We start from the raw sequence: 109,008 nt of genomic DNA, 5'->3' as shown, positions 1-109,008 counted from the left end.
GCACCCCAGCAGTCTGTACCCACCCTGTGCCCCAGCTCGCTGGCAGGGCAGAGGTGCCGCCTGGGATTCCCCGGGTGGGCAGAGTCACTTGTTTACTCCCTGTCACTCAAGCAGCGAGATAATGTCGGTGTTATCTATGCCCCAGGCATCCTGTTTGGCAAACCCTTATCTGTGCCGTGCACATGTGGCTGGTGCCAGGTGCCAGGGAGCATGGGCAGGGGAACCCGTGTGACAGTGATGCCCAGTGAAAAGGGTCTCCAGCACCAGCTTCAAAGTGAAAGGCAGGAGGCAGAGAACTGTCCTACAGCTGAGGTCAAACAAACATCTCTGAGAGGGTCTGGATAGGGTGGGCAGGAGCGATTTGCCCAAAACTACCCCTACATTCCACAGCCAGGGCTGTCCCAGCGCCTCAAGGTCCCTGTGGGTGCGGGCTACGTGGTACCTGCCCCTGGACTTCTGGTCCTGGCTAATCCTTGCAATCATCTCAGTCCCTCCAAGCCAGGGTAGCACCCTTAATGCGTCTCCCGGTGTCCAAACGCTTTCAAATTGTGAGAAAGATTTTATCAGGTGCTGCTTGAGGCGGGGCAGCAACTGATAAAAGGGTGGAGGAGGAGGTCCGGCTGCCGGAGCTGTGCGCTGGCAGACTTGCCCAAAGGCACTCTGCAGCTCAGGGACACCCTTTGGGTCAAACTCTTCCTGGGGACCTGTGGTGGAAGTGATGTCCTGCCCGCGATCAGGAGATGCCTCTAAAGTCTCAGGGAGAGCCGCCCGTGTCCCCCGGGAAGAACGGAGGGATGGCAGCAGCGGGGCTGCACCCAGGCGTGTGTGTCCTCGCCGGTAGCACCCCACAGCCCTGACGGGCGGGATCGGGTACCTCCAGTGGGCTGTTAAGCCCTCCCCGGGGCGAGCGGGGCTCCCAGGAAGGTGCCCGCTGTATCGCGGGCAGCAGCCGAGCCGGCCGGGCAGTGTCGGGTGACTCGGTTCCTCTGCGGTTTGCGGACACATTGCACAAGGCGGGGAACAGGCTGTGCCAGCCTGGGGCGGGAGCCTCTGCTGTAAACAACGCGCGGCCGTGCCCCTTCCCCAGGAGCAGAGCCTGCGGCACGGCTCTAGGGCACTGAGAGCATCGCCCCGAGGGCTGCTCAGCTCTGGGGCACAGCAAAGGAGGCGCTTCTCCATTCCAGTGCCTGGGTCTAGAGGGACAGGGCAGAGGTGACAGAGGAAAGGGTCTTTGTACCTGCTCCCTTGAGCCCATGCTGAGCAAAGCCCTAGCTGGCAGCTTGCTCGTGTCCTCAGAGGGATGGCTGGGGGGACAGGATGCACCATCCTGACACCTGGGAAATCCCCATACTGCTCAGCCCCTTCCTTGGTGAGCAGAGCAGCAGGAATCCAGCAGGAGCATGGATCTGGAGCATCCTGAATCCCTTCCAGGGAAGCCAAACTTGGAAATAACCTGAGATGTGAAAGGGCTCCTGGTGATTAACCAGCTCCCAGCAGAGCTGATTCGGGTCTTCTCTCCCCTCTACCATGTGTACTTTTTTCCACTACCTGCAAAGCAAGCCCCCATCCTGCCAAGTATCCATTCTGCCTTGTAGGACCACCTCTCTGAACCCAGGCATGGGGCACCTGCCTCCACACAGAGCTCGAACTTGGTCATTTTCTGTCTTCGCAGCAGCAACAGCCTCTGCATCTCAGACACCTTGATTCCATTTTTAAAGCAATACCAACAACTATTTGTAGTTACAAAAATAAGGGTGGGAGTATTTTTTCTACTGCTCTGCCCTACCATGTTGGGTTCCAGCAGAAGTGAAACTGGCAGGGGCACAGCCTGCTCTGCCCTGGGGCTGTGTACCCATGAGCACCCCTCTGAGTCCCAGCAGTCTCTCACCAGTAGGAGAGGCAGCTCCCACCCTGCCCAGGTGACCCTCAGCACTTGGTGCTGGTCTCCTCCCCAGCAGCTGCCCCTCAGCCTCTCTGTCTGCCTGGCTGCTCCTTCCCTTCCCATAACTGACCACTCTTGGCAGAGGAGCTGCTAGAAATCAAGTGTTCCTGAATTACTGGGTATACAGACTCAGCAATTCCATAGAAAGAAACAACTGCATTAAAACATTTTTCAAGGAAGATATCCAGAGACAGGAAACAAGGTTCATTTATATTGGCCAACAGTAAAGTAATTGTAGTGGGTTATGGCTCTTGTGGAATGGGTTCCTCCTTTTGTCTAGAATGTCCTGGTGGAGCAGCATCAATTTCTTTGGAACTGGAAAATACATGTGACCTGCATGGCTCTTGTTTGGCTTTAGCTGGAAGTGAGCAGAGTAATTTCTGCAGAAAACCTGGCCAAGGCAATTCTACTTACAAACAGGACAGGGTAAGAAACTATTTATAATTATTATAATGATCCAAGGGGCGGTGGACACAATTAGACATGTTCCTGAAACACTGGTGGAAGTTCCTAAAGGATGTTAATAAATCAGGAGGAAGTTCCTCTGCCATATTCCTGGACCTTTCTCATAAAGACTTAAAGGCAAAGACAGAAAAATGCGTTGTGTAAGTAAGTGTTTATAAATGGTATGTGAAGATTCACAGCCAGAGCAAAACACCTGCATGCACGGAGAGTGTCTGGCATGGAGCTGGGAGGTGGTGAACCACTGTCCTACTCAGCCCACAAGGGACCTCATCACACCTCAGCCTCCTCTCTCCTCCACCAGTGTAGGTGCTGCCACGTGGACACGGTAGGTCAGAGAGGTCTCGGTGCTCTGGGCATCATGGACTGGGGCTGAACACTTTTCAGGGGGCCCTTCTCCTCCTTCTGGGGTGCTTGGGCAATCCTGGCTTGTTGTGGGTCATTCCTGTGGCTGTCATGTCCCCATGGCAGCGGGGATGCAGCCAGCTCCCATGCCATGGGGCTGCTGCCAAGCTAGGTCCATGAGGACTGTGGCCAGTGCTGACCCCACTGTTTGTCTCCAGCCCCGGGCTCAGAGAAGGGTTTCTTGGGGCTAGAGAGGGAAGGGGAGGGCAGGGGTGTGGGGCAGGATGTGGGCTGGCAGCGGGGCTGGGATGGGAGGGGAAGAGGCTAGGGGCAGGGAGTTGCAGGCTCGGAGGAAGCGTGAGCAGCACTGCCCACCGAGGGACAGCTGCTGCGGGCTGGGCACGGTGCAGCTGCGGCACCAACATGGTAAGAACTGCTCCTTTCCTTGGGCATGACTGAGGGTCTGCCTACACAAGGGGATTAGCGGAGGGCAGGGCTGTGGGCAGGCACTGACAGGAACCACAGCTGGGGGCTGCGGGACACACGCAGGCTGCCCTGGGGACACCCTGCCTGAGCGACCCCAGGCTCACGGGACACTGCCAGGCACACAGGGCACAGTGACTGCAGAGGTAGATGCCAGCCCTGGCTGGGCAGGAAGGGGCTCCAGGGCACAGGACACCGTGTGTGCCTGCGTGCCAGTGCCACGAGTGACTGCCCTTGTGTGAGCCAGGACTGCCTGGCAGTGGTGTGGGTGCACGTGTGAACCCCTTGGGATGTGCATGCTCATGTCTCCCTCTCTGTCAGGGCACTGCTGTGGGACTGCGATCTGCCAGGAGGACACGGACTCTGGGCTCTCCTGGCACCTCCCTGGGCATCGCTGCCATCACATGGGGTAAGCCACCCACCACCCACTCAGTAAGTCCAAGTGTGACCCTGCTGCCAAGGAGTCTGCAGGTCTGAGAAACTGGAGAAATGTAGCATTGCTATTTTGGGGGCTCATCAGCCCATCCCCAGGGCTGGATCCCTCTGGGCTGGGAGGGGGCTTGCCCTGCCTGTGCCAGCCTCCAGGCAGACTGTGCTCCCCCAGGAAGGGCCAGGCCATGGCTGAGGTCCCCGCAGGATGTTTGGTTCCCCAAATGCAGCATGGCAGCTGGTACTGTGAACTGTACTGTGAACTGGGGAAAGGCAGGGCAGCTCTACCCACCGCCTACACCCATGCTCATGCTGGGGAGTTGGGCATGGATGGAGTCACAGGACCCATGGGTGTAAGGGTTCATAGCACAGCTGGGGCAGCACCACACAGAATTAGAGCTGCTAATTGACATCAGGTGTACAGAAACTAACTTGGTTTTGCTGCCTGTAGGGTATTTCCTTCACATGCTGGCATTGCACAGAGCAAAACCTACTGGTGCCTGCTCTGTCCCTGGAAATCCTCTGTGAGCTGAATTATTTTCCTAAGAACCTTAGTGACTGAGCTAAGGAACAGAAATGAGGCAAGTGCAGTGTCAGGAGGAGGCTGAGATTTGGCTCTGAGAGAAAACAAAAAGGCAAAGGCACCTCAACTGCGGAGGGTGCTGAGCACCACCCTAGGAAGAGGTATCAGGGCTGCCACGGGAGCAAGAGGTCAAACCACAGGAAAACAGCACTCATTTGGGTACCAGATGGGGCAGGGAGAAGTAGCATAACACCGGAGAGATAAGCTGTGCCATAGAGAGGGTGTAACTGGTGGAGCTGGAGGAAAGAGGTAGGAGAGCATGTGGAGGACAGACCTGGAGCAGATGTCAAACTTTGGTCCTTCTCAGTTTGGGGATGGGCTGTGTGAGGGTAGCAGGCAGCTGCCTTGAGCCATGCTGGGGAGTAGCAGGGGCCAGGAGGAGGTTGGTGGGAGCTGAGGATGGGGCAGGCTTCCAGAAGTTGCCTTGAGTTCCTGTCCTGCAGGCCCAAATTCCCAAAAGGTAAAGAGGGAACCACATTTTCCCCAGCTTCAGTTCTGTTGAACAAAGAGGATAGTTTGCTCTTTCACAAGAAAAACCAGACAAATTATGGGAAATTACCTACAAAAATGTATAACAATGGACCAAAGTACAGCCCTAATTAGACTTTAGAAGATGTGTATTTGCATCTCATCTGCAATGCCTGGATCTTTGCACAACTGCAGCGTGATAAAATGCTTTCCTGAGATACAGCATAAGCTAGGCTGGTTGTTTGGAGCAAACTTTGATCCTCATCTCCCTTTCTGCACATATGGAGATATGATATCCCCATATCACTTTCTGCAGTTGTGGAGATAGCTGCTCCTGGGGAGAATGGAGGAAGCTTCTTTCTGTGGCTAAAACCCTTTGATTGCATAAAGTTGCGGTGTGAAATGCTGTAAATAAGAGCAGGGTTTCAGCAAAGTGCCCTTCATTTCTGGGTGTGGGTTCCAGTTACTTTCTGGCTTTGCCCTGCCTGCTGGGTATGACCATAATATGAGCTTGTTTTTGAAAGATCTTGTTTTGCAACACTGAGTTTTACAAGACTCTAGACCATCTCTGTCTCAGATGAGCAGGTTGGGGTCCAAATGCTTTTGAGGGTGAGGGCATATTTGCTCCTCTGCCTTGCTCCAATCTGGGTCTCATGTAGCAGGGTAAAGCAAGAAAACTGAAGTATACACATCTGCACTCAAGGAAGGAACTGTCTTTATGGAACCATCTTGAAGTGGGACTTTCCTCTTTGGGAAGCTTTTGTGGGCAGGGGAACAGGGCCATGGGGCTGAGCTTTCAATCCTTATGTTGGAGGAGGGCTGGCATCACTGCTTGGGGCTCCTCTGCCTCCTGTGCTCTGCCTGCCTCATCCCGTGCTGCCCCATTTCAGCCTTCACCCTGTCACCTCCAATTTCCTCATCCCTGTGCCATCCCCCTCTGTCCTCATCTCCTTCTGCCACGTCTTTATGTACCCATGGAGTCCCATTCTCATCCACAGTCACCCCTTCATCCAATCCTTTCACCCAGCCTGTCCCTGGCATCTCTTGGCCATGATGTCAGGCTTAGCCCACCCTCATGTCCCAAGGGATCCCACCCCTGACCCAGCTCCCATCCTTTCTGCACCAATCCCAGACCTCATCCTCTTTCCCAGGCATGGTGCTGTGGATGGAGGTGGGTGCCTGGACCTACCACTACAGTGACCAAGGGGACTACACGTGGGAGCAGGCCAGGAATTTCTGCCAGACCTTCTTTACCGACCTGGTGGCAATCCAGAACCAGCAGGAGATCGAGTACCTCAACAAGAGCCTGCCCTTCCACGGGCGCTACTACTGGATTGGCTTACGCAAGCTGGGTGGCATCTGGACCTGGGTGGGCACCGGGAAGGCGCTGTCCAAGGAGGCAGAGAACTGGGCACTAGGGGAGCCCAACAACCGCCGCTCCAACCAGGACTGCGTGGAGATCTACATCCAGCGGCCACAGCAGGCCGGCAAGTGGAATGACGAGCCCTGCAACCGGAAGAAGAAGGCGCTGTGCTACCAGGGTGAGCAGGGGGACTGCGGACTGGAGCTGGATTGGGTGGGCTGGGAACCTTGGCAGGGTGGTCAGCAGCTCGTGATGACCATCCCCTGTGTGTGCAGCCTCCTGCCAGCCCTTCCTGTGCAGCCAGCGTGGCGAGTGCGTGGAGACCATTGGGAGCTATCGCTGCGAGTGCTACCCCGGCTTCCACGGCCCTGAGTGCACGGATGGTGAGACATCCATCCCCACCCCTCCTTCCCTGCTGGAGAGTCCAAACCCTGGTGACAAAGCAGGGTTCTGGTGCTCCTGATGGGCTGTGGCACCGTGTCTCTCCCAGTTGTGCAGTGTGCCAAGCTGGAGCCCAAGGGAGTGCCCATGAACTGCAGCCATCCCTACGGAGACTTCAGCTACAACTCCACCTGTGAGTTTGGGTGCCACGAGGGATTTGAGCGGCGAGGGGTGGGCATGCTGCGGTGCCTGCCTTCCCAGGAGTGGTCAGCAAACATCCCCACCTGCACAGGTAGGGCCTGGCAGGGGTTGGGGGTCTCAGGGATGCAGCATTGATGCTTTGGGGGAGCCAGCCCCATGTGCCCAATGCTCTTCAGACAACTGTTGCTGCGCCCTTACCGATTGTGGAAGCATCTCCTGGTGCTGCATCATGGGGTGGGATTCCCTGAGGAGGCTGCAATGGGCAGAGCAGCTGTGAGCTGAGGCCCTGTTCTGCCTGGCTGTCCCAGTGCCCATGTTTGCTGCCCTGAATCCCACTCAGATATCAGCACCCTGTGTGCACCAAATGTGGGGTCAGGATGGTGTCCTGGCTCCTCTGTCAACTCTGTGGCAGTGTCCCTCTCCCCTGATCTGCCTTGGGAAGGCATTTGGCATCTTGGGAAAGAGAAAAGAAGGGCTGCTGTCCCACAGCCAGGGGAAGGGTATATCCTGGCAGGGGTAGGCCACCTTGAACAGGGATAAGGACTCATGAAATGAGGTTAGATTTAAGCTGGGTGGGACAGAGTGTGGCAGGAAACCACAAAGGAGAGAAAGCTGTGATATGTTATTCTGCAGGGGCAGAGAAAGTCTTCCTGTCAGTGGCTTGAGGGTTTGCAGCCAGGCACCAGGCATCCCAGAGAACTGCCAGGCTTTTTTGGGGGTGCAAGAGTCTTGCTCCACCTTTCTTGTGCTGCTGTGTGGTACACCTACAGCCTTGCACAAGGATGGGGTGAGTCAAGCAGACGTGGGACACAACTGGGACTGGGAAGGAATGGGACTGGGAAACATCTTTGTATATATATTCTTTTTAAAAGAAACCTGCCTTGAAGTTAGTTCTGCTGCTGCTGTCTGTGCTGGTTGGGCCTGTGGTCCAACCCAGGACCTTAGGTAGCTGAGAAAAAGCAAAACTGTCCGCAGCTAAGGGGAACAGACATGGAGATGTGATGTGACTGTTCTGTAACCAGTATCCCCAGCAGGGTCAAGGGCAGGAGATGGCTCCCAATTTTGCAAAAATCCCCACCAACAAGCTGGGCTGAGCCTGTGTGCTCCAGGCCTTTTAGGCTCCTACGGGCTTGCTTTCCCAGCTTGTTTTTTTCCTGCTGGCTGTAATATGATTGATTTTTTGTTTTATTGCAAACAATCAGATGAGTCAGTTGGTTGCCTGTGCTGGTAACAAAATGATGTTAGCAAGCATTGCCAGCTGGGCTTACTCCAGAAACGAGCAGAGCAAGGCTGGTGGTGCAGCAAGGACTGTCTGTCCTGCCTCAAACTCTGCCCCATGCTCGCCAGCAGCCATTGTGTGCCCATTGCTGGCTGGCCCCCAAAGGGGCTGGGTCAGCTGCTCCCACCTGCACAGCATGTTCACCAACAGGCACCTCTGGGGACTGGGAAACCAGAATTGCCTGTAAAATAGCTACAAAAGGAAAAGTCTCCCCAGGAAAGTGCTTGGTGTCAGTTTGAAAGCAGAAGATGCAGTGAACGCAGTCTGTCTCAGCTGGGCTGGGTGGTGGTATATGCCCTGCTGGCACCGACCTTTGGGGCTCCCACAGGCAGCAGAGCCACTCACCCCAGAAAACTTTGGGTATCACCCTGGCATGCAGCAAAACACACCCTGGGAACAGGCAGGGGAGGCTGGTATACAACCTCTTTAGCCATGGCAGTGCTTTACAGTCCCAAAGCCATCCTCCTGTCACTGTGAGAAGGACAGAGGCTGGTCTCTGCTCCAGTAAAGGGAGGGAGATGAATGGGACTGCAGAAGCTGTGGTCCTTCCTCCCAGAGGCTTTGGCCCAGGGTAGTGAAAGGGATAAACAGGGCTCTGGCAGAGCAGCAACTGTGTCCCCCTGAGGAAATCACTTGTAGGGCAGAAAAATCATTGCACCAACTACAGTTTCAAAGAGGTGAGTGTGGGTAAGATTTGATTTGGATTCAGCCTGAATTATTAGATTTAACCTCATCTATCCCATCTCTGAGCTCTGCTCTCCATTGCAGCCATCACCTGCCCGGTGCTCAGAGCTCCAGAAAATGGAGAGCTGAACTGCTCCCACCTCCATGGGAACTTCACCTTTGGCTCCTCATGTGCCTTCTCCTGCCAGAAGGGGTTTGTGCTGAAGGGGCCGGAGAGCCGTGAGTGCACAGCCATGGGGATCTGGACAGGGGATGCAACAAGATGTGAAGGTAGAGCTGCGGCTGGAGTGCCAGCTGTCACTAGCCTTGGGGTGACACTGTGGTGTTCCCCAGCCCCTTGGTCCCAGAATTTTAGTCTCCCAGTTCCCAAGCTGCTGCTTGATGTGTACCTCTTCACTCTGCAGCCTTTGCCTGCCCAGTGCTCAGTGCTCCAGACCAGGGAGAGATGCACTGCTCCCACCTCCATGGCAACTTCTCCTATGGATCCATGTGTGCCTTCTCCTGCCAGACAGGATTTGCCTTGGTGGGGGTGCAGAGCCGAGAGTGCACAGCCTTGGGGACCTGGACTGGGAACACACCACACTGTGAAGGTATTGCTGCTGCTCAAGGTGTCACAGGCCTTGTGTTGAGCAAGGGATCTAGAGGACCCTCTTGGTCCTGTTCTTTCAACAGTCTAGCCTTGTAGTACCCACATTTCAGCTTGAAAATGTTTCTCTGTCCTTGCAGCTGTCACCTGCCCGGTGCTCAGAGCTCCAGAAAAGGGAGAGTTGAACTGCTCCCACCTCCATGGGGACTTCACCTTTGGCTCCACGTGTGCCTTCTCCTGCCAGACAGGGTTTGTGCTGATGGGGTCAGACAGTCGCAAGTGCACAGCCACGGGGACCTGGACAGGAGATGCCCCACTCTGTGAAGGTAGAGCTGCTGCCACAGCTCAGGGTGTCACTGGCCGTGGGGTGACACTATGATGTGTCCCCAGCCCCTTGGTCCCAGCAGTGTAGTCTCCCAGGCTCCTTTCTGAGCTGTGCCTCTTTACCCTTGCAGCCATCAAATGCTCAGCACTGACCACCCCCAAGATGGGCCAGGCTGCCTGCTTCCATATCCATGGGGACTTCACCTTTGGCTCCACGTGTACCTTCTCCTGCCAGAAGGGGTTTGTGCTGAAGGGGCCGGAGAGCCGTGAGTGCACAGCCCTGGGGACCTGGACTGGGGACCCCACACATTGCAAAGGTAAATCCTGTGATCTCACATATATCTGTTGTAGCAGAGTACTCTCCCCAGCACCCTGGCCTATGTCAGTTTATCCCCTGGCTTGCCAGTCCACATAACCCCATCTCATTGCCATCAGTCCTGTCCTCCTGATGCTCCTGCTATGCTTTATCTGCAGCCATCAGCTGCCCAGTGCTGTCCCCCCCCAGCAGAGGCCAGCTGACCTGCTCTCATGTGCATGGGAACTTCACCTACAACTCCACGTGCATCTTTTCCTGTGAGGAGGGGTTTGTTCGGATGGGAGCAGAGATGCTCCACTGTGAGGCCACGGGGAACTGGACCAGGGATCCCCCTGTCTGTGCAGGTACCCCAGCTCCTCTAGCATGTGGAGGTTCCAGCTTTCCTCCAAGGACATCTTGATTGTGGTGGAGAGAGACTCCCCAGGGGCTGCGAAGTGCCGACAACTTTCTAACACGTGGCTCTGTGGCTTTGTTTCAGAGGATGGTGCCTTCCTAAAGCAAGTCCTGGCTTACAGCAGTGGCTCAGCCCTGGCAGTAGCTGGTCTTGTGCTCTCTGGGGGACTCATTGCCCTCCTTGCCAAGAGGCTCAGTGACAGAGGTACAGAAACGCTTCCTGCAGCCCACCCTAGCTTTGGCCAGGGGCTCTCAGGCAAGGTGGTGACAGTCCCAGGGGAGGCTGGGGTGATCAGAAGTGTTTAACAGTGTGACTGCCTCCATTCACGTGTTTTATTTGCTGAGTTGCTTGGGTCCTTGGCAGTTGGTCCAGCTAAAAATGTCAGCAGCCAGGTTTGGAGGGCAGAGCCAGATAAACATCATCAGTCTGAAGAAGGCAGCAAATGCTTGTTAAGGCAGCCCCACCTCATGCCTGTTCAACTCTGCTCAATTTCAGATGCTGCTGCTGCAGCTTCTTGTGACCTTCACTAAACAGATCTGGTTATTTCTTTTCTATGTGCTTTATGCCCATGGACATTTCAACACTGTTATCAGAGGAGAAGAGGAAGCTCCTGAAACCCACCAGGTGAGAGCTATGCTCTGCAGGAGGGTGGCTCTGCCCTGTGACTGTCACAGCCCTATGTTCACCCTCCTGACAACCAGATCTGCCTGTGTGAGGCTGTTTTTTTACGGGAGCATCTCTGGGACTGACAGGGCTGTGCTAACTCCTGGCCTTCACACACTCCTGCATTCCCCAAGGTGACATCCTTGTGTTTGCCTTCCAGTGACCTGGGAGCGCCGGGCACCTTCACCAACTCAGCGTATGATGCCAATCTGTGAGGTGGGGCCAGGCAAGACCCTTTTAGCACCCTGTTCAAAACTCACCTGGGTGGCCATCTTCCTGGCTGGGGTGCTATTGGGTGGGGACACCCCTTGGGACTGGAGTGGGTAACACCAGCTTCATGTCTCCTGTGCTTCCAGCCCGCCTGAGACTGAAACCTACTGTGTCCCCCAGGGCTGCAGGACCAGCAGGAGCTGCTGTGGGAGCACAGAGGGACTCCATGCCTGTGGTTGTATGTGGTTGTAGCCTGGACCAGAGCTGCCCCTGGACGCTGCCACCATGCTGTGTGTGCCGCATTTTCCTGAGAAGGGGAGCTGCCTCCAGTGCAGGCAGCTGGAGACCCACCAGGGGCCAAGAGCCATGTGCTGAGGGCAGCCTGCCACCCAGACCTTGGACATTCTCTCACCAGGAATTTGGACATTCCCCAATAACTGCTCCACTCACGCTTCTACCAATGAGCTTGTGTCAGTGGGGTCTGAATAAATACCTTTGTCTAACTAATGCCTCCTGTGTGCCTGGCATGGGGAGAAGTTGTCATTAAATAATGTGGCCAACACAGCTAGGGAAGTGATTCTTCCCCTGGACTTGGCACTGGTGAGGCCACTTCTGGGGTGCTGTGCCTGGTTCAGGGCCCCTCAGTTTAGGAAGGATGTTGAAGTGCTGGAGCATGTCCAGAGAAGGTTATGAGGCTGATGAAGGGTTTGGAGCACAAGTCTGATGAGGAGTGGCTGAAGGAGCTGGGGTTGTTTGGCCTGGAGAAAAGGAGGCTCAGGGGTAAGCTTATCACTGCCTGAAAGGAGATTGTAACCAGGTGGGGTTTGGCCTCTTCTCCCACGTTATTTTTGAGAGGACAAGAAGACACAGCCTTAAGCTGCGCCAGGGGAGGTTCAGGTTGGACATTCATAGGAATTTCTACACAGAAAGGGTGGCTGGACGCTGGAATGGGCTGCCCTGGGAGGTGGTGGAGTCACCGCCCCCGGAAGTGTTTAAGGACTGGACGGGGCCCCCAGTGCCATGGTCTGGGTGACAAGGGGGTGTCGGGTCATGGACTGGTTTCGCTGATCTCAGAGGTCTTTCCCAACCGAGCTGAGGCTGTGATTCTCTGCGGAGCTCGGAGCACGCAGAGCGGCCCCGTGCGACCCCGTGCTGCCTCCGCCAGCCCGCCGAGTGTCCGCCGGCGGCCGCCGTGGCGGGCGGGCCCGGCCCGGCCCTGCCGGAAGCAGACGTGTGTTTCGGGAGGAACGGGAAGCGATGGCGGCGGCCGAGGCCGAGTGGGAGCCGGCGGGGCTGCTGCCCGCCCCGGGGGGCGGCCTGGATTGGGGTGAGCGTGGCTTCGCGGGGCCGGCGCCGGGCCGGGCCGGCGCGGAGCTCCCCGGCGGGGCCGGGCCGGCGCTGAGCCCTTTTCTCTCCGCAGAGGCTGTGCTGGGCGAGGAGCTGAGCGAGCTGCTGGGCGCCGCGGCCCCGAAGGACGAGCCCGACGTGAGTACCGGGGATGGCGGGGGCCGAGTCCGCGCTCTGCCGGCGGTGAGAGCCCCGGTACCCGGCTCGGAGGGCCTCGGAGCAGCCTGGCAGGGGAGCGTGGCCGCCCGGCCTGCGCCCCGCGTCAGCGCTGGAGATAGCGATGGCTGAAGCGCTGCGGGCACGGCTGCGGAGCGGAGCGGAGGGTGCCAGGCAGGGGGTTAGGGTAAGGGTGCGAGGTGCCGGCGAGGAGGAGTGGCGGTGTCACTGCCCCGGTGAAGGTGAACCCTGCCGGGCAGTGCTGGGGGGGGGGGGGGGCGCTGGCTCGGGGCTACCTGGGAGAACGGTGGGTATGTTACACCTACACCCACCCGGGTTATTCTTTATCCCTTTGCCTATTAGACTACTTCTTGTTTTTATCTTAAATATAGGATTTTCTCAAAAAAACCCCTTTGCTTGCAACCTTCTGCATTAATCCCTGTCGTTTTCACTGCCCACTTGTCCATACTGCTTTTTCTCTCCCGGGGCATTCACCTGCTGGATTCTCCTCTCCGTGTTCTTCCCCTGCCATGTCTCCATGTCTCTGCTCACTGTGTCCCAGTCCACCTCCAGCACAAGCCTGGGTTATCATCTCGTGTAAACCCCAGATTCTAAGAGCATTCCTACACGTGTAGAACCAGTCACTGGAGAAAATGTGGGAACAGACTGATTGCACAGGGAAAGGTATTCCCCATCAGCAGGTCAGCATTACTTGCCTGGGTGAGGGCTCTTAATGCCCAGCTCACATTGCGGTTTTTTGGGCATTCTTCCTTTTAATGTGCTCTGATGAGCTTTCTTTTCATTCTAACTTGCAAATACCATTATCTATGCAGTTTGCAGGCTTTTTGAGCCTCCCTTCACAGAGCAAGTTGAGAGTACAAGGGAAGGTATAATTGCAGCATGGTTTTCAGGAAAATCTTTGTTGTATATTTGTATAAGCTGGGTAGGTCATGTCTGTATTTTTCATGCAAGTGCTTATAAAGGGCCACATTTGCATAGGAAACTGAGACTTACAAATGTACAAGCATAATAAATGGAGAAAAATTCCAATTGTTGTTTTAAAGGGCATATGATAAATAATATGTATGGAGTGATTTTAGCCTGTTTGTTCTGATTTTTGTTGGAAAAGGAAACTGGTGTCCTTGTCTTTAGATGTTGACATTGGTGTATTCAATTATAGGGAGACCTAACACATACCATTAATCAGGTCTTGGGCAGATCAGTCTTGTGTGTGTTTTCCTGCTGGTAAACTGCCTCTGGTGCTGCTTTGGTTTGTAAAGTGCTTTGAGATGTAATGATGGAAAAGCATTATGAAATAAATTTTTCAAGACAGATGAAGGAGAGGATGGCACCAGGTTCCTAAGACTTGTGTTGTTTGTGAGATGGTTCAATGAACTTAGAACTTTTGCTATACAAATTACAAAGAAGAGTACGATAATTAGTGATTAATTAGTGATCTTAAACTGACCTGCCCCTTCCTACTGGTGTAAGTTTAAAAGAAGCCTTGTTTTGTGTGTTTCAGTTGAGAATTTCTCCTTTAAGGACTTTATTCTCTGCATACCTTAAGGCACCTGAAGTGATTGATAGTTATGCTGTTTGTTTTGTTTTCTGGAGCTGTAGGAATGTGAACATAATGGCTGATGGTGTCAATGCATCTTTCTTTTTGTCTTGTCTCTTTTTCTGAACTGTCATTTCAGGAAAATGATCTTTATAACTTTCATTTTGATTTGGATTTGATGTCTTGGGACTCGGACCTTTGGAATATTACAGGCCATGCTTATGCAGGTAATTAACCTCCTATATTTTGCAGATGTTGCTCTTCCCCTCCTGCCCCACAAGGGTGAGCTCTTAAAACTCATGTGGAACTGTTTGATGCCCTGCAGCCTTTGCTCTGTGATGGGAGATAGGCTGTGTTTCTGTAGGAGGTGGGTACAGCTGGCAAGGGCTGTCCTACGAGCCAAGTTGTTTAATACCTTTAATCTCCTTACATTTTCTGCTGTGCCTTGCTTTGGGAATTAAATATCTGGTGTAGAACAGTGTGTTCTTTACTTTTCCCATTGCTACAGACTTGTGCAGTGAAATGCCTTTACCTGCCTCTTGCAGATGCAAACGTGAAGACAGAACCTTTATCACCAGCCACTTCCAGCTGTTCGGTCCCTTCACCACCAGCTGTGGACTCTCCAGTGCAGAATGTGCCTGTATGCAAAACCCCCCATGTAACACAGACAGCAACAGCTCTGACAAACCAAAAGCCCTGGGATTAACTCCTCTGACCAAATTCATGGCATAAGAGGAAACAGCTTATTTTCCCAACCCTTGCAAAAACCTGTCAGTGGTGTTTTCTTATCTCTTGTCTGTGACCCATTCAAATAATAACATGTTCGGCTCTCTTTCCTCATCTATGTTCAGTAGCCTTGTTGCCAAACAAAATGCCTTCTAAAGGCTTCTGGGTCTAGCAGGGTTGGCCTCTGCCTCCCATTACTCTGCTGATGGGGAGAAGTACTTGTTGGTTTTTTTTTAGTGGTACTTGGCATTAGCCAGAATCAAATTGCAGAGTCAAACTTTTGTCCTGTTGGCTGCAGCAGCAACACAGATATGATGAGAAGCAGATATACTCTGAAGTGCTGGTAGATACTGCTCTGAGTTTCTGAAGTGTTAACCTCCCATGCTTTCTGTCTGCAGGATGATGTGGACTTCAGCTGTAGCTCCCAGATGTCTCCCATCTCTCTCTACAGCAAGAGCTGCGGAAGCCCTGCATCCCCTGAAGGAGATGGAGGGAAGAAGCCTGCTGTGAGCATCTCTTCTCGATCTGGTATGAGAGAAAGAGTTACTTTCATGCTATTGATAATATGTGTGTTGTCTTGCATGCAAATTAATACAATTAACTAACAGACACTAGAGTCCTATCATTTATGACTTAGGTATTTGATCAGGTGTGTTTATTTTCAACAAATATTATAGATGGATAAAAAACCCCACATTAAAAGCTACTTCATTATAGCTTGAAATATGTATTTTATGCCTCTTGGTCCAGTTCTGACTCTTTTTCCTTTTCTAGCAAATAATTCTGCAAGGAGCCTGAAGAAGTGTGGTCAGACAGTGTCCAGGCCTTTGATACAACCCAAACCCCTTTTGCCTGCTGTGCCTGAAGCTCAGGCTAACATTGGCATCCCAGCTAAAACCATCATTATTCAGACTCTTCCCACGCTTGTGCCACTGCCAAAGAATCAGCCTGTTGTTAACATCCAGTCAGCACCTCCTAAAGGTAGGTGAATTGTCTTGACTGAGCCAGGTCTTGGTGGTAGCATTGTCTGTTTGTGTTGGCTGATAGAATGAAGTTAGGTTTGGTGTATGAAAGAGGAGGAATAGGAGAAAAAAGGGTCCTACGTGCATTGCTGGAAATGCTTTAGGCTGAGAAGATGGCCTCACTCCTCTCATCCTGTCTTGTGAGAAACAGCACTGTGTAAAATGGAAGACTGGATTATATAATTCCATTATTTGGATTGGAAGACAGAGGCTGTGCTGAACACTGGCAGCTGAGGAGATAAAACTGCTGATTTGGAAGGATCTGTAGGGATGCTTTGCTCTGCTCTGCTTGCAATGTCAGGTGGTGCATAAGGTGATTACAGTGCTGTTCTTGTCATAACTGAAGGAAGATCCAGTAGAATCAGTTAGGATGACTTGAAGGAAGCTGGAAAGCTTGGGGGAAGTGATATAAGTATTTTTTACCCACATGAAACTCTTCCACAGGATGGAGGGAGCATGGGTTTATGGCTTTTTAGCTCACTAAAACAACATTAAATAGAATGTTGTGAAATCTGCTAAAAATTGAGAGCTGTGTCAGAGGTTAGAAAAGTTGATGATGTTAACAAGAGGAAAGTGACTTCCTGCCCCGTGATAATTCTTCTTTGCTTCAGTTACCCTGATATTGGTTTTTGAAGTAGCTCGAGCTTTCATTTCTGGATCCATGGCTTTCATTTCTGGATCTGCCTCTCCAGGCAGGGCAGGAGGGACCCTGCTTGCCTTGCAGCACTTGCCGGCTGCAGTTGCTCGTTTCACCAGCTGATGGCCACAGTCTCTTGCAGTTGATTGCACGGGTGCTGAGGCACGGAAGGAGGAAAAGGAGACAAATTCTTATGGGCATGTATCTAGAAATTATTGCAATTGGGAAAAATTTGTCTCCATTACTGATTTCTCTTCCGTCAGGGGTTCAGCCAAATCTGGAGATGCTGGCATTTGTTGTAACATGCCTAAGATTGCTAGACTGCTTAAAACACAGGTCAGCATTGTCAACGTGACCTAATTCTTATTCCTTCTGATGTTCCAACTGATAAAATACCATCTGGAATAAGGAATGCTGGGGGATATGGATTTCTTTGGATGTAAGTCTAATACTCTGAAGATCAGCTTCTCCTTTTCCCTGAAAAAAAGTCAGGACAGTAGTTTCTGTGAGACAGTATAGAGGAAATACTTTTGACAAAGTATGTCCATGCTTTCCTTTAACTGATGGCATGTTTAAAATTTCTCTTGTGGAGCTTCCATAATAAAAACCATAAGGATCTTTTTTCATCTGTCTAAATCCCCTGCATATGACAAGTTGGAAATGCCAGTTTGAAATATGCCATTATCTTAAAAGAAGCATGAGAAATTTTATTTTCACAGCCCCTTTTATAAACGCTTAAAGGAGAAAGCATGGTCTTAGAGAATCATCTCTTTTATACATAAAAAAAAAAAATTGAAATCATCTCAAATTCAATCATTTAAGATTCTTAAACAGGGTTGTACTAAGTTAGGATGTCTTTGAGATTGTGCCTGCAAAAAAAAAAAAGGTCTAGTTTAACCCCATACATAAGATCTTGGCACTAGGTAAATTACTTCACTTTTCACTTTCCAGAAGGCTGGGTAAGTGCTGTAATCCATTGTCGAGCATTTTGGTTGGAATGCTCAGCTGGAATGTGCTCTTTCCGAAAGCTGGCGAGGTCATCCTGTTACAAAGGATTAGAGAGACATTAACGTGTTTTCAGACAGCAAAATATTACTCAAGCACCTGCTTGAGTTAAATGTAGTTGTTGGACTGAAATTTCTTGGAAGTGACTGTTTTTAATTCCATTTCAAACTGTCAAAATTACCTCATTTTTTCTGCCGGCTTTTCTTTAAGCTCAATTCAGCTTGTGTATAAACTTTCTTGCATAAGACATTTTTCTAAAAAAATGGTCTTAGTGTGAATTGAAGCTTCAGCATAAGTTTTGAAAGCGTAACTTTCATTGCTCTTTTTTGTTCATCTTCATCTCTCTGCTAGTTTGAATTGATCTATGTGGCTTGAGTCACTTCTGTGTTGTAAGTTTTCCATTGAATGCAGCAATAAAGTACTTATGGACAAAAGGGAGAAGAAGGATTGAGGAAAGTTGGCTAAATTCTGTGAAAAGGTTGTTCAGAGTGCTTCAAGTATTAGCAATACTGAGTAATATATATAACAAGTGTTGAATTTTATTAACTTTGAAGAGCTTTTGAGACAGAGCTTGGTTTATTGGATTTCTTTAATGTCTGTAGTTTTGGTTTGCAAGATGGATTAAGAGTCTTGTAAACTTTGGAACAACTTCCTTCCATTCCTGTTCTGTGCAATATACTAATGGATTTGAGATCATCTGTGCAGGGCAGGAGAGGATAGCAGTATGCCCCTGCAAACTGGTGATGTATAAATCCATTTCATCCATGCTGAGCGCTGCTGTTCTTGTGTTCCAGGTCCATCTGTGGTGCTACCCCAGCCTGCTGTGGTACAGCTCCAGGCTTCTGGGGTGCTTCCTGCCTCCCAGCCAGTCATTGCAGTCACTGGAGGGGCCCCAGCACTTCAGAACCACACAGTGAAGGCTCTATCTCCAGCTGCTGGGAACGGCTCCAGCAGCGGCAAAATCCCGGTGACAAAGCCCTTGCTCCCAAGCAGCTCCCTGGCCATGGGGCTGGATGTAAGTTCTGACTCTGATAGCTGCTAACCAAGGCTTGTACACCTCTTGTAGTTAGCTGCATGTGGGACCTAATGGTTCCTTCAGTCTCAGGAAAACTCTCAGTAGGATTTCCAACTGTAAGCACGGAATTCAGCAGCTTGGCACAGAACAGGGAGGAGCAGCTAAATATCTGCTGACCTGCCTGGAGCTGCAGACCAAGTGTGCAAGTGTAGTGGCAGAAGACAGTGCTGATTGATATTTTCTGTAACTTGTCTTCTCAAGTGCAAGTTCTCAGTGGCTGGACCTCTCTTACATACAGGAAAATTTGATAGATCTGATTTTTGGTTAGTGCTAAATCACTTTTCTAATCCATATAGCAAAAACGTTTCTTTGGAAGCAGGTGAATTGGAAATTTCAATGCCTCATTCTCTTTCCATACCCATTTATCTCTCCAGATTTTACTAATAACTTTTAAAAACTTCAGTTACTGAGTTCCATATGATCCTAATCTCTTCAGGCTCCCTTTTGATCATCTATTGAATGAGTAGAAGAGGGTTAAATTCTCAACAATTGCAGTGTGAATAAGTAAGTTTTTCCGTAGTAGCTCACAGTAAGCAGTAGGTGTAAACTGTAGTTTTTGAGATGTGTGTGGGCTTTTTGTCCCTTTCAGCTCTGACATCTTAACCAGCTAGCAACCTGGGTGTTAACTTGATTTAGCTCCTAGTAACTTGGAACTGCTTTGATTGCATTTTGTTGTTCAAAAAAGACATGCTTGTGGAACGGACCAAAGCTTCTTGTTGGTGACTTCAAAACTCTATCATTCCCCAGTGGGGTATTCCAAGAACAGTTGTGAGCTGAGGGTCCTATCACATCTCAGTGTAAGGCAGAAAACACTGGTGAAAACACGTGGAATTTGATGTGTAGGCACTTGCTTCTTAGCAGTGCAGATCACTGTTTCCCAAAAGCAGTGGGAAGCCTGTTCCTTCAGCTTCTTTGGAGGGATGTTGCTGTATTTCCTGGTGTCTGGGATTGCCACTCAGGCCTGATGGTAACTTTTCCTCACTAATCATTTTTGTGTGTGGGCTGCATTTTGTAATGAAAATATTGTGCTACCAATAGTTTAGCAGCCAGAGTACAGTGGAAACTTGATATTCAAAGTGCAAGAAACAAAGGTCTGTAGTAGGCAGAGCAGTTAAGTGTGCTGCATTTTTTAATGATAATTGCCCATCATGCAAAGTTAAGTCAAGAGACCACAAATCAATGACCTGCAGTCACTAGATTTGTGACTCCCTGTAAGCAGGGCTAGCATGGCACCTTGCCATTGTCTGAATGTAAGGTTTAATTGACAAAACCCCCTTATTGTTATCATATTCCATATACATATCCATATCCACGACATCAGGAGTCAAATGTGTAGCTGGGGTACCAAACAGGTGTTGGTTTCCAAGGGTGGTTGTGTTGGTATTTCCACCCAAAGCCATTTTAGGGAAATAGTTTTAAGACTTGTAAAATGCTGCGCATCTTACCTGTGTTTGTTACAACATGAAAAAACAGTTGCAGATGTTCTTTGGCACATACTGTGAAAAAGAGCTTTGAGGAGAAACAAATGTTTTGGGATTCAGCTTGGGCCAGCAGGGTTAAAATATCTCCCGATTGCCTTGGACACCATATGTGGCGCTCAGGGCTGCACAGAGGGAACTGTCATTTGAGCTCTGCAACACGTGTTATTGTTTCCTAATCTAAGCAAATGTTGCAAGATAAAAAGAAACACTGCAGGACTTTCTTTTGGGTTTAGGAGGGATAAACTGTTAGCTTAACATTCAGACGGCCAGTGGATTACACTGGGATGAGCTGATGGCTAGCTGTAGGTGTTAGGCCCCGTGTGTCCTGGTGGCACACGTGCAGCCCACCAGCCATGAAGGAAGTGCCAGAATACAGAAAATCTAGAAAAGATTAATTATGCAAAATTTCTTCAACATAAGTGTGGATTTCTGTTTGAAGAATCCTCATTTCTGTGCTGTACATTGTGTAATATTTGTGTGACATAAACTCATTAAGCAAGTTGTGTTCTGTTGAGTTAGAGACAAAACCCAGAACTTCCATTAGAACAAAAAAACCTTGCATATGTCTTGTATTCCTGCAATCAAAGATGCATCTTCAAACATAGTAACTTTCATAAGCTGAGGTAAGAAGCCAGCTAATGCTACATTGAATGGTTTGTACTTTCAGCTCTTTGTTAACTTTCCCAGTACATGTACAAAAACTCTCGGGAGTATGAGAGACATTCTTGCTTCTAAAAGTACAGCTTGTGTTGGAAGGGAGGTTAAATTTTGCTCATAACTGAGTTTTCTTTGGAAGTAAATTGAGGTAGCGGTGTTTATTTGTAAAGTGCGTGACTCTGTAAAACCTCTGAAGATAGAGGACAGTCTGAATCTGGTTAGTGCTCTTTGAAGGAAGGGTTTGCACTGAACCTGCCAGTTCTCCATATTTACAGCGTTCTTGTGTGTGTCTCTGCTAGTGGTGGTGTGGTTTTCAAAGCTAGAAAACAGAAGTTGCATCGCTAATTACTGATTGTTTTTAAGGCCAAGTTCTCCCTCTATGGTCTGTGTTTCCTTAGAACCCAGAGTTGCTATCTTGAGTGGAACATAATACGATACAGTTTTAAAAGTTGGAGGCTGTAAAAGAAGTTAGCAGAGCTGTTTGCTACCTTTAATCTTGCAAATGTGCAAAGCAATGTCGCTGAAGCCGACTGACATTATAAATTAGTTCCTTTCCCTCCTGAGTGTCAAAATGCTCGGGCAGGGGGCATATTTACCTTGGTGCTAGGCCAGCTGTGTGATGCTGATTGCCATACTGCTTCCAGGTTCAGCATTCCTGTAGCACTTCACTCACACAGCTCTTTCCATTTCCTGCATTACATTTAGTTGGGATTGGGTGTGCAGTTGTGGCATATTCCCTGAGAAAAGCCAGGCAAGACCTGGAGGGCTGACCAAGAAAGACCTTAAGCTGTTTAAGGATTGTATATTAAAACAAAATAACTTAGGGACACAAATACTGGATTTCATTTAAGCAGGGGTTAAAAATTAGTCAAAATGTAGTTGGTGAGGCATATACTGAAATGTAGCTACTGCACAGAGTACCTGGAATCAGGCTGGGGAGAGTTGCTGTTCCTCACAGCATTTGGACAACTCAAAGTAGAGCAATCTGGATAAGTGACACATAAAATGTAGATGGCAGTGTCTGAAACAGTGACAGATGTATGTTAGGATGTACTTTTAGTATAGAGCCACTGCACCGGTGCTCTAACACCTTATTTTCTTCAGGGAAGCATGTAGATTTGCCAAAGGTTCCAGACATGTAATTAAAAGCTGTCCAGTAATGAATAATCCTGAGCAGGTCTGCAAACAAGAATGGATGTAAACAATTTGGTCTTTTCTGAGTTCATAATGCAGAACGTCTTTTTTGAAAGGAGAATGTAACTCCTTGTTTGGGATAGCACACAACTTGAGCCAAAGCTGCTGCATGAACTCATGCCTTGTTTTTTTATCTCTGAACAGTTTAAGTGATCCTGGCCCCTGACTGGTGTGTTCTGTACACTGCAGTTCTTGGCTAGCCTGAATCTTTTATTTTGGTCCAGTTTTTATATGTCTGTAGAAGCTTTTTTATGTTAAATGTTGTACTTAAAAAATTCAAGACAAAGCTTAGTGTTAATGAAAATATGTTAAAATCTTTTCCTTCTCCACTCCCTGCTAAAGAGAGAAACTGGAGTAAGTACAAACAGCTTCACTTTCACAGACTTTGATTGGTGAAAGCAGGCTAGATATATGATAAATGATCTTTATAAAAAGCAATTAGACCAACATGGAGGCAACCCAGAACATTAATGCACTGTAACACATTTTCTTCATCTTTGTCACCAAACTGCAGCATCAAGAAGAATGGTTCTTCAAACAGCTTGTGGCTGCTTTTTGTTGAAGATGCCAGTGCCCTAGAACAGCATATTGTCTGTGTGCAGGTAGATACAAGGAGAGAATTGAAAAGCTGTGGTTAAGGTTTTTTTACATAGCCGGACTCAAAATCTGAGTTAGTTAATGTTACTGTTCTGTGACAGATTATACTATTTCCCTAGAATAATACTTCTGGAATAGTTCTCATCTTTTTTCTTTAATGTTCCTGCTCTGGGAGATACAGATTACACCAGAGCCTTTGCTGGTAGATATTGAAGGATATTCAGGTCTATGTAAGATGGATCATTCAGTTTTCTGTCAGTGTAATCGTCATGGAGGCACATCCCGTTGCAGCTTAAAAATATGATGGAAGTCTTCTCTTCTTAATGAAAACACTGTTGCTAATCTGTGAGGGAAAGGAAATCAAACAATCTAGTGTTTAAACTTAGGATTTTAAGTAGTTTTGTATAGTTCTGCAGTATTCATCATTGTTATCCTTGTCGGCAGCAAGATGGTTTTGGTCTGGGTCGTCCCACTCAGTGCAAACCACAAAATGACTAAGTGGTCAAAGATGATGGAGTGTTCCTGCTTGGGAAAAAAATCAGTCATCAGGATTGTTGGAGGATGGGGAGGGGTTGCTTTGAGCTGTCCCAGTCTGGTCTTGCAGACTGAATGCCTGCTAGTGGTTAGAATGAATTATGTGCTCTCCTGGAGCATGTTTGCTGGTTGAGCTTCATCCCAAAGGAATCCAGTTCGTGTGCTCTCAGAGACTGTTCTGTGATGTAAAGCGAAGCACTTTTAGTGAGACAGTCAGGAAATGTGAACCCAAGCCATCTGAATTCAGATGTTAGTGTAGATGCACCCAGAGAATGCATTTAAACTTGATACACACGGAATATGCAATCTGAGATCAGCAACACTATTCAAAATCCCAAAAACTGTGTAGCATAGGTGGAAAAGGTACAGAAGCAGGTGTAATCAGTATGGAAATGACTTCCATACAGAACAGACTGAAAAACCCTAGAAATTTTCTGTTAGGAAAGCAGATGACTGTAGCCTGATGTAGCAGATGATTGTAGCCTGTAAAATGGTGCAGGGAGAAGTCAAGGTAAAAGACTTGCAAATTCTTGCTGCCTTGCAGACCTGAAGATAAGTTCTTTTCTGTCTTGTGATGTGATTGATCAAATCAAACTTGAGTATATGTTTGACGACCCCTGCATATAGAATGTTGAGAATACAGAAGAAAACAGAGACAGTTCAGGATCTGTTTTTTTCCTTAGGTATACCATGATCCTGAGGTGCCTCTCTGCTGACCATTCCAGCTCATTTGAAGCAGAGTATGGGAAGCTATTTGTGCAGACCTCTGACAAAGCAGAGAAGCAGAAATTCTGTGTGGAATGGAGACAGTTTTAACTTGTGGATTGTTAACAGCCTGTGTATTGTGTGTTCAGGTCAATGTCTTGAGGCGGCAGCAGCGCATGATTAAAAACCGTGAGTCAGCCTTTCAGTCACGCAAGAAAAAGAAGGAATACATGTTGGGACTGGAGGCCAGGCTGGAGGCAGCCCTGCTGGAGAATGAGAAACTCAAGAAAGAAAACAGCACACTGAAGAGGCAGCTGGATGAAGTGGTACTAGAGGTAGGAGATTGTGATGAAAGTCTGATTTCATATGACAACAGTTGTTCAGGTGGAAGGCACTACAACAGAGTTGGGGAAATACTGACTATAAGACCTTTGAGGGTTTCTAGCCCATGATTTTCACCAACTCTAGGTCAGGATAACTGACACATTATCTGGTAGACTTTTCATTCTTTACTTCATGATGCTTCTGAATATTTCACTGGATAGAAGCTGATCATAATGTTCAAACCAAAGTTTTGTTTTTAAGTAGTTCAGGAATGTATTCACACATAATTAGGCAAGAATAAATCTAAAAATCAAGTATAATTTGGTGTATGTACTTGGCTTCTGACATACCCCTGCATATGTGCACCTCTCTTCTACTCAGTGTCTTCCGTTTTCTCTGTCTAGAACCAGAAGCTCAAAGTGTCATCTCCGAAGAGAAGAACACTCTGTGTGATGGTGATACTGGCCTTTATAATGTTGAATTATGGTCCATTGAGGTAAGCTGCTTAGAAATTCCTCTTTGCCTGGCAAGTTTACTGTCCTGAGATTTTTGTTTGAATCATTAATAATATCCAGTGTTGTATTTTAAAGCCTTGAGCTTGAAATCTGAAATCTGTCGTTTCTTCTCCTCCTGCTTAGGGGAAGATGCATCTGTATAATGGTTCCTCTTTTGGAATCCTTCTGGCAATAAGGGCTGGATCTTTTACATCTCATTTCTCTTGGTTTGGCATTTTTTTATTCAGTGCCAGCATTCAGCAGTTTGTCTGCTCCATTTATGCCTGCAGAGATTAAGAACTGTGTTTAGAATCCTTTTAGGAAAAAAAGTCAGACATGGAGAGCTTATCTCTTGCTCATACCTGTGCTAATTTCAGTAGCTATGACTTGAAGCTGCTTTAGTACTCAAAATACTCAGGAAACCCTGCTGTATATTCCATGCCTTGCAGTCCTGACTCTTAAGATGTGTCTAGCTCCCTCATTACAGAGTAAGCCCTTGTCTCCCAGGTCTGGTGAAGAAGTTGTTCCCTCTCCTTAATTAGTTGAAGTGGTAATCAGAAACTTCTCTTGTTTGAACTGTTATCAGTAGAGTGTAGAAGCCAGAGAACAGCAGGGAAAAGCTACATCACTTGCCAGACACTTTATAAAGAAATCTGTGGAAGAAAGAATAAAAAGAAATACTTCTTGCACATACCTGTCTATTTAACTTGCTTTGGAACATAAAGACCTTTTAGATTGAGCTGTTTACTTTTTCAAAAAGGCATAATATTTCAGTAGGATCCCAGTCAGCAGTGTCTGCATTTGTCCTCAAAATCCCAGTCAAACTAAAGGAATGGGATAAATACAGAGGAAGATTTTGTTTCTGACTGTGATAAATTTTCAGAAAGTGATGTTTGTATTTGTAGTATTAGAAAAATTGGTAAAGCTGAAATTACTTCTGAAGTATTTGCACTTACTGCAAATATTGTTTATTATCAGGAAGTGAAATACAGCTGATAATTTTGCTTTGATATGGATGCTGTTAAGGGAGACCATTTCTTAGTGTATTTAGGTTTGTATTGTGATTTTTGACTATCAGGCAGAAAAGTCATCTTCCAGATACTAAGGGATTGATTTGTACATCCCATCTACATTTGAAGCATTACTACTCACTTGAGATAGACACTGGTTGAGAATTACTAGAACCAGTCATCTTTCTGAAGCTGGGGGAAATGTACTTGTGTCTGCATTGCAGTGAGATGATGGAATGCATGAAATTCTTGTTTGTGATGAAAGGCTTGGGAACAGAGAGGTGGGTGGGGAGTCTTTTACCACAGTGCTCTGAAGTTTTGTGGTGTCTTCCCTACCCCCAAAAATAAGCAAGGTGTTGAGCTCAATGGCAAGGCACTGCTGTCAGAATGGTCTGGAAGGTCATGTTGTGTTCATGTCTTTGCAGCACTCAGTAACTATAGGAATGTGACAGGGTTAACTTCCTGACAGGTTTAATGTTTAATAAAGTAGATAAAGCAAGAAGAAAATCCTTGGCTGTCTGACTGTTCCTGGCCTGTAGAGTAGCTGAGCATACCAGTGTAACTGCTGTGCCTGAACCAGGTGGTTTGCATCAACACTGGATTTAGGCAATGAAGAGAAATGTAATTGCAAATTTGCAAGGAATTACTCCTCCTGGTTTTTTGGTTTTTTTTTCCTCCCTAGCAGAAGAAATGCTCACACTGCAATTAAAATCCTAGGCTGTATCAAGGTGGTGTGAATGTTTGATTGTGCAATACTCTTTAGAAGACCCGGAATATGAGCTATACAGACAATTTCTTTAGATTTCACTCCTCCCATACACATTTTCTTCCTTTTATAAAGGTGTCACTGAATGGCAGCTCCTTGAACATGACAGGATTGCTGTTCTGCTTAGTCCTTAACAACTGAAGCTTCCAATATATGTCCTTTTTTTCAGTCCCTGCAATTTCTTACAGAAACAAGTAACTTTTTTTGTGATAATATCCATGCTAGCTTATAGTTCAGCAAAAACACTATTCCCCCCCACTTAGCTAACTGTGGAATCCCTAATTTCCATGCAGTGGTTAGCTGGAGGTAAATATGTTCTGAAACCTCATGTTGCCAATTTTTCTATGTAAGAAATCATTTCACTTGCACAACTGAATGGAGGTGTGCCAGCATTTAGGCTCAGGATGTTTTGATCCAAACACACTAGCAGTGAATATTTTGTTACTTAAAACCAATGAACCATTGCAAAGAGAGTGTGACATCCAAAAAAGCAGAATCATGGGAAATTCACCCCCTAAAATCTGTAGCAGACTTTTAAATTCCCTTAGCTGGCTTTATTGTAAGATGCTTCTCAAGTTCTTGTGGAAAGCGGTAGGATTTTTTGAAGACTAGGGGTAAAACAAAAGGGCAGATGTATAGGTTACCTCTTTCTGTCAAATCAGAGAAAGAAGAGAAACAGTTGGATTGTTTAGGGTGGGGATGTGAGGCTGAAGAACAGGCAGTCCTGCAAAGCCTCCATGGCCTGCAGTGGATCAGTGAAGGTGCAGTGTTTGGGCGCTCAGCATCCCACAGAGCAGTCCCATCTGGATGGGTGGCTGATCTCAGATTGCACATTCTGTGTGTATCTGTGTTTTCTCTGCATTAGTGGATGTGTGTTGCACTAATAACGACTAATACATAATTTTTTTAATCAGTCTTAAGTCTTGTTGCCTGTGTGTGTGGTGAAATGTTTGTAATGTTTCATGGAGGACTCTGAGACTGCAGTTCTGCTGTTTTAAGATTATGGAAAGCAGTCCAGGATGTGGCAGCACTTGGCAAGCGAGTTTAGCAGATAAAATTATTCTGCTGACACAGGTTTTCATGCTGACAGATAGCGTGGGGATAATCTGTAATGCTGAACTTGTGAATTTGGGGGTGGGGGTGAAAGTCTGGTAGGGAAGTTGGCCTGTTGACACAAGAAATCTGTTTGAAAATACTGGAGGGAGAGTGCTGCCCAATCTGCTTAATTACTGACAAGCCTTTCAGAACATCCTTCAGTCTTTGACACAGCACCATGGTATCTCTAAGAAAAGAATGCAAGTCTAATTATATAGAAATTGAATGCCAGTGCAATTTGAAGACGTGAAAGGGGCTTGTGGGGAGCTAGCGGTCACTCTGCATTAGGTAGCTCTGTGTTACTAAACTCTTGGGTTTGTTGCTGCTTTATATTGAAAACTGAAGCTTTCAGTTATTAAAAGCAGAACTAATTTAGCAGAAATTCTGTTAGTGTTTCTCTTTTATCTGTGTGTTTTATACTAGAAGAGAGGCGCCCAGGAATTTCCCGTCTGTGTGTCAGTGAACTATTCTGTAATCTTAGGGAGTTATTTGGATTCAACACATATAAAGACCTCCTTCTATTATTATATAAGAGTGATTGGTGAGGTGTGTGGAGGGAAAAGGGTACATTTTGGTTCAGTTCATTACTGAGATCACCCCCTTGCCCCAGCCTTGCATTCTGTGAGGTGCAAGGTAGGAGCTGGCAACCAGCAGCATTGGCCTAAAGGCAGTGAGCACACAGGCTTTGGCACACAGCAGGGCTGGGAGCTGGAACCAGGGCATCTGGAGCTGGGTGTCCCTGCAAGCCAGGCTCTCCTGCCTCCATATGTGCTTTCTGTGGAGCTGGTGTTGGTCCCACTCCCAGCTGGCATGGCATCCCTGAGACATGGCTGGCTGCTGCCATTGACAAACATCTAATTAGCTGTGCTGGTTTTTTAGCACTTACAACATCAAATCTGGTCATTTTCAAATTATTTCAGTTCCTATATGCCTTTTTCTCCTCCTTTGATTTCCACGTTTGTGTTGGACTATGCCTTAGAGTAAACAGATCTGCAAATGTGTTAAACAAGCACAAACAAGGCTGAAACAAATGGCAACCAAGCACATGTTCTAGTCTAAACAATCCATATATTTATTTTGGGAATATTTTTATTTTGATTGTCTTCCCTGTTCTCATTTCAATATAAATTGTCTTGTATGTTTGTTTTGGTTTTTTTAATGCAAGTCCTACATGTGATAGTAAAATATTTGCAGGAAAATAACCCAAGTCACATGTAAAAAGCAGGGAAAGAAGAGCAATCACAGAAAATGCAAAAGATAAATTTTCTGCATCTCTTCTTGGGACCATAGCACCAAAGCATGTAAGCTGGTGGCTGTAGCATTATCTTTTTGGCTATAAAAAGTGTTAAGCTAGTTATTTCTTTCCCCATAATCAGTCTGCATAAGCTTACTTGGTGGTTGTCACCTAGCAGCAATCTTAGAGCATTTATTAAGATGTCAGCCAGCCAGAATGTGTCCTAACTACCACTTTAGCTGTGTAGTGGACAGAAAACAAAAATATGAAGTTGGAGGGAGGAAAGGCAGATTTGCAAAGAGATGGGAACAGGAGGTTTGAGAGGGTGGTGTGATACTGGTTTTTTTAGTATTATTATAAATTTTGTGTTTTCTTACAAGTTGGCCACCTCTGTATGGCTGGAATCCCTTTCAAACTGGAAAACAGACTTGAAGATATGCAGAAAGCAGTATTTGTGGTGGAGGATGACTGAGGTGGTGATTGATGTAGCTCAGTACAGCTGCTGCTGCTGCTTCAAAACCTCTTGTGTCTCACTGACCTCAAGCAGCTGCGGTAGAATGGCTGGCCTTTAGCAGAGATTTCATTGCAGCTCCTCTCCAGGGTGTCCTCATGGATTTTCCTCTACTTTCCAGGACTGTCCTGGAAACTGAATAATCTATTAAAAATTTAGATCCACTGAGCAGTTGCAAATAAAGACACCGGCCTGGCTGGCTGAGAAGTGATTTGTCATTTGAAATGAAGAAGCAGTGACTTTTGATTCCTGGAGGACTTAGGGGTGTGTCTAATTTCTTAAATTGGTAGCACAAACAGGAAAAAAAATGCAGAAGTGCTAAGAATAAGCATCTTTTACTAAAAATGAGGAAATTGCCCAAGGATTGTTCAGTTTGCAAGCTACCATGACCTTCTGTTTGTGAGCATAAAGTAATGAAAATACAAGTCTTTGATAGCAGTACCCAGATTAGCATCCCACCCAGTGTGCAGCATGCTAGTCAGCACTACTGGGATCTGCTAAGCTTTTGGAGCATGAAGGATTTGGGCTGCTGACAGCACCATCCATTGGGCACACCTGTATTGGTGTCACTGTGGTCTAGTGCCCTTACCTGGGCAATCTTGAGCTGGCATGTGCGAGACCAGGATTATTCTGAGGTGCATTCAGCAGTGGTGTTATGCAAGTTTGCTGTTGTTTGAGACTTTATGCTGGACTCTTTGATTAAAGAAGGAGACCTGTTTTATGGTCAGCAGGAGCGTAGGGATACCTCAGTGATGGGATATTGGAAAGTTAGAGGAATAATGCCAGCAGGGAGCATTTTCTGTGTGGGCAAAGGAGCTGATCTTGTTCCCACACCATCACATGCAGCAAGTGTTGTTTTGCTGCAGAGGTGTGGGAGCTGTGTGTTTGTGCTGGGGTCTGTCAGTGCAGATCCCACCCACAGCTGCCAGCCCAAGGTCCTGGCGTGGTCTGAAGTATCCTCTGTGCTGCCCTGGCAGGTGACCTCAGGCAGTGACATGGTATGTTCAAAAACATCCCAAATGTCCCCCTGAGTAGCATGTGCTGAGTAGGCTGAAGTCTGGCACCTGCCCAGCATGAAGGGCAGTGACCAGCAGCTCAAACAGCATTCTTTTGGCCTTACATTAGTTTGTTTCCTTAACATTTCTTCTGGACTCTGTGTGTGCTCCTTCCTGCCTCCATTCCAGAGCAAAGTGGGGCAGGTTGCTTGGAACCACGGATGGCTTGCAGGTAGAATGGAACTTCCAAACTCATGGTGACTGCTCAAAGCCTCTCTAAGAGGTGTTCTGAGAGCAGAAAGCTGCAGATCATGGGCTGTACTTCAGGGTCAGTTTCTTTTCCTCAGTTCATCCACTCCTGGGCTTTTTTTGCACTTGATGAAAGATAGAAAAGGATTGGTTTTCTGCTTTTTACAAGCCTCAGTAGCCTCTCATATGTCTTCAGGAGGCTGATAGGTTTAAATGTGATGTATGGTAAACCCACATACAAATGATGACAGTCAAATGCCTATTAATTTCTTACTCACTAGTAGAGAGGAACTGGTGAAATGTGAAGAAAAAACTGTGAGTTGAGTGCATGAGGCATAAAACAGTGCTATGTGAGGCAGGCCCTTAGCTTCTGGATGTCAAGGAGAGATGAAGCCCTCTGCGTGTTTTAGCAGAAACAGCAGAAGCATCAGAAGACATTTGAGGCTCTTAACGCTTGTAGTACAGGAAACTTTATATGATGTTTGTGACATTGAAAGAAAATGTTTCAGTGCTGAGCTGAGTGTACATTTGTGTTGGAGATGGCCCAAAGATATAAAACTGCTTCTGCAGCACACCTTTGGTCTTGTGTTGTAGTTTCTCCTTGAAGAGGGAGAAATCAAGAGAAAAAGGACAGGCTGAGTGAATTGGACATGGGTCTAGGTTCCAGACCTTTCAATACCTCTCTTGATAGGTTGATGCTGGAACAAAATTGCATATCTTTGGTTTTCTTACAAACTACAAGTCTGGGAGCAGGAAGGGATTCCTTCCTCTGTCCTCTGCTGATCACAGCCACAAGCTTTGGCAATAAAGGCCAGATAATGGTAGGGAGTTTTCTAAGCAAAAAAAAAGTGCTCTGAGTGTCAGTATCTGTTTTCTTCCTTTCCTTTCCAGAGGCTTTATTAAAATTTTGCTATTTAAATTAATTGCTATTTAAAGCATGCAAAACACAGCAAAAATATACAAAAACTCCTTTTTGGGTTGCTTTCCTCCTTTTCCACTGCAGAGGAAGAAGGCTGGGCTGCTGTGACAGTGTTCACAGGGGTTTTCAGGTGAGGGAAGAGACGAGAATGTTGACTCTATGTTCAGAAGGCTTGATTTATGATTTTATGATATATATATTGCATTATAACTATACTAAAAAGAATAGAAGGAAAAGTTTCATCTCAGAAGGCTAGCTAAGCTAAGAATAGAAAGGAATGAATAATAAAGGTTTGTGTCTCAGACAGAGTTCAAGTTAACTGGGCTGTGATTGGCCATTAATTGTAAACATCCAAGATGGGCCAATCCCAGATGCACCTGTTGCATTCCACAGCAGCACATAACCATTGTTTATATTTTGTTCCTGAAGCCTCTCAGCTTCTCAGGAAGAAAAATCCTAAGAAAGGATTTTTAATGAAAAGATGTCTGCGACAGGCTGCTCTCTCCAGCCCAGCACTCAGAGGAGGGCAGCTGTGGAGCAGCCCTCAGGAGAAGGCAGAGCCTTGCTGTCAGCAGATGGTGCACTCATCGGGAGTAGAAACGAGAAATACTTTCCAGAGAGTGTCTGGCACTATGGCAGCATTGTTTGGAATCAGTTAGGAAGAGGACAAGGTCTTTGGTTGGTGTCTCCTTGCAATGTCAACTTTAGCTTGTTGGAAACTTCCCAGCTCATACTCAGAGTTCTGTCCCCAGAAAACTCTTTGTTATGATACCACTATTGGCTTTCGTCTACAAATTACTGTACAACTTAAATGTCAGTATTCAAAACTTGAAATGCACAGGATTTGTTCAGCCAGAAGCACAAATGAAATTTAGTTTGGGCTCCTGGCAAGACTTGCTTTCACATTTATCAAACTGACATTCAAACCAAAGTAGTAAAAATACAGCTAAAATATCAGGTGCCGTTGAATGCCTGGAGAAACCGTGGCAGGAGTGCTGCTTTTCTTTCCCTCTTATAATCAAATTTATCTACACATCGGAACAAACATCTGCATGAAGTATTTAGTGGTTCTTTCTTTTTTCCCTTGGATCTGGTTTTGCATCTGAACAAGCCAAGAGCTCAGCCAGCTTGGACAGGGTGTTTGTGGCCTGTGAAAACCCTTTCATGCTCACAGTATCTGGGGTGTCCAAATGCAGGCTCTAAAGCCTTGCTAGGCACCCCAGGTGTGTGAGTGAGCTAAACAAGAAAGATTCCAAGGAAAGATTCCAACTTCTAAAAGACTGTCTTGCCCAGTAAAGCCAATTCTCGGCTTCAGTCTTTTTTGACTTGTAATGTGGGGCAGTAACTCTGTTCCTGCAATTAGCAGGACTTGCACAGGGCAGGTATGCCAAAGTGCTCTTCCTTTTCCAACTTCTCATTTTGTAGCTCAACAGGATGAAAAAGCTGACAAGGCTTTTGCCATCTGTCATATCAAACCAGTTCTTAAACTAACTGTTGGTATCTTAGTTGAAAATACTGTTTTTCTGAAGCTTTCTTCCCTCTGAATAGGATCTTCTACCTTTCTTTTTCACATTTTCTGGCCTCTTCTGCCTGATGCTTTTAAATGCCCAATATTTACTTCCTCTTCAGTGTCATGGTGCTGGGATCTGTTCTGTAGACCCTTCCTGTTGCTGCTTGTATTGTTGCTGTTCTGCTTGGCACTTGTGAAGCTCAGCATGCCTGAGGTCAGCAGATGTTTCCAGATGCAGCTCTGCAAGACAGGTCCATCATCATCCCAGCTGCTTGAAGGGATTCCTTGCTCCTAAGTCATGTTTTTCCCCCATATTAATTTGAGATGAAGAAGGAGGAATATTTCTGGTACCCTGTCTCAGGCCCTCAGGTAGCCACATGGCAAGGAAAGGACTTGGAGAAACTGGAGGACATGGACCATTACCTACACGTCCTCTCCTATTTGTTTCCTGAAGATGGAGCCCTATTTATAGACAAACTTCACTAGTGTTCCCTCTGGGGAGAAGGGAAGAGGAAGAAATGATACGACGGAACAACATCATCTGTTCAGATGGGGAAAAAACTAAGAAAACTAGCAAAACTCCCCAAGTAATTAGAAGGTGAAAGTGGGGCAGAATTTCAATTTGTGGGGCTTTTCCTTATCCAGAACTAAAGTTATTTTGGTTTCAGGTCATTGCCACAAACAAGAGGAGCAACAAAGAGGATTTTTACATTTATTTTTTTTTCAGACATATCTGAGACATTGAGAAGGAACAGTCATTTGCAATGTCCTAGAAAAGAATGGGAAAGAGGGAGTGCAAAAGTGGCCTATATAGCAGAAATTGCTGCTAGCTCTGCTTCAAAAGAAAAATAAACGATCCTGATAAAGGAAAGGGCATTGGAAAAAATACCCTGATATCATATCTTGTTCTCAAGTTTGTGTTCACATTGTGAGAAGTGGGCACCATGGTTTATACGTATAAGGATGGCAAAGCATACTCTGTTCACCTCCTTCTTTGCCTTTTGCTTTTGAAGGTATCTTCTTTCAGGTTGAAACATCCCATGCTCAGTTGATGAAAAGATACAGATGTTTTATGCTTGAGAAGAGGGAAAATAAACATTTCCTGTCTTCTAGAGCTGATGTAATAAATGTGGTCTGTGTGGTTTAGAATGGGTGTGTAGCTAAAACAACTAAATCACAGAAAGGAAGATTAGCTGTGCTTGTGGTGCAGTGTGTGTCTTTATCCTTGGTTTGGATTTGTCTCTGTTCAGAGTTCAGGGTGAACTGCAGTAGGAATGAATTGTATGTGACACTTCACCTCACCAAGCTGGAACCTGAAATAACAAGAATTGCTTTTGCAGAATGAGACAAATAGGAAGGAAGAGCATCATGGATAAAAGGCAGTTTGTTGCAGTTCTTCTGCTTAGATTTTTTTTCTCAGCTTTAACTAATTAATTACATGGACAGTTTCTCTGGTTCTGTGTGTCATTTTGAATAGGAAACAAGAGAATTAGGATAGGCTAAAACACCAGATCCAGGAGGTCCAGCAGCACACTGGATGGCTGATACATCTCAGGCTGTGGAGAAGGGATTTGCAGGAGAGTTAACAACTTTCAGATCTTCTGAGGGATATTCTTGGTCTAATGAATAAAGTACCATGTACTTTTAGCTGTCATGACTCCAGATTAAGTACAGTAAGGACATTTCACAGGTGAGTAGCTTCCAGCAGGAATGTGATGCATTTGTTTAAACATCAGCCTTAGTTTTGATCTCTGGTTCTTGGGCTTGATATGCTGCCAGTTGTGCTGATGCTTTCGTTGGCAAAGAAGAGATGTGATCTCATAAAACCTAGTAGGTAGTGGGGATTGATTCTGTAAAATTGGATAGGCCTGGTGTTGCCCGATAGGATGTAATGAATAAACCATCCAGCTTTCTGTGCAGTAGAAGCAATGAGACATTTGGATACCACTGTACACAGGCAGTAAGGAAACTGTAAGTACTTTTCTGCCCATTGGCACAAGTGAAAGCAGAGCCTGTAGCATTTCTGCTGCCCTCATTCCATGCTGCTGCCTAGAAACCTGGAGGAGAGGAGGCAATCAAAGCAACATCAGCCTGAGTCTAGGATTGTCCTGACTCCTCTGTTTCAGAACATGACACAGTTGCTCACAGGGTCACTGCTAATAGGAGTGCAAAAGTGTTGGCAAAAGAGAAGGAATTTCTCGGCAATTTTGTCTGCCTTCTGCTTAATTGTGGAGTATTTAATCTGCCCTCCTTGCTACGTTTTGTCTGTCTCTATTTGTATTTGTTGCCTGTTGCAAAGTGATGCCATGTAAAACCAGGAAATACTCGTCTGCTGGACAGGAGGGGTGGGGCATGAGTTAAAATACACTCTGTGAACTGCTATCAGCATGAATGGCAGAGATCTCGTCAGTGTGCTGCATTGCATTTTGTTTTCACTCTGTTGCTGCTGGTGATCCTCTGCTGTTGGCAGCCAAGAAGGTTAGGATTTGGGTTTGTAAACATGCATATTTCAGGAAGCAACTGTGTTATGAAAGAGGAAAGCCAGCCGCTGGAGAGGAGAAATTGAAGTATTGCTTCTGTGCTTTTGAGAGTTCTCAATTGTAGCTCACCCTTCTGAAGATGCAGGTCTGGTGCAGCAGTGGTGGGGTTGCCTGTTCACATATGCAGTGCTGCTCCCTCTCTGCATGGAGGACAGCACAGACACTCCTGGCTGGCTGAGCAGCCTCCAGGCCAGGATCCTTCAGTCCATGCCAGCACACACCAGATCAGGGTGTGTGGCACCATGGCCTATTGCCCATGGGGCTGTTGGCCCTGCCAGTTGTTCTAAATCCAAGTAGAATTGAACATATTTAAGTTTGTGTACAGTCCTGGTAGATGTCTGGCATAACATTCCAGGCTTGCAGCTGCACGGAATTTGATAGCTAAGTTTTCCTTACATGTTGTATTCATATAAACTATGTGTATTGTACTTTGAGGCTGATGAAAGTTGAAGTTTTGGCGTGCTTTGACTTGACTGGAGATAATTTTCTTATCCCTGTAGACCTGGGTTACAAGAAGAGTGTTCTTAGTTTCAGCAGGTGAAGTTTGTGTGAGGGAATGTGAAAACTAGAGCATCTGAATCCTTCAATCAATTAAAACTGAAAAAGAGAACAGAAATGCTTTTCTGACTACTACTGCTTTGAACAATGATATAATAATGACACCTCAGGTTTTTACAGTAGATACAACATGAACCTTATCCATGTCATGTAACAGCAGCCAGAAACTTCTCCACCTGAGTGTTTAATGCCTTACAGAAAAGTGCCTTGCAGACCTCTTACGTGTGTGATACATTTTGCTATGTTTATTATGTTTTCCAGTGTATTTGAAAAGGATCCCAATGGAGTGGATTCTACTGTGAGTTCTAACCACCGGACCAGAAATCTTCTGGAGTTCTCAGCTCACCAGGAGTCCAGCACAGCTCAGAAGATACCTGAGGGCATCGTTTCTGAGAAGAGTAACAGGTGAGATCAAAACCTTTTACATATTTTGGGTGGCAGAGGGCACTGGTGCTTTTAGCCCTCACTGCCTTGCTCACCTTTTTGGCCGGTGCTCTTGCTGCTTTTACAGGGTACCTGAGTTCTAAGCACAGTGTTTTGAAAGCTTCTCAGTTTGCTTTTCAAATGAATATGATGTTTTATCTCCCAGAGTACCCAATGTGTAGAGCTTCAAAAGTGTACACGTGGCTGTGCTGCACAGTGTTAGGGAAGAGAGCTTATCCACACGTGCTTGTCACCAAGACTTTCAGGACCTTCTTCAATTCAGCTGTTTGCTTTTTTCCTCTGATCTATAGTTCAGGTTGCATAGTTGTGATAGCTGTCATGTTATCTATCTCTTCTTACTTTTCATGCTGGAGTACTTGTTTTCTTAGTTGTTCCAGAGAAGAGTGGGGAAGTTTACGAGTAAGAACACACTATGCACTTAGCAGTCTCTTTTTCATTTTAAAAAGTCCATCTGAGTCCATCCCTGTGCTTATCCATTATTTAATTCAATACTGCCTTTCAGGCTTCCTAGATCTCCAGCATGCAGTGTGTGAGTGAACATATAATTGCCTCCAGATTGAAGTCTGGCTAATACAGCTCATGTTTTCCCGTTACAAGATCTATCCTATTAGACTGTCCCTTTCCAGCAGAGTGTTTTGGCTGGTTGAACAAAGCCAGGCACAGATGTGCAGAAAGCCCTAATGTATTTTGCCATGCAAGAAGAAAGCAATAAATCAGGAGCATTTTAAGGCTGTAGCCATGGTGAGGGCTTTGTATCCTACGTGCTCCGTTTCAGACCATGACCTGTGGGACAGAAGAGTGGAGTGGTTCTCTTAGGAGGATGTGCTTGTGCCTGTACCTCCTTTTCTTTCTCTGCTTCACCCTGGGTTTGGCAAGCTGTGAGCTCTTTGCTGCATATTCTTTATCAGTCCTAGATGCAGTAGAGAGAAGCTGACATGAAGTTGGAGAGAAAGCTGGGAAAGGGAGGGGATTATGAATAAGGCTTTCATAAGCTCTTATACCTGAATTTTCAGAAAGAAGTTGAGGTTCAGGAGCTACAAGTCTGTCAAAATCAAGAGGACTAAAGCTGTTACATTGATACCCAGTCAAGAGAGAAAATTACATTAGATATTTGGTGATAAATAGTTAACCCCTCAGCAATTGCTGAGAGTGTTATGGATTTTTGTACTGAGAAATACATGCTCCTTTTCAGTTCTTATCAAAACTAAGCTAGTTTCTGGAGACAGAGATGTAAATCTTCTCCATTCAGTTATAATATAGTTTGTGGCTGCTCAGTTGTTACATAGGTTATGGTCTTTCTATCTGCATGGTTCTAGTGGATAATAAATTTAGTATTTCTGTAGCAAGTCTTGCAGAGCGCTGGAATGAAAAAGTAAGTTGTGTCTGCAGACATCACATAGTTTGCATACTATGAGGAATATTTTACAGACTACATATTCTATCAATATCTGGCCTTCTTGGGAAGAGATCCAACATCTGCTAACGCTCATCTGTCTGCCCTGCACTGAGAGCTGTCAGCCTCCTTTGAGGGATTGACTAAGAACATTGGATGTTTGATAGGAATTGTTACTCACCTGTTTCAGAGGTCTCACAGGAGCAGCTGTAACGTTCATGGATCTGCTGGTGATAGTGCTCATTCTCTGGTCAAAGAGTCATGAAAAAGTTTTTTAAGGGATTTCTTGCTGTGCTTTTGTTGATTTTTCCCAGGTATGACCGTTCTGTATCTGATAACAAAGCACTAATGATAGTCTCAGAAGAACCACTGTTATATATTTCACCACCACCACCCCCCTGCCGGCCTCTGATCAACAGGACAGAGTCGCTGAGGTGAGAAAACAACCTGTTGAGAGCATTTACAGTTTATTAGGGGTTGATACATCAACTCTGTGTTGGCCAAGTGCTGCTGGACAGCTGTGGATGATACTGTTGTCCATTCATGGTGTTTATCCAGTACGTGACCAGTGTCTCCTAAGTGTCTGCACTGTCCAATGCCTGTCACAGACACATTTTATGAAAAATCCTTTCCTTAGGATTTTTTCTCCTGAGAAGCTGAGAGGCCTCAGGAAAAAAATGTAAACAATGATTATCTGCTACTGTGGAATGCAACAGATGGATCTGTGATTGGTCTCATGTGGTTGTTTCTAATTAATGGCCAATCACAGCCCAGCTGGCTCGGACTCTGTCCTAGCCACAAGCCTTTGTTATCATTCTTTCTTTTTCTATTCTTAGCCAGCCTTCTGATGAAATCCTATCTTCTATTCTTTTAGTATAGTTTTAATATAATATATATAATAAAGTCATAAATTAAGCCTTTTAAAACATAGAGTCAGATCCTTGTCTCTTCCCTCATCCTAAGACCCCTGTGAACACTGTCACACAATGCCTGCTGTCATAAGGACAGATCTACTTGGATCTTTGTAATCTTTCCATGATTTTTAGTAATGATTTTCACCACTCTATTTTCACACTGGTCATTTGCAATAACCAAATAACAATTTTCTGATTGTCTGGGGGGTTTTCATGACTTAAAGAGATCACTTCATATGTAGAAGTGTTAATGATGTAGAAATCAAGTCCAGCTAAAAGCCTTTCCCAGCTGAGTTATATAAAAGATGGTCTTCTATTCTTCAGCTTCTGATAGAAGCAGTCTGAACCTGACATTGCAGATGTTCTTTTTTCACTGTTCGAAAACACTTAGCTCCACTTTTTCTGTAGATATGAGTCACTAACCTTATATCCATTCTCTTTGTCCATTCTTTCTCTCAGATTTATTTGCCAAAATTTTTCCTTAATCAATAATTTGTCTTGAATTAATCAACTTTTGATTTTAAATTTAAGTGGTCCTTCCAGTAATTTCAAAATTACTGTTTGTTGGGCAAAAGGAAGTATAAAAGAATGGGTGTTCCCACATCTATTTTATGTGGGAACACCCGTGAATCTAATATTTATAGATAAATCTTAAAATTGTATTTTCTTCCTGTGGTATTAAAAATAAGTTATTATAAGGTGAAATAATAGTAATCTTCAGTGTCTATGATGCCTTGTAGTGGCTACCTAGAACAGAGGCTGGACAAGACTAACAGAGTAAAAGCAGGGTATTTATTAAAGGCCTTCAATAGGTACACCTTGGGCAGTCGAAGCCCACCCAGAGCCTACACCCAAAAATGGATGACAGGTCATGGGTTTTCATACTTTTGTATGTTTGGTCCATTTGCATATTGGTGGTTAATCTTCCAATTACAGGTTCAGGTAATGAAGTAATTTAACCCAAGTTTGCACCCCCCCCCCAACTCACTTTTGTTTATGTTTCTCAGGGCCTAAGGCAGGGAGGTGTCTTTGATTCCCAGGCCTAGAGAGGAATTGTTGTGTCTGACCAAAATGTAAAGACAGTAGCTAACACTGTATATGGAGTTTAGAGCCATACGCTAAAGAACTGCAGGATTACAAATATATGAAAAATATACAAGCTAAAATCCTAAGGCATCATCTATATGGCAGCTAAACTGTTGTATAACACTAAACCATTGTGCTAGTGTTGTTTGCAGTCTGTGCTGATGCTGTGCTTTCCTAGGCTGACCCATGAGCTGCGAGGATGGGTTCACAGGCACGAGGTGGAGCGCACGCGGTCCCGGCGGCTGAGCAACAGCCAGCAGCAGCGAGCACGAGTCCCACAGGTATGTGAACAAAAAATCATTCCATGGAACGCTCTCCCTCACTTGCTTGCACTTGGCATCATAGACAAAAGTGGCCATCGTGCCTGTAATTAGGGCAGCCAACACATCCCATTTTAAATTGCTGTGTTTGGTTGATTATTACATTGTCAGATTTGTTCTTCCATACCTGCTCTTGGATTCAGGGTTTTGAATTGGTTTTTGCAGCCATCAAAATATGTTCAGCATTTTCTAAAATTAAATAAATTGTTATCCTTTTTATGGCTTCTCTGTAAGGATAAGCAATTGCTTAGTGGAGAGAAATACAACCTCTACAGCACATTCATCTGACTCACTGTTAAGGGTGACAGCTGATTCATTTTGTTGAAATATTTCTATTGTTTAAATTATTGCTAGAGGGATTATTTTTTTTGTACGACTACAGAATTATGAGACATGTGCTCATATTTCTCATTTTTTAAAATCTCTTTTATCTAGATGGCATACTTATATCAAGGCTGAAATTAAGACAATGAATTTTCAAAATATTTAAATTGATTAGATGTAGCAATGTTGCGGCGGGCGGTTGTCCAGAGTGCCGTGACCTTCCCAAAGAAGCGTCTTGAAAAAGACACCTCGGGAGCACAGCGTGTCTGTGCTCACACCGGCTGATTTCAGCTCTGTCGGGACCCGGGCGACGCAGAAGGAGAGACGGGGTCTTTGTGTGTGCTTCCAGGGAGAGCCTTTATTGAGCTTCTTCCTCAAAGGAGCCCAGAGACAAAGAGCCACTTAGGCCAGGAAAGCAGGAGTTTACCTAGGGATCTCGAGGGGTAGGACACAACACCAGGACCAGTGGGATGAGGGCACAGGGGTGGAGCAAGGGGGAAGGGCCAATGGGGTAGAAGAAATCAACCTGCAGTCGCAAAGGTCTCTGGGGTTAATTTTCTTGCTCTCCATTACCAAAAGGGTTGTAGCTCGGGTTGGCCCTCCAGGGGGGTGTGGTGGGCTTTCCCTTTGCTTATTCTCTGGCCCCCACACAGTAATAGCTTTAAAAGAATTGAGCATTACAATGTGGGAAAGACTGCAGTATTCTAGAGAAGAAGTGTTGTGTATTAAACTTGAGATCCTTCTCACCTGTGTCCAGAGCAGAATGGATGAATGTTTAGAAATGTTGTCTATGGTGCCAAGCTACCTTTCTTGTCTCTGAATGTTGGCTTCAAATTTGGCTGTATTAAAATCTTGCTGGTTTTGTTGTTCCAACTTGATTGATGACCATTTCAGTTTCTCATGTTTCAGTGGAAAAATGCACGTTTCTGTTGCAGGGTACTGATTAACCTCTGCCCCCCATTCTGTGTGTTGTATTTAATGTAGTGGCAAACCACAGAATTGCTTATTGGTTTCACTTTGTGTCATCTTTTCTTTTTTCCCCTTTTTCAGAGCTCCCTCAGTGACAAAGCAGATTCCCAGCTAATGACCATGCCTTACACAGACACCCGTCTCAGGTAAGGCAGAACAGCTTCTTTGTTACTGCTTTCTACTTAGTAACCTAGCTTTTCACCAACAGTTGATAAAGAATGACCATTTTCATCTTCTCGGTGTTCTTAAGCCAAATACATCTACTTTTCTTGGTCTAGTTCTGTCCCTTAGCAAATAACAGCTTCTAATTATTTATATTACAGTTGAAGGGACCCCTGTATCACAGCTGTACTCTTCCAGGGCTTTTCTAGCTATGAATTCTAAGAAAATCTTTGCTTTGCTCTCCAGAATCCCTTTCTAAACAGATTTGAATATTTAGGGAAAAACAGGGGGAACTGACTTTGGACTCTGAGAACATCGTTAGTTTATAAGAAGTTTTCAAAGAGCCATGAGTCTGATAAGGGAAAGATTTCTCTCATTATCTTCAAGGGTAGAGCTAGCACCAAATTATTATGATGAACTTAAAGTACCATTGTATCTCATTTGCATTCTTTGTCTCCATCTGCTGACTTTTCTCTAGTGATTATTGGAGCATGTTAATGGATAGTTTCCTGATGTCCCCTGCGCACCCCTCCTCATAACTATCCTGTCCCTCTTCCCTGGGAAGTACTGGACAGAAAAGATTTAGGAAACAAAATTTCTCTCTCCTGATCTCTGTGTGAAACTGTTTAGAAGACTGTCTGCTTTGAAGTGCCAAAGAGGAGTGTAAGAGCAGAATGGAGTATGGAGGGGACTTTTTGGTGAGAACACCACCTGAAATGGTGCTGTGGGAAGTAAGACACTGTGGCCTTCCTGTTTGCACTGCTGCTTTGAAATCAGCATCAGCCTGGGGGAAAAGAGCAAGCTGCAGGCAAATGTTACGGAAAACAGGCTGTCAAATTTTGATACATCTTGACTTACAAGAAAAAAAAAAAAGCTTTTTGAGTTCTACAGGCAGATGAAGGATAGCTGCTTCAACTGAGCACTGATGAACAAGCCTCAAGCCATAAGGCAGTTTAATATACATGCTTGCATTACTCTTGAAAAAGAATTATCTGGATTATTGGAAACAGCGTGAAACATCATGCATCTGTTGTACTCCAAAGGAAGTGAGATTTTTTGGGGTTTTTTCAGATTAAGGATGTTTATGTGAACAGGACTGGTGAGTCATGGCAGCTGCATGCTGAGACTGTCCTGGAACTGCCAAGAACATATAACAGATTTCCAGTTCCTCTTGGAGCCACCAGCTATTAGGTGCTCCATGAAATCATAGAATCAAGGGAAGTTTAGGTTATAAAGGACCTCTGGAGATCTCTAGTCCAATGTCCTACTCAAAGGCTTAACTTCAGGTTTACTGAATGCCTCTGTTAGAAGAGTCTCCTTCTCCATTGTAATCTCTATCAGGAAGCTGAGGGTTGAAAAGAATTTCAGCGAAGTCAAAGCAGTGGAGGAGATAAATTTAAGATGATTTAAAAGAAAATCATCAACACCCCTCATCTCTTTATAGTCCATGTAGCTTTTTTCAGAGGTGATTTTGTTGAGGGCTTATGTAAGAGTGCTTCTTAAGGCTTCAGGTATCAAAATGAGACTCTCCAGTTATTTTCCTAAGTTTTGCACTGTTAGGATTGTGGTTCTTGATGCATAAAGCACTGTGTCCTGCTTCATTTCTTCCCAAAACAAGCCTGTGTGCAACATCCCAATGCTCTGTGATGCATAACAAGCAGTGTCCTTCAGAGTTTTAAAACAAAAGTTCTCTTTATCTCCCAGTAAATGGCCAGGTTCAGCATCATTGTTTGGGATACGCAATTTAAGATGGTGCTTTCTTGTAATATGCCAAAGTGTTACTTAAAAAACGATAGTTTTGCACCTGGTTTTGGTTCTGGAGTTACTCCCTCCCTTTGGTGGAGCAGTCCATCGCAGTTATTGGCAGATGTGATGTCCTGCCTTGCAATATGTCACAGCATACACATATGTTGCAGTTGAGATGGCCATGATACACAGAGTATCATCATACAATTTCAGAAAGCTTCAGCCCTTACAGAGTAACACCATACCACATCAGAAGGCTTCAGGTGTCTGCCCGTACAGAATGACATCATATCCCTTCAGAAGGCTGCAAACATCTGCCCCTCTTGTTCTTTAGCCCAACCTTTGATACCTCTAATTGTTCATGCATTGTACCTGTGTCCCCTCTGTTCCCTTCTGTGATTGGTCAGTACAGCTGGGCACTCCATGTCTCATTGCTTTCAATACTGTTCACTTGCTTTTCACAGTTGTAGCCCATTAGGGATGAGGCTTGGCCACAGCCGCATTCCCAATTACCACAAACTGTGTACCTACAATAAGCCCCGGTATCACTCATATTCGATGTTTTACACAACCAGGAGAGCTTTGGAAAGACCCTGTGGTTTCTAAGTGCTTTGGGGCAGTTTTTTCCTGTGGCTGGTTTTCAGGTCTTGTTGTGTCACATGGAATGTGGGCAAGCACACAACTCTGTGTACCCTGTGTCAATTCTCAGGATGTGTTGTATGTGCAGTGCTGTGCCTTCCATCACAGCCCAGCTCCAGTGCTGGTGCCTTTCATCACAGCCCAGCTCCATGCTCCATCTCAGATGTGATGTCTTTCATCACAGCCCAGCTCTATGCTCCATCTCAGGAGGGACTTGCTGTGCCTGCGTATTTTTGTGAATGAGTAATCAAGCTCAAATTATCTCCAGTCTTTGTTTCCTGTGTGTGAAGGACAGGGGTTGTTTCCTCTCATGCATAGTTCTGCAGAAAAGGATGTGTAGAGTAGAGCTGCCTGCTCCTGATCCCCCAGGACTTACACCCCCAGTCCTATGAAAGGGCAACTGTCCTGTCAGCTGCAGTCTTCTGCTTGTAACAGGACTCGGTTAGCAGTGGAAGAGAAGATGGTGACAGCCTGTTATTACCGCTGCTTGAGAAAATCTCTTGGTGATAGATTTGCGCCTTGTTATATTTTATAAACGTACTAAAATAATCTAAATTAGCCCTCCCAGTTGAAAACCTGGGTCAGCAGAAGACAACTTGGTACGGGAGGGATGCCCAGTCAGTGTCCTTGCTGCAAACACACAGTGTGCTATTAAAGTGGAGGAAATTAAAATGACAGGTTGAAGGCCCAGCTAATGGTTTCCCTGAGTACAGCTTTCCAGTGTGATTAAATAAGTTCTTTTGGAATGGGATTGGGGAAGTATTAATGATAGCAGTATATGCTAGGAATTTCTCACCTTTCCAAGATAAACAGTGGATAAGTACCATGACTGTAGGAATTGCCAGTGTTTTGGCTTAGAATGGTTTGGAGCATCTTTTCCTCATGTCTCATGTGTAAGATGAGAACCGTGGAAAAGATAAGCTAGAATTATGTGAATATCTTATTTTTGTTCCTCTGTCTAAATTGAAATCAAGAACAAACCTTGGAGTAGACCAGGGGAAAAATCTTTGAGTTGACAAGAGGACACAGCAGAAAAAAAGAAAAGAAATGTGGGTGAGAAAGAAGGTGAATTTGTCATTTGACAGTAAATTAAAAGCTTTGTTTATGCTTAACTTTGTACTTCTTTCAATTTCAGTGGTTTGATTCTTAGCAGTAAAAGAAAATTATTTCATTACTAAATAGTTTGGTACTTTGTTTCAGAATGACATTTTATCCTTAAATTTATTTTCAGAAGTCATCACAATTTTTCAGACACTTTAGGTTGAAACCTTTTTTTCCTGTTGAGCTAGCAAACAGGTTTTTGCTGGCCTCAGAAGCATGAACAAAAACAAATCTGGAAACTTTGCCACAGTAAGACCTTTGAAACACCTTGAACTTTCAAAAAGTACTGAGTAGTTTCATTGTCTTCACCTGTGTTCTGTGTTCCTCAAGCTTCTCTCAGTGGAGGAAGAGCTGGAGTTCCTTTAAAAAGTAGGTCTCCAAAGTCTCACTGAAATTGACTGTCTTGTCTAAAATAATTACCTTTGCCCTTCTTTATTTCAGCAGGAACTCAGGGAATGAGCTGCAAGTGTATTATGCCTCTCCACAGAGCTATCAAGACTTCTTTGAAGCAATTCACCGAAGGGAAGATACCTTCTATGTGGTGTCATTCCGCAGAGTAAGTGTAGCAGGGGCTGGTACTGGCCTTTTACTCAGGTCCCTAAGATTGCTTCTAGCAGAGATACCAAAGATGACTTAGTCAAGATTGAAGGTAAATTTGTTTCTTCTGAAATTATGCTTCTCTGTGTCCTTTACAAGTAACATGGCCAGATCATGGTCTTTGTAAAACATGCTCATCATATTGGGAATGGAAAGAGTTTTGCAGGAAACATTATAGTGCCAGGGCAAGACAGCCCAAAATTGCATGAACTTTGTGGTTCAACACAAATTAGAGCTACTTAATAGGGGTACAAACCTTCTCTGCTTCTGAGTATAGGAACAAATATTCCCTCTGCATAAATTATTACTGTTAGCACAATACAGTTTTTGTCTTCCCCCAAAACTCTTGCATTTGCAGTTTTATGTATCACATATTGCAGCTGTACAGACTGCATGTGCAGGGCCACAATTTTTCTGCTGTTTTGTGACTTGTAAGTTGGCACAGATGAGCGGGCCTGCTGTCTGTGCTGAGATACAGCAGAGGCTTGTGCTGCAGCTTTGTCAGGCACAGCCTCACATCTGCAGCACAGTTACTGATGGTAAAAGCTGTTATAAAATGGAATTTCAGGTGTCTGATGGCACTTTCTGCACTGCAAGCCTGACTAGTGTCAAAGCCAGGACAGCTGCAGCAGTGAGAAGCTGGTTGGGATCTGGTGATGGAAATGATCAAGGCAGACAGTGGTTGAAACACCAACCTGGAGTTGGAGGAACTTCTTTCCTCCCTTTTGCAGAGATCTCGAGGAGTCATTAGATATGTCTGTTATGCACGTTTGGCTGACCCTGGGCCTTGCTGAGCCTCCTGCCCTGCCATTTTGCAGTTGGGGTGTTAGATGAAAATGTGCATGTTCTGTGCATGTTCACACCCAGCTGTGATCCTCCCAGGACCCTGCAAAGCTCCATTTGTTTCCTCTTCATAGGAGTGACCCGAGAGGGGCCCTGAAGTAGTGGGCACCAGTAGTGGCCATGACAACAGCTCACCCAGCTAAAACCAGTTCTGTGTAAGAACACACAGATCAGCACAGCTAGTTTGAGCAGCTCCTGTGTTGTCATAACTACCAATCTATAGATGCCATAGGTACATAGGTAATACAGCCCTGTTCCACCCGGTACATAGCAAGTTTCTTGATTTGTGAGATGCACGTCTGTAGAAAAGGTTCAGGCAAAATAAAAATAGCGGTGCTCTTCTTAGCATTAAGGTTTTATGCTGAGTAGAAATATGAGGTTAGCTTCCAGTCTTGGGATTACTTGGTTGTGTCACAAGGCTGGAATTTTGTTATTAAATGCTTGGCATGTTCTGCTGTTCTTTCAGCTAGCAACACAAATATAGCCAGCACCAGGCTCCACATATCCTGAGGATGAGGAGAAGGGAGCAGAGAATAAAAGTTTTCCTGGAAACTCTGAACAAAAATCAGAGCAGTGTTTGTAGAGTTCTGCACTTGGGGCCATTGCTTCAGCCCACCTGAATGCATGTACATGTCCATAGGTCCTGTTTACACTGTTGGGTTAATGACCTGGAAGTTGTCAGCTCTCATTTCAAGTTGCAGAGCTGTCCTTGGAAACAGTGTGTCTTGTGCTGCAGAATCCCTACAGCTTGCTCTGCTCTCTTGCTGGGAGGGGTGCAGGGGCCTTTTAAAACCATCTATGAAGTTTATTTGGTTGCAAAGCTTTTGGTATTTCTGTTTTATGAATGAAGTGTCCTCAAATAGAAGGCAGTTTCATGCATTACCTCATTTATTGTTTAAACAGGGCAAACCTGATCTAGCAGCAAGCTCTGCCCTGAGGCACTTTTCAATGATTTGCTTAGATTCTTTTGTGAGTGCAGAAGAAAGGACTCCTGCACAGCCAGAGGGGTGCCATCAGCAGGGCCCCAGCCTGGGAAGGTGCCCTTTCACCTCCTCCTGGGGATTGCTGACTTCATTTTCTCTGGACCGCAGCTCCCTTTTCCCTACTGATTAGGAGCTGTGAGAGGACTGATTCCCCCCACAGTGCTATCCCGAAGTTCACTTGTGTTGCTTGTGCTTGTCCAAGTGAGGAGCCAAGGCCTGGAGATGAAATGTTTTGTTCTCCTCTCTCGCTGTTTGCCATGCAGACACTCCCACATACTTAATAAGCTGTTACAGCCCTGTAACATAAAAAACAGAACAAGAATGCTGTAGTTAAAAGTTGCAGGGAGTGGGTGGTTCTGGTTGTAGTGCTCCAAGTGGAAGGTGGACTGTGGTTGTCAGGAGTTCCTTTCCACTTGATGTCCCTGGATCCTCTTTCCCCATTTCCTGCTCTGCAGCCTCACAAACCCCAGCATTTCTCCTGGATGCCTGCGATAAAATGGAACCTTTTTTGTGTGTTCTCACTTGCACTGCAGAAGCCATGCCCTGAGTTCCTTGGATTTTCTAGAAAATGGGATTTGCTAGGGCTACCCCTGCCTCTTACATGGTAGGACTCAGCCAAGACGTCTGGAAATGCAGGACTGGGAAGCAAAGCTGTTGCACACTGCATGTTCTTCTGGTGATGCTTGCTACCTGTAAGACTGAGATTCCCATGATCTCATCAATTTTATTTTCTCTCCTTTGTCTTGGAAGGCTTGCAGGTCCGCATATTTACAGTTAAAGTTTACGTGGGTTTTTTTTTTCCTTTTTAAGGAGGAGAGAGGAAAATAAAGTAGCATTTGGATCAGCTGAGTCCATAGAAGAAGCAGGGCTTTTGCTCTGGGTCTAAAGAAATGAATTTGTTGCTATTATCAGGGGAATCTGTAATGTCATTTTAAACAAGAGTCTGCTGCTCTGCCAACCCCCTTGATTTCTGCTCTGTAATGTCTGTGATACAAGTCTGCATGATGTGTCCTAAAAGCCCAGTGGAGTGTGGGTACAAAAGCCCAGCTGGTGGATCTGAGGTGCTTTGTCAGCAGGGAAGAGACACCTGGCTCCTCTGTGTGAGCCTGGTGTCACACAACTCTCTGTCAGAGCTCTCATCTGGTTTGCCACAGAGTATTCAGGCCTTGCAATTGTTTCTAGAATTACCTGAATAGCTAGCTTAATGTGAAAAGTAATTAACTAAATCATTGGAGAAATCAAATCCCATCCAATTTACTTTGGTCTCTAAATGCTGCTTCAGATCATTCCACCCTTGTGTGGTTAGGATCAGAGTCCCCAAAACTTGGAGTGATTAAACAACTTGGGAGTAGATTTCTCCATCCTGGAAGGTTCACTCAGTGATGACATCTCTGCAGGCTTATTTGAGGACGGTGACATTTTTTAGGGTAAGAATGTAATTACTGTTCTTAAGGGAAACAAAGTTTAGAGTTTAATTCGCTTGGGAAGTTCAGAGGACTTCTGGCATTTCCTCTCACTACTTCTCTATTTCAAAGCAGAAATGTCTTCTAATATCAAAGTTTGCCACTTGCATTTATTCCAGTGCATATAGAGTATCTTACAATAGAATGTAGTAAAAAGTAGATATTAAATGGTTTCTGTTTCTTAGAGAAAGAGTGATGCTGGCCCTATGGGAATCAATGGCAAAGCCTTTACCAGCTTCTGTAAAACCAGGAATTGGCTTTATAAATTTCTGCTTCAGTGCCATAAACCATAGAGCTTCAGGGAAACCTCTTATTATGAAAGTAAATTTCTGGTCCTATAAGCCAACATCTGCAGTAAGCATTTAACAGCTTTTTGAGTTCTGCAAACAAGTTTTTGCTGAAATTATTAAGCCAAATTTCAATCAGAACGTTTGTTCTTTCTTTATTTGCTAGGAATAAAAATGTCTAAGTTGAAATGTGCTTCTGTTGGTAATAAGCCAGTCCTGTGCTAATTGTATTTGAGATGATATAATTGTATTTGGGATGATCTGTTACTTTCAGGAAGCAAAAGATGATAAAGGCTGGCTTTGACATGCTTGTGCAGCAGCAGTTTGCTGTGCTGCACACACTGCTGGCAACAATAATTTGAATGAGGCAGGTTCCAATTCACTGCACTCCTGATGCCATCAACATCCGGCAGGGAAAACTGCTTTAGAAGAAGTTGGCTTCAGATGATGTTTCACAGCCAGAAATTCAGTCCTAACATATATTTTCCTCCTACTTTGTTGCACTTGACAATGGGTGGTTTTTACTGAACATAGTGTTTTCTGCTGTTGACTTTTTTGTGGATTTCTGCAGACTGGGATGTGTAATTTGGTGCTTCATTCAGATGAATTGATTAGACCCACATAGTCCTGCTGCCCTATCTATCTAGAGATAGAGCAGCTATTCTGTTTGAGTCCTGTGGATTTGCAACTGCGGTCTGTTAATATGCAGATTTTTGAAAGATTTTACAAACTGTCCTTTTTCCTGTGGAGCCTGACCTTAGTAGCTGTTCAGAGGAAAAAGGTTACTTTATCCCAGGATTGTAGGATTTTTAGATCTTGTCTTATATTTTATAAATATGCTGAGAATAATATGTGGTAAAAGAACTGAGGTTTAGGGCATAGTATCCATGATAAAATGGTCTGTCCTTTTCAAAGCAGAGCTCACCCTTTAGCCTGTCTTCTCTGTGAGGCCGATTCATGCCTCTCTGGGAGAATTTAGAAGCAAACAGAATGTGTGATTGTGCTTCAGCATGCCCTGAAGCTCAGTGAGTCAGCCTCTGTCAAACTACAGCTGTATTTGATTTTCAGATTTGAAAATCCGTTATGAAAACCTCCTGTTTCCATCTAAGTGTCGATAGTGAAAATTAAGTCTGGCCTGTTGTATTCTTTGTTACAAATTCCATCTTTTCTGGCCAGACTTTGGATTCTTTCTGTGTCAGGGAATTTTCTCCTTCCAAATCCCCAGTGTCCAATGAAGCTTGCCTCATTGTTTTTGTTTCTGCTGTTTCTTGAACTGTCTTCCTTTCCATATGGAATATTTCAGGTTGGTGGGGAGGAGGTAGAGGTGACTTTCAAAGGGATGGAGAGGTGATGGGGAGAAGGTTTCTCTGTGCTTTTTCTGTTACTCAGCTGGGGAAGATGTTGCTTTTGGTAGCATCTTAGAGCTTAGTCTAAAAACCTCCAGAGAGAAATCTAATAATCTAAAATGAAGTCTGATTTTTTTTGTTGGTCTATAGAACACAAATGGCCTCACCTCTGTCCTGGGATTCTCAAAATACTTGTGTATGCAAGTTAGGTAAAAGGACACTCAAAAGAAGTTAATTTAGGTTTGCAGCTAAAGGCCAGCAGTTTTTTAAAAGGTGTTTCTGTCAACACCTTCTCCTATTTTCCAAAAAACCTGACTCATCAAATGTCATCATTTGTCACTGAGGACATCCTTTGGGGGACAAAGCAGCAAAGAGATGTGTGTGTACTGTGGAGAACAAGCAGCCTGAGAGGAGGGGGAAGAGGAGGAGCAGGCAGTGAGACATCCCAGATGTGTGGGGGTGGAAGCCAGAGAAGAGCAGCCACGAGTGGCAGCTGCAGTGCAGCATCTCCTGCAGCCTCCTGGCTCAACCAGGTGCAAACAGGAGAGACCAGAACAGCATTGCAGAATGGTGTTTCTGAGAAGGGAAGTGATGCCTGTCCCAGCAAGCGGGGTTTTGTTTCCTTTGTTCTGTTCTTAGCTCCTGCTTGGGGAGCTGCTCCTACTTGGGAATCTATCCCAAGGCATTTTGGAAGCAAAGTCTTAGTCACTCTGATTTTTATCTCCTTGGGTCCCTTTGAACCCCACTGTCCTCCAAATAAAGTCAAGAATTGATGCAGTCTTGAGGACAGATGTATAAGCAGAGGCAGGAAAGTCAACTTCAATATGTCTGGCATGAAGCAAAACTCCTGTTGGATTTGGTGTGTATAGTCTTGATTCGTTTGTCTTCTCTATGGTTGCTGGAATTTCATGAATCATATTAATGCCATCACTGAATTTCTTTACACATCCCAAAACTAACTAATACTTTGTTATTTTTAAACTAGTATTTGGAAGGACAACATACAATGCAGATAATTATAGTGGAAATAAAACATGCTGCAAGAAATGTCTCCAGAACCCAAAGTGGTTGCAGGGAGACGTGACCAGTAATAGCATACACATATTTAAAATGTGCTGCATGCTTGAGAGACAAAGAGCTGTGGGCAAGAAGGAAAGGAAGATTGTTGGGTTTGGAAAACCTCTGTAAAAGTCCCACTGCTTATGAAATTGGTGTGGCCATAGGATAGAGAAGTATAATTGGGAAGCATGGGAGGAAGATGTGATTATATAGTGGGAATTGTCTCAGTAAAGGAATGACAGCAGTATCTCACTTAATGAGAGTACAGAACAGCACTAATAAGAGTACAGAACAGACAATTGCCACCCACAAAGTGAGCAGGAGCACAAGTTTATCCACAGATAATTAATTTGTGCTCAATCAGAGCAGGTGGTGAAAATATGGAGCTCTGAAACAGTTCCCTTCCTTCAGGAAATAACCCAAGTTCAATAATGCATTAATAATACTTTACTTATGCCACATAATAGTACATCTTTCTTTTGTGATAGCATGATGTTCATTGAAGAAAATTTTACTCAGATTGTTCTGAACAGTTCCCGGAAGGGAATGGTGGGCTCTTGCTTATGATCTGTAGCAGTACCTAATTGTGGGATCGATGCTGACTGAGCCCTAACTGTACAGAGACATAAATGATACCTTCATCTCTGGAACTTCAGTAGCCAGTAAGACACTGACTTGAATCTGATAAGAATGAACTGCTTGAAAAAATGACCTTCATGATACTTTTTTTGCCTTGAATGACAGTACATGCAGAGAGCACTTGAAAGTACCCCTGCTTGCCTTCTTACTTGAACTTGGCACTTCCACAGCTTCGGACTAGTGATAATTTTCTGTTCATTTTCTGGTTTTATATCTGACACTCTAGGGTCTGTATAAAAGTAGGGCACGCATAATAGAGATGGGTTTGGTTTCATTAGTGTCCTACCTTTTAGTGAATATTAATCATTACAGTATTACATTTGAAAGCATTATTTAAAATCTTAGGCACACATTTAGAGTTAATTCTGGTCAGATGAAGTTATTTGCTTCCAGTTAGAATTAATCCCTTTGCCAGATTTTTAGCTGGACAGCACACAAAGCTTATTTTATGAAGTAAGAGCCCAGGTGCTGTTATGAGTGTGCACAGATTATCATCACCTCCCACTGGACCGAATAGAACTCTACTAGCTTCCAGGTTTTATTTTTAAATAGCTGACACTCCTAGGACAAGAAGTGTGATAGAATTCACTCTACATTCTTATCTTTAAACTGACTTTGAAATTGCTTGAAAGTGGAACATAAAACTTGTTTTCAGCTTCTGGGTCTCCTAGTTGTTTGTGGTCTATCTACTGGAATGGTGATGGGTGTGAGAAGAGATCGTTTTGCCTCATGCCTGGCACGGCTTTGCTCTTCACCCTGCAGTTGGATGAACTCCAATTTTGCCAGCACATTTAATAGAGACTGTCAAGCTTTGAGTTAGTGATTAGGAATTCAGAATGCCATGGGCTAAGCTAAGAGATCCTTCACACTGGAAACCACTGTTCAGGAAATCCTCTTTGTGTTTTGATTGCAAACGTTAAAATGTGCCTGTGAATAATTCTGGCACTTGAAAGTGTTTTTCATGGAGAGAAGGCAAAGCTGTGCAGGGGTGCATGTGCACAGCTCGAGCAGTGTGTTGCAGCATGAGGATGCTGTGGAGGAGTGGCCTGCCTGCTAAATGCCATGGGCCACTGCCCTTGGAGCTGCTTGGCAAAGGGCCACCAAGTATTGCACAAGTGGTTGTTATCGTTCCTTGGTTTCGTGACTATCCAAAACAAGGTTGGAAGTGTCAGCTGTCTCAAAGAGGGTGGGAAGGTGCACAGGCCTTCCTCTCAGGATCTGAGTCCTGCCAGACTCCTGTGTGTTAAACAGTGCTCTCCTCTGAGACTCTAGAAGTGCACATTTCCAAGCTGTTCCTCAGCTTGGAGATTCTTAGGTTGAGTCACTTGTTAGCATCTGGGAAGCCCTTGTTTAATCTCCTTTCTAGGAAATCAGCATGGAGCTCTTCTCCTCTCTAAGAACAGTCCTGAGCATTCAGATCTGCAGTTTTTCATCAGGAACTCAGTAGGCAATCAGTGGGCAGGTGACTCCTGGAAAAGGCAGCTGAAAGAAAACCAATCTGCTGTCTTAGGTGATCTGGGACCACCATCTCCAGAAGGGCATCTCCTTAACATCAAGGAAATAACACTCTGGATTTCTCTTTCCTTTTGCTGGTCCATATGTTTGGCATTTGCTAACCAGCTGTAAGCCTTAACTCTCCAGCAGGCAGCAGAGGTGCTGCATAGAATCCAGGCATGAAGTTTCCCTTCCTTCTTCCTTTTTCCCACTCAATTTCCAAAGTGCCAACATAGGGAAACATGTACGAAAATGAAGGTAGACATCAACATGCTATCATTTGGAGAAAAGCAACAGATGCAGCCATTTGCTTGGTGTAAAATTTTTCACAAAATCAGGTAATTGCAGCTCTAGGAGAATGAAAGAAAGTGTAAAGAACTACATTTCCACAACTAGAAGGAAACTTTAGTTTAAGGCCACGCCAATGCTGAAAAAAGGATGTGAAGCCAGCTGGGTAAATGGCAATGTTGTGACAGGGTATTTCCATTTCAGGGTAGGGTTGGTTGGTGTTGGCTTGTTATGGCAGTCCAGGAGGAGGATATTGCCCACAGCATGGCACTTGTCAAAGGGACGTAAGAAATGCATGTAAAAAGCATGTCTGTCCCTTAATCTCATTGTCATGTACACATGTGCCTGTAAAGAGTGCAGGATAGGCCAGAGAGAAGAACCTGACCTCCTATAAGTTCTCAAATAATGATCATTTAATTCCATACAGCACTCCATCCCTCCTTTGCTCTCCTGGCAGTTCTAACCAGCACTGTCCAGCAGAGTAGAACCTCTTCACATGAATCAAGATTGATACCCTTATGACTTATTCTCTCCAAATCTTGATGGTTGACTTGAGAATTTACCTGTTTGTTTATAAAAGTCACTTCCAGCACCTTAATTCTCCTAGGAAACAGGCATCTTAGAACAAGACTAGTGTGCACTGAAAGACAAAAACCAGAACCCTGTACCTCAGCTGTGGCACCTTCTGTCCAGTTCTGTTACAAATCACCTCTAGCTGCTTGCAGTGCTTTTTCTGATTGAAAATGCCCTGACAAAGCCTTGGTGCAGCTGCCTGGACATGTAGGAAGTTATAGTGTTGAATCTGGCCCATCAGAGGATGTGTTACTGTGCTCCTGGTCTGGGTTTCCCTCCCAGTAATGGCATGTGCAGTTGTTACAGGGCTGTGTATGCTCTAGGTGTGCTTACAAACAGATCTGTGTGGGATCAGAGGGACAGAGGGGAATGATCTGCAGCCTGGGGACTGCCTGGAATTCACACTGCTTTGTGTGGGTCAGGCACAGCTCTGCAGAGCCACGAGAGGTTCAGAGGGCAGGAGGGAATGGAAGTGAAATGGAGAACATCCAGCAGGAGGAAGTAGCCTCAGGCTCTTGCTCTGCTGTAGACCTGCACATTAAGAGCATGATAAGGTATTTTTGTTGATGAGTTTAGTTAATGAAGAGAGCAGTGACTACACATATTAAATGGGTTAATGGCAAGCTGAGTTCCCCTCCAGCTAAAAGAGAATATTTGGATTGGTGCCTTCAGGGTGCTCAGTACCTCTGATAATTTGCAGAAGTCATTATGAGTCCAAGATGTTCAGTTGTTTTGTGTCGAATTAAAACCAGTACAGTAATAAGAAAAGAGGGTAGGGTTCATATGGAAGCATAATTTAGGTGATTTTAAAAGTGCCTATGCAATTGATGCTATCAATATAGTGAAATCAATTATTTTGCCATAATATTTGTACCCTCGGTGCCTAAGAGGACACTGATATATACTCATCTAAAACCTTTCAGGCATCATTCCTCACATCTTTGTTCTGTGATTAGAATTCTGGTAGAGGTTTCTTTGACTTCTGAAAGTCCCCTGTATTTTGAAATAAAAAAGCTGAAAACTCCAGTGGCTTGGTGAAATGTTGTGAATGGAGCACTTCATTTTTAAAACCCACATTTATGAAAACAGAGTTTCTGTGGTTCTCTGATATGGTTGCATCACACTTTGCAGGATGTTTGTAGAAAATGTGGAAATTAACTCAAGACTTCTTCTTCCACTAGCAAAATGTACCTAATTAGAACTATTGAAGGCAAAAGCCTCTACTGTAGTTCTAGATGCTGCTAGCACATGTTAAGTGAGAGGTGGACTGATAAAGGCTTAAGTTGGCTTAATTTGCAGCGTTCCTCTCATACTTATGTTTTTCTTTTTTAATTTCTTTGCATCTGGCTTTCTTAAAAAATGTCACAGATTGCTGTTGCTACTTTATGGACTACCAGGCACCACAAATTCTCAAGCACCACTCAAGGCTCCTTTTCTGCTAAATGGAGGCAGAAATGCTCTTCTCAATTTTCCCCACCTATCCCAAACACTTACCATTGCATGGACTGGATTTCTTTCCAGAGGTGCCTTTCCTTCTGTAAGTTTTAAAAGGAGCCCAGATAACTCTGTGAGAGAGCTAAACCTGGAAAAAATTAATCTCACCCTGAGTGGGGAGATGAAAGGCTTTTATTTGCTCAAGCTCTTATGTTCTAAATGTGGTGGAGAGCAAGTAGTGATAGAAGAGAAGTAAAGGAAGAGAGACAGGCCCAGCCTGAAAGCAATAGCCTGATGTCTTCTGAGTGGCATGCAAGCAAGCATCCCCACATTTTTATCCTCCCAAAGCTGACCTTTCCCTGTCTTTTATCTAATCTGGTGCCTGTGATCTTGCTAATTCAACTGCTGTGGCAGACAGGCAGTTACTCAGATGGTGTCAGGAGATGGACAAGGAGTGTGGTGCTCATGCACCAGTTCACACCTCTTTTTATCCATTCTCAGGCTTCAGAGCAGGATCCAAGCAAACTATTGTCACACAAGAAAGCTTTTTTGTGGAAACTGCTGTTTTCTACCAGCTGTACAATGGACAAGTGCAGGTGGCTTGTGTGATGGCTTGAACAGCACTGTAGTACTCTCACACTGTTCAAAACGGGATGATTGATTTTCTTCCCTAGCTACACGAGCAGATCCCAGGACTTTCTAAGGGTACAGACCAGTGAATCATTCACATGGTTTATCAGCACCAGAAAGGAGGGTTCCTGTTGTCCATGACAGTTCCTTGGCTGTGAGTACTCAGGTCTCTCTTTGGGCCATTTTATTTTATTATCTTGGTGGGAAAACAGCCTGAGGACCTGAGAGCACTTTCAGGAGAATCTGACCATTGCCAGAGGCTGGCAGGGAAGGAGAAGGGACCCTCCTGTTTTAGGTGGTCATGGGGATCAGATTGCTTAGGCTATGCCCAGCCATTCTGAAGGGCATTTCAGGTAGCTCCAGGGTGATTAATGAAGAATCCTCAATGTCAGGCATCCTTTTTGCTTCCAAGTAAGAGTTAGTCCTGTACCTTATATATGCTTTTAAGACCATTTTCCATCATATTGTTTTCTTGTTTTGGTTTGAGGGGTTCTTTTTAGGGGAAAATGCTGATTTTTTTATAGTACTGTTTCACTTATTAAATGATCTCTGTTTCTAAAAACTGATTTATGCGTTCCTCAGCAAGACTAGAAATTCAAACAGAGCAGATGTTTGGCAAAAAATCTGGACTCAGAACTGAGATTTAGAAGTGAAACCTAGAAGTGAAACTTAGCTACAAATGTGAAAAGAAGGAAGCTCATTGGGCTGGGCTAAATACAAACCAATAGGCAAAAAAAAAAATAAAGGGAGCTTCATCTTCATACTCTCTTAACTGAGATTATTACTAACAGAGGCAATAACTTCTTTAACATTATTATATTGAATATCTCTTTAATTAGAAGAAGCTATTAATAGTTGATGAATCCTTAGCCATACAGATGGCCTGGGATCTGCAGAATGAGAAACATCTTTCCAACAAGCAGCTGTAATGTAATACACATTGCACAGCTTAAAATGCTGCCATCGAATTTGGATTCAGCCCACTGCATCCTGATATTCAAACCATGTTGTCTGTGCACCAGCATTTTGAGGGAAACAGAAGGCAGTTTGGCTTTGGAGCCCCAGCCATGGCCTGAGTGTGCCAGACCACTGTGCAACCATGGCAGCCCAGGAACTCTGCCTGTCCCTGCTGCCAGGATGTGCAGAGACCCAGCTTTGAGATCAAGTCATTGCAGAGCTCTGAGTAAAGCTGGGGGGTTCAGGCAAAAATGCAACTTACTGGTGACTGAGAAGAGTGTTTATTTCTGTGTTTTCTCCATGTGTTTCTTTCCTTATGTCCTGTGTTGCTCTGTTCTTGGGGGCTTGGCAGTGGCATTTGCATTGGGGGTGATTATATTTATTAAAAGGTATTCTTTTATTCAGCTTTGGCATGATTTGCAAGGAAGGAGAAACTGCTTTCAGCAGTGAAATCAGAGGACCCAGTTCTTCAGGTTCCATAGAAAGGTGCTTTCAAAGCTGCTTTACCCAGCAGGTACTGGCAATGCAAATGAGATCTGTATTTTTAAACGAGGTCAAAGGCAGTTTAGTAAAAGTACTGCCTCTGTTTATAAAACAGCTTTCTGCCTGTGACCATCAGCATGGTGACCTAAAACATAATTTCTTGCTACTGCTTGGGAGGTGATTACCTCCATCTCATTGGAGTTAACTTCATAGAGGTTTAGAGAGAGATTCAGGTACCCTGAGCATATGAGGCTAAAGGATGGGGGGAGGAGGAGATCCCCAGAAACTTAGCTCACAGTCAGTTGCTTTTTCCAAGAATTTGAGGGACAGCAAACACTTCTAACCCAGACTTTCCAGTCCTCTGATGTATTTCTGTGTAATTGATGCAACTTCCACAATTAGGAAAGATTTGTTGCTAATTTCCTGTACATCTGCTGTGCTCTCAGAAGCAGCATCTCTCTGGCTGCAAATGTGAATCAAGCTGCCACTGTCTGCTCTTGGGCAGTAACATGGGTTAACCCCATCCAGTAAATAAGAACCATGCAGCCACTTGTTCATGCCCTGTCTCCCCACCAGTGGGGAGGAGAATTAGAGAAAAAAAATGTACACCTTGTAAAATAAAAACAGTTTAATAATTAAAATAAAATAATTATTATTATAAAAGTGGTAACAACTATAATGGAAAGGAGAGAGAGGAGAGAAGCAAATGATGCACAGTATAGTTGCTCACCACCTGCTGACTGATGCCCAGCCAGTCCCAAGAAGCAATCCTGGCCAGTTCTCCCCAGTTTGTGTACTGCACACAACATTGTGTGGTGTGGAATGTGCCTTTGTCCAGTTTGGGTCAGCTGTCGAGGCTCCCAGCAGTGCACCTGCTCACTGGCAGAGCATGCCAGAGCCAGAAGTCCTTGATTTGGGGTAAACTCTCAACAACAGCCAAAAAATTGGTGTGTTATCAACATGAATTCAAAACAGCCACTGTGCCAGCTGCTAAGAAGAAAAATAAGTCTCTCCTAGTTGAAACCAGGACAGGCACTCAAGGGCAAGCGGCAGCAAGCTGGGGCTGTCCCAGCAGGGAGAGGAGAGAGGAGCACCCTGAGTTTGGCTCCCTGTGGGTTTGATCTGAGTTTAATTTAGACTTAATTTATTCTCTCTTGGCATTAGCCTTGCTTTCAATTTGTTTGTTTACCCCTCCCAGTGAATATATTTCCAGCAAGTTGACAACAATCACAGATCAGTGGATGGATCAGGAAAGGGAGAAAGTCACAATGACTGTGAGATGTAAGCTGCAGTCATCATTTTGTTCCCTCAAACCAGATCCGAATCCAGTACCTGATATCCTGACTGCAAAGGAAATGTATGTTCTCTCTGAAGACAGTAAAACATATTTTAAGGTAAATCCCAGGTGTTCGACTCAAGAATGCATCTGTGTGTGCTCAGATTTTGGGCTAATGAACAGTTGGGTCCTGTTGTGCCAAATGTGTCTATTGTGCACACTTTTTAGAATAATTAACAGCTTCTGTAAAATGAAGTTTTGCAGTCTAGTAGTATTTTTACTTGAAGCTTTAAATGTATATTCACCTGTACACCAGTAATATATATAACATTTTTCTTTGCATGGGAACATGCTTGGATCTACTTAATAAAAGTTGCCCTTCAGATTGAATCCTGCATCTTGTGTCCAAATTCTGACTGTCTCAGCTTCCTTAGCTGAGCTGTCTGAGATGCCCAGTCTGCTGCATTGACAACTGCAAGTGCTCTACTTCTTGGCTTGCAGCTGTCTTGCATAGTGTGGAGCTTGAATGGGAGGTTTAAATTCTTTCTGGTGCTGCAGAAGGCAAGAAGACAGTAATTTCAGATTAGGGCTGGCTCTTGTGCCATATGTGTTGTAGGACTGAACACACTGTGATCAAATTAATTGCCTTGATTTAAAAAAAAAATGAAGTCTTGACTCTACTTAGCAGTTGTTTCTGATTAGGATTTTAAAGTTCTTTTGAATTCCCAGCTGCCTGCATGTGTGGGCATTTTTGCACTTTAGGAAAGCATCCTTTCTCCTGCCTTGAAATGAAATTGTTCTGCCAGAAGAGCATTCAGTCACAGGCTGTGTGACCTTTCCTGAGCTTGTGTAGCTATTCCTGAATGTTTCTCGTGTGTCTTTAACCCTGATTGCTGTCTTTGATAGCTTTATAACCCTGATTGCTATCAACATCTTTCTCACATAGTCTTTTCATGAGAGGTCAGCAAGTCAGGGAAAAGGCAAGGTAGAAGTATGTTCTTGACAGACTTGAAAATTTGAGCCCAGGTCCTTATGGATGCTGGAAATGCTGCTTAGAGGAGCACTCCGGTCCAGGCTCCTGTGTGGAAGAAGGCTGTTGCTGACAGTGAGTAGGCTGTGGCATTGTCAAGTGGGCTCTGAAGAGCTCTCAGGATGATCTCATCACAAAGTGAGATCAAAGTGTTCTAGTACTTCACTGTCCTTTGAAGTCAGCTGGAAGAGAAAGCAGAGGACAGCTGTATTAGCAAATGGATTTGGAACTGCAGTGTTACGTTGAGCCAGCATTTGGAGAAAGCCTGGCATCAATTTCTCTTTAGCCATGCAGCTTCTGTTTCATGGGAATGGGATCTGAGGAGATCCCACTCCCCTCTAAAGAGTGTACCCATGGAACTGCACTGGTTTTGTGCACTGGCTACCTCTGTGCTTGGGTGGCTGGGCTGCAAAAGGCAGAATAGCAGAAAAGCCGTGTTTGCTGATAGGAGCATTCTCCTCTATGGTTGGGGTTGTGTGTGCTTTTTGGGGCAGTCTCCAGCAGAGCAGCAATTCTGGGAATCCAGGATTTGTCTTCTGTAGAAGACCTGAGGTCATGCTGACAAGTATAGAAACTTTCAGTTAGTGTTTTGTGAGAGAAGCAGAGAATCTGGACTATATCCTTTTTGGTTTTACTGGACTGGATTCACATGCCCTATCTAAATTACACGTTTTTGCAATTACAGATTGCAGTTGCAAAACTAACAGCCTGCAGATGCTATGCAAAAGCAGAGCTCTGCTGCAGTGAATTATAGAAGGAGGAGTATTTCTTTTTATGGATAATAGTAATAAAACAATTAATTCCTTTTGGGTCTTACAAGTTTGTAAAATCTGCAAAGACAGTTGAGAGACACAGCTGGGATTTACAGATGAACTGCATTTCTGTGCTTCTGTAGCCTCTGGGAAGGACAGAAAATGGCAGAGAAACATAATTTTCAGATAATTAGAAGCAAACATTTGTAATTTTATGATGCTGGTTAGATTGAGAGAGCCTTTAGAAGAAAACCTGATCCTTATCAAACATAATGGAGAAACTTTCCCACCAGTACAAGCTGGGATTCTTTTTCCTTCTCTGAGACACAGAAGTCATACCTTTTCCACTTTGTTTTGAAATGCAGATAATTTCCACAAATAACACACCCAGAAATTACCAAAGCATTTTCAAGAATACTTTAGAACCTTCCTGTACAATTTTAACCAAAACTGTTCACTTAGACATAGAATTCTGTCCCTCACATCCTCTTACTTTGCATTTAGGATTTTTTTTTTTTAATCTGCTGCCAAACCAAAATTACATCACAGCAAATGCATGCATTGTTCTTTACTTTTGGCCCTGCAGAGCAGTTCTGCAGGCAAGTTTAATTGGCAGGATTTCTGTCCAGTCTCTGTCCTGTGCCCTCCGTGGTAACACGGCCTTTTTCCTTCCTATTCAAATCAAAAAGGACAAAACTACAAGGAAAAACACATTTAACAGAGAAATAAAGTCCAAATGGGGTTCCTTCACCTCATTCTCCCTTGCAATTGGACTGATACTTGTGTGCTCCATTCAAGCTTCTGCAAACTATGGTTTCCTGGGGCATTCCCTATTCACAGGGCAAGGATGATGGTATGTTGTGCTTCTTTTTTTGGATGTCTTGCAAGTCAAAATTGATACTGAAATAGCTTAGATAGAAATGAGGCAGGTTCATCTCGGGTAATTCTAGAATGAGGGATTTGCAGAGGAACAGAAGCTTGAGAGAGCTGGTAATTTTGCTGCTCTGGTGTCACTTTAACAGGGTGAAGATAGGTGTTTCAGTAGGACAGGTTGATGAGCTTGTCTTTGGAAGCATGCTCATGTTCTGCTTCCTGGAGGAGGGAGACATGGTGCCTTCCCAGAGGCCCACAGGGTAGAGTCTATAGATACCCGATTACCAGCACATTTCAGTGTTATCTTAAGACATAATTCCTCCTCTTTGGCCTTGTATGTTGAACAAAGGGATTATAAACCATGAAAATAGAAAAACTGAACAGTATGTCAGTATTTTTCACCTCTATACACCTGCTTTACAGCTGCCTTTTGTGCACCTTCACAGTGCTTTGCATGTTTGTGAACCCAGCAGGTCTCTGTTATCCTTAGTAGTCTCCATAACCTTTCAGGTTCTTAATCCAGGAGAGATCCTTTGCTACTGGTTCTCCTTTACACAGAGAAAACTCTCCAAAGCTGAGCCCTGCTTGTGGACAAGCAGCAGTGCTGCCTTTGGATGGAGGGGGAAACTCCTCTGAAGGAAGCTGTGACAGGGTGAATTTTCCATTCCTCTGAGGTCTCTGGGATTTTCACAAGGCCCTCTGACTCACAGTGAGGTGCTTTCCAGGTAGCTTGCTTTTGGAGTCCAGCCCATATCACATCTGGCAGTAGCACAATTTACAATAAAAGGCACTAAAGACTTCTGCATTAAAAGGTCTCTCATGTGGGAGCTAAACTGGATAGCAACTCCTTCTTCTGCCAGGACAGTGACTACAAGTTGTTCCAAAGTGCAGTTAGGTTTTATTTATGAAAATTTGTCTGGGAATGGCAGAAAGGTGTAATCTTACACTAGAGGACATTTTATTGACTGTGGGATTGAGCTATTTCTGGTAAAACACTTAAATTAAAAATCATATCTCATCACTTCATTCCATCACTGTGTGCAAAGAATAGGCTGTAAAAACCACCTGTGCACAGAAATACAGGGATTGAAATGGCACTGGGGTGAAAAGGAACAATTCTGGCAAAAATGAAAGCAGAAAAACAATCTCTATTCCCACTACTTTTTGGAGCTTTCTTGTTCTGGGACAATCTTCTCCCCATCCATTAAAACCTAGAAAAGTAGTTAGATGCTATGATTAGGGGTTGAATTCTCAATTACAAACTCTCTTCTTTAAATGTGCTGCAAACTCAAACTGTGTTAATGTGTGCTGGCTAACATCAAGGTTAACATAGGTAGAACTGGTACAACTTCAAATTAAATTAAATGGCATTGTTAAACTCAAAGTGGTAAAGCTGCTCTCAGGATGTACTGCCAAGAGTTGCTGCAGAGAGGCTGATACCTTGTGAAATTTTATTGTGGGGTTTCTGTGGGTTCCTTGCAGTCATTATCCCATTTTTCACCTGCTTCCATACTCTTCATGTCATGGATTCCCTGTAAGGATCCATGATGAGGTAAGTAAATCTCCTTGGATTTCTAAGAAAAAAAACTCAGAAACCAACCAAACAAAAAAACTCAACAGATCAACTTTAAAAACAAGCCAGCTTTACTAAATTATGGTATGGTATGAGCTAGAGTGGTGGCTATGAGTCACAGTTTGTGCAGAGGTTTTAATTGGTTTCCTCTCTTTTTTTTTTTTTTTTCTTTTCTATTCTCAAAAACATCCCTATGCTTTTCAGATATAAGGGTCAGAAATGTTTCCTTAGGCACTTTCCCCTCTGCATTTCTGCCCAGTTTAACATCCACTGACGGTGAAGACAGTGTTTCAGGAACTTCTGGCATATTCAGATGGACCAGTGCTGCATCCAGCATGGTGTAACCTCAGGGCACTGGATGGTTGCCATCTCCCAAATGAATCAATAATGAAAATATACAGCCATTTCCTCTACAAGTTTCTAAACTTTCATACATGTCCTTTTTGAAATGCATGAGGAAACCAGAAATGCCAAGGCCTGACTCCCATTTACATCCTGCTCTGTGCTTTGCACTGTTGGGAGCTGCTGGGGTAGATGAGGATGAGCCTCTTGGCTCTGAGTGCACATTGGTGAGTTCTCTTCCCTGGGGAAGCCTCCTTCCATGTTTGGAGAGCTGCTGACATCCAGCCCTGCATTTCTGAGAATGGAGTTCTCAGGTACCATTTCTTGGCCAGGAATTGTGTGCCAAAGGCTGGGATGCTGCTCAGGGCCAGGTCATTGGCCTGTGTAGGAGAACAGGACAGACACATCACATCTCTGGTAACAGCAAAAAGCTGGAAAAAATGATCCTGAAATTTTAAAGAAGTGTCAAATCTGTAGTTTGTGGGAAAAAAAGCTGGCTCAGGGGCTCTGCCAACCCAGGGGTTTAAGAAGTCCAGCTCCTTGGAGTGTTGGTACTATGAATCAGTCTCTGAAGTGGCATGCAGTATTGGGCCTGAGAGAGCATATTTTTGTTGCACATTCTTTGTACTGTCAAAAGCATACCTGTAAAGAGGGTCCAGTGTCATGTCAGACTCATAATCTCTGAGATGTTCAGAAAAAATAGGGTCAAAAGACAGTGCATGGATTTGATGCACAATTTTGGTATGATCAGAAAAGCACTTGTTTTCTGTCACTCACTAGGTGTGGTCAGATAGTGAACAGATATGGTTTTAAGCTGTCAGGAGGTGTTGAAAACTGCCAAAAGTTGTGCCATTAAAGAAAAACAGCCCCTCCATGGGATGTGGAGAGCTCCTCTGATGCCTTGTGAAGGCTGAGCCGGAACAGAGGCTGGACAGAGTTAAACAATAAAGCAGGGATTTATTAAAGGCCTCAATGGATCCACCTTGGGCAGCACAAGAGCCCAGCCAGGGCTGCACCCAAGATGAACCAAAATGGTCACAAAATGCACAAACAGTCATGGGGTCTCTCACTTTGATCAGTTCTGCTCCATTTGCATCTTGCAGTTCATTGTCCAGTTCCAGCTTTACGGTTAGCAGTCCCCTCCTTCTTGTTTTTCTCTCTTCATTCTATGTTGTTTGTGCTCTTGGGCCTGAGATTTGGGTGGTTCTCCTTGGTCCCAAGCTAGGGAAGGAATTGTTTTGTCTAGCTACTCTGTGAAGAGAGGAAGCTCAGAACTACACACTAAAGCAGCACAGAATATGAAAAATATAAAAGCTAAAACCTGAGGCATCAGCTCAGCCTGGGTCGGCAGCAGCTGTAATGTGGTCCTGGAATCACAGCAGGAAGATTCAAGCTGGAAGAGGTTGAGGCACACAATTCCCTGGGAGATTTCTTAGTCATAAATGGAGATGAAAAATGTCCAGCTCCAGTGTTTGTTCGCTGTAAGAAGCCTTGGGAAGCTGCTGGACAGAGTGACAGAGTGCCCTTTGGCAGGCCTGGCTCCTCTTGCCCCCTCTACTCTGTCAACTGCCTTTGTTGCAACATTCTAGCACAGAGCAGGTCTCCAAGGCCATGGTAAATCAAGGCAAATTACCAGAATAGCACATTAAAGTTTTCCTTTGGTATTTTAATCCAGTCTCCTCTGAGCTTTTATTGCTGTAAAGCAACAAATGTCACTTTGTTTTTGCAAAAGGTTTGTCAGAGATGAAGCTCTTAATGAAGAGCAGGGCTCACTGGGACATCTTGACAAAGTCTTTGTGGGAAGTGGGGCGGAGGCTGCGTCCTGGAGCCTTGGCTCCCATATGGATCACATCTGTACTTTGCAGGGTACATGGTCCACAAGCCCCCCAGAGGGGCCCGAGCCTCGGCAGCAGCATGACCAGCAGTGTTCACACAGGCAGATGTGCTAAATGTGCTCTAACAAAGCACATCTCAATCAAGAGTCCTTAATTAAGACCTCAGAAAAGCCTTTTGAAAAATACTTATCCATACCTAAGCACAACCACTAAGAAGGTAAGAAAAATCTAGGGGAATTGATTTGACAGAGAGAAACCCCTGGGACAGGAGGAAGGACAGCTCATGCTGAGAGTGCAGCGCCTTGTGGGGCTGGAAGTCCTCTCCTTTGTGTCCTGTGTCACGTGAGCTTCCCTGAAATGGCTGCCCCACTTCTCCAAACAGTCCCTGGAATATTTTCCTCTGTCGTGGGCATACTGCAAGGGTTAATTCCTGTGTGTTTCTGTCTCACAATGAAGCAGGAATGGAGGAGGTGCAGGACTGCTCCCTGGGAGGTGCTGTGGCTGATGGGATATGCATTGCAAAAGCCAAAACAAGCACTATTGCCAGTTCTGTTAATTTAAAAGCCAAGAGTCCGGATTAGAGGTGATGGTAGTTTAAGAAACAAAATTAAATCAAAAAAACCCATGCCTAGCATTTTTTTCCTCTGTTTAATGAATCTTCATGGTATGCAGTGATGATGGTTTGTTTACATCCTTAAAACTATGAGAGTTAAAACCAATTTTTTAACAAAAAAAGAAAATGAAACCTAAAACGTCTCCATATTTTCATGCATCTAGGTAGGAGCAACTTTGGGTACCAAACCACATATCACGGACTGAGGCTGAAGCTGCAGGAGCAGCAGTATTTTTGGAATGTTCTAGCACAGTGGGACAGGATTTCCATTGCCATTTGGCTGTAGGGTTAGAGGTACATGAAGCTCAAAAGCTTTATCCCTGCTGGAGCCCTGATAACACTGATCTGATACACAAGAAACCTCAGAATCCTTATTGCAGTCCCATGTGTTGTTGAGACTTAACTGAATTAAGGTAATGTGTTCGTGGCTGGATTTTTAGTATCTGTATCTGTATCTATCTGTCCATCTGTATCACAGAACTGCAGAGATGATCAAAAGAAAAATGAGAATGCTGAAGCAAGGATCTCATTTGAAATATTCTTTCCAGGCTGATATTTTTCCAGTCATTCTGCCAGCAGTCTCAGGTCTGCTTAGTCTGTTTAAACTGTCGTCTAAGTGCAGCTCCTGCTCCAAGCCAAAGCCGTCTGTTGTTGGGTAATAGTTCTGATTTATTCTGCCTCTGGTTGACACTCATGCTCCTGAGCCAGATGCTGACTTGCAAATTTTGCTTTTATTAATTTTCAGTTTTATACCATGTGTTAACATCACAAACAATATTTTAATTTAGGTTTGTTTTGGGGGTTTTTTGTCTACTGTTTAATATTAGGGATGAGTGTGACAGCCCCTTCTGGGATGCAATTCAGCATCCTTCAGAATGGCACATGATATTTTAGAAATGCATTCAAACAGTGCTTCTAAATGTCTGATATCTTCCAAATCACTAATCTGTACACTCATTTCTGTGGCATAGAATTAATTTTGTTTTGCTTTCAAATAAAAGGTTTGGACTGCTTGAAGACTTCTGGGCTTTAGAATGCTGTGGGTGGCTAACTAAGGTCAGAATATTTGATATTCTACAGCATACCCTTTGACTTCAGTGAAGAATGAGGGTAGTTAGGTAACTTGCAAGTTTGCACTGGTGCAAAATGCCTATGAAAGATAAAGATGATTTGAGAGATGGATACATTTCACCAATTCCAGATTTATAAAATGTCTCTTTGTAGATGGGCAGCTTCCAGACAATGGGTGCATCTTGCACATTAGCTCCTGTTGGCAGTCTGGGTTTAGAGCTTTTTGTTTGTCTGTTTTCTCCAGAGTTGCTGTTGAATCACTGGGAGGTTATGCAGCAACTCCAAAACAGGTTTGAATGCAACTGTAAAATCCTTGTGGTAGCTCTCAATACAATTTATACACACAGTAAATAAAGGTGCCATTATAAGGCAGCATAGATTAATGCACCAGTCTTCAGATAGGTTAGCAAAAAGCAGTTGCTATTTGTAATGACTCTCAGGTGATCATCTGTGCAGTACTTGTGGTTTGGTAGGTAGTGATGGACTCTCAGAAGCATTGAAAAAGGAAAAAATCAAACAGTATAAGCATTTTTTTAAGTCTGCTAAAAATAGTCATCAAATTGTGGCAAGGGCATTGTTACAAAATGTAATTTAATGGACATCTTATCTTAGGCCTGTTCCTTTGGGAACATTGGATTTCAAGAAGAGTTTTTATGTAAGGTTCATTGTCTTAGTGAATGTTTTCTTAATCTTAAGTGGTTCAAAAGTGAAATGGGAATTACATATGTGATCTGAGAATTATACCAGAGTGGTTTTATAGTTTTGGTTACCAAGATGTTTTTTGCAGACATTTATTTAAGTAATGTTTTCTTCTCATGGTCAGTCATTTAGTGTTTTGGGGGAGGGAAATTTTTGATGGGAAAAAAAGAGAAAGATAGTGATATTTCTGCAATGTATCTACAGAATATCTTGACATATTTGACACCTAACTTTGTGTGTAACTCAGTTCCCCAAATCTTGCATATAACACTGTAGTGTTTATATTTTAAAATGGCAAAATTACAGTTACCCTGACATTAATAAATTAATGTATCCTGAAGGAAGTCTAATTCAGTTTGTCAAAAAGATAACCTTGCCCAAAAGTATGAGATGTTTGTATGGGAAAAGCATGGGAAAGCATGAAAGGAGAGCATCGAACTGGCTTAATAATATGGGAGATGCCTGGACCGCAGCTTTTAAGTTCCATTGATAAGGGAAGAACCATATTTTTCCAGGTTGCAAGTTGAGCAGCTTGAGTTCAGCAACAGCACAAGAGCCCTGGAGAAAGGCTGTGTTTCTCCCTGCAGGCCAGGTCTGTATCCAGGGCAGGTCTGTTTCCTGCAGAGGCAGCTTCCACTGTCAGAGCCAGGGCAGTTTCTGCTGCCTTACAGCAGCGCCCAGGAAAGATCAGATACTAAAGCACAGCTTCACCATCCAACTTCCCTGGAAGGTGTTGTCAGCAGAGCTTGTGTTTCACACCCCAGTCCAGCTCTGAGCAGTGCAGTCCTGCTGCACAAGGCATGTGGTGTAGAGCTTCACAGAGCAAGATGACTTATATAGAAAGTAAACAGCTGTGCAAGTAAAAGCTTCAATTCAGCAAGGTCCTTAAACATATGTTTAAATATCATTGAAGTCAAGTTAAATTACTTTAATCATATACATAAGCACTCTGTTGAATGAGGGCTTAATAGTAGTTTGCATCTCTTTCAACATGATCAAGGCTTTTTCATATTTGCTGCGTGCAGTAGGGATTTCTTCTTGGTTACACAGCATGAGCAATTGCTGTGACTTTTGGAAGACTCCCTCAACAATATGAATTTTCTGAGCTGTTGTAAACAGTACAGTGTGGAATGCCAGTAAGAGAGAATGGAAAGTCATTTTCCCAGCTCTCTGCTTTGAGAGTAGATTTAACACATCTTTTCTGCTGTTTTCCAGGACCACCTGCTACTGCCAGCCACCACACATAACAAGACCAGGAGACCAAAGATGTCTATAGTGCTGCCAGCTGTAAACATCAATGGTAAGTGCAAAAGAAGTAAGGGAACGATAAGAGAACAGTTTCAAAGAGATGTGACTGACTCATACATGAAAAGCAAACTTAGGCCAAATGTCTGTCATTACAGCTTTGCAAAAGAAGTCAAACTGATCATTACTGGGGTTTAGTTGCCAGGGTCCCTGCTGGAGCTGGAGTACTGGCAAATCTCCCATGCTTGGTCACCCAGACTTTGAGGAGAGGTGGGGACTTGGCCAGCAGTTGTGCATTGTGGCTCCTTCAAGGACGGGGAGGGTGCCATCCTGTCCTGGTGATTTGTACCCAGCTGATTAAGGGTTACATGAATGGGATTTAACCTCTCTAACTTGATGGCTCACAGAGCCCATGGAGACTGTCCTCATCTCCTCGTTTGGGTTCCTCCCACGCTTGCTTAGCAGGGCAAATTCCTTGGCCTTGCTGGTTTATTAGGATGCTGACTGCCTTCCCTGGCCCTCCTCAGCTGTTTACCACGCTGTTATACAACACTCAGTGTGAGTAGGACCTCTCAGCACTGCCTGGTCAGGATTAATAATCATCATGTTACGGTGCTGCAGGACAGCAGAGAAAACAGCTTTGCGCTGGGGCACGGGCTTATTAGTGCACAGAAATGTTCTGGGTCAGCATTTCAGTCCCACACGAGAGACAGGACATGACCTACTCAAATATATCATGAATTCAGATGGTGAGGAATTGCCAGGGTGGGACATGCCTTGGGACACAGGGTCACTGCCACATTCATCAAAGGCATTGAGAAACCTGGAGCAGTGTAAACTTTACTTTTTGAACAACTGTGCACATAATGCTTTTTTAAAACATCTGTCTTTTACAGTACATGTGAATCATAAGCCCAAATGTTATTGTTAAATCCCAGCATGCTGAAAACATTATCTGCTGATGCGAATTTCCATAAACTAAGAAAAAAAGAATCAGTTCAGGCTTTCAGCATTTTAATAATTGCACTTTCCCATGCAGTACAGCCGAGTGTGATAATCTGTACAGCTATCCTAGGGGAATTTTTATTAGATGTATCAAAATTATTTTTGGCATTTATCTGCCTGAAACTCCCTTTTTATGTCTGTTACAAAAATCCTTTTCTGGCTGACCTGCCCGCATGCGAGTGGGCACTTTATCACTGAAGTACAAACACTATTTCTAAATTACAAATTATTTCTTCGTAACATTTTACTGAGTCCTGTTTTTACTTGAAATAACTTTTCATTTGCTGGAGTAAATATAATTTGGAAAATACGCATCAGAATCCAGTGACAAATCTTATCCATAAATAATGAAACATTGTGAAATTATATTTTCATCAGTTCTTTGGGATTTTTTCTTTGGAACATCAGCATAATCCAGGAAATAAAAAAAATGTCCAGGGATTTGGGCAGAGATGTCGAAACAGATGAGACACAAGAATAGCATTAAGTAAACAACAGCATCAAACATGGGTTCCTCTGTGACACCCAGCCAGGTGTTGGGAAAAAAGTTACAAGACAAACAAGAGCCAGTAGGTAACTTGGCTTGATTTTCAGTTTGACTATTGATAACCATAGGAAATGATTCCCTAAAATGTTCTGTCTGGAGAAGAACCCATTTCTGTACTTTGAGAAAATTGCTTCTCCACCCTTTTCTGCCTCTGTGGGGACTGGAGTTGATCTGCACAAGCATCTGGGACTTAGCTGACAGCAGAGCTTTCCTCCCAGCTGTCTGCTGTTCTTTTAAGCCCACCTTAATTCTTTGTGCACCTGCAGAGAGTTGGCTGCTGGAAAAGGACGAGTCTCCTTTGGAGAAATTGGCAAAACTTGCAGTGTAAGAACTTGTCCCCTGTTACCTTGTGCCTCAGCCAGATCTCTGTGCAAGAGGGGAAACCTTTTCTACTGCCACTTTCTTGCCCTTCTTTTTCACTGCCGCGACCCTGGCAGAGGAGATGACAGGAATAAAATGAAGGGGTCTTTGTTTTGAAGTTTTTTCAGAACTTCATCACTTGCTTGTGATCATTTGCATTGTGTACTAAAGTTTACCCATGACACTGTTTCCAAAGATGAAATACCTGACAGGGCAGTTGAGAACCAACCCTTTGAACTACTTGGACAGTCTTTTCCCAGCAGACAGTCACCCTTTTCTGGTCACACTTAGATTGTTCTGGTGCCTTCTGAGGCCCACTAGAGACTGCCTTTAGCTGGCTTGAGCCATTCCCACCACTGGCTGCAGGGACAGAGAACAGGTATGGACAATGAGTACAGAGTGGAATGGGTTGTCCACTGCTGTCCTACATGGCTCTGCAAGACTAATCTGGCAGTTTCCATAAGTGTACAAAGCAGAGTCAAGGTTACAGCTTGAAGAGTTTTCTGGGAGGAAGGTGGCAGTCCTTGTGCTGTGAGGTAGTGACAAAATGTCAAGAGACAATCTTGTAATTGATGTGAACGTGCACGTGTGTGCAGTCAGTAAGATCAAAGTTTAAAAGAAGATCTTGTCGATCTTGTACAAGGCAATAGCAGTATGTTATTAATTTTCCAGGTGAAAACTTGCTTTCAAGTATTCAGTTGCTCTATGCTGGAAAAGAGTAAAAACAGCCATTACCTTGTAACGTGCCATGTGCTTCTTCTCACAGCCTGAATCACCCACGCCCCTCAGAGAGCATTAGGATAGAACCAGATCCTCACTGTCCGGGTGCACAGAAACATATTTGCCAATTTAAATATGTTTAGTGTGTTAAGATATGTTAAATATGTGTAAGTTTAATTTTTTCTAAGTACAGGAACTTGTTATACATTGTTACATGGTAATCCTCCGCCTCCTACTCCCTTTTCCTTCTTCCTCCCTGGTCATAGCCCCTTTCCAAGCTTGCTAGGCCATCCCCCAGTTCACAGTCAGTGCTTGCTGGCACTCTTCCTTTTCTGCCTCCCCAGATGCTCTAGCAGTCCTTTGCCCTTGTGCCATGTCCCTGCTGGCTGCTGTCCCATGGTACAGCTCTGCCCTTGGCCCCTGCAGCCAGCCATGCCCAATTCTGACCTGCCTCTGCCCAGTGACCACATGCAGTACTCACAGAAAATCTGCCTGATGGTACCTAAGGGCCTCAGCATTGGTAAACCTGGAAGGAAATACGCAGAACTGGGGAGTCCTAGTCCCACTCTGTGTGGTTTTGGAGGCACCATTGGTGTGCCTTCCTGAGAAGTTACTCCAAGAAGAAATATCTTGCAGTTTCTCATGGGAATGAAAACTAACTGCAATCTACAGTTAAACTCAGGCTTTTGTTTTCAAGCAAGTCATGTTTGTTATGCTGGATTGCAGCTATTATTTTAGAAATCTAACTATGCACTTGAGACCAGTTAAGTCTCCAGTAGGTTTCATTCCTAAATTTGCTTTTATTTTAATTCAGAATGTTGTTGGCTCATTACACCAATTCCAAATTGACATATAGGCGGTGCCTTTCTTGAAGTTTAAGTGAAACCATCTGCCATTAGCCCTCTATTTATTTAACTGCAGCATGTTGCAACATGGATCTTTGGATCCAAGTAACCTATAGAGAACAGTGTAGCTGAGCCACTCTGCCCACCCTGAGCACAAGCCTTCTGTGTCTGGAGCATGCCTGCAGCTCTGCAGCCCAGCACAGCCCAGCAGGACTGCTGCTCTGTGCAGCACACAGGAGTGAGGACAGGCAGTGCCAGAGAGCCACTTTGATGTTTGGCCCAAGAAGCCCCTTTCAGGAATGCAGTTCTCTCCCCTGGGATTAGGTGAGGGACTCTCACAGCTTGCACTTGCTCTAGGTAGGAGCAGCTCTAAGTGTCTGTACAGGTGTGTTCTCTCCTTAGCAGCAACACAGAGACTAAAAAGGCCTTTTTTCTTCTTAGGATCCCTGTGCAAAACAGTTCCCTATATGTGAAAGTTTTTCCATCATTCACTTTCTTTAAACTGGGGGTTGGTGTCTGCACTCTAGGCGAAAACAAAAGTGAGAAACCTGATGAGAAAGCCCCTGGTGAAATCTAAGGCTCATTTTCTTGGAATTAGCAGCCATGACAGAGAGAGTTTTGATTTTTTTATAAATATTCTGGATAGGTCCTTAGTCTGATGAAGCCCAGTGGGGCTTGTCTTCAGTCTGCCTTTGAGATAGCTGTTTGTGTGACCCTCGATAACCTGACCCTCCTTAACCTTCTTAAGGAGCCCTCTTCTCCTAAGGGTTGCTTTTTGTCATGAAATCCAACAGCAAAATAATCTCCCAAAGGCAGAAATGGAATGGAATGCTGACTTCAGCAAAGTCCATGTGCTCTGTTGTGTTAGCCAATTTCTGATTCATGAGCAGTTCCATCAGCTTTCCTTCTTGCCATCCATCATCATACTGAGGTAACAGACTTCAAAAGTGCTCTGAAATAATATACGTTCTAATTAAAAAGGTGGAAAATAAATCTAGTGGTAAGGCTTTTTGATCAAAACTGGAGCGATTTCTGCCATCAGGCAGCATAATTATTTGCATTGCAGCTACAAAAAACCTCCTTTCAACTGCCAACCATGTGCAAGCAAGTCACAGATGTCCCAGGCTGGTAGCAAACTGTCTATGAAAAATCTGCAAGGCAAACAGAACCCACACAGGCTGAGGAGGAAAATAAAAACAAAAGCTCTTTGGGAAGTGACAATGGTCTGTAAGTTCCCATGTCTTAGGGTTGAATAAATAAAGTCTTCAACTTCCTCTGCCTTTCAGGGTCAAGCAAACAAAAGATGTGTTTCCTTTTTTCAGAGCAAGAAACAGAATTCGCAGTCAGTCATTGAGGAAGGTCTAAAATAGCATGTATCTGACCGAACAGCAGCTGCCTTCCCTGAAGGTTACTGCTTGACATTTTGGGAAGCCTCTTTCTTGCTTTGGATAGCTCCAGAGCAGTTTCCAGGAGGGTGATGGTCCCTGCTATCCATAGCTGTTGTCCCTCATTGTTCTCCCTGTGCCTAAAAGCCAAGTCATGGTGCCCATGGCTCCCTCTCACAGCTGCTGTCCTTGGCACCAGGCTGGGAAGCTCGTGCCACTCTCCCAGGTATAGGGGACACATCTCTTGGCTGCACAAGCATGAGATATAGAGATACTTCCCTCAGTGTTTCTGCTTTTTATCTGCATTTAACAGAAGGTGCTGAGAACTCAGCACAGCCTTACAAGATGTAGTGTGTGACCAGAAGACTCTGGAAGTTGTGTATGTGGGATTAGAACCTAGATGTGAGATGAAAGAAGGGTGACTGCTAAGGTTTTTCAGGAAAGTCACCTGGGAGTCCATCAAGTTCTCTAAACAGGATGTAGGGAAATACATCTAAGAATGTCTCCAATGCTATCATTCCAGTCATTTTGTAACTGCCATTCTTTTGCTTCTTGAGCTGCCAGTTGAGGAATAAAAGTCATTTGATGAAGTCAGAGGAAGGAAGAGTCAGAGGTGTGATTAGACCTCACTGCAGCAGCTGATTCCTGAGCCTCGGCTGGGACAGAGGGAGAGCCTGCAGTGTCCTGTGTGCAGCCATGGGCCAGCACCATTACTGTGGTTCTCCTGTAATTAGGAGGATTTTCCAATGTCAGAGATGTACCTCTGCTCCCGTGCTCTTGTAAAGCTGTGCTGCAGAGGTCAGGATTGGAATGATGGCAGAACATTGTTTAACAAGAAATTTTAACAACAGATTTTAATAATCTTGTAAGATGCTGCTATTCGTGTTTCTGTTCTCAAAGTCACGTAGAAGTGCAGTTTGTCAAAACAAAATATTCCTCAAACTTTCCTACATTTCTTTGAATCAGAATTGATCATTGCCTAGATTAAATCCTAAATAAAAGTTTTCAACTGTTACCTTTGAAAGGCTTTGCTCTCCCCAGCCATGTTTGTTAATACGTTGTCTTTGACAGAAGGGAGGAGATTAAATTATTTTAAAAAGTAAGAAAGAAATCATTCAAGAATCTGTGCGCAAAAGTAATGGAATCTGTGTCACTTGAGTTCATGTTTATTTATTTAGACAGGAAACGAACAAGAAATGAAATCATGAAGGCTTATTCCCTAATGAATTTTCATAACAAGTTGTTTACCTAAATTACTAAATGAGTAATCTATTTTTATGCATTCAAAAGAACAGGAAGGTTATTTCAGAGGATCTTCAGTGCCTTTTGCCCCTTAATTAATACAAAAAAGAGTTATCTCATGGGTTTTGCTAGAGCAGGCCAAGCCCCAGCGTGCTTGGTGCTCTCTGTGCAGACAGGGTACTGCTGCAGATGGCATTGTGCTGGGAACACACCGTCTGCCAAGGGGGCAGAGAATTAGTCATAAATTAATTGGACTTCGTATTTAGTATTTCCAATGCCAGTGTTGAGTTGTTACAGCAGATTTTTTTTTTCCATAGGAATGATACACTTCTGTAAAATACACAAAGTATCATTAAAAAGAAGCCTGTGCCATAGGCTGGCAGCACGGATGCCAGTGTGGGGTTGCAGAGTTGGTTTGAAATGAGCATGTGTGTGTCTCCTGGATGTTTGTTAGCCCTGCATGCTGGTGCTGCTGTGGGCGTGTGCTCTTCCAAGGCTCACAGAGACCACTGTGCTGAGAGCTATGCTGCAAAGCAAAGAGGGAACTTTCACCTCAATCTGTGAGGTTACTGTTGCCATCATGGCTATGTTATGCTATGTGCCGGATGTTGTAATTCTAGCCTCCAGCCCAGCCAATCTGCCTTAATGTATCTTCAAATGTTGTAAATTCAAGATTATATAATTCCTCTTGGTGTGAAATTATAGGTGGCAAACAGTTTTATGTTTGTGATACGTGGGCCAACTCTGGTAACTCTCTATTTCTGCAGTGATCTGAAGCATAATTACCCATAATGAGCTCACCCTGTAAAAACATGAAAAGCTGCAACAGAACTGGTAGAGGAGGTTCACATTTATGAGTTCTGTCTTGAGAACATCACTGGAGTAAACCTAGAGACTGGTGAAAACAGTCTGAGAGAGCCTGTTGGAATGTTTGGGTTAGTCTCTAAGGAGACTCCTGCCAGCAGGGCTGGGAGGCTTTTCCCTGCTCCTCAGATCCTGGGTCTGTCCTCCAGGCTGCACTTCCCTCACCTCTTGATACAGCCCACCTCACCCCTGGTGCTTCCTGCTGTGCTTCCTGGGCGTCTTCTGGCCTTGGAAACTATTTGAAAAACACATCCTGAGTTCCTGAAGGACATTTTTGCTCATTCCCTACTTCATAAAGTAAATCATCTCCCTCCATCCTGCCTGAGTCTGTAGCAGCTCCAGAGGAGCAGGCTGTGCTATATCCACGCCTAGCACAAACACCTTCTGGGTGAATGTAGATGAAGAAATGACTGCCAGCCCCAGCTGCCCCTCTCCATGGGAAAGGAGGCACCCCTGTATCAGAGCAGGACTTGCACATGAAAGCTGTAAATCTCCTGTTGCTGTAGCTGGGAGACAGAAATGTTTGCAAGGGCCATGTCTCTTTATGAGCACGCTGCGTTCACTCAGGCTCTGCAGTGCTTTCATCGGTGCCTGACACATGCACTGAGTCACAGAAGCTCATGGGCAGGAGAGTGCTCGCCCCACACAGACAGAAGATGGTGTTAAAAATACTCTTCTACAAGCAAGAGCTGATTGCAGTATCTAAATAAATGAGGTAACTTTATGTACTCAAGTTAGACAGGTGGAAAATTCGGCTCACTCTTTGGATACCGTCCAAGCTATAAAGACATTTCAACTGTAAGGGAATACAGGCTCTCACTGGCCTGCAGTCTTAAATCAGTGACACACTTTAACACCAGGATACAAGTGATACTGGGTGATACGCAAGGTCTATGTCAATGCAAACATGATGTTACCTCTTGAAAATAAAAATTAAGTCCAGTAGTTAAATTAATTTTATCAATAAGTGCCTGCAACTTGAAATGCCACAGTTCAAAGGTAGGGGCTAAATAAAATGGAAAAACATTAAAGGAAAAACTAGTGGGGTTAAAATGCTGACAAATGAAGATTGATTAAAGATTAAAAGCTCATTGCAAAAATCTTCAAAAGAAGACTAAAAAAATACGATGGGCTTAAGTAACGCATTAAAGTCAATCCATAGAAGTAAGAAGGTATCTTTTAAACAATGGACATTGTAGCCAAATGAGAGAATAGGAAAAAAAAAGAGGATAATTTCTGGCAGACTAAATGTCAAACCATAAGAAGTTAAGCCAGAAAAAGATACTGAGCAACATCATGCCTGAGGTGTAAAAGAAATAGTAAAAATATTTTTGAGAGGAGGCTTGCCAGGAAGTCTCTAGTGCCTGTGGAGGACCAAGGTGTTAAGGAGCACTTAAAGTGGAAATCAGCACTGCTGAAGGAAGGAGTAAAGTGTTCTTGTGCTGGTATTAACCAATGAGGCTGTATAAATATCAGGCAGGTGACAAATAAGGCAAACTTTTAAAAAATTACTTCAACCAAAGTCTCAGTTTTGCACCACTTGACAGAATCTGTGAGAGTTGAGTGTGTCCTGGCACATGCAACAGATTGGGAAGAAAGCACAGCTCCTGCAGAGGAAAGCCCTACCTTAGTGCTCCATTGGAGGCCCCAGAGGGAGAGTGAGTGAGGATAAGGGTGCTCCCTTCAGCACAGCAACATACAGAGTGTTCAGAAACCTTGGGAAAATATGATTCTTTGAGACTGCTGAAAGGAAGCAAGCTTTTGTGGGACAAGAGGGAAGGCTCACTCACAGATTAGTGTCCCTCTAAAAGGTGGAAACAGATGGTCTCATTTTGCAGTGAAGGGGTTGTTACCAGTAGTTTCATACACAGGTCTGTGCTGGGGAGATGCCATGGCTCTCAGTCCCTGCTGCACTCAGAGGGAACAGTGCCCTGGTCCTGGGACAAGCCCTCCAGCCCTAGTTCTTGAAAGAAGCCTTTACTGGAATGCCTTTCTAGGCTACTCTCCTATGTGCAGTTTAATGTCTTGTAAAGTGGGTAGGTCTGGATTTGCAGGCAGTGTGGGAAGTTTGTTTATCCTTTTAGTGCCTCCCAAGTGGGCATGGGATAGTTCTGACTAAGAGCATTGCTCTTCCTCTAGCCTCTTTCTTCACTCCCTAGAGTTTCCTGTGCAGCAGAACTCCTTACCCATGTCTTTGTTTTCTCTTTGGGTTTTTGCCTTTTGTCATTAGCATTGTCACAGATGGTTAGATTTTAAATAGGGTCATCCTGCAGCAATGCTACCCTGCCAACAACACACATATACACAGCCAGAGCTGTCAAAAATGTCTCTCTTTTTCTGAGAAATACTCCATCTGAGGGAATTTTAAATCAAGTGCCTGCGAGGGTCAACACTGATGAATCTGATCTTCTCTTCCTGAGGTGACCATTGGCTCCCTCTCCAAAACGATAGCAATCACACTGAGTCCACACTGGGCCATCTCCTCAGTAGCTCATGTTCTTTCTCTTAGAGAAAGTGATGCAGCATGAAAGATTGAAAAGGGAGGTGGGCAATCCAGTGGGACACGGTCCCTGGGAAGAGCCAACTTTCCTTCCCTCTCCCTGAGACTTCCCAGTCTAGAGCAGGTACTAGAAAGCACCAGCTGGCCCAGATTGGCCACTGACCACATTGCTCACAGGTGCTGCTGGCCTCTTCCAGAAACCACACAGTGGTATAAGCTAAGGGCAGGTGATGCTCCTCACCCACAGCAGTGCCAGACTCACTGGTGGCTCCATTATTTACTTCAGAGGCCACTGAGAGCTTGTTTCCTCTGGTTTTCTTGCTTACCTCTCATGCCTGTGCATATCTCCCTTGGATGACCCCTGACACCACTGCTCCAATGGATTGGGCATGAAGAGAGAGACCCTGTCTCCTGCTGTCAGCTCATGGCTTATCAGGGTGAGTTTGATGGTGTGGATCCAGTGTTTCTGTACTCCTAGAGATGCCTGGCTCACAGTTGGAGAGGAGGTAAGAGACCTGGAGACTGAAATGCCAGGATCTCACTTAGTCTGTGCCCAGGACTGAGGACAGCTGAGTTCACAGAGGTGAGACCACTGCAACTGCTCTGTTTGGGAGTAGTTCCAAGTGGAAATTGGCTTTTAAAAAGGGAAGTTATTTGGGTCACACTATAACTTTCTCCCTTGCCTCAATCCTGTCCAACAATCCAATCTGTAAATGTTTTAGCAATCCTGCTGCGTGGTTGCAGTGAACGTATTTTTAGTCTGTAATACTGCTTCATTTATATACTTATTTGGTAGTGTATACCAACCCTTCAGATGGAAACATTGTCCAGATGTGCTGGTAGGACAGTCAGGGCTTCTCAACGGAGATGAGATGGAAGATTGCTGCAGTGACAATGTAGAGAGAGCCCTGTGAGTTATGTGTGGGGACAGCTGCAGCCCTTCAGCAGGCAGTGCAGCAGAGTGCAGCTGGTGCCTTCAACTCCTGAGGCTCATACTTTCTGAGCCCTGCTACCCTAAACATAAGCTCTGGATTGGGCAGGTTACAATAAAAACTATTTGGATAATTAGATGCTAAATCATTCCTAAAGCTAAACTTTATCATTGTCAGCTTGGTGCAGCTCGCACAAAGCTCCCAGGTGCTGGAGCATGTTAGTGGCTCTTTGAAAGCTGCCCTGGTTTCTGCTGCTGTGAGAGATGGGCTGTAGAAGAGGCTCCAAGTGTAGATTAATGCTGACACAGACTGGTAATTCCCTCTTTAGAAGGAATTGTGGAAAGTACAGAGTGTGAGTAGCTGTTCAGCAAACATGGCTTTAATAGAGTTGGGTGGGTTTGGATCACGTTACACAGGGGTGATTCACTGGCTCCTATTTTGACATCAGTTAAACTGGTTCCATGGATAGCAAAGTCACCTTCTGCTCCCCACCCCCCACACAAGGAGGGCATGATTCTCTCTCCTTATTGACAAAGACAGGTAGTTAAATAAGGATGGGGTAAGTGATTGCCCTCCATGTACCTTAGCAGGAGTAAGGACATGTAGTCCAGATCTGTGTGGCTGACAGCACCTTAAATGTGTGTTCAGTGAGCACAGCAGATACAGAGCCAGGCAGGTTCTGACCATTTAAAGTCACCTACTCAGAAAGCAGCCAGTAGGTACTGGCACATGGGTTATCTGCTTCAAAGGCAGCTAGGGCCTTAGACGAGGGTCTGAGGACTGAGGACCTCACTGAATGATAGAGTATTGGTCCCACTGAGTATTTTTTTGGTAATACACTGTGATATTGCCTAGAGCAAAGTAAAATTTATAGTTCTGGTAGAATAAGGCTCTATAAATATACATATGGCATGAGTGCACCTTCAGAAAGCTGTAAAACCTTTCCATGGTGTTTGAAACAGTCCAGCAAGCTCAGGTGGCCTTTCAGGGGAGCTCTGTTTCAGTTTCTCTGCAGACACCAGTTTTCACAGTGAACATTTGCTGCAGCAAAGCTTTTTGGGGAAGATGGGAAGATGTAAGTAGGAAAGGATAAATTATCTAGAATTACATCTTCTTTCAGACAGATGTGTCCATAGGGCCAAACAGCCTGATAATATGTGTGAAGTTGAAGTCTGTGGAAAGAGCAGACATCACCATTTGTTCTTACTAACTGCAGAACAAAAGTTTCATTGCCTGCCTTTTAAGCCCTCTGCCTGTCTTCTTCCTTTCTCTGAGAGAGTATCTCCCATAGAAGTAGGTGCTCAATCTCACAGACATTTGAACAGCCAACTGATTGATGGATGTCAGTGCTACTGAGGGAAGAAGGAGGATTTTGGTTTTATGGCCTTTTCAGTAATACAGTTTTAAAAATATAGTGCTTCAAATATGAAGGCAATCTTCTATCATCCTCAATATTTTTTAGCAGTAGTTAATGCCCTCAGCCCTATTTGGTTTTGGTTTGGACTGCAGACTTCAGCTTTCATCTGTTGGATCTTGCAACATGATTATTTTTAGAGAGAGAGCAGCACTGGGATTTAGGTTTCTGTTCCCTAGACCAAGCTCATGCTGGGAGTTTGGTACAGCCTGCAAGAGCCAGTAAGGCTCTTTGGGAAAGTGCAGTCAGAGCTGCAACGCTTGGCACAATTACCTTTGCTATTAATTTGAAATAGTCAGGCATCTGAAGCATGGCTTTTAAAGCTGTTAACAAATAATTAACTGCAGCACACGCTCTTGGCCCAGCAAGGATAGCTTGTTTAGCCTGAGTCTGCACTGTGTGAAAAACTGTATGTTCTGAACTTCAAAGAGGAGCAGTAAATCTATTTATTGATCTATCTCTCTATTAATCTATTATTAATCTATCTCTCCTTTACAGGAGATCTGTTTTCATTTACATAATCCCACAAAATATCAGTCATTAGTAATTCAGGACAGTGAAGATCACTGTGTGTCAGCGTTGCCCTTGGGCAGCCCTGCGTAACGCACACTGGCAGTGCTGACCTTCCAGCCAGCACCTGAGCAGCAGGCAGCAGCCTGGGGCTGCCACTTCTGCTTCACAGACACCCTGCTACCTGTGCCTTGCTGGGAGGGCTGGTGGCTGTGTGCTCAGCAGGGCAGTGTAGGCTGGTCTGAGCTCTGGTTACACATGCTGACCCCTCCAGGAATCAGCCACAGGCACCTGCTGAGCTCAGTGCTGGGCACAGCCCCTCTGGAAACCCACCCTCTGCCCCTCTGGTGCCTCCAGATGTTGGTACTGCATGGGAGGGGAAGGAGAGAAAGCATGACAAGGCTGTTTTTGAATGATCTGACACAGGAATCACCAGGCAAAATCGTTAGCTTGTTCTGGGAATCAGATCAGACCATGGAGTCCAGTGGAGAACCCACAACTCGAGGTGCGGTGTTTGAGGAAGGGGCTGACCACAGCTCTGGTCAGGAGTGGGAACTTGCAGCTTACAGAGGGGCAGGGCCAGAGGACCAGGAGTGAATGCAAGTGTCTGTGGAGCTCTGGTACCCAAGGGCTTGATAGGCAGCTGCTCCTCTAGCCTTTCCTTAAAAACTCTTCATCATGAAGATACTCTCATGTCCCCAAGGTACTTTCATTCAGGGCTTGCATTTCATTATCATTAGAAACTTGGTCAAAGTTGTTTCTCTTGCAGTCGAGCTGTTGTTTCTAATCCTGTCATTCTGCTGGCTTATCCACAGTGATCCTCTGCAGTCCTCAAGGTTTTTCTGTAGTACTTCTGCCTGGCCCCATTTTTACCCATTTTCCAGCTCTGGCTGTGGTTGAAATGCATTCTGAAAATTTTGGACAGCTTCTCTCTTTTATCAGAATTCCAGTCTCGTCCAATCTAGCCACTCCAAGGTCATTGGAATCTCTCCAGTTTAGCATCTTCCAGAAATCTTCTAAGTATGCTGTTTATTCCTCATCCAGATCATGAAGCAGTTTAATGGCGTTGAGCTCAGGACTGAGCTGTGTGGAATCATTTTTTGCAATGACAGTGAGCTAGTCTTCCCAAACAGGGGCTTGTGCCAGCTGTACTCAGGTCACGTTCGCCTGTTGTTCTGCTGGGACCATCACATGGGCATTCAGAGAGCATCAGCCCCTCCCTGAGCTGGGGTGGGCTGGGTGTTCTGGGGCTGCCACTGCTTTCAGACCCCTCCTTAGAATGAAGCTGGTCCAGGTGCCTGGCAGCAGCACCAAGCAGTTACTGTGGTGTCTGAGGAACATCCCACCTCCTCTTCTGTGTCTGTTTGGAGCTAAGGGTAATGAGAAAGGCTGCTGGAAATGCCTGTAGTGGGCATTGAGCCATTCCCACTGCTGCCCTCACCCCTGTGAGATGAAAGCCTTTGCAGAGGTTTTCTGCAGCAGTTCAATGCCTTCACCCCAAAAAGGGAAAGAATCAGATGTTGATTTCAAACCTGCCTTTAACTCCTGGGCTAACTCACAGGCCGAGGGCAGGATTTGGGTATTTTGTGAATGTCTGTGTGGGGGGGTGTGCATCCCCTGTGTGCCTCCTGGCCAGAGAAGCTCATCATGGGAGTGATTCGTCCCAGCTCTCGCCGCTGTGGTGGACTCAGAAGACACAGCTCCTCCTGCCATGGGGTAGCATAGCTCTGGCTTACTTAATCCTGGCACGTTTTGTTGGGAGGGAGCTGTGTCAGCACAGTGGGATCGGGATCCCAGCTGGTCAGAATGGCCTGGGCTGGTTCCCCAGTGCCACCCACACAGCACAGCTCCCTGCCTTGCCTGGGCAGCCCTTGGGATTGCTGTTCTCCTCTGTCTTGTGCAATGCCCAGAACTTAATGATAGCCCTCTATGCTGGCTGCCAATAGTCAGGGAAGCTCACTGCACTATCAAGATGTTTTCCTGTGGCCCTGGCCACCATCCCATCCCACCTCACCCACTTGTGGCTTTGGAGCACTGTTTCTCCCATAGCTGGGGTTCCATCCAACTACAGCATGAGAGCTGAGGAGTTGTTTCCAGCTTGCTGTGTCACAGGGAGCCCATCTGTGCCCATTTGCTGGCTCCAGGCTCTGTGCCCTTCAGCTTCCCCTTGTGCCCCTCTGCTCCCCTTCCCAGCCCCCTCTCCTGAGTGGCACCAGCAGCCCAGCTCCCTCTGCTGACTGGTCCTGAGCCTGTGGGTGGGAGCCAAGAGCACCTCCAAAGGCAGAGAGAAGGGGTGACCTGGAGGAATGGCCTCTGAAAGGGTCCCAGCTGGGGACATGGCACCTGCATGTCATAGCAGGGCTTTATCAGCAGTGCAGCATCCAGGAAGGGTGAGGTGCTTGTCAGGGATTTGGGTCAGTGGCACAGAGACTTGCACAGCTGCTCCTGGCCTCAGTCTCTTGGTGGCACATACAGAGCTTTTTCCATTTCATTCCTTGCAGGTGCAAGCTTTGATTTCCCTTGCAGGCTCTCAGCCCCCTTAGCAAGGGCTTGCTCCTGCCTTTCATTACTGTACCAGACATGGTTGATCTAATGGCTTCTGCAGGTGGTGTGGGGTACAACAGGGTCCGGCCACGGTCCTCAGCTGTCATCCAGAGTCAGAGTTAATTCAGGAAAACAGTAAAAATTAGTAATGTATATTGCATTCCTCCAGTCCATACGCTTTCCATTAGGTGATCTTCCATCCTCCTGAGCACAGAAAGGAAACCCAGCCAAATGGCAGTCTTCTGGCTCTGAAAGGATTGGTCTTGCCTGGAAATCCAATCTCAGCTCTTGCATTCCTGGGCACACTGTCTGTGCAGGGAATAATCTCCCACCTTTAAATCCAGGCAGCAGATGCTAGCCATGTGCACAGCCTGTAAGCCCAGCAGCTCCTGTGGCAGCAGATGTCCCAGGCTGGGGGCCACACTGGGGTCCTGTGTGCTGCTCAAGGTCTTCCTGTGCCCAGGGCTCTGTCAGGGGAGTGGTATTGCCCAGTGTCACCACATCAGTCAAGTACATCAGCCAGGTCAGCATGGGAATGAGGCACAGTTAATTCTTTTGAGAGATCACATTTTAGGGTTTTTTGTTAATAAACTGGTGAAGAAATTTCTCAAGGTCCCCAGTGTCAAGAGGGTTACAGAAAGTGAAACATTCAGCTTTCTTAAATAAACCTATTTTCAATTACTCCCATACTTTAGTGGCTCAAGTACAACAGTTCTGTAATGAATGTTACACAGTGCAAACTCCATCAGTAATGATGTGCAGAGGAAGAAGGGGAAATAAAAGACATTAATTTCTAGGTGTGACTGCACATGCTAAGTGTGGTCTGGGCTCTTTGAGGTGTCACAAGCAGTCTGGGGCTCTGCTGTGTGAGAGGGAGCTCCATGTGTGCAGCTGCAGAAAGGGAGTTCCCCCTCTGCAGCTCCTGCTCCAGACAAAAAGGGGTCCAGAAAGCTCTGCTTTTAGTGCTGTTGGATCCCTAGCTTGCAGGGCTAACTCTGACCTGTTTTTTTTTTAACCTTACTTTTGCAGAGAATGTGATCAATGGGCAGGACTACGAGGTGATGATGCAGATTGACTGCGAAGTGATGGACACCAGGATCCTCCACATCAAAAGTTCATCTGTCCCTCCCTACCTCCGAGAGCAGCGCAGAAATCACACTGACACCTTCTACAGCTCCTCCCCCTCCGTCCCAGAGACGCCCCATGCCCTGAGGGCCATTGTCAAATCCCTGCAGTAGCTCTTGTGACAGCGCACAGGGGAGCACCGGCATGCAGCAGGTCCTGCCACCAGCCTGAGCCCCTTCCCTGGCAGGTCCTGGGGCTCCTGGCATGTGGGCACAGCAGGGACAGCCCCCTTTAGCCCATTCCTGTGCCTGACCTCACCCAATGGCCGCATCCTGCCCAGGGATAACGCAGCTCAGCTGGCTCCTCGCCAGGGACAGTCCTGGGAGCCCCACACGACGTGGGGGACATGGGCCATCCCTGCTACTTATGCGCTGTCCAGAATTGTGGGTTGGTTTTCATTTCTGTCCCTGTTAGGCTGCCAGAGGTCGGCTGATGAGCCAGAGACAAGAGAGCAGACACCCACACTTGGGATGAGGCCGCTCTCCCTGCAGGGTGCTTGGGCAGCAGGAGAAGTCCAGCTCCCAGCTTCAGGTGCTGGGCCTGACCAGACAGCCCCACTCCTCATCGTTCCCTCCCAAATCCTGCCTATGCAGCCTCCCTCAGCAGGAAGCCCTGGGATGCAGCAGTGTGGTGGAGCAGCCCAGCCCAGCCCCTCAAGAGGGTGCTGGGGCCCCTCACTCACCACTAAAGCACTACAAGCAGAACAACCCCACTGCCCTGGGGCTGGGCTGCCCGATGAGGCACTGCCCACCCTGCACCGGCCTGGCTCTCCAGGATCCTGGTGCTGCCTTCCCCAGCCCACGTGGCTGCACGGCTGAAGGCTTGCCCCAAAGGAAGTGATTTCATGCAGCAGATGCATTTGTAAAGTTTGGGTTTTTGGAGTTTTGGGGGTTTTTTTTCCTGGTTTTTGTTTGCGTGGGTTTTTTGTGTGTGCTATTTAATACTTTTCACTGCTAACAACTGCCCTTGGAGCAGCACTAGCCTTGCTGGGGATGCTTCAGTTCCATGGGACGGAGCCACAGCACCTTCTCCTGAAGCCACACATGTGTCACACACACTCAGCACCACACAGCCCTGTCTGCCTCACCAGCACAGCCAGCCACTCGCTGGGCAGCGGGGGAGGCTTCCATTGGCCCCAAACACTGGCCACAGCCAACTGCTGCCATTGCAGAGTGGAGCTCTGTTCACTGTTCCTAGTCTGTCAGCCGAGCCCCAGGCCAGAGCTGGGCCCAGGAGTTCCAGCACACTGGAGCTCAGCTGGGATGAGCTGCCAGCAGAGCATCAGCCTTGCATAATGACTTCAGCATGTTGTTACATTATTTTTTTCTCCCTTGTGCAGTTTGCGAAGAGGATGATGAGCTTCAGTTTGACAGCCAGCTGCCTTTCCTTCATGGTTTGAGCGCTAACTGGCTCACATGGGATTATGAATTATTAATTATTATTATTATTATTAATAATGTATGTGTGTGGCTGTTAGGAAATACAGGTTGATCCCACAGCAAGACAGCTCCAGGGGCAGTAGGAGGAGGATGAGGGGCAATACACCCCTGTGAAGTATGTGCCTTGCAGCACCTTGGGGAAGCTGTGCCCTTTGCCACGTCCCCAGCAGCGCAGGCCCCATCCTCGCAGCGTTCGCGCTGCTGGGAGGGAGCTGGGCTTGGCTGCGCTGCTCACACCAGTTCATTTTCCTGGCCTGGCCCCACCTGACTGTGGGCCAGCTCACAATAGTCAGAAATAAAAACCCCAGCGGTGCCCCAGCCAGAGGCACACGGCTCCCCCGCAGCCATGGGTAGGGGCTGCTGGCTGCTCTGGGGGCATTTGCTGCCAGGGAGCTGGGGAGGGGACTGGGGTGGTGGCTGAGCTTGGCACAACCTTGGGAAGGGCTGCTGGTGGGGGTGGGGACTGCTGCAGCACCACGTCCTCAGTCAGCAGCCCTGGGCTCTGGTGGTGGAGAGCATGTCTCATGCTATGTAATTCTGTCCTCTGTGTCCCTAGTACTGAAGGCAGTAAAATCCTTCTTTTATTTATTACTAATAACTTCATTATTGTACTTGTTAATACCGTTTTCCTTAGGCAAACTACTGGAACGCCTGCCCTGGTCTGCCATCTCTTGGGCTGTGCAGTGTGGCTCTGCTTGGCACTGTGTTGGCAGTGCCCATGGCACATCTACCTTCTCCTCCTCCTGCTGCTGGAGAGCAGGTACCCTACACAAGCTGCTCACCCAGACCCTGCCACAGGAGCCCATGAGGGCTGGAAGTGGCATGGCACCCTGCCCCAGTACCAGTCCCAAGCAGCCTAAAGCCCTCTGGAGTTTGTCCCCATCTGGTGTGTAAACTGGCTCTCCCCAAACCAACCAAAACCCACCCAAAACACCCCTGTGCATTGTCATGCACCCAGAGGGTGAACCAGAGTCAAAGAAAGCCCCGAACAGCTGCAAAGGTACTGGATCCTTTATTACTGACAGCAGGTAAATACAAGATGCTGATGGGCAGGAGGGCAAGGGCTGTGTCTCTCTGAGGGGATCCTGGTAGTCCTGGTCCAGGACTGGCATGGGCATGAGAGGGAATGTAGGAGGTTGAGTGGCACAGTGAGGGCCATGCCAGCCCCTGCCCAGGCAGCCCAGTGCCCAGCTGAGCAGAGCGTTCACCACACCAGCAAATGCCAAGGGGAACTATTTGGGTTACAAGATGAACAAACAAAAGCCATCTACACATATTTACAGCATCCCCCTCCTGCCGCCAGCTCCCTCCAGGCATGAGTGAGGGCTCGGGGTGCATCCAGCCCCCCAGAGCGGCCTGCAGAGAGCAGAGCCCCGGCTGGAGGGGACAGTCCTCGACATAAGTACCAGCACCAGGGGCTGCTGGAGCTGTGCTCGCAGCCCCGTTGTACAGCAGGATCTCCAAGGGGCCTGCTGGCCGTCAGCTGGGAAGATGGTCCTGAGAGATGGGACATTCCCATGGGACATGCAGGTCCTCCACCAGGACTGGCAGGCAGCAGCATCCTGCTGGGACCTGGTGCATGCAGCTTTGCACTGGTTCAGGGTGTATTGCTGATCATCTCCAGCTAAAAACATCCTCAGGAGGACGGTGTCTGGGCCACCTCCTCTTCCCTGGGTAGGAGAGCCAGGCCTGCCCTTCCAAAGGAGGACCTCCTTCCCCTGGGAAGGAAAATCAGAAGCAAGGATACAGCAAAGACAAAGGGAGTGCTTCTGGCCTGGGGATTGATCTACAATCCACCATAAAAAAACCAGCTTGAAACAAAACCCATCATTTACTCTTCAATTTGTACAAAATAACAATAATAACAATAAAAATAATAATAAAAGGTGCTGGTGGCCCCTGGCTTGCAGTGCCCCACTGTGGTGGGGGGGTCTCAGTAGGCAAAGATGACGTGGTAGGTGACTTGGTGGCCATTGTCCCAGGCATAGAGCAGGCGGTCCTTGGGGTTATAGTCTATCTGCGTGGTGTAGGCGTACTCGTTCTCAAAGAGCAGCCTGGGGATGATCTGCGTGTTGGTGTGCGTGTCAAAGGCATAGGAGATGTTGGCGTTCCTCTTGTTGTAGCTGTCGACTGCATACAGGACCCCACAGATGACAAAGCAGTTCCCATAGAAGTTCTTGCGCAGCCCCGTCCGCCACGTGGTCTCCTTCTGGGTGCTGAGGTCGGCCGCGTTCAGCTTGCTCAGCACGATCACCTCCTGGTTGAAGCCCTCGTAGCTGATGGCTGGGTAGATGACCCACAGGCCGTTCTCGTCCACGGCAAAGTCCACGTCAGAGTGGCCTCGCCACCGCCACGGGGTGGACTCCTCGTAGGCCACGTCGTGCAGCATGGCCCAGGCGGCCACGTAGCGCTGCTTCAGGTCGTACTTGATGATGTTGCGTGTGAAGGCCCGGTTGTAGTAGAAGGAACCGTTGTAGACAACGTGCCCTGTCCCAATCCAGCTGTATGGGAGCTTGTAGGAGTTGCTCCAGCGACCTGCAGGGCAGACACACCTGGCTGCTGAGACCTCCCTTTGCTGTGGGGTGAGTGGCCATGCCAGCAGCACCTCTGCCCACAGCTCTGCCTACACTCCCTCCCTGGCCACCAGCCACAGCCTGAGCTGTCCCATGCTCTGTACCCTGCACACCGGGTGTCAGCACCCAAGAGTGGAAGGTCCCTAGGCAGATCATCCCTCCACGATGCAGCATCCCCAGGAACAGGGATGCTGCTTGGATCAGCTCAGTGGTGGCTAGCATGGTATCAGAGATGGTGCAAACCCACCTTGCTTGAAATTGTCAAGGTTCCTGAACTCCACCAGTGTGTTTCCATAGTAGTAATTGGTGACATAGATCCGCTCCTCCTGGGCCAGGGGGTCCTTCATCCAGGCTCCCTCATTGCGCCCGTAGGTGTTCTGGGTGGTGGGCCCTGAGATGGTGGACAGCGTGTCCTTGCAGCGCCCTGCATGGGCAAGGAAAGGCTTGTGAGGCCAGAGGCAGGGTGGCCATGCTCTCCCTGAAGGCATCACCCCCCCACAAGCCCCTTGCTCACCCAGCAGGAACCCCCTGCCACCTTGGCTCTGGTGCAGCTTTGTGAGGCCCAGCAGGACTGGCCAGACCCCACAAACATCTCCCCACAGCCTCAGCCATGTCCCTGCTCCAGCTGAGGCTGCTGACTATCTGAGGTCCCGTCGCTTTTTGTTCTGCCCAATCCAGCCCCTAAAGGGGGGAGGAAACTACAGTAGGTTCCAGAGTTAATAATTAAACCTGGCACCCCAGTGAAGTGCTGTCCAGCTGCCATGTCCATGACACCTCCCATCTGTGACTGAATCCAGGTGTGCTGTGCTTATTAGGACGGGCTGTTGGCACAAGCCAGCCCCCCCTCACAAAGCTGGATGGGCACAGCACCTGCAGAAACTCACCAATGATGTTCCTGATGTCCTCCTCCTCCAGGCCTTCCTTTGGTGTGGCAGGGATGGCTGGGCTGACCAGTGTTGCAGGGGTGTTTGCCTCGACCCAAGCTCCTGGGCTGGGCTCCATGTCACTCCAGCCTCCAGTGGGGGTGGCCACGAGCAAGTTCTCTGTGGCTGTGGCCATCACTGTGCTGGCCATGCCCGGGAGCTGTGGGGTCCCCTCCTCCGCCAGCCCTGTCAGGGCAGTCATGGACTCTGGGGCAGGGATCAGCCAGCTCATGGTGGTGGCGTCTGGCGTGGCAGGGGACAGCGGCACCGTGGATGTCACAGCAGTGCCCGCAGCTGGCAGAGTGGTGGGAGCTATGCCAGGGGTGGGCGGCCACCCCACTGGGGAGGGCTTTCTCATGGGCTCGCCTGCCCTGCTGCTGGGCCTCAGGAGCTGGTCCTCTATCAGCAGATCCACCGTGTTGTCCCCGCTGAAGAGCTCGTCCGCTGCCAAACAGAGGCACAGGTGTCAGCCCTGCAGCCAGGGGAGCCAGGCCCCTCCAACTGGCTCCCTGGGCACTGCTGCAGGCTGGCTGGTACTAAATCCACCTGTGTTCCCTCTCCATGTCCCCTCTGGAGGCTGACAGTGCCCATGTCAGGAGGTGAGTGAAGCCCCATCACAGTGACATCCACCACCTCGGGCCAAGCAGAGCGGGAGGTGACAGAAATCAATTCTGCCCTGCCACCTCCCAGAGAATGGGCAGGATGGAGACCCAGCTGCATTCCAAACCAGATCCCACTCACCTAACCCAGGATCCAAAGCAGGAGCCTCAGCCAGGGCACAGGGATCACTGGGATTCCCCAGCCAGCACGGGCACCCTTTGATCCTCCTCATCTCCAGGAGCTCACAAACCCCTGCAGGGCAGGGCTGGATGTCCTTGCTGAGCCAGTCTGCACAGCGAGGGCACCTGCCCTTCTGCCCTGCCCGTGCTGCCCGCCCCACCGGTCCATGAGGGTTCATCCCCTGCTCCTAGCTTGGGCCATGAGCCCTGAACTGCCTTCCACCACAGCAAACACTGCACAATCCTCCTGGGATGCCATCGGGCAGGCGTGTTTGAAAAGCAAGCATATTGAATAAACCTCCATTTACTTCTGGAAAGGTGTTGATGCTGGATGTTTTGAACCAAAGAAGTGAGCTATTTCCTTGGCTATCAGAGATTTTCCATGGAATAACAATGCTACACTGCCCCGCATGCACAGCTCAAAGACTGCACAGCAGTGAGGTACCAGCTGTCTCACATCCCCCTGCTGCTCCCCACACACTTTGCCCCCACATTCCCAGGGGATGAGGCACTGGCTTTGCTGCAGGATGCAGCCACCATCCCACCATGGCTGCATACCCAACTCACGTTGCTCCTCGATGTCATTCTCTGACTCGGTGGACTGGGCTTTGTAGTAGGTGACCCCTCGGACAATGGTGGGCTTGGAAGGAGGCCGGCTCCTCACCCGCAGCTTCCTCTGCAAGAGCTGCTCAGGCTTCTTCTCCTCCAGAGAGAGGTGCAGCTCCGGGAGGGATTCCACAGAGTTGATCTGCTGGGAGATGGTTTCATCCTTCAGGAATCTTTCTTCATATTTTCCCTGGAAGAGACACAGGAGGTTGTTAGCAGATAGGCTGGAAATGCCATGTTTTGGTGAAAGGGCAGGTCAGGCTGCACAGCCCCATTCTGGGCAGAAGGATTTGAGCTCCCTCCTTCCTCAGGGCCTCCCTCAGTCCATTTTGCCATAGGAAGCCCTTCAGACCAGCACTGCTCCTGCATATCCTTGGTGCCACCCTGCAGTTCTGGGACTCAGGGCTCCATAAGACACCCTGTGGGGTGCAGGACAGGCAGGAGAAGTAGGGTCACTCCCTGGAATGCCAGGGGCTGGTTCCAGCAGCTGATCTGCAGAGTGTGCAATGTACACTGAGCTTTCACAGGGCACAGAGGCTGAAGGCACCTTCCCAGCAGGAGCAGGAACCTCCCGAGGCAGGGACCAGGAATCCCCCCAGGGCAGGGACCAGCTGCCACAGCTCAGGTCTGAAGAATTTCATCTCATTAAAGAAAATCGAAAAGCCAGCCTGAGGGTTGAAGCAGTGCCCATTTGGCTGACAAGATGGGCCCTGCTGCAATTAGCAGTGAGAAAAGGGGAATATTGGGAAATGAGGTCACTCAGGGTAATAAAAGCCCCATGCTCTGCTCCCCTGCCTGGCTGGGGCTGGCTCCTCTCCAGCAGGCAGCAGCTGCTCAGCTCATGGTGTGGGGAGCAGGGGAGTGGGGCTGGGAGCACAGCCGGACACCCCTGCCTGGGCACGGCTCTCCTTGGGGCAGGGAGTGCTGGCACAGCACAGTTGGTGCCATTTCCCTCCCTGCTGACACACAGTGCACGTGTGGGAGCCAGCACTGTCCCCAGGGGCTTGGGGAGCCCATCCCCACACAGGATCTGCAGAGCAGGGATGGAGGGCAAGCACAGGCTCTTGCCATCCTCAGGAGCTGAGCACCCCTGCTTGAGCTGGAAATTATGCACTAACTGTTCCTCCCTGCCAGACACCTCCTATTGTCCTGCAGAGGGACACTGGGGTGAGGGCAGGACACTCCAGGAGCTGCCCAGCAGGGATCAGAGGAGTATGGGCCATCCTAGATAGTCCCACTGAAGCAGCAAGAACTTCAGAACACCCTGGTCAGACCTTTTCCCCAAACACCCCGCTCATATCTCTCTGGGGCTGCACCGAAACTGCTGACCCAGGCAAAGGATGTCCCCATGCTGGGCAGACTTATGGGGACCCCACAGTCTGGTGCTGGGTGCCAGAACCAGAGGATGCCCAAGCCCCTGCCCAGAGCCTGCCAGGCACAGGGGCTGGTGGTGGAGGGGTAATTGCCTGGCTGGGAGGGAGGGGAGGCAGGCGACAGGCTGTCCCTCCACCGAGCCCCAAGCCCTGCTAATCAAAGGCTCTGTTTCCCAGCGCTTCCCAGCCGGCCCCACAATGACATCACGTTTTCCAAGCAGCTCAGCCACCGCTGACCTCGAAAACCAACAACCCCGTGGGAAGGGGGGAGGCCGAGGGAGCAAGCTCCCCATGCTTCCACCTACATCCCATCCCAGCAGCAGCTGGGCTGTGCCGAGGCACACGGCTTGGAGTCAGAGGCACATGAACGGGGTCACTCCAGTGAGGAGAAAATCGCCCCGGGGCAGCAGCCCCCCAGGGCTACGCGGGCAGCAGCAGTGACACCGAGCTGTACCTCCGAGTGAGCGTAGGCAGCCTCCGCGTCCCGCTGCAGAGAGCTCTCAATGTCGGCCAGGCTGTTGGTGAGGAGCCTGGAGCAGTTTTCCCTGCCAGGGGGATCCTGCAGACCCTCTTCCCCGCTGGCTCCTGCCCGCTGGCCTTCCTGCGTCAAGTTCCTGGACATGCCCTAGGAAAGCAGGAGAGGACACTTGAATGACAAGGGGTGTTCTGTGGCCCCCAAACCACAGCTCTGCAGCTCTGTGCTGCCATCCTGGGCTCAGAGCTGGGGATTCTCCATGAGGCTAGGCACTTCAGCTGCTAAGAAGATGCCCATGACCCCAGTGGGATCCAGGAACCCCCTCCCTGGTGTACATATCCCAGATCCACTCTTTGCTGCAGGTTCCCATGGAGTGGGAGAGTGGCCTTGAGGCTCTTCAACCCCCACCCTCAGCCACATTCACCAGCTCACAAAAGGAAGAGGAAAAGACAAGCTGAAACACCTTAAGTCAGCCTGGTGCCCTTTACCTGTGGCAGCAAGTTCATCTTGCATTTATTAATCCCACTTTCCTGGCCTGGCCACACAGTGCCTGCACTCAGGGACTGCTGCTCCCCAATACCCTCTGCTCCCATAGAATCTGAGAATCTAGGAACAGGACAAGAGCCAGTGACCCTCAGAGAGCTGTCCTGTGACAGGGACAGAGCTGGGGCTGGTTGCAACTCACCCAGCAGGCAAAGCCCTTCACTCTTCTCAGTCCCCCAGCCACAGACACACCCCGTACCCAAGGGATTGTTGCAGTCTCTGCTCATCGCTCCTTGGGCTTCTACACCTCAAACAGCAACTGCTTTGGATAGGTGGCACATCAGTCAAAGCACTTTAGCACAGACACTGGGGGTGGTTACCCTGATCCTTCATTTTCAATCTGTTCTATCATTAATTTCTCCTAAACCCACCGTGACCTCCATCTGTGACCTCAAAATTGCCAGCTGATGCGACAGCTGTGAGCTGAAAACAAAGCAGAGGAGCTGCCTCACTAGAGAAGGCACTCCATGGACCAAGAATTGGAAGTTCCTTCCCTCTACCAACCCCATTGGTCTAAAATACCTTGTTGTACTGCACAGAACTCATGAAACCTTCCAAGCTCTGCAAAACCAGAGGGTTAACCCCCAGCCCCTTCCACGGGTATCTGAATTCCCAGTCTTTACCCAAGAATCATGAGTCACCGATTTACCAGGATATTTTAGGCTGAGTCCAATGACACAGGGACTCTCCAGCAAGCATTTTGCTGCAGTAAGCAGAGGAGCAGGGCATCTCATGATGCTCTCCCAGGAGCAGTGCAGGAGCAGCTCTCGACACCCTCCTGCTTTGGAGAGGATGACTGATTCCAAGGCCTTGTGCCCTTATCGCTTCTCCTGTGTCATGTTTGGCTTGTGACCTGCTCAAGGTTGAAATCTGCCTCCCCCTGCGCAGAGAGGCAGCACCAAAGCCTGGCCTGTGATGCTGCTGAGGCTGCTCAGCTGCTGTGCAGGACAGCAGCTGCCAAAAGCACACCCGCCTGGGAGGGCGATGCTCTGAAGCCATGCCAGGCTCCAGTTCAGCATCTCAGCTGTCCCTGCTGTCAGAGCCCAGGCCAGTGCAGGGTGTGATCCTCCTCCACATCCTCCCAAAAGGAATTCCCGTGCTAAGCCAGCAGCAGGAGGCATTTCACACCTGCTGTCTGCATCAGCTCAGCTCTGCCCCAAGCACTGGGCAATCTCCTTCTAACCAAGGCCTCTCCTGCCTTTCTCCATCCTGTCCAAGTGCCTGCAGGCAGCTTCAGCTGCTTTTACATGATCCTGCAGCCTCACTTCTGGGAAATTTGAGACCCCTGTGAATTCCCTGCTCCTACACCTCTACAACTCCATCCCAGGCCAAACTCCTTCAGCTCTACGGAGCTTTCTGCCCATCTGCCTCCCTGTGACAGGCTGTGAGCGGAGTGACCAGGCTGCAGAGGTCACCCCACGTGCCCAGTGTGCCACCAGCACTGCTGGCTCTGAACCCCCTGCAGAAACCAGCTGGTAGGCAGGGCCACTTTGATACTGGAGCAGAGTTCAGTGATAACACCACCTGAAACAATCCCTTGGCAAACCCAAGTAATGACTGAAGAACGCACTAAACCACAGGAAGAGGGTGGGATTGCAAAGGGGAATATTGGTGCTTTGTTATTTTCAGACCTCAAAACCCCTTTTGGGTCAATTTCCATGCTTGGAAACTCAAAGCCCCCCAGGCAAGTGTGCCCCCCTCAGCAGTCTCCTTCCTGACCCCAGGACGGAGCACGCCGTGCCTTCCCGAAACACTTTGCAAGTGGAATTTTGGCTTTATAAATCATTGCCTCTCAGCTCCTGGCTGGAGACAAACAGGACTGCTCCACTCCGACAAGAATGTGGAATTACCGTCCCAGATACGGACCACGGGAGAAAACTCCACTATTTAATCTGGCAACCTGTTCCTACACAGCCGAGCACAGCTTAAACTGCAAACCCTACGCTGTGCTAGCCAAAGAAATATTAAACTGTATGGAAGTGAAAATTATTTCACTGGAAGTCTGCTCTAAAATTAAATGGAAGGTTGAGGGTTCTGCTCTGTTTTAACACAGGCCAAGACGTAACTTGGTCCTTCAGGAATGTGAGCTCCTTGGCTCCCCACAGTCCTGCTGAGTGTACCCCAGCACCAGCCTTGAACCTCTCACCCCCACATCAAACAGCACAAAAGCTCCTGGTTGAAGGCAACCATCACACCAGCATGCAAGTAAATCTGAGAAGAGGAAAAAGTTAACAGCAAGGCCTTCCGACCCAAAGGAGATGCTGCTCCTGCTGAGGCCACAGCTGGGATCCCGCTCCCAGTCTAAACCCTGAGGGACTGTGGGAGCTGGAGAGGGTCAGGCAAGGCTGGTGGGGTGGGGATGCACTGAGCACTGCCTGTGATCAGGTCTGGTTCAGACATCCAAGTCTGGTCTGGTTTAGTTTCAGCCAAATAGTTAATTAGCATTTCTTCCCAGGCAGCGTGGCTCTGAATGCACCAAAGGTAGCAGGAACTTGGCTGGAGGTCAGTCCCACTGAGTGCAAGGCCATTGAAGGAGAGCAGGACTCACCTCCTCGAGCTTCTCCACCCGACCCACCAGCTTGGTCGTGACTGAGTGCAGCTTCAGAAGGTCTAAGCCATAAAAAGCACTTTCCAGCATCTCAACGATGGAGGAGAGCTGCAAGGCAAGGGGAGAACAGTCAGGCAGCAGCATTTGCTGTAACATACCCCGTGTAGCTTTTTCAGCCAAAAAGTCAAGTGCACTCCACCTGAGTGCAAGAATTTGGATTAAAAGGCAAGGTTTCCCTTACACAGCCCTGCTGCACTGCTGCCCGGGTCAGAACATGGCATGCAGAGTGACACTCGCCACCTCCACAGAGCCTCAGGGCTTCAGGAGCACATTTTGGGTGCTGGGGATTAGTAGCAGAGCAAGGTAAATTGCTGCTCTCTTTGCCAGTTCTAGGCAGGCTCTCCCACAAGCCCAAAGGCTTAAGTAGTCCACCAGTGATGTGACTGCCAGCAAAAGAGGCAACAAGGAAAAGGCAGCTCAGTTTGAGATCAGACTCTTGAGTTCATGCCATCCTGTGCTCTTTTTCCTGGAACAAGAAGAAACTTGTTAAAAAGTTTTAAAATACTCTCAAATTGCAAGAGTGAAGAAATAGAAATTCAGTGCCAGCCTGGCAACAGTTGCCATTCTGAAGAAAAATTTTATCACAGGGATGCTGCTCTCTCTTGCAGTCACCCATTTCACAGACACCCTTTATTTAAGTCACCCCTGTGCCTGTGTCCTGCCCAGCATCAGCCCTTGGTCACCCCTGGGGATCTGGACAGCAGAGCCCGTGTTCTGCATTTTGTCCAGTTTCTGGTGCTGCGCCACAGAGGACAGTGCTGAGCACAGCATGGCTGGTGGGAAGGGTTCCTGGGCCACCTCCTCCTGGTCCCACATGTCCCCATGTGTCCCCACATGTCCAGCGTGGTGCTGTGGATTCTACAACCCCAATGGCTGAGCAGGATTTTCAGTGCATAGGAATTAACTACAGGGCAGTGACATTTTCTCCCAGCAGCTACAAACTGGTCAGCAGAGCTTCATAAACATGGGAGAATCACAGGCAGCACTGCTGGCAGCACTTGGAGTTTCCACCCCAGCCTCTGCAACCTCCCTGTGGAGCTGACAGCAAAGGAAAGATTTTTTGGGCCAGATAAAATGACAGCATTAAAAGACAAGAGCTGTTTTATGGCTGTGCATCCACTTTCCACTGAGAGCTGGATGGAGACGACCGATACAATGCACACTGCCTGCCAGACAGCCACTGGAGACAACCACTTTCCCTCCAGGCTGGAGAATTTCCATCAATGCACAAAGGTTGCAGACTGCATTAACCTCCTTGCAAATGATCCTGAGCACAGCCTCCTTGCACTGACTCTGCACCAAGACCCCCAAAACTCACGCTGTGCCTGCAGGCAGCATGCTGCCATTTCACAGACATAGATCTGAGATAAAGCTCCTCCCTGCCAACGCTGACCTTCCCCCAAAGACCACACTGATGTTCCTATCAACTCTCTGCTTCCCTCCCTTCACCCACTGTGGACTTTGGCTCCCACTGGTCTGATGGTCCATGAATTCTCATTGGACCTTACTAAAGGCACAGATGGGACTGAAACCTTCAGCTGGAAAGCCCAGTGCAGGCATTCAACTGAGTTTGGTTGCCCTGGGCTGTGTTCCTGCTGCCTGGATTTCTCTCTCTTTCTCATCATTCCCTCAGGGACTCATCCTCCAGCCCACCCAAGGGAGGGACCTTCCCACAGCTCTCCCACACATGGAGTACCCAAGGCTCTTGTGTCAGATCATAAGAAAGTCTGGTAAAACAAAACATACAAATGACCCTGTGCCCTTCCTGCTGCTGGGCCGGGAAAGAGCAACGCTTGTTGGACCAGCAAAGAGAGTAAAACCCTTTGGGGCTGCTAGAGCTGTGGGGTTCACTCACTGATGAGTTGTGGGAGCTGCTCCTCATGAGTAGATTAACAACTGGAGCTGTGTCCTCTCCTTCTTCCCAGCCTGTCCTACAAGAAGGGGCTGTTCCCAGTGATCCCAACCCCAGGAGGGGCTCTGTGCTTGGAGGGAAGGCAATCCTGTTGCCCAGCTCCTGGGCTGGACGCTGGCAGCACAGAACACCCCCATGTGTGTGTGTTTGGATAAACTTTGTGCAGCTGCTGGCCGCCAGCCCTTGTGAAAGGAGCAGGGGAGCCGGGGCCAGTTCCTAGAGGACAGACAGACAGACAGACAGACAGCCTTTCACACCACAGCTGGCTGCGAGCAGCACCCGGTGGGAAGAGCTGCCGGAGCCAAGGGAGAGCCAGGAGTTCTGCTCCTCCTGGAGGAGGATGAGGAGGGAGCTGGAGCTCTGCCTGCTTCCCCGCAAGGGACCACAGGGGTGGCTCTGTCGCCTCGGGGGTGTCCCCTCCCCTAACCGCAGAGAGCTCAGACTCCCATCTAAGGCCATGTGGGACCTCCTGGCTTTTCCCCAGAGAGGGACCATCAAACAACTCCAGACTGGGAGTCATCCTTCCCTGGAATGATGGATTGTTTGCCTGTGCCTGTTTATCTTCCCTAGCTGCAGGGGAGCTTGGACAAGAAGCTGCTAACTGTCTGCAGTTGGGCAAGATGAAACACATCCTCAAGCTCCAAATTAATTAGAACAAGCCCATCGTGGTGGCCTCAATAGCAGCTGCCCCACGGCACCTTGCACACCACCCCCCTTCCCACCCGAGAGGGATTTAGGGGCACCAGTGCCACCAGCACTCAACCTGCCACTCCAGGGACTCATCGGGACTGGACCAAGCCAGTGGCACAGGAAGCAAACTGGAAAACCAGCAGGGTCTGCTGCCAGCTGCTACAACAGCAAAAGGAAGAATCCAGTAAAAGTACTACAGGAGTACTTAAAACAAACACTGTCACTTTTGGAAAAGAAGTATATATTACTAGAGAGATAAAATACTAAATAGTAGAGAAGTGTCAGCATTTAAAACAACAAATCCATCCTGCCATCACCCAGCTGTGCATCACACCCTCACGATGACGCATCAGCAGCTTTCGGCCCATGGAAGCCAAATGAGCTTTTTTGCGTGGGTCCCTGGGAGTCCCTGTCTGCAACAGAAAAAAGATCTGGCAGCTGCTGAGGAGAGCAGAGCTGTCCTCCAGGGACATTTGGAGCTGGACAGAGGGCAGGGAGCAGCCCAGTCCCTACTGGGCTCTCAGCACAGAAAGCCACAGTGGACCCCAGGCAGCACAGGATGAATCAAGTGAATCATCCACTGCAGCTGCTCGACTCAATCCCTTAAGCTGAGCTTGCTTTCTATATCAAGCATGCAGATATAAATATAACTAGGAGAAGGTTTAAGAAAAATGTTAGGAAATAGAGGTTTTTTTCAGAAAAAGCTCAGCAAAAAAAAAGTCTTCATAAGATGACCTTGTCCCCAAAGAGTCAGGAGCTGAAGCTGCTCTCCTACCTTCAGGTCGCTGCTTTCTGCCTCCCGCAGCTTCTTCAGCCTGAAGTCGCCCTCGCAAGGGTTGAGAGCTGAGGGGGGGGCCACGCACGCACACTTGCAGCTGGGTCCTGACGTGATGGTTTCCACCGTGTAAAAATCCTCGGCTCTGAAGGCGCCCTCGTTAATCCTTTGGCAGGCGCCACGGCCCAGGGGTCTGACCAGGCATTTGCAGCGGCAGTCGGAGCCTTCAGACACCGCCTTCACCTTGTCGTAGTCACCTAGCAGCTGAGCACAGGTCACCAGCAGTGAGAAACTTCCTGTCCTCTGCACACCCAGGGACAAGCACGGCCTAGAGCTCAAGGTCCAAACAAGGACACTCTGGATACCCTGAATCTCAAGGAAACTGGCCAGCTCTTCCAGAATCTGCCAAGCCAAGGAGCTTTCTAGAGAGCACAGAGCTAATCGCTACCGACAAGGGGAATAAAAACTGGCTTCTTTCAGTTGTTTTTTGTTTGTTTGTTTGTTTTTTTGGGAGTTTTTTTTTTTTATTTTTTATTGCACTGTGTGCAGAATGCCACTTTGAAAAAAATTTGAAATACAAGAGTTTTTAATTTTTCTGCTTTCTTTTAATGCTCTGTGTGCAAAAGACCCAATAAGCCACCTGCTACCTAGAGCAAGACTGTTTTACACAGGCCAACACGGCAAGGGTACATTGGAAGAATGACTGAAAGCCACCCTATAAGCAGCGTAACCTGGTGGTGAAGCAGTACTTCTGATTAGCCCTATACAATGCCAGGAATTTCCTTTACGGAGATTTGCAGACAGCGCTTCTGGAAGCCCAAGCACAAAAATAACTTTGGCGGTACATTTGCAATAGTCTCTGCGTTAGCCATTTCCGAGGGCAGATAATAACACACTGCCTGATCAGCCAAATCTAACAGAAACCTCCACCGCATCCCACTGGCAGGGAAAGAGCCCGGATCCCTCCCCTCGGCGCACAAAGAGGCCCCACCAATTCTTCTCTCAATGAGTTTCCCTTTTTCTGAGTCCCCCCGGAGAAATGATAGGATGGAGTCTGTGAAGTGCTCCCTGATGGGCTTCAGTGATTTCACTGTGCCCTCCGTGATGAACTTCCTCCAGTGCACAGCATCACTGAGCTCCACCGAGAATGTACACCCAGCATCACCCAGGATGTGCGCAGCATCACTCAGCTCCACCGACAGCGCACACCCAGCATCACTCAGAGTGTGCACAGTATTACCCAGCACTGCCGAGAAGTCCACACTCAGGAGCACCCAGCTCTGCCGAGCACCCACAGCACGCAGCACCAGCCAGCGCCCCGCAGGGCGCGCACAGCCCCGCCCGGCCGTGCCCAGCCCCGCGCCGCGGTGCCGCAGTCCCCGCGGTACCTGCGAGAGGATGTTCTCCTGGTTGTCCGCCTCGTCCTGCAGCGGCTCGGCGGAGGGCCCGGCCGTGCCGGCGGGCTGGGTCCCTGCCCGGCAGCCGGCGCCCAGCGCGGCCAGGCAGAGCAGCAGCGGCAGCGGCCGAGCCATGGGCGGGCGTCGGAGGGGCCGGGGCCGGGGCCGGGGCCGGCGCGGAGCCGCCGCTGCTCGCTCAGGTGCGGAGCGGCGGGGCGGGCGGGGCCGGCCCGGACTCCCGCCCCGCTCCTCCTCCTTCCCTCCTTCCCGGTCCGACCTCCCACCCTCCGCTCCTCCCTCCGTTCCTCTCCCGGTCCTTTCCCCTTCGGCGGCGGGACGAGCCCCGGGCGCGCCTGAGCCCCTGGCGGCGCTTCCCACCTGCGGCGGGGGCTCCCCGCAGCCCCAGCCTCTGCTCGGGCTCCGCGGGGGCACTCGGGCATCGCCCGCCCGGAGCAGGCTGCGGGGAGCCCCGGCACGCGGGGCTGCTCGGGGAGCCGCCACCCGCCTTCCCAAAGGGCCTGCGTTGCCGGTCGGCACCCGGCGAGCCTGAGCATCCCATCCCTGCCGTGTGCCAGGGAGCTGGGGCGGACGGAGAGCCATCCTTACGGCCTGTCTGGCTCCTTTTCCAGCTCCAGGAACAGCCTGGCTCTCACCCTCCATCCTTTGGATGGCAGGGAAATGGTCCCGATGGCACGGCACGGCACACCACGGCTCTCAGTCGCACTGCCCACACTGGGGTCACACAAGCAACATGTTCCAAGAAAGGCTTCCAGCCATGAGTGCGGACCTCTGTGTGCTCACTGGAATTCAGGCTGACGCCCTCAGGAAGCGGCTGTGCTCTGGCAGTCCTGTATCCTTGTGCACCTCCTGCCAAACGGAAATGTTCTGGACACGCTGTTCCCGGGGAGCGCACGGGCACAGCATCTCTGCACTGCCATGACAATGGCTGGGCCTCGCCGACACAGAAGGGAACCCGAGGTGCCCTTACAAAGGCACCAACGCAGGCCAGCACCATGGCCCAGGCATGGCACAGACTCACATTTCCTCCAAACATGCCCACAGGTCACGGGCAGAAGTCACACGCACAGCAAGTGGCACAGGAGGCCGTGTAAGCTCTTGCTGAAGCAAGGCTATGCACAAGCCAAGCGCCCTCAGTCCCAAATGCACACGTGACTCAAAATCACCCCAAATCTGGTGTCTGCAGCCCTGGGACCAGGCACCCTCCCTAGGGGGACTCCAGCTCCTCCATTCCACCCCTCTCTCCCATGGTAGCTCCGCAGGAATGGAGCTGCCAGACACAAAGAAAACATCTCGTGTGAGAGAGGAAGCGGCTGTGGCAAGGGGATGGCAGACGATGCTGACCTCAGGATTCGTGTGGGATGGCGCTGTGCCTCCCTTTCCTCTGGCCTCCCTGGGAAGGGAAGCCTGCGGAGAAGGGGGCAGGGCCGTGTGGGTCTCTGTAGCAGGGCTGAGCAGAACAGAGCAGGAGGGGAAGCAACCAGGGAGGCTGGGAGGAGAAGGACAATCAACCTTTGGCAACTGGAGAGCAGTGGGAGGCAAAGGCATCTCTAAAAGCCTCCCCCGACCAGCCTCTCTCAGGCATAATAGGTCCCTTGAGCACAGGCTCCTTCGCCTCTGTTTCCATGGCTCAACTTCCCTGAGGACAGCTACCCCATCTGTCAGCACAGGCTCTCCTGGGGCTGCCAGGCCAGCGCTTCCCCAGCCCGTGCCCAGCTGGCCCAGAGCACCAGACCCCCGTGCAGTCATGGCACTGCCAGGGCTGGCAGTGACACCAGCCCAGAGAGCTGCCACAGCAAACAGCACCTAAAACTGTGGAGGCCTTTTCATAATGATTGCTTTCAAAGGCTGGAAAAACATAAGGAAAACAAATCAACCACGGTATTTCAAAACCAAAAGGAAAGATTTCACATTACTGACATACCTTGCTGATTTCTTTTCTTTCTAAGGGGAAGAAAGCATTTCTTATGGTGGTATTTAGTTTGGGTTAAAGATGGATTTAATCCTGTCCTTTGGGGGCAAGGAGAGAAACTGACAGGCACTTTGGGTTCAGAGCAGTCATCTCTAGAGTCTGAATATTCTTCCTTCAAGAAAAAAAAACAAGACAAATCCACAGATTGCAGAGGACAGCAGAGCAAGAAGGTGTGGTTCTGGCTTTTCTGTCTTGCTGATGGAAACTGGCCCAAACTTTGATGAAAGCAGGAGGCCCCAGTATCCTCATAGCTCACTCCATTCTGTTATTGGGCTCAAGCAAAGCCAGGGCTGCCCAAGGATGCAGGTAGACAGTGCTCTTCAAAGTGCAACAAGAACAAACACCACCAGGTCTGGGTAAAAGGGAATTTAAGTCTCAGAACAGGCAATGAGTATGTCTGTGCCTGGAGCTGTGAGTGCAAAAACCTGCCCCCTGAAAGCATGTCCTTGGTGCCTCGCCTCTCTGTGCTTGTCTGGGCCCCTGCGAGGGGGCCCTGCAGCAGGGGGACACCGTGGGTCAGGCCAGGCCAGGGGTGTGGCGGTGGCTCCGGGATGCAGGGGCCGTTCCTTGTGATGCCAGAGCGTGCTGAGATCGGCGGGACAGATGGACGGCACAGGCGGCACATCCTGCCCTTTGGGGACACCTGAGGCTGCCGGGCGCCCTGGGGGCGGCTCCCGGGGGCGGGCGGGCTCCCGCAGCATGCCGGAGCTGGATCCCCGGGATACCGGAGCTGGAACCCCAGGATGCCCAGAGTTGAATCCCCGGGGTGCCGGAGCTGGATCCCCGGGGTGCCCAGAGCTGGATCCCCGGGATACCGGAGCTGGAACCCCAGGATGCCCAGAGTTGAATCCCCGGGGTGCCGGAGCTGGATCCCCGGGGTGCCCGAGCTCGGCCGGTCCTTCCCGCCCGTCCCGCTGGCGGCGGCGCAGCTCCCCCGCGCGGCACCGCCCGGCCCGGACACCCGGGCGCTCGGGGCTGCGGCTCCTCACAGCTCCTGGCGATGAAAACGCTTCCTGCTGGGGCCAGAGAGCCGTGCTGGCCTGCCCGCGACCCGCCGAGCCTCCTCCAGGCGGCACAAGCCCCAGCGCGCCCGGCCTTGCCTCGCAGGAGAGATGCTCCAGTGTCTTTTCCATGGCAGTGACCCCCACTGGAAGCTCTCCAGGGTTTCTCCTGCTGCCGGCCAGCCCCACACTGCGTGCAGCACTCCAGGTGTGGCTCATGCAGCGCTGAGGGGAAAGATCCTCCCTGTGCCTGCTATCAGCCCTCAGCTAATGCACCCAGGACACCATCCACCTTCTTCCCTGCCAAGGTGTATTCCTGGCTCCTACCCAGCCTGTTCCCTGCCAGCACCCTCATGGCTTTCTCTGCCAAGCTCCCCTCCAGCTGGGTGGCCCGGCACATACTGGTATGGGGGCTGTTCCTGCCCCCAGCAGGACTCTGCCCTTCTCTGTGTTGAGCTGCATGAGGTCCCTGTCACCCCATTTTCCCCAGCCTGTCTCTGCAGGGCAAACCAAGCCTCCAGCCTGCCAGGCACTCCTGCCAGTCTGAAAGGACACGTGCCAGAAAACTTAGGGTCAAAACCTGAAAGATCCCTAGCATCACAAGGATGGGACACATCATCTTCCTTCTTATTTGGCCCAGAGGTGAGCAAGGTGAGCTACAGGCTGAGGTTGATCTTTGCATGCTCCTGGTATGTGCTGGAGCTCTTCCCAGAATCTGTGGCCTCAGCTCATGTGGCTTTTGGTGCCATGGCCTTGGGTGCCAGCAGCACATCCTGCTGAGAGAGACCAAAGCCTCAGGAGGCAGGTGGTGTTTGTAGTCCCACGCTGGATTCTGCGAGGCACTGTGCCTACAGAGGTCACAGACAGAGAGAGGCTGGTGGAACCTGTCCCCACATTCCTGGGCTCCACAGTGCCATGCCTGCTGCCAGCAGCAGCCAGGGCTCCTGAAGGCAATGCTTCTGCAGCTGCCAAGGGGATGGGTGAGGGTGCGAGTGAGAGGTGTGCTCAGCACTGCCACTTGCCTGGCACAGCTTGTGGTTGGGGTGGCAGGAGGCCACACAGCTGGGCAGGAGCCGCAGCAATCAGTGGCAGCGCCTCTGCAGCAGCTCCACCACACAGGTTGGCCCAGGTGCCCAGGCTGAGGGAAGCTCCCTCCTACATCCATCCGCTGAAGGAGGAAATCCAGCCCATGGAACAAATTAACCTGGCAGGAAAACTCGTGACGTGACCCAGAGCTGCACAGCAATTTGAGAGGTTGCCCTGCTGACCTCAGCAGTGAGATTTTTGTTTATATCTGTGAGTCAAATGATACCTGGGTGAGCAGGCACACGCTCCGGAAACCATTCCGGGGCTGTCCACGGGAGCGGGAGCCACAACTGCCCCAAGCCTGACCCTTCAGCATTCCTCTGGCAGAGCACCTGTAGGAGGAGGCCCTGTCCAAGCCAGAACAAAAAAGGTATTTAAAAATATGTCCTAAAACCAGTTATAACAGAACTTTCCGAGCACGGTTTTTGAAACCAGGAGCAGGCCAGGTGAGTTGTACTGTGTCAGGTGGGTTAGCTGGCTGGGAAGAGCCCCAGGCTTCCTGGGCAGCTCTGTTCCATCCATAAGAGCTTATAAGAGCTTATAAGAGTAGCTTAAGGCTGGGTTTAGGAAAGCTTGCACTAAGCTGAACTGCACAGGCACTAATTACAAAGCTCAGGACAGATTACTGCAGTGTGAGCAAAGTGGGACTTCATACAAGTTCTGCCTTATAATAATATTATGCTGAAATTCCTGGATTTCTGTTCCTATTCACCAAATGGTGGCAGATGCTGGGGCCTGACATTTTCCCATTGGTGTCAAAGACTTTTGGGATTCACCTGGGCTTTCCTACACATCAAGGGATTCTGTCCCATGCTAGCACTGGCACCTACAGAGTACCATGGAAACCCCATGCATGGCACAGCCAGGAAAACAGCTCTGGCTATTAGTCCTGGTTTGAACAGCACAGAAGATGACAAAGAAATCCAGTGGGTAAAAATAAGGGTGTGTCCATGCCTCCAACCCTAACTCATACCCAGCACCTTCAGGGATGCAGCTGTTCCATCCAGCCTCCCTGAGATGCCAGCTGATTGTACCCATCTCCACTTCACACTATAATTAACCCTGGCCCCTATGATCAAGGCAAGGTTCTACCCTGCTGTGTTTCAAAATACAAATCTCCTTGAGCACACACATCCCATTCCATCAGGCACGTGCCCTCTCTGCCGCGTGGGGCTGTGCAAGGCAGTCCCTGGCTTTTGAGGCCACTCAGCCAACACCAGTGCCCTGCTCACAGCACACTCCCAGCACACCCACACGCTGCCAAGCTGCTCCATCACTTTGGGAAGGATCAGCATGTCCTCCTGCCCCTCTCTGTCTTCACATCCCACCCTTCAGCAGGAGGCTGTGACAGGAAGGGCGTGCAGAGGATTCACAGCTGGCAGGTGCCATGCCCAGGCACTGCACGTGTGTGCCCTCGCTGCCCTTGGCACGGTGACTGCACCAGCACCATCTGCACATTGCACCTGCTGGCACTGGGACCTGACACAGTCACAACAAGCAGCCCCTGAGTCACCAACAAGGCCTGATTTACCATGCTGCTGCAGAAGGACAGCAATCTCTCCACACAGCCCTGACTGGAGCACCCTGCCCTGCCCACACAGCTTCCCCCTCCCCTGGAACCCCTCCACGTTGCTCTGTCTCCTTGCTGGCCTCAGAGCAGCCCTGCCAAGACAGGGCAGGGGACAAGAAGGGCCCTCAAGGGGAAGCAGGGGCTTGTGGTAGCCAAAAAAGTGCTCAGGGACAAAGGAAGGAAGCAAAACCTTCTGTTTCTGTCTCTCAGACACAAAACCCTGTTAGAAGTTTCTGGGGAAACCTCCAACTTGGACAAAAGTGAGGCTCCAAGGACTGGTTGGCTTCAGTTCTTTTGGCTCCAGGGAAACCAGCCTGGCTGACCCACATGGCTCCCAGCTGTGCTGGTACCCACCTTGGGATGTCCTCCTTGTTAATACCCTGCTCTGCTCTCTCCTGAGCTGAACCATGGACCTGAGAGCTCAGGGGACTGTGCAGGGAGACCTGGGCAGAGCCTGCACACCCCAGCCAGCCCATGCAGAGGCTGCTGGAGGTCAACATTCAGCACTGCTGGCAAAGTGAGCATGGGCCAGGTCCAGGACAGCCTGTCCTGCTCCAAGCAGCACTTCTGAAGTGCCCAGGCCACCATGGCTGGAGCCACGGCTCACACAGCAGTGCTCTGATGAACATTGGGAAAGCTGCCCTTTGTCCTGCAGCAATCAAATCCCTGATGAACACCTCGCTGACGGATGCACGGGCAGGGGAAAAAGGTGGAGAGAAAATAGGGATTAGCAAGGCCTGATAAAAACATGACCTCTCTCTGACAACTGACACTATTGACAGGTCCCTGGGGAATGAATTGACCTCAGCTCCTCAGGCAGGGAGCATCAGCCTGACCAGCAGCATTCAGGGAAGGTGATTGATCGAGTGGGGTGTGCTGGGACAGGTTTCTCCAGCAGTCACCACATACCAGCAGCACCTGCCACTGAAGTGCCCTGGGCAGCACATCCGGGGATGGCACCAGTGCCAGCGTCACCAACCCTGCCCAGCACCACCCCGGGGTCCTGTTCGTGTCCAAAGGAGGATGGGGAAGGGCCTGGAGGTGAAGCCATGTGAGGAGCAGGGAGGTCACTGTGCTTGATCAGCCTGGAGAAGGAGACTGAGGGGAGACCTCATAGCAGTCTACAGCTTCCTCACAAGGGGAAGCACCAATCTCTTCTCTCTGGTGATCAGCAATAGAACCTGAGGGAACAGCAAGAAGCTGTGTCCAGCAAGGCTTGGGTTGGATATTAGGAGAAGGTTCTTCACCCAGAGAGTGGTTGGGGATTGGAACAGGCTCTCCAGGGAAGTGGTCATGCCTGCCAGAGTTTCAGAAGTGTTTGGACAATGCTCTCACGCACTTGCTATGATTCTTGGGGTGTCCTGTGCAGGGCCAGGAGTTGTGCTTTGATGATCCTTGAGGGTTCCTTCCAGCTCTGTGATTCTGTGGAACCTGTTCCAACATGCTCTCTTTGTCCTGGGATACCAACAGCAGATCACTCTGCCATGGTCAGTGCCCACACGTCCCTGAAGATCCTGTGGGCTTCTAGGGGCCCAAGAGGTGTTGGAGAGGACACCTTCATACCACCAGCTTCTACCCCCACCAGCTCAGCTTTATGCTCCCCCTTCTCCCCTGTATCCCTGCCAACTCTGCAGCTCTGCACCCCAGGAGTGTTGTCCTTGGGTTTGGGAAAAGAGACGAGAGCAGAAGCCGGACCCAGCTCCCAAACTGCACAGAGAATATCTGTGCCCATGGAGGAACAGCATTTCCTGCAGGAATGCCCTTCCCTCGCTGTCCCTCC

The 109,008-nt window shown here is 47.4% G+C and overlaps 3 protein-coding genes across 7 annotated transcripts; 2 read left to right on the top strand and 1 right to left on the bottom strand.

The window, feature by feature from the left end:
• The first annotated feature begins 3,563 nt into the window (after nt 1-3,563).
• LOC136560309 (P-selectin-like) lies at nt 3,564-11,616 on the top strand. 2 transcript variants are annotated; one of them, XM_066556057.1, is made up of 13 exons: nt 3,564-3,641; nt 5,864-6,253; nt 6,351-6,458; nt 6,566-6,748; nt 8,705-8,890; nt 9,025-9,210; nt 9,347-9,532; nt 9,662-9,847; nt 10,005-10,190; nt 10,325-10,444; nt 10,834-10,864; nt 11,064-11,119; nt 11,294-11,616. In XM_066556057.1, exons 2-12 carry the CDS (start codon nt 5,866-5,868, stop codon nt 11,116-11,118), a joined length of 1,815 nt encoding a protein of 604 aa, XP_066412154.1. In that variant the 5' UTR covers nt 3,564-3,641; nt 5,864-5,865; the 3' UTR covers nt 11,119; nt 11,294-11,616. The 2 variants fall into 2 exon arrangements, with proteins under 2 accessions (XP_066412154.1, XP_066412156.1); XM_066556059.1 differs by having other exon boundaries at nt 11,260-11,616.
• Nucleotides 11,617-12,192: 576 nt separating this feature from the next.
• ATF6 (activating transcription factor 6) lies at nt 12,193-88,815 on the top strand. 2 transcript variants are annotated; one of them, XM_066556210.1, is made up of 16 exons: nt 12,193-12,440; nt 12,534-12,598; nt 14,314-14,401; nt 14,720-14,814; nt 15,299-15,428; nt 15,675-15,881; nt 18,359-18,579; nt 23,957-24,142; nt 24,536-24,627; nt 36,274-36,417; nt 38,164-38,283; nt 40,028-40,130; nt 41,544-41,608; nt 45,555-45,666; nt 69,466-69,550; nt 85,393-88,815. In XM_066556210.1, the coding sequence occupies exons 1-16, from the start codon at nt 12,371-12,373 to the stop codon at nt 85,599-85,601; spliced, it is 1,992 nt and encodes a 663-aa protein (XP_066412307.1). In that variant the 5' UTR covers nt 12,193-12,370; the 3' UTR covers nt 85,602-88,815. The 2 variants fall into 2 exon arrangements, with proteins under 2 accessions (XP_066412307.1, XP_066412306.1); XM_066556209.1 differs by having other exon boundaries at nt 12,194-12,440; nt 45,552-45,666.
• Nucleotides 87,921-101,716, bottom strand: OLFML2B (olfactomedin like 2B). 3 transcript variants are annotated; one of them, XM_066556206.1, is made up of 8 exons: nt 101,573-101,716; nt 100,185-100,448; nt 96,748-96,855; nt 93,636-93,806; nt 91,761-91,998; nt 90,385-90,867; nt 89,748-89,924; nt 87,921-89,462 (listed from the first exon to the last, which is right to left on the bottom strand). In XM_066556206.1, exons 1-8 carry the CDS (start codon nt 101,714-101,716, stop codon nt 88,861-88,863), a joined length of 2,187 nt encoding a protein of 728 aa, XP_066412303.1. In that variant the 3' UTR covers nt 87,921-88,860. The 3 variants fall into 3 exon arrangements, with proteins under 3 accessions (XP_066412303.1, XP_066412304.1, XP_066412305.1); XM_066556207.1 differs by having other exon boundaries at nt 91,770-91,998; XM_066556208.1 differs by lacking the exons at nt 100,185-100,448; nt 101,573-101,716 and having other exon boundaries at nt 96,748-97,145.
• Nucleotides 101,717-109,008: the final 7,292 nt, after the last annotated feature.

The sequence above is a fragment of the Molothrus aeneus genome, chromosome 9, assembly GCF_037042795.1.
Source record: "Molothrus aeneus isolate 106 chromosome 9, BPBGC_Maene_1.0, whole genome shotgun sequence".
Lineage (NCBI taxonomy): Eukaryota > Metazoa > Chordata > Aves > Passeriformes > Icteridae > Molothrus > Molothrus aeneus.
This window is presented reverse-complemented; position numbering and strand designations above follow the sequence as displayed.

Excerpts from the sequence above, each read along its gene's own strand:
- LOC136560309 (XM_066556057.1), top strand. The coding sequence starts at position 5,866 with ATGGTGCTGTGGATGGAGGTGGGTGCCTGGACCTACCACTACAGTGAC. Across the intron at positions 6,749-8,704 it reads AAACATCCCCACCTGCACAG|CCATCACCTGCCCGGTGCTC; the intron begins GTAGGGCCTGGC and ends TCTCCATTGCAG. Across the intron at positions 9,533-9,661 it reads AGATGCCCCACTCTGTGAAG|CCATCAAATGCTCAGCACTG; the intron begins GTAGAGCTGCTG and ends TTACCCTTGCAG.
- ATF6 (XM_066556209.1), top strand. The coding sequence starts at position 12,371 with ATGGCGGCGGCCGAGGCCGAGTGGGAGCCGGCGGGGCTGCTGCCCGCC. Across the intron at positions 18,580-23,956 it reads CCCTGGCCATGGGGCTGGAT|GTCAATGTCTTGAGGCGGCA; the intron begins GTAAGTTCTGAC and ends TTGTGTGTTCAG. Across the intron at positions 45,667-69,465 it reads ATGTGGTGTCATTCCGCAGA|GACCACCTGCTACTGCCAGC; the intron begins GTAAGTGTAGCA and ends GCTGTTTTCCAG.
- OLFML2B (XM_066556206.1), bottom strand. The coding sequence starts at position 101,716 with ATGGCTCGGCCGCTGCCGCTGCTGCTCTGCCTGGCCGCGCTGGGCGCC. Across the intron at positions 91,999-93,635 it reads CTGCCTACGCTCACTCGGAG|GGAAAATATGAAGAAAGATT; the intron begins GTACAGCTCGGT and ends TGTCTCTTCCAG. Across the intron at positions 89,463-89,747 it reads CCTTGACAATTTCAAGCAAG|GTCGCTGGAGCAACTCCTAC; the intron begins GTGGGTTTGCAC and ends TCTGCCCTGCAG.